The sequence below is a fragment of the Triticum aestivum genome, chromosome 6A (genome assembly GCF_018294505.1).
Source record: "Triticum aestivum cultivar Chinese Spring chromosome 6A, IWGSC CS RefSeq v2.1, whole genome shotgun sequence".
Classification (NCBI taxonomy): domain Eukaryota; kingdom Viridiplantae; phylum Streptophyta; class Magnoliopsida; order Poales; family Poaceae; genus Triticum; species Triticum aestivum.
In genome coordinates, this window is record NC_057809.1 from 315,927,296 (window position 1) to 316,071,474 (window position 144,179).

Below are 144,179 nucleotides of genomic sequence, written 5' to 3' on the forward strand. Positions count from 1 at the left end.
AAGTCAGGTGCGTGCCCAGTGAGGAGTTTTTCATTTTGAGCATTAAGGACCATCTTCGAGAGGGTTTCAACAGCCAAATTGAATAGGGGTCGCCTTGGCGCACCCCTTTGTGGCTTTGGAAATATGGGCCCACTTCATTGTTAAGCTTAATGCTCACCGTGCTTGTCGTGGTGGGTGCACGGTAGATGCCAAGGGATGGCTAAAGAGAGGAGGAGGCTTGAGGGCGCTGGTGGACTCCAGAGGCGGGGTTGGCATGAGCGGGCGCGGGACGCCGGACATACCCAGGTTCGGGGATCTCCGGAGAGATAATACCCCTAGTCCCGCCGAGTGTAGTTGGATGATCGATAGTAGAATGTTGCTCCTGGAGCTGTATGGAGGAGGAAGCTGGCGAAGGCTTGGGCTGCTCCTTCTCTCTGGTGTTGCTGTTTTGTGGCTAGTCCTATGCTTACTTGCTTTTCTCTCGTATGTGTCTTCTGCTTGCCCTCTCGCTCGCCCCTCTTTCTATGATCGCGGGCTCCCGGGGGGTTTTATAGTCCAACCCCCCGAGGGTACAATGGTAACGTTACAAGTCGGTGGGTCCGTATTATCGGTGTCCGGGAACCAGGGACTGGGTCCCACTGAGGGCTTGTGGTTCGCCGGGTTCCCCTAGGTGCGGGCCCCACATGCCTAAGGGGGTCGTGCACCATCTTGTCGATCGTCAGGGCGTGGCCAAGTCGAGCCGCGTACAGTGCTCTCCGTCAGGTTGCCGCTTGCTGTCGTCAGCGGTGAAGGCGGGGGCACTGTAGCCACGCCGGCCCTGGTCATCGGGTAGGTGAGGGGCACTGTTGCCACGTACCTGCTGACTAGAGGCATGGGTGGGGCACTGTTGCCTCGGTCACCGTTGATTGAAGTCTCGTCCCCATCATACGGCCTGGATGGGACGGGAGTTGACCCGCCGCTGGATTGCATAGCACGCCACGGGTGGCGCTGGCTTGTTGCGGAGGCTTTGATCGTGCCAGGTTCGGCTGTCTTTTACTAGTTGTTGGGGCCGAGTCGATGTGTCTTGCCGAGTTGGCTAGTCTGGCCGGCTTGCGGGGCTTGGCCGGGTCGAGCGACTCGGCCAAGCGTGTGCCGGTATTGTGGGGCGGTGCCAACCCTATTGTTTTTTGAAGAGGATCCGAGTTCCGCTGCCTGCCCGGGGTCCACCCTCCCGACAGTAGTCCCCGAAGTTGTGAAGGTCCGCCATCTTTGAATGAGTGGGCCTTCGCAGTTTCCCCCTTAAGCAAGGTGGATTCTGCGAGCGCCGAGTCCGGCAACACCCATTGTGTGCTGATTTTCTCAGAAACCGGATCGTGGCATCCCGGCCGTGGCAGGAACCGAGAAGTCCGCCAATCTTGGGGCAATCCCTCGGGCTTTGCGCGGGCGCCACGTGGTGCCCGGAAGTCGGAGGGGCCTGACCGGCCACACGCGTGACGGGACCGGGCGACGGGCTGGGGCCCACCGCCGCGCGCCCTCGGCCCAAGCACGCGGATTTATTGCGGCGTCCGGGGGCCGGTTGTTCTTCCCCGGGCAGTTACTGCGCGTGTACGTGCGCACTTATTGCGGGGTAGTGGAACGGGCGCGTGCAGACGATCCCACTTCCCCACTTCCCCATGTTCAAACCGAGGGTTATAAATTGGGGGGCAAGGGGGCGGCGGACATTATTCTCGCTCGCGCCCTCCTGTCCCTTTGCTCTCGCTCCGCTCTTTGCAACTGACGCACTGCGGCGCCTGCTGCTCCAAGCAGAACTCCTTCGCCGTCCATCTTCCTTCTTCTTCCTTCGATCATGTCGCTGCCATCAGGCTCCTAGATGGGTTCGAATGTCACCTCTGAGGACATCACCCAACTCCGGGCGATGCGGCGCCTACCGCGGGAGACGAACGTCGGCGTCCGCCTGCCGCACGTCGAGCAGAGGCCTCGGCCCGAGGGGCAGGTGCATGTGGTCTTCCTCACGCACTTCGAGCACGGGTTCGGGCTACCGGCGAGCACCTTCTTCCGCGCGTTCTTGGAGTTCTTCGGGCTCCAGCCGCATCATCTTGGCGCCCGCACCATTGTCTAGCTCTCCGACTTCGTCACCATTTGCGAGGGGTACCTGGGGGTCGAGCCTACGATCGACCTCTGGGCGCGCTTCTTCTCCTTGAAGCAGCAGGGCCCGTCGGCCGGGGAGTTCGCCGATTGTGGTGCCGCTGTCATCTCGAAGCAGTCGGTGGCAGATTTCCCCAAGATCCCACTGGAGGATTCTGCCAAGAAGTGGCAGAACTCCTTCTTCTACGTCCGCAACCTTGGTGTGGATCACATCAACCTTCCGTCCTTCGCCATCGCACCGCCGCGGGCGAAGACGAACTGGGGCTACTTGCCCAGGCGCCCGTCGCAGGAGATTGTCAATCTCTGCGAGCGGGTGACGGTGATGAGGATGCAGGAGGGGCTCACCGGCACCGACCTCCTCGCCACATTCATCAGGTGCCGGGTCCTTCCGCTTTAGGGGCGCTCCTGCCTCATCAGCGAAATGGTCGGCCTTCAAGACCCCATCTGCATGGGGTCGGTGCGGCTGTCTGCGGAGCAGATCGCACGCGGCGTGAACGACATCTCCAAGGCCAACCTTGGGGAGGACTGGCGGTTCGGCAAGGCGTCGTATAGCCAGTCGAACTCAGCGCCGCAGGTGAGTGTCTGGCCTTCTTACTTTGCTGCCGTGCACCTTCTCATTCGTCCTGACACAACGCGGGAGGTGCTTCTGAATGTGATTCGGCATCCTTACACCCGGGCCCCATCGCAGGTGACGCCGGTGGCGCCAGAGGAGCTCGCGGCTCATGGCGGGGAGGAGGAGGCCGAGTCCGACGCTGGCGCTGGGCGTTGCGCGGGTAAGTCTCGTGTTTCTCTTCATGTGTCTTGAACTGCTGACTGCGGCACAGAACGGTCGGTGCTGACGCCAGTTGTTGGTGTAGTGGCGTTGGGCGGGGGAGGCGGCGACGCGGGTGGAGCCGGGTCCTCGCATGGGGCGGCGCCGAGCCGCCCGCATGGGAAAGACAGCGTCACGCTGCGACCCCGGGCCCCGAAGCGCACGGCGGACCCGGCCGGGGCCGGGAGGCCGACCAAGAGGAAACGCGGCAGCAGGGACGGGAGGCCAACCCCGGTCCCGGTCTTTGCGGGGTAAGCTTCATCTCTCGTTTGCGCTCAGATTTTATTCTTGAGATAGTCTTGTTTCTTCTCTGCTCATTCCGTCTTCTTCTTCAAGTCGCCAATCGCGCTGGCGAGGGCGGCGGCGGAAGCCGCGGCCGCCGAAGGGGCCCAGTTCCGCAGGAGCCGGTCCGACCTCGCCGACTAGGCCGAGGTGGAGGGACGGGCCGACTCGGACCTCGGCCTGGATACGAACGACGCCAAAGCCTTGGCCTAGCGGGACAGGAACCGGGCCGAGGCGGAGCTGGAGGCGGCATTGGTCCGTGGTTGGACCGACGCGGCGGCGGCATGGGCGCGAGCCGGTGCAGAGCCGGCCTGGTGCGAGATGCCGAAGGGCATGGTGGTGGCGGTGACGGTCTTTGAGCCGTCGTTGGTGAGGGAGCGTGGCCGTGGAAGCCGGGCTGAGGTGGTGATCCCCGACCGGGAGGTCGTGGAGGTGGCGGATGGTGCCCCCCCCGCGGGCCGACGTGGTCGAGCGAGCGGGGACCGATGGTGGTGGAGGCGGCGTCATTTTGGAAGAGACGCTGCGGGCGGCGGTGTCAGAGGTGCCGCCGGTTTTGGAGGAGGCACCGCTGGCGGCAGTGCCGGAGACCACCCCGGCAGCTGGGCCGGAGACGGCGACGCAGGGCGTCCCGGTGTCCGGGTCATCGTCGGTGCTGGGAGGGGCGTCGGAGGAGGTGCTGGCCGCGTTGCGAGCGGCCGGCGGGGAGTACGCCTTTGTGCCCCGGCAGGGAGGGCGCCGAGCTCCCGTGCCGTAGCCGGCGTGGAGCGGGGGCGCCGTTGTCTTCGGGCCTCAGACCTAGGAGGAGGCGGCGCTGGACACCGTCCGTCGCTGCCTGCGAAGCCGGACGGAACGGCTCGAGGCCTTCGCCCAGGCCGAGGTGGAGCGGACGCGCGACCTGGAGCGCGCCGTTCTGGTAAGTCTTCTTGTAATTTCTACTTTGCGGGGGCGCGCCGGCGCACCCGCTGGGTGTAGCCCCCGAGGTTCGGGCCAACTACATAGTAGTTGGGTCGAATCTTTAGAGTGTTGGCCTTGTTCTGATTTCCGCTTTCTTCAGCATCTCGACGCCTTCCGGGTTGCCACCTACAATCGTCTCCTGGGCAAGCACCGGGAGCTCATGGAGCAGCTTGCCATGATGAAGACAACCACCAGGGTGGGTTCCGAGTCGGCAGACCTTGAGCCGGGTTGCACAGCCCCCAGGTCGGGGATGGCGACGGCTGGGTCTGGGACGATGGTGGCTGGGTCGAGCTGAGCAGCCCCTGGGCCGGGTTCAACAGTCCCCGGGACGGGTTGAGGTGCGGCCGGGTTGTCTGGAACGTGGATGGACTCGGAGTCCGGCGATGGCTTGACGGACGGCTTGCGCAGGTGCTCGAGGGAGGCGCCGGACGGGATGGTTGTCGTGACGAGGCGATCTTGGCGAGCGTGTCGGCTGCTTTGTTCTCCGCGCGCAGGACGTAGAGGAACTCGCAGCCCTCGAAGGATCCGGATAGCTTCTGGACGAGGAAGCGGTAGCTTGCCATGTTGGAGTCGCGGGTGTCCCATTCGCCGGAGCACTACTACACCACCAGGCCTGAGTCGCCGTAGCACAGGATGCGCTGGATGACAAGTTCCTTGGCAAGCCGGAGGCCGTGCACAAGGGCTTCGTACTCGGCGACATTGTTGGAGGTGGCGAAGTGGATCTGGAGCGCGTAGCAGAGCCGGTCGCCCTTCGGGGACAACAGTACGATGCCGGCCCCCAAGTCGAGTCGCATCTTGGACCCGTCGAAGTGCATGCGCCAATGCGTCGAGTCAGGAGGCGGCGGCAAGTACTGGGTCTCGGTCTAGTCGACGAGGAAGTTGGCCAGGGCTTGATACTTGATCGCAGTGCGGGGCTCGTAGAGGATGGTGTGGCTGGCTAGCTGGATCGCCCACTTGGCAACCCGGCCAGAGGCATCTCGGCACCCGATGATTTCTACGATAGGCGTCGTGCTGACCACGGTGACAACGTGCTCTTGGAAATACTGCTTCAGCTTCTTGGCAGTGAAGTACACGCTGTAACACATCTTCTGGTAGTGCGGGTTGTTCTGCTTGGAGATGGAGAGCACCACACTCAGGTAGTAGAGTGGGCGCTGGACCGCTTGGATCTTGGCCTTCTCTGGTCGCTCGACCACCAGCACCGTGCTGACCGCCCGCGAGGTCGCGGCTATGTAGAGCAACAACGGCTCCTTGTCAGTCGGCGCGACCAGGACTGGTGCGGTGGAGAGCATGCGCTTGAGGTCTTGGAAGGCCTCGTCTGCCTTGCCATTCCATTCGAACGGGCTCGTCTTCTTCATCAGCTGGTACAGGGGTAGCGCCCTCTCGCCCAGCCGGCTTAGAAACCGGCTGACCGAGGCCAAGCATCCGGTGAACTTTTGGACATCGCGCAGCCGAGCCGGCTTGCGCATGCGCTCGATGGCCTTGATCTTCTCCGGGTTCGCCTCAATGCCGCGTTTCGAGACGAGGAAGCCGAGTACCTTTCTGACCGGGACGCCGAAGACGCATTTTTCTGGGTTAAGCTTGACCTTGTATTTGCGGAGGTTGGCGAATGTTTCCTTCAAATCATCGAGGAGCGTGAGGTGCTTCTTGGTCTTCACCATGATGTCGTCCACATATACGTGGATATTGCGGCCGAGTTGCGGTAGTAGGCATTTCTACATGCAGCGCTGGAAGGTGGCGCCGGCGTTCTTCAAGCCGAATGACATGGTGATGTAGCAATACGCCCCAAAGGGCGTGATGAAGGACGTCATTAGGGCGTCAGCCGGGTCCAGCTTGATCTGGTGGTAGCAGGAGTAAGCGTCCAGGAAGGACATGAACTCACACCCGGCGGTCGAGTCGATGACTTCGTCGATCCGCGGGAGGGCGAACGGATCCTTGGGACAGGCCTTGTTGAGGCTGGTGTAGTCGATACACATGCACCAGGTCTTGTTCTTCTTCAGGACGAGGACTGGATTGGCCAGCCACTCGGGGTGAAATACTTCCATTATGAAGCCGACCCCCAAAAGCTTGGCGACCTCTTCACCAATGGTTCTTCTCTTTTCTTCAGAAAATCGTCGTAGGGGTTGACGGACAGGCTTGGCGTCCTTGCGGACATGATGTTTGTGCTCGGCGTACTTCCTCGGGATACCCGGCATGTCCTTGGTGGTCCATGCGAAGATATCCCGATTCTCACGGAGGAAGTCGACGAGCTCGCCTTCCTATTTGCTATCGAGGCGGGCACCTATGACAACGTACTTGCTGCAGCTGGGGTCTTCTGGGTTGAGCTTCACTTTCTTGGTCTCCTTGGAGGGCTTGAAGGCAGCCTCGTCGGCCGGGTCCGGGGTCGGGATCGACCGGCGAAGGCCTCGCCTTCCAGGGCAACGATCCGGTCGAGCTGGCGCCGCTCCTCGGCAATGACCAGCGACTCGGCCAACTTGGCGCCGTCTCGGGTGCACTCCAGGGACTTGCGGTAATCGCCGGTGATGGTGATGACGCCCTTGGGACCCGACATCTTCATCTTCAGGTACGCGTAGTGGGGAACCGCCATGAATTTGGCAAGCGCGGGTCAGCTCAGCAACGTGTGATACGCGCTGGACAGGTCCACCACCTCGAACCAGATCGGTTCGCGCCGGAAGTGGCCGCTGTCACCGAACAGGACATCTAGCCGGACCCGGCCAATGGGGGAGCAGGAGAGGCCGGGCAAGATGCCGTGGAAGATCGTTTGGGTCGGCTCCAGGTCCTCGGCCTTGAGGCCGAGCTTGGTCAGCGTGTCGCGGTAGAGGATGTTGATGCTGCTGCCGTGGTCGATGAGGACTCGGGAGAACTTGCATGTGCGCCGCGCGATGATGGTGGGGTTGAGGACGAGGGCGTAACCACACGGACTCGGCATGACTGCCGGGTGATCCTCCCGAGTCCAGGTGATCGAGCGATCCGACCAATGCATGATTTCTGGCTTGGCCGGGACGACGGTGTTCACCTCCTACCGAAGGAGGCGCTCGCTGTGCTTGTCGTCGCTGAGGCTGGTGAAGACGACGTTGGCCGCGTTCTGGTCCGGATAGGCATCGTCGCGCATCGCGCCGCCAGCTGGAGGCGGCGGTGGAGGCGGAGGCGGCTGTCCCACGCCTGGAGCCGGAGCCGGAGAGGGTGGGACGTCACCCCTCGTGATGCGCTTGGTGGTGGCGCGCTACCGAAGTTTGTGCGTGGAGGGTCTTGGCCGCTGTGGTGCTTGTAGGGGGCGTCGAGCATCTGCTCGAAGCTCATGGCGGGTTGACATGCCATCTTGCCAGTTTGCTGGCGCTTCATCACCGGGTCCGCCGCGGGCTCGGTGGCCACGATGAGCTGGTTGTCGTGACATGGTGCCGGCTAGTGGGCCTTGCGCTTGTTGTTCTGGTGATGCTGATGCCGGCTGCTTTCGCCGGCCGGCTTCGGAGGGGGAACCGGCTTTGCCTTGCCGGCTTCATCCAGCGCCACCTGGATCTTCATGGAGGAGTCGGCGTTGGCGTACTTGTCCGTCATCACCATGAGTGCGGCCATGGTGGCCGGCTCGGAGCGTAAGAGCTTCTGCTTGAGGAGGCTGCCGTCTCGGCACCCGCTGACGAATTACTAGATCGCCTGAACTTCATGGATGCCCTCGCAGCTATCCCGGAGCTCGGTGCAGTGTGCGAGGTACTCGCGACCGGTTTCCATAGGCCCTTGCACGCACATGGCGAGCTGGCTAGGGAGGTTGGGTCGCTTTTAGGTACCCGTGAAGTTGCAGACGGAGGCTTCCTCGAAGTCCACCCACGTGTTGATGCCGCCCATCGGCAGGCTGTTCAACCACGTGCGGGCCGACCCTTGGAGCATGAGCGGTGCGTAGCGCTTGCGAGACGGCGATTGGCACCGGTGATGCCAATGGCCGTGGTGTAGTCGGTGAGCCAGTCTTCTAGCTTCACTGTCCCGTTGTACTTGGGGGTGTCGCGGGGGAGCCTGAATCCTTTGGGGAAGGGCTCCTCCCGGATGCGCGGGCCGAAGCTCGCCGGCCCGATAGCGCCGCTCTCCTCCACCTCCAGGGAGTGAGCGAGCTGATCGTGGCGGTGGCGAGCGTCGACGTCGTCGATGGCGCGCGGTCCGAGTCGACTTGCGGCCTGGCCACGAGGGCCGAGTCGGTTGGAGCCGGTCGTCGGCCATGCGGGCCAGGTCCGTGCTGGATATCTAGGACGGGCTCGGTCGGAGTGCGCGTCGCCGGGTGGCGAGGAAGCGGTGTGCAGACTTTCGCCGGACCCGCCAAGGCGGGCAAAGCCGGATCCCGCCGGCTTGGAGAGCTGGTTGAGGCGGTCCTGCTGGGTGTTGGTGGCGTGGAGGAGTTCGCGCATCCGCCTGATGCGCTCTTTCAGCTCTTCACCTACGAGCTGGTGCAGGCCGGCTGCGGCCACCTGGGTAGCGCACATGTTCTTCGCTAGGGTCTCCTAGACGGTTGGGACGGCGCCGAGGGCCCGGCTGATCGTTCCTCCCCGGGCACGCACATCGGCGACCCGTCTTGGCCCGGCCGCGGCGGGTGTGAATCCGTAGGCGGCATCGCGCTCCAGCTGAGCAGCGTCCACGCGATGCTGAGTGACGGCGAGCGTCTCGGACAGGTCCAACATCTGCTGGAACCTTTCCTTGAGCTGGGTTCGGGCCTCAGCGACATTGGTGGCGGCGACGTCTGTGCCGATGGGGATGCAGGGGCTCTGCATCGCGGCGCGCAATGGATCGGACGGCTCGATCCGTTCCGCTGCGGCCCTGGCTTCGGCAACTTTTCTCGTCTTGCTCGACGAGGAGGAGGCGCCATCGCCGGTGACGAAGACCTCCACATGGACGTCCATTGCCTCGGCGGAAACGCCGCCGCCGAGGGAGAGGGGAGAGTCGGAGTAGCTGAGCACCTCACTGGGGTACTCGTTGGCCGCGAACGCATCAGAGATGCACAACGCGGCGAAGGAGGCGGCAAGCGCGCCGACGACGTCGTCCGCCAGCATGACGGACTCGTCGGTGTAGGGGAAGGGCCCCGTCTGAAGCATGCTCCCGGCCAGCTCCTCGAGCTGCCCCACGGTGGGTGCTAACTGTCGTGGTGGGTGCACGACAGATGCCAAGGGATGGCTAAAGAGAGGAGGAGGCTCGAGGGCGCTGGTGGACTCTAGAGGCAGGGTTGGCATGAGTGGGCGCGGGACGCCGGACATACCCAGGTTCGGGGCTCTCCGGAGAGATAATACCCCTAGTCTTGCCGAGTGTAGTTGGATGATCGAGAGTACAATGTTGCTCCTGGAGCTGTATGGAGGAGGAAGGAAGCTGGCCAAGGCTTGGGCTGCTCCTTCTCTCCGGTGTTGCTGTTTTGTGGCTAGTCCTATGCTTACTTGCTTTTCTCTCGTATGTGTCTTCTGCTTGCCCTCTCGCTCGCCCCTCTTTCTATGATCGTGGGCTCCCAGGGGGTTTTATAGTACAACCCCCCGGGGGTACAATGGTAACATTACAAGTCGGTGGGTCCGTATTGTCGGTGTCCGGGAACCCGGGCTGGGTCCCGCTGAGGGCTTGTGGTTCGCCGGGTTCCCCTAGGTGCGGGCCCCACAAACCTAGGGGGACTATGCGCCGTCTTGTCGATCGTCAGGCCGTATCCGAGTCGAGTCACGTACAATGCTCTCCATCAGGTTGCCGCTTGCTGTCGTCAGCGGTGAAGGCGGGGGCACTGTAGCCACGCCGTCCTTGGTCAGCGGGTAGGTGAGGGGCACTGTTGCCACGTTTCTGCTGACCAGAGGCATGTGCAGGGCACTGTTGCCTCGGTCACCGTTGATTGAAGTCTCGTCCCCATCATACGGCCTGGATGGGACGGGAGTTGACCCGTGGCTGGATTGCGTAGCACGCCATGAGTGGCGCTGGCTTTTTGAGGAGGCTTTGGTTGTGCCGGGTTCGGCTGTCTTGCGCTAGTCGTTGGGGCCGAGTCGACGTGTCTTGCCGGGTCGGCTAGTCTGGCCAGCTTGCGGGGCTTGGCCGGGTCGAGCGACACGGCCAAGCGCGTGCCATTGAGGGGCGGTGCCAACCCCGTTGTTTTTTGAAGAGGATCCGGGTTCCGTCGCTTGCCCAGGGTCCATACCCTCGACAGTACCATTGTGTAAGATTTTCTCAACCCACCCACACAAGGTTGGGTCAAAGCCACGGCTATAGTGATATTCGAGAAGGAAATCTCAATTAATCTTGTCGTAGGCTTTTTCAAAGTCTAGTTTTAGGACCACCCCCACTTTTTCTTGTGTTGTGTGTGGTGCAACACCTCGTGCAGAGTAAGGATCCCATACAGCCACACTTTATAGGGTGCCCGACAAGAAGGGCAAGAAGACGGAGGTACCGAAGGCCAGGGAGGGCCTCCGTTGCAGGGCCCGGCCAGGCAACCGGTCCGAAGATGCTGCGACCTCATCCGTACAAGATGGGGACGAGGATGAAAGTGCCTCCTCACACTCTAAGAAGAGGGTGGCGTCTACTGACGTCGAGGAGGTTCAATCTTCTCCGGCCCCGAAGAGGCGGTGTCAGCCCAAGCTGGTCCTGTCTGACAGCTCGGGCGAGGAGTCCGAAGCGTCCGAGGAGCTCCCGAAGAAGGGGCCTAGGGTCAAGCCCCACACTACCAGGTATATATCGCGGCCTTTTCAATTGCCTTATTTTGTAGTAGTCCCTAGTAGAACATAGCTTGATTGTTTTTCGATGGTGGTGCAGTCCTCCACGTGGCCACCCCGCTGAAGAAACCTCGGAGGGGACGTCCCCGCCCACTGAACTAGCGGACAACGACTCATATTCCGCACCTCCTCCAATCCCCAAAAAGGTTGGGGAGGTGCTGTCGTGAAAGACCGCTCCTCCTTCGAACTCAGGGGAGGAGGTCGATGCTACCATGGTCGAGGCCAACACCTTGGTCGTTGATGATTAGGGGATGCATCCCTCCTGGCTGACGCGGGGAGGTGATTCAGATCATCCGAACCCCTACAACATTCAGCTCCCGAGCTCCTAAGGCCCTTGAGGGAGCCAATACTTGCTGAGGGTCTGATGCCCGCGCCGAACACCTCTACTCGGGCGGCGACGGGCTGGCCGGACGCGTTGGCGGAGTTGGTGAGCAACTCTGCCGTCATCGAGGAACACCGCACTCTTATGGGTGCGGTCATACAGGGTGTTCGGTCCATTAATTCTGGACTGAACGACACTGTCCAAATCCTGATAACAGGCTTTGAGGTAAGTCAAGTAATGCTCCTATCTTACAAAGTGGTTGTAATTTTTAGTGTGGGTAAGCGGTGTACATAGCAACCCCCGAGACTCTATAAGGCTTCGGAGAAGCCTACAGAGGATCAAATTCGGTAGGCCGATTAATAATGTCGGCATTTCTTTTGTTGATGTAGGCATCTTCCGGGGCTGAGGCTTCTAACGCCGCGGCACTAAAGGAGATGGATCAGAAGCTCAAGCTGTCGGCGTTCTAGGAATGGGGGTCCCCAGACTTGCCTGCCTGCGGCCTGCGGCGTGGCTCAAAGGGGGGCCCAGCGCGGCCCATCTTCACTAACACAAACCCAAGACCCTCGCGAGGGGCCAAGCCTCGTGGGGGGGGGGGGACGACACGGAGCTTCCTTAGGTGCGGCCTCATCAGGCTGGCTCACGAGGAGGCGGAGAGATCAAGGCAGGCGGGTGCCAGCCCGCGCAGTGTCCTCCCTTTCCTCTTTGGTGCAAAGGGGGCAAGCGCAGCCGCGGAGTACCAAGGCATCAGGCAAAGGTTGCCATTTCAGTGCAACGAGACCAAGACCAGGAGGACTACGAGATGGAGGTCACCGTGGAGCCCAAGACGGCGTCATCACCAGAGCTTTGTGCAGGCGAAGACTACTTTTTTCAGGGTAGCTAGTACTAGCTGTCCCCCTTCAAATTAGCCCGCCATTGTTGGCTCCCTTCCCGCTCGATATTTGGGAAGAGGACCAGGGCCTCTATAAATAGGACCAGCCACCCACAGAGCAATGGGAGCGGAGAGATCCGAAGAAAAGAGAGGGATCAAAGGATAAAGAAGATCAGGTAGAGAGAGAGAGAGAGAGAGAGAGAAGGGTGACTGAGCTCCTCCTAGCAGTTCATCGCCCCAGCCAAGAACAGACCCTCGCGAGGCTGTTCTTCCTTGTATTGTTCATCATCATCAGCCCAAGAGGCAATCCACCACACCACACACTGGAGTAGGGTATTACACCACAACGGTGGCCCGAAGCAGTATAAACCCTGTGTCTCTTGTGTTGTTCCTTCCATAGTTTAGATCTTAGCAAGGCGGAGGGGTGCAGGTAGGTAGGAGGCGAAATCTCCGCGCGCACCCCAGGGTTCAAACCTCAAGGGTCTGCTAGAACCCGAAATCCGACATTTGGCGCGCCAGGTAGGGGTGCGCCGGGATTCGTCTTCCACCACCCCGTTCTCCTCCGACCATCACGCCCATGTCTGACGCTCGTCGGGCCCGTGCTGAGCGCCGGGCCGCACTCGCTTCCCGCGTCGCCCAGACGGCCCCTGTCGGCGGGCGTCCTCGCCGTTCCCCGTCACCTGCCATCAACGCCGCCACCGGCCCGACGGGGGACGAGCAGCAAGCATTGTCCCAGCATCCGTCCGTGCGGCAAGACGACCGCACCGCGACTCCCTCGCTCACCCCAGCTGGTTCTTCGTCCCGCGCGCTCCGCGCGCCCATGGAGGCTCGGGCTGCACTCATCACGGCGAACGAGCTCCTGCGCTACCGTCCCGTCGACGATGTCTATGAAGAATGGCTCGACCGCGTCGCCGAGCTCATCCGCGCCGCAGGGGGCTCTCCTGCGCCATCCATTCCGCTGCACCACACCCCACCCCGCGCGGGCAATGAAGCTCCAGCGGCGCCCCGGCCGCTCCTCCTCAGGAAGGCGCCATGGCTCCAAGGCGCGTGGACCCTGGGCGGAACCCGCTCCGTCAGGCGCCAGCGCAGCAAGAGCAGAGCTGTCAAGAAGTCCATCGCCCGCAAGAAGCTGCCCGGGCGCTCCCCTCTCCAGCACGTCGCGACCATGCTCCTTCTTCCGCGCGTCAAGACCCCGCGCTGCTCCCAGCTGCAGTGCGTGGGGACATGCAAGACCAAGCTCCCCGTCATCCAAGGCCTCCCGTGGCGACAGCAGGCTGCCGCGCCTTCACCGCCGAGCTACACAACGTCGCGTGGCCCGGCAAGTTCAAGCCAGACTTGCCTCCTCGCTACGACGGCACGGCTGACCCTGCGGAGTTCCTCCAGCTCTACGAGCTGGGCATCGAAGCTGCCAACGGAGACGAGAAGGTCATGGCGAACTGGTTCCCCATGGCACTCAAGGATGGGGCCCGCACTTGGCTCCTAAACCTGGCCCCAGGCACAATCTCCTCCTGGGACGAGATGCGCACCCGCTTCATCGCCAACTTCCAGGGCACTCGCGACCGGCCACCCGCCGTGAGCGACATGCGCCGCATCAAGCAACTGCCCGGGGAGACTCTGCAGAAGGACATCCAACGCTTCAACAACGCACGCCTCAAGATTCCCAAGGTGACTGAGGAGGCCATCATCTCGGCCTTCTCCGACGGCGTGTGCGACGTCAAGATGAAAGAGGAGCTGGCGATGCATGAAGACCTATGCACTTCCCTGGAGCTGTTCAACCTGGCAACCAAGTGCGCCAAGGACAAGGAAGGGCGTCTCTCCCTCCCCGAGCTGCCTGCCGCAGACCCAGAAGAGAAGAAGCCCAAGGCCAAGGATGTGAAGCGCAAGGGGGCTGCCGTGCTCGCGGCAGAACCAGACACTAAGCGGGGCAGAGATCAGCCCGAACCTTCCAAGGTAGCCGGTACTGTGTGTACCACGACCTCCGCACCCACAACACCAACGAGTGTCAAGAGCTCCGAGTCGTGCGAGAAGGAAGGATCGGCCGTCGCCCTGACCGCAGTGACCGGGGCTACGGCCGAGGAGGAGGAAGGAACGTAGGACGCTGGGAAGACCGTGGCCCGCGGCAAGGGTGGCGCGATCAACCTGGCGAGGATCGCTGGCAAGACCCGCCTCGCGAGGGAGGCTGGAGGGATCAACCTCGCGAGGGAGACTGGAGGGATCAACCTCGTGAGGATCGCCCGCAAGGCAACGCAGGCCTCCCACCACTGCCGCCACAGCCAAGGAGAAACGAGGACCGCCACCAGGACGAGGGGGCTGGGGGCTTCCAGGAGCCGCGCGCGATCGCCTGCATCCTGGGCGGGGCATAAGCCCCAGCCTCTCAGCACATCTTCAAGCAGTTTGCCCGCGAAGTGAACGCAGTCCTCCCCAGGCTCGAAGCCATGCGCCCTCTTAGGTGGTCGGCGTGCGCCATCACGTTCAACTCAGCAGATCAGCTCAAGTGTGCGGCTACAGCCGAAGTCCTCCCGATGCTTTGTTCCCCAATCATCAGCAACATGGTGGTCACCAAGACCCTCATCGATGGCGGGGCAGGGCTCAACGTCCTGTCCGTGGAAACATTCAACAACCTCCAAGTGCCCTACAGCCAGCTTCAGCCAACCAAGCCTTTCTCCGGTGTCACCGACGGCTCCAGGGTCCCGATTGGGCAGGTCCGCCTCCCTGTCACCTTCGGGGCACGCGACAACTACCGCACCGAGCTCATCGACTTCGACGTCGCTCACATTCGCCTGCCGTACAACACCATCCTTGGGTACCCAGCGCTGGCCAAGTTCATGGCCGTAACTCACCACGGCTACAACATCCTCAAGATGCCAGGAAGCGGCGGAGTCATCACGGTGCCCTGTGAAGAGAAGGACGCGGTTTGTTCCCTGGAACGAGCCTTTCAGGCCGCGTCACTGGAAGACCCGGATCGTGGAAGCAGGAGGCCTCCCGAGACCGCCCCTAAGAACAAGAAGACATCGTCCGGCCCGACCACTCAGGAGGCAGGCCCCTCTGGGCCCGCGCCTGCCCAGGAGGAACCTCCTTCCATCGCATAGGAAAGCGCGCCCTGCGCCCTCCCTAGGCAGGGCTCGGGGGCTCTCCCCTGTAGGGCCACCAACCTAGCTAGGGTCACAAGGGAGGCGCTTGGGCACCACATGGAGGCGTGTTTCGAAGCACGTTTCCCTTAAGAAGGAGGAAGGCAAGGAGATCCAGACCCTCAGGAGTTCGTCAGTGAGGCCATTCAGGAGCTACAGGAGTCAAGAGTCATGAAAGGCGGCCGCCGCCTACCGGCAGTGGCTCCCCATCCAGGCGAGGATGGTGAGCTGCGCGTCTGCATCGACATACCAGGGCTCAACCGAGTCACCTCTTTGGAGCGCCTCTGGCCCTCGCGAGTGGGGCGCTGCGGAGGCCCACCCCACAACTACGTTCGCATGCCTTACGGCTTGCCGAACGCGGCTGACACGTACCAGCGCCTCATGAGGGGCATCACAGAAGCACGAGAGGCCAAGCGTTCCGCAGCCCTGGCAGGGATGGAGATGGCCCGTGAGGAGCCGCCAGCGCCTCTGGAGCCTCCCGAGGCCCCTGGGCCTGGGGGCTCGTGAGGATCGGCTCCCGTAGCCCACCGAGCCTGCTACATCAACGCTCCTTTGTCCTCAACATCATCAGGTGACATCTTTCGAGTTTCATTTTCAGCTGGGAGCGCCCCCCAGGGCTGCATTATTCCCAGGCTGCGTGGGTCCGTCCCTGCGGCGTGTATCCCTTTTTATTTCATGTTGTTAGCTTACCTTGTTGGGGGCGCCCCTCGGGCTGCACGATCCTCAAGCCGCTCGGGCCAGGCCCAGCAGCATGTATCCCATTTGCATTTATTTCCGATCATGCGTTAGACCCACCATGCTTGATTATTTGATGCCGGTCCACGGCACCTCTTCTTCTCCATGCCGACCACTTGCACGTTAAAGGGGGGGGGGTACCTAAGCATCGCGACTCAGGTCTCTTACTAGCTCTCCAGCCCACACCCTCTGGGCTTGTCCATGGCATCGCGACCTGGCATACCAACTATGGCTGAGACCAGCTCGAGGGCCGGGACCCGAGGACGTAGAGTGCCGACATCTAACCAAATTTGCAGGGACACATCACAAGATAAGGCCCAGTGCCAGGCGCAACCCTCCTAGAGGTAGGGCCCCGTGAGTCCCGCGCTGGCTCACGGGTGCCCAGATACACCTCGCCAGGCCCTACTATGCCAGCCACGTGTCAGGGCGGGGCTGTACACGCCCCGGGGGCTCCACCCGGAGGGGGGCCCCCACCCATGTACCAGTGGAAGCACCATGCTCCGCGCTGGCTAACGACACTGCCGAGGAGCGGCTATGCCCATACACATACGGTAGCGCTATGCTCCGCGCTGGTGATAAACAACTGAGGGTGGCCCCCGGGCCGCACCAACCTCAGGGAGCCCAGAGCTCAATGTCTAGCCTCATCGTAACGCCTCCCCTCGGGAGTGCCGCGCGAGGGGGCTGGGCACGGGGGCTGCGCCTGGGTCACACCCAGACGCACGCCGCCCAGCCAGGTCCCCCCTGGCCTAGTTCGTCGCGTCTCTCCCCGAGCGGAGCCAAGGTACGAAGGCCGTTTGAGCGTCAAGGGGGACTCCTGAGCATCACAACTCAGGAGCCTAGCTGGTCACATAGCCCCTCACTCCGTGGCCCCGTCCTGGTTTCCGGTCGGGACCAACGCTGGGTGAGCTACGCGCGCGGCCGGGCTCTGCAGACGTAGAATGGTAGATCCACCCGCATCACACCTCCCTACTTGCTGTTCATGCGCCAAGGGGGACTCCTGAGCATCGTGACTCAGGAGCCTAACTGGTCACGTAGCCCCTCACTCCGTGGCCCCGTCCTGGTTTCCGGTCGGGACCAACACTGGGTGAGGTACGCGCGCGGCCAGGCTCTGCAGACATAGAACGGTAGATCCACCCGCATCACACCTCCCTACTTGCTGTTCGTGTGCCAAGGGGGACTCCTGAGCATCACGACTCAGGAGCCTAACTTGTCACGTGGCCCCTCACTCCTTGGCCCCGTCCTGGTTTCCGGTCGGGACCAACGCTGGGTGAGGCATGCGCGGGGCCGGGCTCTGCCGGCGTAGAACATGAGCAAGTAGGAAGGAAAGGCGCAAATTTCAAGAAATTCAAAAGCAAATATTACAGTCCACACTTTTATCTCAATGCCAAACGCAAGTTTAAATGCCTCCCCGAGGCATGATACATGTGCAGGAATTAAAGGCAGGACAGGAGCCGTGACGGAGTCACTTGTCGGCGGTGGACCAGCGCGGATTGGGTACACCTCACGGAGCGGTGGAGTCGGCAGCGCCTTGCTTCGGCTTTGTGCTGAAGGCCCGGAACCTCCCCAGCAGGGCCTCTGCGCGACCCTTCACGGCCTCGGCAGCGGCAGTGGCACACTCGCCGCTCACTGGCTCCAGCAGGCTGTCGAGGTCGACACCGGGATCGCGAAGGTAGATGTGGGTGAGGACCCGCGTCAGTGCTGCAGAAGACAGGACACGCGCCTCGGCCTCGGCCGTGGGGCCAAGGCCAAGGGCGACATCTTCAAGAGCCCGAACTAGGAAGGGAAGCAGCTTGGCAGGGCCGTCCTCGGCGCCAACCAGTGGGCTCTCCAGGCCGCTGTCGTAAAGCGTCCTCAGTGAGGAGCGATCCCTCGCCTCCATCTCCGTGAAGGCCACATGGTCCTCGGCAAGAACCAGGGCCTCGTCTTCCAGCTTGGCCTTCCTCGCCCCCAACTCTTGCTCTAGCGCGCCTAGGCGGTTGTGGCGTTTCTTAAGCTTGACCTCCCTCTCCTTGAGAGCCGCCTCGCGAGCCTTCACGCCTTCTTCCTGCTCTCGGCGAAGGCGGACCTCGTTCGCGAGCTAGTCCCGCAAATCTTGCAGTTCGCCCTCTAGTGCCTTGCAACGTCCACGGATGTCGACCACCACCCCCAGGGTTGTGTCATGAGTAGCCTTCGCCTCAAGGACGGCCTGCTTCTCCTGGTCGCATGCCGTCGAGGCCTGGACCAGCGCCGCCTGAATCGAAGCATCGGAGCGAACCCATCCTGAAGCCAGCTCCAAGCGCCCGGCCACCAAGCAGGGGTCGGCGCCAAGAAGATCCTGACATAGTCGGTCCAGCTCAACAATAGCACGATCCAGAACGGCAGAAGGAGTCGGAGATACAGTAGCCGGTGGAGTAGGAGGAGAAGGCGGCGGCGCGGCCACAACATCCTGAGGCGGAGTCTGCCATGCCCCGACAGCTGTAGTGGCGGCGGCAGGCAAGAGCACCTCGGGAGCCACTTGGGCCATGGGGGCTGAGCTCGCCCCAGCCGGCTCAGCCAGGCCTCGCGAGGATGACCGGGCAGGAGAAGCCTGTGCGTCGCGGTCACCCTCCTTCGTGGGCAGAAGCGCTGCCACGGATGGAACCTCGGGAGTCCCCTTCGGCTTCTTTGCTGCGGGCGCCAGCCTATCCAAGAAATGCAGACGTCAAGCCTCAGAAGCAGAGCAAGAAATAAAGACAAGAATCGAATGCTTACGGGTCGTCACCAGTGAGCTCAAGCGGCCTCCGGCCGAATTTGAAGCCTGAAAGCCGGCTGGAAGGGTCAACCTCGGGAAGCTTGGAGGCGGAAGGTGCATCTGCGGTCCGCCCCATGGCCAGGGCAGACCCGCGGGAGATCAGCCCGGTCCTGTCCTTCTTAGGGATCGGGGGTGAGCTCCCGCCATCCTGCTCGTCGTGGTCCTTGTCATTGTCTTCGTCGTCATCCTCGTCGTCATCGCTCGGAGAGAGGCGGAGAACGCGGGACCTGCGCCGGGGGAGGGGAGCCCTCGACTCTCCGTCAGTCGCCTCGGAGTCAGGCCCTTTTCCCTGCTCCCCTCCTTCCTCCTCTTTGCTGGAGTCATCGGAGGGCACGTCCACCGGTTCCTCGGGAGTTTCAACGGGCACGGGCCCATCCCCGTTGAAGACGGGCATGGACTCCACTACCTGCTCCCAGTCATCGCGGAGGAACAAGGGCGTAGGAGCGCCCGCCAACCTCTCCACATCGCCCCCGACCAGAGATTGGAGGACCGCAGCCAGATCTCCGTCGGCTAAGGCCGCGGGGCTCGGACGGGGCCTCCACATCGGAAGTGAGTATTGCCGAAGCGGAGCCAGCTGGTGCTCCAGGAATTCCCTCAGCAGTGACGCGCCGATCAGCTTCGCCGCCGCCGTATTGGCCGGCCTCAGATCCACGTCCATCTTCTCCAACATCAGCTTCGCGCGGGGGTCCATGAGCTCCGCTCGACCCCAATCGCTGGAGCTCGTGGGCTGCTTCGTGGGCAAGATCAGCCGAGGGTGGATGCGCCCAACATCCACCAAGACCCACTTGCTCCTGAAGCCCTCAATCCTTTTCCCGGGGTTCGAAATGGCAATGGCGCCACCGTACGCGACGAAGCTCGCGCACGCGGAAGTAGTACCACGAGAGGTCCGGAGGTAGAAGTAGTGGCGCACCAAGGCCACTGAGGGCTGCACCCCTACATGAGCCTCGCAATAATAGGCGAAGATTGCCAGGAGAAGGACGGAGTTGGGGTGGAGATGCAGGGCTTGTAGCCTATAGTGGTGGAGGACAGAGAAGAAGAACTCGGATAAGGGAGGCACCAGGCCAGCAGCAATGGCACTTACGAAGAGCGGATAGAAGGTGCTCCCTTGACCCTCAGGGGTGGCGGAGCCGGCCTTAAACACCTTCCCCCCGTTGATGCCCCGTGCCGTCGCCATCCGGCGCAACCGGGCATGGCTCACCTCCGACACGTTCGGCGGGTCCAGGGCAGACGAGTACCAAGCTACGGCCGGGGGCTGACGAGGCGCCATGGCTTCCTACGTCACACGGTCGGAGTGGATCTAGAAATTTTGGAGGAAGGAGAGGCGCAGGAAAGGGGATCTGAGCAGCAACCGGGGAAAGCAAGAAGCAAAGCCTAGGTGGATGCCGCTCCTTTATCGACTTGCGCGGTTGCTAGGGCGCCCAAGTCCAATCAACCGCCACGCGGAGCCCAAGGCCGCAGGCTATTAGGGCCCACGGCGCTTCGCTCTTGCCCTTCCACCTCCCTGCACGGCCAAGTCCGGGCGCGCCCTGGGCCCGGGGGCTACTGTCGGCGTTCTGGGAACGGGGGTCCCCAGACTTGCCAGCCTGCGGCCTGCGGCGTGGCTGAAAGGGGGGCCCGGCGCGGCCCATCTTCCCCAACACAAACCCAAGACCCTCGCCAGGGGCCAAGCCTCGCGGGGGGGACGACGCGGAACTTCCTCAGGCACGGCCTCGTCAGGCTGGCTCACGTGGAGGCGGAGAGATCAAGGCGGGGTACCTCACGAGGTGCCTGTGACACAAGCCATGACGACCGGGGGTGCCAGGCGGGTGCCAGCCCGCGCAGTGTCCTCCCTTTCCTCTTTTGTGCAAAGGGGGCAAGCGCAGCCGCGGAGTACCGAGGCATCAGGCAAAGGTTTCCATTTCGATGCAACGAGACCAAGACCAGGAGGACTACGAGACGGAGGTCACCGTGGAGCCCAAGACGGCGTCATCACCAGAGCTTTGTGCAGGCAAAGACTACTTTTGTCAGGGTAGCTAGTACTAGCTGTCCCCCTTCAAATTAGCCCGCCATTGTTGGCTCCCTTCCCGCTCGATATTTGGGAAGAGGACCAGGGCCTCTATAAATAGGACCATCCACCCACAGAGCAAAGGGAGCGGAGAGATCTGAAGAAAAGAGAGGGATCGAAGGACAGAGAAGATCAGGTAGAGAGAGAGAGAAGGGTGACTGAGCTCCTCCTAGCAGTTCATCGCCCCAGCCAAGAACAGACCCTCGCGAGGCTGTTCTTCCTTGTATTGTTCATCATCATCAGCCCAAGAGGCAATCCACCACACCACACACTGGAGTAGGGTATTACACCACAACGGTGGCCCGAACCAGTGTAAACCCTGTGTCTCTTGTGTTGTTCCTTCCATAGTTTAGATCTTAGCAAGGCGGAGGGGTGCAGGTAGGTAGGAGGTGAAATCTCTGCGCGCACCCTAGGGTTCAAACCTCAAGGGTCTGCCGGAACCCAAAATCCGACACAAGCATTCCGATGAAGAGCCTGAACTTGTCAACAAACAGCTTGACGAGGCGCAAGGTAAGCCCTTTGATGAGATGTGTATTTTCTTGATGCCGGATATTGACGATCCGGACTGTATGCTAATATTTAATCATGATTATCTTGCTCCCGCCACCGCCGAGGTCGATGGCTTGAGAGAGGCCCTGAAGAAAGCTGAGGCAGAGGGAGCTGCAAAGAAAACATACACTAACATGGTGGTGGTCGAGCTCGAGAAGGCCAAGCTCGCTGGTGAGAGTACGAGGCTCGAGTAGCCGAGGTGCAAGTGGAGCTCCAGGATGCCGCCAAGAAGCTGGAGGTCCTTGAGAAGGAGCAGGAGAAATGATCCTCCCAGGTGTCCAAGGCAGAGACGGAGCTCCAGGAGGCAAGGACCGACGCGGTAGGTGTCCAGGAAGATCTCCGCCAGGTCGGGCAAATTACAAATGGTAAGAAATACTTACCGTAGAGTGTGTTCGAAGGCAACAGATTCACTTTGCTGACGTGGTTCTGGCACTCAACAGGCGTCTTCGCGGAACTTCCGAGGAATGTGGCGGCCGCCGTGGAGCATTATGCCGCTCATGAGGAGGACTCCGAGCAGCGGCTATTTTGGTCATAGTTTCCGGCCTCCGAGCATCCTCCCCTCCTTAGCAACCATATGAAGCAGTTGATGGAGCTGCATCGGATGTCCGAACTGGCGCTGAAGGATCTATGTGTCAATCTGTGGCCGGCAGAGACGATTCTTGGGAGCTACTTCGGCCTTATGCAGAGGCTGTGGGAGGCGCCGCTCCGCATTGATGCCATGAAGCGACCGACATGCCTTGATGGATCTAGTCTGGCGTTTGTGAAGACCATGGTGCATTGGCCGAAGATCAATCCCATGGACATGGCCACTGGTCCTCCGCCCAAGGGAAAGGAGCATTGGCGCCCTGAGTAGTATTTTCCGCAGGTGATGAATGGTGCACGGGCGATAGAAGGCTAGTGTTCAAAGATGTAATGCTTGAATAGCTGTGTTAAATTTGTATCAGTTGGACCTTTATGATTTATGATGTGTCCACCTAACTTATTTTGTGTTTTCATGATTTAATTTTGAGTCCTGTGCGGCCGTATGTTTATTCTGAAAGCTACCAGTCATCGGCTTATGCCCCAAGTGAATATCACGAAGGTGTTTTGTCGCTGTGTTGTTACCCTTAGCCAACGTCTTGGTACCCGGAGGCATTAGTGCGTGAGCCAAACTAGGCAACCAGACTATTCAATTTTGTTGCTTTCACTTAGCCTTAGGAGCTTGATTGTGGGGCCTAGTGACTAGCCCCTGTAGGATCGAAAGTATGTCTAGAGGGGGGTGATTAGACTACTTGACCAAATAAAAGTCTAGCCTTTTCCCAATTTATGTCTTGGCAGATTTTAGCAACTTAACACAAGTCAAGCAATCAACCTACACATGCAATTCTAATAGTATAGCAGTGGAATGTAAATTATTTCATATGAAGGTAAATGGGAGGAGTTTGGAGGGAGAAAACGCAATGTAGACATAGAGATTTTTGGCATGGTTCCGACAGGTGGTGCTATCGTACATCCACGTTGATGGAGACTTCAACACATGAAGGGTAACGGTTGCGCGAGTCCAGGGAGGGCTCCACCCACAAAGGGTCCATGATGAAGCAACCTCGTCTATCCCACCATGGCCGTCGCCCACGAAGGACTTGCCTCACTTTGGATAGATCTTCACGAAGTACGCGATCTCCTTGCCCTTACAAACTCCTTGGTTCAACTCCACAATATTGATGGAGGTTCCCAAGTGACACCTAACCAATCTAGGAGACACCACTCTCCAAAAGGTAATAGATGGTGTGTTGATGATGAACTCCTTGCTCATGTGCTTCGAATGATAGTCTCCCCAACACTCAACTCTCTCTCACAGATTTGGATATGGTGGAAAGATGATTTGAGTGGAAAGCAACTTGGGGAAGTCTAGAGATGAAGATTCTTTTGGTTGGATTGGAATGTCTTGGTCTCAACACATTAGTAGGTGGTTCTCTCTTAGAAAATGAGTAGTGAAAGTGTAGGCATGTTCTTATGGCTCTCTCTCAAATGGAGAGGGCAGTGGAGGGGTATTTATAGCCTCCACACAAAATCTAACCGTTACACACAATTTACGAAACTCGGTGGGACCGAATACAGAAACTCAGTGAGACCGACCTAGTTCGAAAAGTGAATGTTAGGCTTTTCGGTGGGACCGACAATACCAACTCGGTGATACCGATGCGCTAGGGTTAGGGCGAAACCTCATCTCGATGAGACCGATCACATGAGCTCGGTGAGACCGACTTCAGTAATAAGCAAACAGAGACTTGGTCAGGCAAACTCGGTGGGACCGATCGCTCATTTTGGTGATCGCTCATCTCGGTTAGACTGAAACGTTACAAAGGGAAACAAAGTGTTTGCAATCCCATCTCGGTGAGACCGAGATCCCTATTGGTGAGACCGAACTGATTAGGGTTTCTGGCAATGGCTATGTCAAGTGAACTTGGTGGCGCCAGATAGATCAAATCGGTGGGGCCGAGTTTGACTTTAGGTTTAGGACATATGTGGAAATGAGAAAGTGGATGAGGGCTTTTGGAGCATATCACTAAGAATTTTGAGAAAGCAAGCCATTAAGCAACACCTCATCCCCTTTTAATAGTATTGGATTTTCCTATAGACTCAATGTGATCTTGGATCACTAAAATGAAAATCTAGAGTCTTGAGCTTTTGCCAATATGTTTCCTTAGCATTTTAAGGGGTCCACATCTCTAGTCCATGCCATACTAATTACTGAACTTTCTGAAACATTAATCTTGAATGGATACTAGTTCAATGAGCTATATGTTGTTATGAATTGCCAAAACCACCCGGGATTAGTTGCACTTTCAGCCCCCGGTGACGTACTTGGGGGACAATACATGTCCATTCCAATCACATGGTTTGTGTTAAGATGAACTGAGGGAGTCCTGGGTTAGGGGGTCTCCGGACAGACGGACTATATCCTTTGGCCGGACTGTTGGACTATGAAGATACAAGATTGAAGACTTCATAACGTGTCCGGATGGGACTCTACTTGGCGTGGAAGGCAAGCTAGGCAATACGGATGTGCATATCTCCTGCTTTGTAACCGACCTTGTGTAACCCTAGCCCCCTCTGGTGTCTATATAAACCGGAGGGTTTTAGTCCGCAGGACAACATGCAATCATACCATAGGCTAGCTTCTAGGGTTTAGCCTCTCTAATCTCGTGGTAGATCAACTCTTGTAATACTCATATCATCAAGAACAATCAAGCAGGACGTAGGGTTTTACCTCCATCGGGAGGGCCCAAACCTGGGTAAACATCGTGTCCCCTGCCTCCTATTACAATCCGCCTTAGATGCACAGTTCGGGACCCCCTACCCGAGATCCACCGGTTTTGACACCGGCATTGGCGCTTTCATTGAGAGTTCCACTGTGTCGTCACCATAAGGCTTGATGGCTCCTTCGATCATCGCTAGCGATGCGGTCCAGGGTGAGGCTTTCCTCCCCAGACAGATCTTCATATTCGGCGGCTTTGCACTGCGGGCCAATTCGCTTGGCCATCTGGAGCAGATTGAGAGCTACGCCCCTGGCCATCAGGTCAGAATCAGAAACCTGAACTACACGGCCCATATCCGCAGAGACTTTATCTTCGACGGATTCGAGCCCATGCCAGACGCGCCGCGCAGTCACGACAAGCAAGACGTAACTCTGTCGTCGGACAGTGTTCGGGAGATCGCATCCGCAGTTACTCCGTCCATCAATCCGGAGCAAGTCGCGCCATCCGAGAGCGGAGGGATGGACCCTGCCATGGAGGCCGCACTCTCAGTGGCGATAGAGCCGGATACTGACTTCACCCCTTACGAGAGCCGTGTCGCCGAACCATTGGATTCATCTCCGGCCAGGGACTCCGAGCCGCTCATATCCATACCCGTCGAGTCCGACTGGGCGCTGATCATGGAGTTCACCTCCGCGAACATCTTTCAGCACTCACCCTTCAGGGATGTGCTAAATTCATTAAGGTCTCTCTCCCTGTCGGGAGAACCTTGGCCGAACTATGTCCGGCTAGAATGGGATGCGGACGACGAAGAAATTCGCTGCCCACCGACCACCCACTTAGTAGCCACTGTCGATGACTTAACCGACATGCTCGACTTCGGCTCCGAAGACTTCGACGGTATGGATGACGAAGCCGGAAATGAACAGGATCCACCGCCCTCAGGGCACTGGACCGCCACCTCATCATATGATATATACATGGTGGACACCCCCAAAGAAGCCAATGGCGATGAGAAAGCGGAGGATGACCCCTCCAAGAAGCAACCCAAGCGCCGACATCAGCGGCTCCGCTCTAAGTCCCGCCACAGCAAGAGCAGTGATACCAGCACAGGAGATAATTGCACCCCGGATAGTGCCGGAGACAACAACAATCCCCTCCAGCACGGTGAAGAGCTAGAGGACGAACAAGCTAGCCCTCCAAAGCAGGCAGCAGATGGAGAACCAGAGGAGGAAAATTACATGCCTCTCTCTGAAGACGAGGCGAGCCTCGGCGACGACGAGTTTATCGTGCCTGAGGACCCCGTCAAGCGAGAGCGCTTCAAGCGCCGGCTTATGGCCACAGCAAATAGCCTAAAGAAGAAATAGCAATAGCTTCAAGCTGATCAAGACTTGCTAGCAGGCAGATGGACCGAAGTCCTTGCGGCCAAGGAGCATGAACTCGAGCGCCTGTCCAAATGTTACCCAAAACGCAGGTTGCTACCTCACCTCGAGGAGGAAGCATTGAAACCTCATTCACCGGTGTACGATGCGGCTGACCGGCCACTACGCGGCCGAGCCAGAGAGGCATTTCAGCCTAAAGTTCAGCCCGCAGCCCGTCGCCACTCAGTCAAAGATACAAAGGACTGGGGCAACACAGAGGACCTCGAGACATCTTGGACAGTAAGGCAAAAATCGCAAGGTCAATATACGGGACACGAACACGTGCGCCCACACGGGATGATGATCGTCGGGTCGATACACCAAGAGTAAAGCCGGCCGGGCCGAATACCGCAGACAAGACTCATACGAACTACGTCGGGATATAGCCCGGCACAGAGGCGCCGCACACCCCCTATGCTTCACTGATGAAGTTATGAATCATGAATTCCCGGAGGGTTTCAAACCCGTAAATATCGAATCATACGACGGCACAACAGATCCCGCTGTATGGATTGAGGATTTCCGCCTTCACATCCACATGGCTCGCGGTGACGATCTACATGCCATCAAGTACCTCCCACTAAAACTCAAAGGACCAGCTCGACATTGGTTGAATAGCTTGCCAGCAGATTCCGTCGGCAGTTGGGAGGATTTGGAAGATGCATTTCTTGAAAACTTCCAAGGCACTTATGTGCGGCCACCGAATGCTGATGACTTGAGCCACATAACCCTGACAATTCTGCCAGGGGAATTGTCAGGACCCCGACTCAATGCCACACCGATCTAGCATGTAACACATCATATCACTTTGCGGCCTCACGCACGGTATTCCCACGGGTGCCACCTTACCTGGCCCGGGACCGTTTGCGCCTTTTGGCTCACGTATATGATAGTGTCGCTAGCATCCATATGACAAAGAACCCGGGCTGACATGGCTAGTCGTGAACCCAAAGTGGCACTAACTTACAGGGACAGGCATCCATGACCCAGCATCGAACGTGTCGGTCATCAGCGAGTGAATCCAGGCTGTAGCACTGGGCTAGCAGGACTCCGGTGAACCGGGCTGTAGCGGGCTAACAGGACTCCGGTATTCATCGCGTGACATTTCCCCGAAGGGACAGACACAGGAACGAAGAAGGACACATGCCGGCCAGCCTAAGTGTTCCGGAGCAGTAGCAAGCTACCATGGCTCAGTGGAAACACCAGGAGACATTTCCCGGTAAGAGAGGCTACTAAGGATAAACAACTAGATAGTCAGATCCCACACATACCAAGCATTTCAATAACATACACACAATATGCTCGATATGTGCAAATACAACATGGCATCACAAAATGACTCTACGACTCAAGTAGTTTTATTCAATAGGCTCCGAGGAGCGAGATATCACAATCATGGGTCTCATGACCCAACACTCAGAGCATACAAGTCAAAGCACATGCGGAAGCTAATATGTCTGAGTACAGACATCTATAAATGAAAAAGGCTGAGAAGCCTGACTATCTACCAGATCCTGCCGAGGGCACAAGATCGTAGCTGAGGTATCAAGCTAAACGTCGAAGTCCACGTGGAACTACTAGTGAGACTGAAGTCTCTCTGCAAAAACATAAATTAAGCAACGTGAGTACAAATGTACCCAGCAAGACTTACATCAGATCTATCTACATATGCATCATTATCAACAAAGGGGGTGGTGGAGTTTAACTGCAGCAAGCCAGCTTTGACTCGGTGGCTAACCTGAACTACGACTGCAAGTAACTCTTTTGAGGTGGCGCACACGAGTCCACATATTCACCATATCAATACACCACTATGGATCCGCTCCCGTCTCCCTACGAGAACGCCATCCATAGCACTCACGCTTATCTTGCGTATTTTAGAGTATCCACTTTCACTTGTCTATGAACTATGCAAGGGGTCCAAGTTTCCATATCCGAGGAATCCGGCTATTCGAATAGATAATGATAACCCTGCAGGGGTGTACTTCTTCACACACGCTTTCGCCACTTATCGCCCTGTACACGTCATGTACCTCGGCAACCTTCAAGCGGAAGCCGGGCGAGGGAGTCGGCCACGACCTGACTAACCGATACAAGTCTCTCGTCCAGGTTTATCGCCTATTCGGGTTCCATCCGCAAGGAGATCCGGCCGGGGTGTCGCTCACGGCCCCAAACGATGTGAGCAGGGTTCCCAAGCCCACCATCCGGGTGCCACTTGGTACACCGTGCCACTGTGCCTAGTCTGTCCCAAGCCCACCTGTACCGGGTGCCACTTGGTAGACTACTAACACTACCTACAAACACCAGAAACTAGTTGCAACTCCTGGACAGAGATCATGTTGATTAATAAGTCGAGAGGGGTCGAGTTACCGGAACCCAATGTGTGGTAGTAACTGGTCATGGATCACAAACACAGAACTCAGTTCCTGAGGACGGCTGCAATGAGACAACCCACCATGTACTCCTACATGGCCTCTCACCGCTACCTTTACCAAATCGTGTTCACACACTTAGCTCACACACAGTAGGACATGTTCACACGCCTCTGATTCATCCCCGATGAATCAGACCTGACTCAACTCTAAGCAGTAGCAGGCATGACAAACAAGCATGAATGAGTAGGCACAACAGGGCTCAAACAACTCCTACTCATGCTAGTGGGTTTCATCTATTTACTGTGGCAATGACAGGTCATGCAGAGGATAAAGGGGTTCAACTACCGCAGCAAGTAACAAATATGTCGTTGTTGTCCTAATGCAGTAAAAGAGAGCAGGAGCGAGAGAGTGGGATTTTATCGGAATGAACAAGGGGGTTTTGCTTGCCTGGCACTTCTGAAGATAATATAGCTCTTCGTCGGTGTCATCGATCACATCGCCGGTACACGTCTATCGAGAGGGGACAAATACCGGCAAACAAGGAAAAACACAATCAATGCAATGCGACAATATGATGCATGCTATGACATGGCAATATGAATGTGTTTTGGGCTAATGCACTTGGCTATGATTTAAATGAAGTTGGTTTGAATACATGATTCAAATTCCAACTCCATATATGATTATTTAAATGCCCTTTATTTGTTTTGTCCAAAACAGAGGACAAACATTGTTCAAACATGCATGAAAATGGTACAGATGGATTCCTTGAATTTTTCTGATAATTTTTCATATATAAATTATTTAATTTGGAGTTACGGTTGAATTTCTATGAATTTTAGAAGTTTTAGGCATTTTCTGAAATTTCCTGAATTAAATTAAATCCAGAAAATGACTTATTGCGTCAGCACCACGTCACTGTGACGTCAGCAGAGTCAACTGGGCGTCCCAGGTCAAACCTGACCAGTGGGGTCCACTGGTCAGTGACACAGTGTTGGTTTGTGTGGCTGACGGGTGGGACCAGGTCAACGGCCACGTCAGCGGGTCAATGCTGACGCGTGGGTCCACACATTTTATTAATTAATCTAACTATTTTGGTTAGCCGGTAACCTAATTATGTGGGTCCCACTGTCAGTGGCTCTAGGGGTTAATTAGATGGATCATTAACACTAATTAAGCGTGCCACGTCGGCAGTCGCCGGAGTATCGCCGGCGGCGACCATTCCGCACGGCGGCGCGGCTCGGATTTGAGCTAGGGGCGATGGTTTGGCGCGCTGAGCGCACCGGGGAGGAGCTCTTGCACTCGCGCATCTAATGGACCAGACGGGTGGTCACGGGGCAGCCGGAATCTCGCCGGCGACGAGCTTTGGCGGCGACCGGAGTTCGGCTGGGAGGGGAGAAGGAGCTACGGTGCACGGCAGGGGCCGGTGCTGGACGCGTTCGGCTCCTGGGAGCTCGGTGAGCACGGAGACACGCTCAAAAATGGGCGGGGGCGACTGTGGCCACGGCAACGACATGGCACGGCGGCGGCAAGCTCGGCCGTGGTCGGAAGATGGAGCTAGGGGACGGGAACAGAGGGGGCGAGCAAAGAGGAGGCAGCAGGAGCTCACAGGGAGAACGATGAGGTGGTCAGCGAGCTCGGGGGCGTCTTCGGTGCTGCGAATCGAACGGCGGCGATCGCCGGCCGTGGCGATGAAGATGGCGGTGATGGCGTGGCTTCAGGGCACCCGGCGTCGCGTGCGTCGTGGTAGAGCTTCCCGGATCCAAGGCGGAGCTCGTGGCCTAACTGGCTGGGCGTGGGATGCTGGTGGCTCCGGTGGTGCTCGTCGGCGGTCTCGGGTGCGTCCGGGGATGAGCGAGGGAGAGAGACAGAGGAGGGAGAGGGGATGCAGCGGGTGAGGGAAAGAGAGAGGGGACACGGGGCGTCGTCGTGGCGTTGCTAGGAGGGCCGGGGAAGCAGGAGGTGGCCGGGGCGGCGTCGGCGCTCGCCACCGAGCTGCTTCGGTGCGAGGGGAGGAAGACGACAGGGGAAAAGCGGCGGTGGGCTGGGCCGCTGGAGGAGCTGGGCCGGCTGGGCTGCCAGGTGAGCAACAGGTAGGTCTTCTGCTCTTTTTTATTTTTTTCTTCTGTTTTGTTTTATTTAATTTCGTTTTGCCACTGTTTTGAATTTAAAATAATTCAAACAATGCCAAAAACTCCTCTGAATATTTTTATTTTGCTAGATGGACTTTTCCAAAAGCTCATAAAATATTTCAGGGGTATTTGAAATTATATTCTATTTATATGAATATAATTCAAATTCAAATAGCTAATGATTTAAATTCAAAGTCCCAAAAATAAATCCTTTTAAAATGTTCATTATTTTTGGTTTGGATCAAAACCCTTGCCAAAAATATTAAACATCTAAGAAGAGCATTTTGGAACAATGAATGAGATTTTAGGGTTTTTGCCCTTCTTTTATTTAAGTTTTTGAGGCTTCCAAAATTCCTCAGCTCAAGTTTCAAAAATTTAAACATGTGCACAGATGGAAGCAAGCATAGGCCAGGCCAGGACTAGGGATGTGACAACTCGCCCCCACTAAACAAGAATCTCGTCTCGAGATTCAAGCGTAGGGTAAGATGAAGGGGAAGCACAAACTAGTATAATCTTCACGATCCAGGGTGCACTTCATAAAAGCGTTGATTCGATCACCATCTTTGTCCCGTCGTCTTGCTCTGAGAACTCCAACTAGCATGACAGCAAGAGGAATAGGACAACTCCGGAGGAATCGATCTTCTCGAAGATCAATCAACTTAGGATCAGCTCACAAAGTGAGTCATAGCAACATCTCTTGAGCTGAGACACGAAGCATACATCTGAAGAATGGAGTAGAATAGATGACGAGGGTTCGCTAAGTAGACAACACTTCCACACCTAAGAAGGTGGTAAACGATTGTCAACATAGCGAGGAGTTGAGTTGCCATGATACCACGACGAAACATCCTGGAGGAGGGTGATTCGTAGATTATTACCTTAAGTGGCAAAAAGAATTACCTTTGATATAGAGATCATTGAGACTCTCTATATCAGCCTAAGGCAAATCACAACAATCGATTGGCGGGGGTCGGTAGAATAGCATACTCGGACTTGGATGATGTGGATTACCTTGTTGAAGACAACGTAATGGATGATTTTGCGTATCACCGGAAATGGAAGAGACCCATGGTAGAATGGCACAATGGCGGTGCAAGCTGGGAACAGAATGCAAATGCTGGGAATGATTCTGGTAACTGGGGAAAGAACCCAATAATAGAGAGTGGATTCACTGTTTGAAAAGGTCATAGCATTGGCGAGGAAACTGAGAGGAATCCCAGTTAGTGCCGATGATAACACGTAGCGCTTGTGCGTGCTCTCAAGAACTTGAGCATTTCCATAATCATCAAGATTTTACCAATATCCGTGTCAAGGATCCTGGCAACACAACTTACTACCATGATGAATACTGGTGGAAGATGCAGATGCAAAGGAAGATAACATTTTCTCAGATTTCACCCTTGGCGGGGCCAAGGAAATAATATCTGGATGATCGACCGAGAGACATTTAGCACTCCGCTTCTAATGTTCTCCTTGACGTGCTAGTGTAACCCATTCATAGATATGGTTTGATAACTAGAACATCAAGTAAAGGTCAGACTTCAGGAGGACAAGAATCCATAAGGAATAACTACGGAGGTAAATCCTGCGAAATCCTTATGGGGAGGTGGCCAACTTCTTCAATCAAGATACTACAATAATAGGTCTTCCGACTAGGTGTGTCGGCCAGAACATCAACCTTGTCGGGACCTACATCATAGATCTTGGAAAGGTTCCAACCATCATATCTGCCTGAGATTCAGATCTGGTTGGTAACATAATATTCCAGCCTCATCAAGTCTAGAAGGAAAATGAAAGTTTGCACCACAAATCGACGAGATGACGTTGCGAGATTCTCGGGAAATGAACTATGATAGCAAGCTCCAAAACATGAGCTGGTTCTGCTACTCACATGTGAATACGTTGTCCCAGACAAACATTATCACATGGTAGTCTTACAATAAAACACTACCGAGTTCAGGTGGGGAACCATCATTAATGACATCGAAGTCTCCACGCGTGGAAGTCCAAGGAGTTCACCTTAGACAGACTCCTTTATCTTTGAACAACTCAATCAGTGGCTTGGTGTGCTAGGATATACATATGGAATGAAGATGATCAGTCTAACAGACCACAGAATTCTTCGCACGAGCATGACTGACTTGGGATGACTCCAAAGGAGGTAAAACAAGCCTTCTCAAATTCACGACGGCAACTTACATCAAATGCACGTGAATCAAAGGAAGTCACTTCTTTCATCCAAACATATACTTCATGAACGGGGCATGAAGAAAATGCTTACACAAGTTTCCAACACTAGCTTAATGTTCAACAAAATCATGGAGGAGATAAGGATGTTGTCAATGGGCTCAACAACAATTCATCCAGGTTTCCATATTAGTGGAATTCCACAATTATGTGAACAAGGTGATAGCATTGGTCAGGCCCGAAAGATATAATGGTGTATGCTCGAGGAACAACCACGAGTAAGACAACATTACGAATATCATTGGTTCTGATTTGATTTGACGATAGCCCATACTCAATCAAAGGTTTGGGTAAGATAATAGATCCAACAATTGATCGCAAGGACCAATTGATGAGGATATCATCTTTCTTCAACACACACACACAAAAAGATATCCCTTAACATGAACTAAGTCGGACAAGCTTTTATCTTCCAACTCTCCAAGTTGTTGTGTAGCTTGACCAACTAGCTCAGGAGTATCCCACACAGATTCTTGGAGAAGGGGTGGTTTACAAGAAACCAACTTGATCACGAGCTCAACACAACAGTCAAGGGACAACCTGGTAATACTTCCGAGAAGATATTCGGAAAATCACGAACCACCGGTATGTTACTAAGCTCGAGAACAATCTCGCTTTTGAGGGCAAGACGATATGATCAAATGAGTGAGGACTTGACAAGATCCTAACTCATCAATCGAAGGGTGCACCGAAATAAGGACTAGGTAGCACAATCAACCTTAGGGTGACGATTCAATAATCAACACGCTAAGAATGAGGTTATCGTCCATTTAACTACCAAGCAACGGAGTTGCTAGGAGTATTGATTTCACACATCACGATTCACTTGTCGGCATTCCGGTTCAACAACATGGGGACCGAGAAATGACTAACGATGGTGAGAAGTATCACTACCAAGAGTTCATAGGATGGTGTGCAATTCCTATAACAATCCCGATATAAAGATGGTAATACTCCAAGGTAGAGCAGAACAAAAGCTGGATTAGCAATTTGATCTGTGGAGCACAATTTCTTTGACCCAATCCTGGATATGGAAGAGGTACTGGAGTTTGTTTCTCCTAGTCATTCCGCGATAGAATGGCTTGACGGACCACAAGAGTAATAGGCATCGATAAACGAACGCACGCATACTCTTGACTATCAATTGATAGACGAAGGTCAGTAGACAACTAAAAAGGGACAACTCAAAGGAACATATAACTTCCTGAGTTGTGGATGCATAGATTAGTATGTCGAACCAAGTTCAACATAATTCTTCCGGATAACCCATGCAGAAAGGTTGAGCTGGCAGAGTCACAACATAGCATGGAGAGCTCATCGAGAGCACTCTTGTTGTCATCTTTTGGTTCAGAAGAACTCCTGCCAAGAATGGTTCATGGTATTTGGAAGAACGATATACCACGGACCTCGAGGACTAATGCAAAGTTACTAATATCCTAAAGGAACTAGCAAACACTATCAACATGAAGTAAGTAGAGTGAATCTCGGGTTCAAAACCCAGGAGTAGAATGCCTACTAACTAAGTGGCATCACGGGATGCTTTCGAGAATGATGGCCAGAGTCATCACACTGGGAACACAAAGCATGGCTGGATTACTAGGTGATCCCCCTAAGACACCTAGGGTCAATATAATAGCTCCAACATATACGTCGAGGCAATAGAGTACCTCAACTCACTAATTAGTGTGGTTAACCTGGCCAGAAAGGTCATCGAAATCAGAGGGAAAAGATTTTGCAATTGCATCAGATTATTTAGAAACCTGGGATGACTCGGACAGCATAACGGCTGTAAATGCTCAAATGATTTGAGACATCCAACAAAATGGTGGCATAACCACTCGGAAGCACAATGATAAGGTTTGGAGATCAACAATTAACATACGGAAGTAATAGGAACTGAGACGAGGCTTAAGTCCAACAATCTTATAAGTCTACTGATTAGTAACACGTGATCCTGATAGAAAAAGAGATAGCCTAGTTTCTTAACCCCGCAGGAAAGATAAGATGACTCAGATCAGAAGGCATGAGATATAAGGAGTAAAAAGAGCCTTACGTTCCCATCCCACAATCAATTCCCCTACATATAACTAAAGCATTTCTACACTCAACTTCGACCAGTTTGGCTTGGTAATCCTACAGGCAGTCAAGCTCTGATACCAACGCTGTCAGGACCCCGACTCAATGCCACACCGATCTAGCATGTAACACATCATATCACTTTGCGGCCTCACGCACGGTATTCCCACGGGTGCCACCTTACCTGGCCCGGGACCGTTTGCGCCTTTTGGCTCACGTATATGATAGTGTCGCTAGCATCCATATGACAAAGAACCCGGGCTGACATGGCTAGTCGTGAACCCAAAGTGGCACTAACTTACAGGGACAGGCATCCATGACCCAGCATCGAACGTGTCGGTCATCAGCGAGTGAATCCAGGCTGTAGCACTGGGCTAGCAGGACTCCGGTGAACCGGGCTGTAGCGGGCTAACAGGACTCCGGTATTCATCGCGTGACATTTCCCCGAAGGGACAGACACAGGAACGAAGAAGGACACATGCCGGCCAGCCTAAGTGTTCCGGAGCAGTAGCAAGCTACCATGGCTCAGTGGAAACACCAGGAGACATTTCCCGGTAAGAGAGGCTACTAAGGATAAACAACTAGATAGTCAGATCCCACACATACCAAGCATTTCAATAACATACACACAATATGCTCGATATGTGCAAATACAACATGGCATCACAAAATGACTCTACGACTCAAGTAGTTTTATTCAATAGGCTCCGAGGAGCGAGATATCACAATCATGGGTCTCATGACCCAACACTCAGAGCATACAAGTCAAAGCACATGCGGAAGCTAATATGTCTGAGTACAGACATCTATAAATGAAAAAGGCTGAGAAGCCTGACTATCTACCAGATCCTGCCGAGGGCACAAGATCGTAGCTGAGGTATCAAGCTAAACGTCGAAGTCCACGTGGAACTACTAGTGAGACTGAAGTCTCTCTGCAAAAACATAAATTAAGCAACGTGAGTACAAATGTACCCAGCAAGACTTACATCAGATCTATCTACATATGCATCATTATCAACAAAGGGGGTGGTGGAGTTTAACTGCAGCAAGCCAGCTTTGACTCGGTGGCTAACCTGAACTACGACTGCAAGTAACTCTTTTGAGGTGGCGCACACGAGTCCACATATTCACCATATCAATACACCACTATGGATCCGCTCCCGTCTCCCTACGAGAACGCCATCCATAGCACTCACGCTTATCTTGCGTATTTTAGAGTATCCACTTTCACTTGTCTATGAACTATGCAAGGGGTCCAAGTTTCCATATCCGAGGAATCCGGCTATTCGAATAGATAATCATAACCCTGCAGGGGTGTACTTCTTCACACACGCTTTCGCCACTTATCGCCCTGTACACGTCATGTACCTCGGCAACCTTCAAGCGGAAGCCGGGCGAGGGAGTCGGCCACGACCTGACTAACCATACAAGTCTCTCGTCCAGGTTTATCGCCTATTCGGGTTCCATCCGCAAGGAGATCCGGCCGGGGTGTCGCTCACGGCCCCAAACGATGTGAGCAGGGTTCCCAAGCCCACCATCCGGGTGCCACTTGGTACACCGTGCCACTGTGCCTAGTCTGTCCCAAGCCCACCTGTACCGGGTGCCACTTGGTAGACTACTAACACTACCTACAAACACTAGAAACTAGTTGCAACTCCTGGAAAGAGATCATGTTGATTAATAAGTCGAGAGGGGTCGAGTTACCGGAACCCAATGTGTGGTAGTAACTGGTCATGGATCACAAACACAGAACTCAGTTCCTGAGGACGGCTGCAATGAGACAACCCACCATGTACTCCTACATGGCCTCTCACCGCTACCTTTACCAAATCCTGTTCACACACTTAGCTCACACACAGTAGGACATGTTCACACGCCTCTGATTCATCCCCGATGAATCAGACTTGACTCAACTCTAACCAGTAGCAGGCATAACAAACAAGCATGAATGAGTAGGCACAATAGGGCTCAAACAACTCCTACTCATGCTAGTGGGTTTCATCTATTTACTGTGGCAATGACAGGTCATGCAGAGGATAAAGGGGTTCAACTACCGCAGCAAGTAACAAATATGTCGTTGTTGTCCTAATGCAGTAAAAGAGAGCAGGAGCGAGAGAGTGGGATTTTATCGGAATGAACAAGGGGGTTTTGCTTGCCTGGCACTTCTGAAGATAATATAGCTCTTCGCCGGTGTCATCGATCACATCGCCGGTACACGTCTATCGAGAGGGAACAAATACCGGCAAACAAGGAAAAACACAATCAATGCAATGCGACAATATGATGCATGCTATGACATGGCAATATGAATCTGTTTTGGGCTAATGCACTTGGCTATGATTTAAATGAAGTTGGTTTGAATACATGATTCAAATTCCAACTCCATATATGATTATTTAAATGCCCTTTATTTGTTTTGTCCAAAACAGAGGACAAACATTGTTCAAACATGCATGAAAATGGTACAGATGGATTCCTTGAATTTTTCTGATAATTTTTCATATATAAATTATTTAATTTGGAGTTACGGTTGAATTTCTATGAATTTTAGAAGTTTTAGGCATTTTCTGAAATTTCCTGAATTAAATTAAATCCAGAAAATGACTTATTGCGTCAGCACCACGTCACTGTGACGTCAGCAGAGTCAACTGGGCGTCCCAGGTCAAACCTGACCAATGGGGTCCACTGGTCAGTGACACCGTGTTGGTTTGTGTGGCTGACGGGTGGGACCAGGTCAACGGCCACGTCAGCGGGTCAATGCTGACGCGTGGGTCCACACATTTTATTAATTAATCTAACTATTTTGGTTAGCCGGTAACCTAATTATGTGGGTCCCACTGTCAGTGGCTCTAGGGGTTAATTAGATGGATCATTAACACTAATTAAGCGTGCCACGTCGGCAGTCGCCGGAGTATCGCCGGCGGCGACCATTCCGCACGGCGGCGCGGCTCGGATTTGAGCTAGGGGCGATGGTTTGGCGCGCTGAGCGCACCGGGGAGGAGCTCTTGTACTCGCGCATCTAATGGACCAGACGGGTGGTCACGGGGCAGCCGGAATCTCGCCGGCGACAAGCTTTGGCGGTGACCGGAGTTCGGCTGGGAGGGGAGAAGGAACTACGGTGCACGGCAGGGGCCGGTGCTGGACGCGTTTGGCTCCTGGGAGCTCGGTGAGCACGGAGACACGCTCAAAAATGGGCGGGGGCGACAGTGGCCACGGCAACGACATGGCACGGCGGCGGCAAGCTCGGCCGTGGTCGGAAGATGGAGCTAGGGGACGGGAACAGAGGGGGCGAGCAAAGAGGAGGCAGCAGGAGCTCACAGGGAGAACGATGAGGTGGTCAGCGAGCTCGGGGGTGTCTTCGGTGCTGCGAATCGAACGGCGACGATCGCCGGCCGTGGCGATGAAGATGGCGGTGATGGCGTGGCTTCAGGGCACCCGGCGTCGCGTGCGTCGTGGTAGAGCTTCTCGGATCCAAGGCGGAGCTCGTGGCCTAACTGGCTGGGCGTGGGGATGCTGGTGGCTCCGGTGGTGCTCGTCGGCGGTCTCGGGTGCGTCCGGGGATGAGCGAGGGAGAGAGACAGAGGAGGGAGAGGGGATGCAGCGGGTGAAGGAAAAGAGAGAGGGGACACGGGGCGTCGTCGTGGCATTGCTAGGAGGGCCGGGGAAGCAGGAGGTGGCCGGGGCGGCGTCGGCGCTCGCCACCGAGCTGCTTCGGTGCGAGGGGAGGAAGACGACAGGGGAAAAAGCGGCGGTGGGCTGGGCCGCTGGAGGAGCTGGGCCGGCTGGGCTGCCAGGTGAGCAACAGGTAGGTCTTCTGCTCTTTTTTATTTTTTTCTTCTGTTTTGTTTAATTTAAGTTCGTTTTGCCACTGTTTTGAATTTAAAATAATTCAAACAATGCCAAAAACTCCTCTGAATATTTTTATTTTGCTAGATGGACTTTTCCAAAAGCTCATAAAATATTTCAGGGGTATTTGAAATTATATTCTAATTATATGAATATAATTCAAATTCAAATAGCTAATGATTTAAATTCAAAGTCCCAAAAATAAATCCTTTTAAAATGTTCATTATTTTTGGTTTGGATCAAAACCCTTGCCAAAAATATTAAACATCTAAGAAGAGCATTTTGGAACAATGAATGAGATTTTAGGGTTTTTGCCCTTCTTTTATTTAAGTTTTTGAGGCTTCCAAAATTCCTCAGCTCAAGTTTCAAAAATTTAAACATGATGCACAGATGGAAGCAAGCACAGGTCAGGCCAGGACTAGGGATGTGACAGGAATTGGCCAGACAATTCTGGCCACGGCTCCTGACTAAGAAAAATCAAATTGTAGACTGTCCGGATGCAGAAGCCCTAGCGGCATTCAAGCATAACATCCGCGATGAGTGGCTCGCCCGCCACCTTGGCAAGGAGAAGCCGAAATCTATGGTAGCCCTCACAACACTCATGACCTGCTTTTGCGCGGGAGAGGACAGCTGGCTGGCTCACAGCAACAACACATCAAGGAATCCGGATACCTCAGATACCGAAGACGTTAACGGTAGGCAACGTCGTAATAGACCAAAGCAACGCAATAACGGCGATAACACCGAAGATACTGCAGTCAATGCCGGATTCAAAGGCTCTAGATCCGGTCAGCGGAAAAAGCCATTCAAAAGAAATACTCCGGCTCCGTCCAGTCTGGATCACATACTGGATCGCTCGTGTCAAATCCACGGCACCCCCGACAAGCTAGCCAATCACACCAAGAGAGAATGCTGGGTGTTCAAGCAGGACGGCAAGTTAAATGCCGAAAACAAGGACAAGGGGCTGCATAGGAATGACGAGGAGGAGCCCCGGCCGCCGAACCCAGGAGGACAGAAGGGGTTTCCCCCACAAGTGAAGACAATAAACATGATATACGCAACCCACATTCCCAAGAGGGAGCGGAAGCGTGCACTAAGGGACGTCTACGCGATGGAGCCCGTCGCCCCGAAGTTCAACCCATGGTCTGCTTGTCCGATCACCTTCGATCACAGGGACCACCCCACTAGCATCCGACATGGCGGATCCGCCGCACTGGTCCTAGACCCCATCATTGACGGATTTCACCTCACTCGAGTCCTTATGGACGGCGGCAGCAGCCTGAAGCTGCTTTCTTAGGATACAGTGCAAAAAATGGGTATCGATCCCTCAAGGATCAAACCCAGCAAAACCACCTTTAAAGGTGTCATCCCAGGTGTAGAGGCCCATTGCACAGGCTCAATCACACTGGAAGTGGTCTTCGGATCACTGGATAACTTTCGAAGCGAAGAGTTAATCTTCGACATCGTCCCGTTTCGTAGTGGCTATCATGCACTGCTCGGACAGACAACATTTGCAAAATTCAATGCAGTGCCGCATTACGCATACCTCAAGCTCAAGATGCCAGGACCTCGCGGGGTCATAACAGTAAATGGAAACACAGAACGCTCGCTCCGTACGGAAGAGCACACTGCAGCCCTTGCAGCAGAGGCACAAAGCAGCCTGTTCAGGCAGACCACTAATTCGGCGTTACAGCCCCCGGAGACCTTCAAGCGAGTCCGGAACAATCTGCAATAGGATCGCCTGGCGCAGCGCTCGCCTAGCAGTTCGGCCCCCGTCCCAGTCCGAGTGCAGCGGCGAAATTCGTGCCATGCGTACACAACTACGCATTGAAAATACCATGGACATAGGTGGGGGCACAATCAGGACATGCCCCGCCTTGTGGGTTAACCACATCAGGGGCTGTATACCTTTGACATTCCTTTTCTCTTTTAGGGCCTAACTCTTCGGAAGCCCTTTCTGGCAGTCCGATTGCCAGAGACATTCCGGAAGAAACAACCAAGGCTGGAAGAAGCTAAGACGAACACGGGAACCGCCAGGCGGTCTTTAGTACTACTTGATATACCCGATTTTTCTCTATTTATGCGTAGCTTGCCTTGGGATAGGACATTTCGAATTGTCCTACTTCATAATTATTGCACTACTTGTACGAGTACGCTTCGACGTATTAATCAAATAACAATGCATATTATTAATCTGTCATTGCATTATTTAAGTTTTTCTCTTTCTCTTATATGTCCATTTACGACATTCCGCACCTACACGCTTGGGTACGGTCAGTACGCCAGGGGCTCTTGTTTACCCCATAATACCGTGCAAGAAGTCCGAACACTTTAGATAGTGCGGCACCCCGAACTTATAGCATTATATGCATCAGCTCCGAATCATGTCTTGGGTCAAATGTTGGGTTGCCCGGCTCCCATGCTTTGATACCTTACGTTCCGCTATATCGGCTAAGGCAGTAGTGGGAGAACTACTACGATTGTGTCCCGGTTCTTCTAAACGAGCACCTTAGTAGAGAAAGCCAAAAACTGACTGTCATGATAAGGCGAGAGACTGGTCGCTGTATGAGAGGTCTCAAGTCCTTAAAGACTTTTTCCGCTTCGGGCGAGGAGTCGGCCTAGTCCGTCTTAGGCGTGTATAGCGCCCCAAATTCAGCCCTCCAAATACCAAGGGCTTTGCCAAAAATTTAAAATCATAGACTTCTATGGCTAAGTGAGAGTGATAAAGCATTATAGTCCAATTGCCTGGTTCGTTGCGCTGAACACCTCCCTCGAAGGACCCAAAATTGGGGTAAAGACTGTTCAGATTTACCCCGAACACCCCAGTACTAGTTACATGGTGGTAGAAGCCGACGACTGACCAACTCTCAGATTTTCTAAACGGCTGCACAGAAGGTAATATTTTAAATTAAGAAAGCGTCGCATGGCGCAAAAGAACTCGTTTCATATTACATGATCACATGGGCATGTTCATTCAAAAATTACATCCTTGGCACACTCATCCGCAACTAAGCGGGAACCCTTCAGGACGCTCTCATAGTAATTCTTGGGGTAGCGATGCTCCTTGTCCTCCGGCGGCCCGTCCTTCACCAGCTTCATGGCGTCCAGCTTCGCCCAGTGCACCTTCGCCCGGGCAAAAGCCCTGCATGCACCTTCGATGTAGACGGACCGCTTGATGACTTCAAGCCGTGGGCAGGCTTCCACAAGCCGCCTCACCAGTGCGATGTAGCTGCCGGACAGGGGCTCACCAGGCCACATCTGGACTATAAGGCCCCTCCTGGCCTGTTCGACCGCCTTGTGAAGTTCGACCAACTGCTTCAGCTGGTCGCTCAAGGACACGGGGTGTTCGGTCCCAGTATACTGAGACCAGAACAACTTCTCCGTTGAGCTCCCCTCCTCAGCCTGGTAAAACTCCATGGCATCCAGCACACTACGGGAAGATCTGCAAACGCTCCTGGAGAGCTCTAAACTCGGGTAAGAAAAAGGAAAGTCTCCTTCACATGCTTGCTCTGCATATTGAACGCCTTACCCGCTGCTATCTTCTTTGCTGCATCAATCTCCTGGAGGGCCTTGTGGGCTTCGGCCTTGGTGCTCCGGACGCTTTCGAGCGCATGCGCGAGCTCGGACTCTCGCATCTTGGAGTCAAGCTCCAATGACTCATGCTTTTTGGCGAGAGCCTCGAGCTCTTGCTGCACCTCGCCCACTCGGGCTTCTTATTTCTCCCGTCCAATGCGTTCTTTGGCCGCTTTGTCTTCGGCCGCGGACAACGCCTTCCTCAGGGTCTCCAACTCGGTCGTGGCCCCTAACAAATTCATGATGATCCTATTACTTTACACCGAACTTTTTTTAACCATATAAACTAGGGTATATCTTACCTTTGCTCTCTTCGAGCTGCCCCTTGGTAAGGCTGAGCTCGTCCTCGGACCGCTTCAGGGCCTGCTTCAGCGCAGAGACCTCCGCAGTACGCGCGGTAGCGGCCAGTAGGGAAGCCTGCACATACACATAGACATACTCTAATTAGACTCCTGAGTTATCATTTGGTACTCTATTCGGCTTTTCTTTGCGAACACCGAACAGAGCATCAGGGCTACTATCCATGCGGTAATATTTTTATATTTTGAATGCTTACCTCAAAGCCTGTTAGGAGGCTGGCGCAAGCTTCGGTCAGTCCGTTTTTGGCGGACTGAACATTCTTGACCACCGCACTCATGATAGTGCAGTGTTCTTCATCGATGGAAGCGCTGTGAAGCACTTCCAGCAAGTTGTCCGGTGCCTCTGGTTGGACAGAGGACACCGGCACGGATGGTTGGCCCCCCTTAATGGGGGGCCGCCTGCCGGAGTTCGAAACCATTGAAGGTTCTAGCGCAGTGTCTGGCTGGGGCCCAAACTCGAAGCCTGTAGGAGCCTCGCTCCCTTGGTACCCAAGGTCCGGGAGGTCGCCGTGAGGCGCCCCCAGGATTGCCTGCCCTTGGGTCGGTGCCTTTTGAGACACCACCTCGACATTGTCCGTAGGGCGAGGGGTGGAAGCCGTCGGAGGAGAACCGCTGTTCATATCCGATGAGCCCAAAGAGCCGCTCGACGAGGGTACGTCGAGACGAGCTCGGGCCGGACTGCATAATCATGTTCAGCATGAGCAAAGACAGTACAATAAAACATACCATGAAGTACTATGGTGTCCGACACCAAGTAGAGATACTACTTGTGCTTCCAAATATCCTTAAACCTAGTTTTGCCATGAGAGTCCACCATATCTACCTATGGATTGAGTAAGATCCTTCAAGTAAGTTGTCATCGTTGCAAGCAATAAAAATTGCTCTCTAAATATGTATGACTTATTAGTGTGGAGAAAATAAGCTTTATACGATCTTGTGATGTGGAAGAAATAAAAGCGATGGACTGCATAATAAAGGTCCATATAACAACTGGCAATATAAAGTGACGTTCTTTCGCATTAATATTTTGTGCATCCAACCATAAAAGCACATGACAACCTCTGCTTCCCTCTGCGAAGGGCCTATCTTTCAGTCTTGTCCTATACTTCATACCAGAGTCATGGTGATCTTCACCTTTCCTTTTTACATTTTATCCTTTGGCAAGCACAATGTGTTGGAAAGATCCAGATATATATAGCTAATTGGATGTGAGTTTTCATGAACTATTATTGTTGACATTACCCTTGAGGTAAAAGGTTGGGAGGCAAAACTATAAGCCCCTATCTTTCTCTCTGTCCGATTAAAACTTCATACCCATAAATATTGCATGAGTGTTAGCAATTGTGGAAGACTAAATGATGGTTGAGTATGTGGACTTGCTGAAAAGCTCTTATATTGACTCTTTCCTATGTTATGATAAATTGCAATTGCTTCAATGACTGAGATTATAGTTTGTTGGTTCTCAATGAAGTTTCTGATTGATACTTGAAATTGTGATTGAATTGTTACTTTAGCATAAGAGATCATATGACAATATATATATGTTGTTGTTCTAACAATGATCATGATGCCATCAAGTCCTTTTATTATTTTTATCGACACCTCTATCTTTAAACATGTGGACATATTTTTCGATATCGGCTTTCGCTTGAGGACAAGCGAGGTCTAAGCTTGGGGGAGTTGATATGACCATTTTGCATCATGCTTTTATATCGATATTTATTGCATTATGGGCTGTTATTACACATTATGTCACAATACTTATGCATATTCTCTCTTATTTTACAAGGTTTACATGAAGAGGGAGAATGCCGGCAGCTGGAATTCTGGGCTGGAAAAGGAGCAAATATTAGAGACCTATTCTGCACAACTCCAAAAGTCCTGAAACTTCACGGGATCAAGTTTTAGAATATATATAAAATATTGGGCGAAAGAAGTACCAGAGGGGGGCACCCACCATCCACGAGGGTGGGGGCACGCCCTACCCCCCTGGACGCGCCCCCTTCCTCGTGGGTGCCCTGGCAGCCCTCTGATGCCCATCTTTGGCTATATGGAGTCTTTCATCCAGGAAAAAAATCATAAGCTAGCTCATGGGACGAAACTCCACCGCCACGAGCCGGAACCTTGGCGGAACCAATCTAGGGCTCCGGCGGAGCTGTTCTACCGGGGAAACTTCCCTCCGGGAAGGGGAAATCATCACCATAGTCATCACAAACGATCCTCTCATCGGGAGGGGGTCAATCTCCATCAACATCTTCACCAGCACCATCTCATCTCAAACCCTAGTTCATCTCTTGTATCCAATCTTTGTCCCAAAGCCTCAGATTGGTACCTATAGGTTTCTAGTAGTGTTAATTACTCTTTGTAGTTGATGCTAGTTGGTTTATTCGGTGGAAGATCATATGTTCAGATCCTTTATGCATATTAATACCCCTCTGATTATGAACATGAATATGATTTGTGAGTAGTTACGTTTGTGCCCGAGGACATGGGAGAAGTCTTGCTCTAAGTAGTCATGTGAATTTGGTATTCGTTCGATATTTTGATGAGATGTAAGTTGTCTTTCCTCTAGTGGTGTCATGTGAACGTCGACTACATGACACTTCACCATTGTTTGGGCCTAGGGGAAGGCATTGGTCAGTAATAAGTAGATGATGGGCTGCTAGAGTGACAGAAGCTTAAACCTAGTTTATGAATTGCTTTGTAAGGGGCTGATTTGGATCCATATGTTTACCTTAGTACTTCTTTTGTAGTTGTGGATGCTTGCAATAGGGGTTAATCATAAGTGGGATGCTTGTCCAAGGAAGGGCAGTACCCAAGCACCGGTCCACCCACATATCAAATTATCAAAGTACCGAACGCGAATCATATGAAATTGATGAAAACTAGCTTGACGATAATTCCCGTGTGTCCTCGGGAGCACTTTCCTTTATATAGGAGTTTTCCAGGCTTGTCCTTTCCTACAAAAAGTATTGAGCCATCTTTCTGCACCTTATTTACTTATATTGTTACCCGTTACAAATTACCTTATCACAAAACTATTTGTTGCCGATCATTTCAGTGCTTACAGAGAATACCTTACTGAAAACTGCTTATCATTTCCTTCTGCTCCTCGTTGGATTCGACACTCTTACTTATCGAAAGGACTACGATAGATCCCCTATACTTGTGGGTCATCAATCTCCAGTCCTCAGGAGCCAGCCTGAGGAGGTCGCTCCTCGTAGAGGTCTTGGTGTAGTCCGCCTCACGAGGCTTGGCCCCTCATGAGGGTCTTGAGTTGTTGATGCTGAAGGTGGTCCGTACCAGGCCGTCGATGAAGCCATGCCGTGGGCCGCAGGTAGGCAAGTGGTACCCCTTTCCTAGAATGCCAATAGTAGCCCCAGGGCCCAAGGCGTGCTCGGACTTGGCTTCGAAGCAAAGCCAAAGGGCAAGCGTGGAGCGCCATAGGCCCTAACCGCCTACGGCCTTGGTCGACGTGTGGCGCGGGACGTGGGCGTCTCCACTTCCTCACGCTGCCTCGCGAACCATTCAACTTGAAGAGACCCTGCTGCATGCAGAGAAAAACAATCCTTGCGTGGGATCGTGGAGGCCGGCAGTTGGCCTCCCACCGGCTATGAATGAGGGAAGGGGCAGAGCCCCCTCCTCTCATATCCATCTTCTTGCTGCTCGCTCCTTCTTCTTCCTTGTCCCCTGTCTTGCCGTAGCATCCATGGCGCCGACGAGGAGGTTCTCCACTGACGAAAAGGGGAAGGCCCCCATGGAGGGGCCGGGTTCACCGCTGCCCAAGAGGGGACGCGGCCGCGGCCGCCCCCACAAGTATGTTGCGACCCCGGCGGTGGCTCCTTGGGGGCGTGGACGTACCCCTTCAGGGGCCAGCATCGCCTTGGGCAGTCGTGGTGGAGCTTCCTCTCGCAGGGGGAGCCACCGAGAATGGGACAAGCCATGTGATGAGGGGGGTGTGCCGTGGCGTCCGACCTCCTCGGCCGTGCTTCCACTCCGCAGACTCGTTCCCGGAGTTTGTAGTGTGGTCGGGGAGGCCAGCTGGCACCTGGCTCCCACTCCCGCGCTTCTTCGCAGGAAAGCTGCCGCCCATGGGGCTAGGCGGCCTGTGGCTGTGGACTGATGGCTGCTGCAGCAGGGCCTCATGGGTTAGGGTCGAGGTCACCACCGCAGGCAACGTGTCCTTGACCCGCGGCTGGCAGGCGTTTGGCCGCGCGTGGGGCCTGAGTGAGAGGTGCACCCTCCACTTCAGGTACGACGGCTTGGCGACCCTCTATGTGAGGGTGTTCACGGAGGACGGCTGCCGTACGGGGTGCTTACCGAAGGACGGCAGTGACGACGATGAGCTTGCCCTTGACGACGGCCGCGATGATGACGAGGGTGAGCTTGCCCTTGGCGATGGCCGTGCTAGCCCCAGCAGCTTGTGGCTCCTCCTCCGGCGAGAGCACTAGCAGCGGCGGCTATGATTAGCCACCTCGCCGCCAGGCTCGGATCGGGGAAGGTGACGGGCCATCTCACCGCCGTCGTCCAGTGAAGCGGGAGGAGGGCTCGGACTGAGCTTCGGGCATTGCTGGAGCTTGGCCTCGGGAGCCGTTGCAGGCGTGCATCTCTCTTTTATTTAACCTTTCCTTTCTCCTGCATTTTGAAAAAAGTAGAGGGCCCTGCTGGGGTGTGTAATGAACCATGGCCCTTATGCCACTATGCTATGTTTGTTATTTTGATGTTGTGCTGTGATATGTATGTTCTAAGTAGGTGTGGTTAGGGTAGCTTAGCTCGGGTTGATTACGGTAGTTCTTCGCCTCGCGAGTGCGTGCCTTTCTAGCATCATCTGGCGAAGCTCCCTTCCTGACGACTCAGGAGCCGTCGGGCCTTGGGAGACATTGTAGAGCTGCAGAGTTATTAGAAATCTTGCCAGGGCGTCTCATTCTTCCTCGCGAGAGCCCCCGGGCATGGATTGGTTGTGGCTAGTACATCGCGTTGCACTGCCCGGAGGCACGGACTAAAGAGGGTGCGCGCGCTAGTGAGCTCATTGGAGATCGTATCGCAAGGATTAAGGAAGCCGAAGCTCTGGGCAACAAGGCTTCATCGAGGTGTGTTTGCGGCGCGGGCGGCCCAAGCGTACACACCTGCCTAGCCACCACGCGCGGGACGCGCGAGGATGAGCGATGGGTGGCTACCACTCTTCGTGGGGCAAGACTGGAGAAGCGAGAGAAGCAAGAGGAGAAAAATTCCAACTCTCGCGAACAGAAACTCGAAAACTCCAAATTCCATTAAGAAGTTGCAAACCAACTATAGAAAGCAAGCAAAAGGACAGCCGTGCCCGACACCTAGTCTAGTCTTCTCACCAGCGCGGAGCTAAGTGGTGCCACTAGGACGTGCGAGGGAGCCCTCGTGAGGCCCACAAGTAGCACTCAGGAGACTCCGAGACGTGTATAGGCCCACTCATTATTACATGAGAGTGTCACGAGCGGAGACCTTCACATGCACGGGGCCTTGCTTCATGGGTAGAACTTCCGGAGGTGCCGGATGTTCCAGGTGTTCTGGATGGGGATCCCGTCCTGCGTCTACAGGGGCGCGACGCCAGGCCTGGAGACACAGGCGATCCTGAATGACCCCTCCCACTTGGGTGAGAGATTATGCAGCCCCTCCCTGGAGAGCACCCGCCTCAGGAAGAGATCACACACATCGAGTGTCCTGGAGCGGACGCTGCGGCAGTTGTACCGCCGCAGCGCCTGCTTGTACCTCGCTACTTGGAGCGAGGCTTGGCGGCGGTGTTCCTCTCCCAACACGAGGTCCATCCCTCGCGATATGTCCTGACGTGCCTCGTCAAATGCCAAGACCCGCGCTGAGCAATGCTGTCGAATTTCGGGTTCCGGCAGACCCTTAAGGTTCGAACTCTGGGTTGCGCGCGAAGATTACGTCCTCTACCTCTCCGTCTCGCAAGGACCTAAAATACTGAAAGAACTGCGCAAGAGACACAAGGTTTATACAGGTACGGGCCACCGTTGTGGTGTAATACCCTACTCCAGTGTGCGGTGGGTGGATTGCCTCTTGGGGCTGATGATGATGAAAAATACAAGGAAGAACAGCCTCGCGAGGGTCTGCTCTTGGCTGGGGAAGTGAACTGCTGGGAGGAGTTCAGCCACCTTTCTCTCTCTCTCTCTATGCTTCCAACCTCTCTATCAAGCCTCCCCTTCCTTTTTTCCAACCAACCCCTTGCTCTGTGGGCGGCTGGTCCTATTTATAGCGGCCCTGGTCCTCTTCCCAAATATTGAGCGGGAAGGGAGCCAACAATGGCGGCCTAATTTGAAGGGGGACCGCAAGTATCAGCTATCCTGACAAAAGTAGTCTTCGCCTGCACAAAGCTCTGGTGATGACGCCATCTTGGGCTCCACGGTGACCTCCGTCTCGTGGTCCTCCTGGTCTTGGTCTCGTTGCACCGAAATGGCAACCTTTGCCTGATGCCTCGGTACTTCGCGGCTGCGCTTGCTCCCTTTGCACCAAAGAGGAAAGGAGGACGCTGCGCGGGCTGGCACCCGCCTGGCGCCCTGAGTCGTCATGGCTTGCGTCACGGGCACCTCGCGAGGTACCCCGCCTTGATTTCTCCGCCTCCTCGTGAGCCAGCCTGACGAGGCCGCGCCTGAGGAAGCTCCACGTCGTCCGCCCCGCGAGGCTTGGCCCCTCGCGAGGGTCTTGAGTCTTGTGTCGGTGAAGATGGGCCGTGCCGGGCCCCCTTTGAGCCACGCCGCAGGCCGCAGGCAGGCAAGTCTGGGGACCCCCGTTCCCAGAACGCCGACAGTAGCCCCCGGGCCCAAGGCGCGTCCGGACTTGGCCGTGCTGAGAGGCGAAAGGGCAAGGGTGAAGCGCCGCGGGCCCTAACAGCCTGCGGCCTTGGGCGCCGCGTGGCGGTTGATTGGACGTGGGCGTCTCCACTTCCCCATGGCGCCTGGGCAACTGCACGGATTGGACAAGTCCCTGCATGCAAAGCGGGTCATAATTACCTATGATCGTGGGGGCCGTTGGTTGGCCATTGCCAGCCATAAGTACGGGTCGACGCGCGCCCTTTCAGTTCATCCCCCTTGCTTCTCCTTTTTCTTCATGGCCCCGTCAAGGAGGTTCTCGGCCGCCGAGAAGGGGAAGGCTTGCCGGGTTGAGCCCGCCTCTCCCCCACCCAAGCGCGGCCGAGGACGCCCTCGCAAGCATCCTGTGGCCACCACGGTGGCTCCCCGCGGCCGCGGAGGCGATCTTCAGCACGGCGATGGGCGGATTGCTGCAGCCGGGGGGCGCGCTCCGGCTGCGCGTCCCCCTAGGCCGCGCGTTCGTGCTGCTGAAGCGCTGCCGGAGTTCGTCGTGTGGTCGGCGGAGCCGACTAACACCCGACTCCTGCTTCCTCGCTTCCTCCTCGGCGAGCTCCCGGGCGGCCTCTGGCTCCAGGCCGACGGCTGCTGCAGCCGGGCCTCATGGGTCTCCCTGGAGGTCTCCGCGGCCGGGAACCTGTCCCTGGCCCGAGGTTGGCAGACGTTTGCCCGTGCGCGTGGCCTGAGCCGTCAGTGCACCCTACACTTCAAGTTCGACGGCGACGCCACCCTCTACGTCAGGGTGTTCGGGGAAGATGGTCGCCTCGCAGGGTGTTGCCCTGAGGGTGACGACCGCGGTTGGGAACCCAGCTCCGGTGATGATGGAGGGAGCAGCGCTCGCGCGGCTGGCGGCGTTCAGGGTACCTCAAGCTTCTCTGGTTCTTCTTCAGGCGGCGACTCCTCTAGCGGTTGCCGCGATCAGCCTCCACGCCGTCGTGTCTGCTTGGGCGGTGGCAACGTGTCCGCACGCCGCCGCGCCCCGGTGAAGCGCGAGAGGGAGTCCGCCTGAACTCCGGAGGCAGCTCGGGCCTTCCCCTCGGGCCGGTGTGAGGCGAGCCACGCCGGATTTGTTCTTCCTTTTCCCTTTTTCCTGCATAACAAAGACAATAGTGTGGAGCCTCGTGGGGGCGTGTTTGGGTTATCGCTGTTAATCATCATTTTGCTTTCGTTACCGTTCCTTCCAGCTATGTGCCCGAGCGTGGATAGTTCCCGACCCCGGCCGTGAGGGGGGCGACCGACCCAGGCCCTTTGTTTGTGTCGCGGTGCCCGTGGGGCACGGACTGGAGGGGTGCTCCTGTAAGGGGCCCAGGTCGCGAACTCTTTGAATGACTAGGATAGGAACGCTCGCGAGGGGGCTCAACTGCCCCCCCTCGCGAGTCCTTGCGCAAAAGAAATCGAGGCAGGAGAGTGAAAAGCCGAAGAATCGCAAGCCAAAGATGGCAACAACTTCAATAAAACTTCAAATGCGAACAAACAAGCCAACTGCGGAAAGCAAATGAAAAAGCCGCGTCCGGCACCTAATCTAGTCTTCGATGTCTTCTCACCAGCGTGGAGCTAAGTGCTGCCACTGGGCGTGGGAGGGAGCCCCAGGGCCTGAGGCCGGCGCTCCTGAGACTCCGGGGCGTGTACAGCCCCACTCATTATTACGTGAGAGTGTCACGGGCGGCGAGCTTCACAGGCGTTGGCCTTCTTCACAGGCTCCGGGCCTTTCTTCTTAGGGGAAACGAGCTTCACAGGCATTCGCCTTCTTCACATGCTCCGGGCCTTTTCCAAAAAGGATGATCTTCACAGGCGTTCACCTTCTTCACAGGCTCTGGGCCTTTTCCAAAACGTGATAGCTTCACAGGCACTCGCCTTGCTTCACAGGCTCCAGGCCTTTTCCAAAATGCAATAGCTTCACAGGCACTCGCCTTGCTTCACAGGCTCCGGGCCTTTTCCAAAACGCGATAGCTTCACAGGCACTCGCCTTGCTTCACAGGCTCCGGGCCTTTTCCAAAACGCGATAGCTTCACAGGCACTCACCTTGCGTCACAGGCTCCAGGCCTTTTCAAGGGTAGAACCTCCGGAGGTGCTGGATGTTCCATGCATTCTGGACCGGCACTCCCTCCTGAGTCTCCAAGCGCGTAGAGCTGGGCCTGGAAACATGAACAACCTTGAACGGGCCCTCCCACATGGGAGAGAGCTTGTGCAGTACCTCCCTGGAGAGAACCCGCGTGAGCACGAGGTCTCCTACCTCGAGAGTCCTGTGACGGGTGTTGCGGCAGTGATATCGCCGCAGCGCTTGCTGGTACCTCGCCGCTCGCAGTGCGGCTTCTCGGCGACGTTCCTCCCCCAGCACGAGGTCCATCCCCCGCATGGCGTCCTGCTGTGCCTCGTCGAACGCCAGGACCCGCGCGGAGCGACGTCTGACCTCGTGAGGGAGGACCGCTTCCGCTCCGTATACCAGGAAGAACAGGTCTCTCTAATCGGTTTGGTCACGGTGGTGCGGATGGACCACAGCACAGACTGAAGCTCGTCTTACCAACCTCTGCCATAGGCCTCCAGGTTCTTCTTGAACGTCCTGGTCTTGAGGCCCCTCAGGACCTCCGCGTTGGCTCGCTCGGCCTGGCCGTTGCTTCGGGGGTGCGCCACTGAGGCGTAGCATATCTGCGTTCCAAGGTTAGCACAGTATGTTTTGAAGAGGTTACTGGTGAACTGCGAACCGTTGTCCGTGATGATGCGATTCGGCACCACGAACCGGCTCACGATGCCCTTGATGAACTTGATCGCGGAACCCGCGGGAATGGTGCGGACAGCCTCTACTTCAGCCCACTTGGTGAATTTATCAACGGCAACGTAGAGGTAGCGGTAGCCCCCTGGCGCCCGAGGAAACGGGCCCAAGATGTCCAGCCCCCAGACTGCGAATGGCCACGAAAGGGGGATAGTCTGCAAGCCTCCTGCTGGCTGGTGGATCTGCTTGGCGTGGAACTGGCAGGCTTCACAAGCTTTCACTAGTTCCACAGCGTCGTTGAGCGCGGTGGGCCAATAAAACCCACTGTGGAACGCCTTGCCGACGAGGGTCCGCGATGATGAATGATGTCCGCAGTCCCCGCCGTGTATATCTTCCAGTAGTTCCTTCCCTTGCTCCCTGGAGATGCAGCGCAGGGATACACCGTTTGGTCGCTTCCGGTAGAGCTCTCCGTCTTTGATGCAGTATGCCGTGGCCTGGCGTGCCACTCGCTCCGCTTCCTCCTCCTTCTCCGGCAAGGTCCCTTGCGTTAAGTAGCTCCGGAGCTCCGTGATCCAACATCCCTCCTGAGGCTCCATCGTCAGGAGCAGGCGCGCTCCTGAGGCCGGGCCACAGGTCGGAGCTCCCGAGGCAGGTGGTTGGGGGAGCTCCTCCCAGGGCTGAGCCGTGTTTGATAATGACGGCAGAGCTGAGGGCTTGAAGAGCCGCTCCTCGAAAACGCCAGGCTCCTGGGGTAACCGTCTGGACGCACGTTTGGCGATGTCGTCGGCCTCCTGATTGGTGCCACGGGGCACATGCTGCAACTCCAACCCCCAGAATTGCTTCTCCATCCTGCGGACTTCCGCAAGATAGGCTTCCATGTGCTCATCCTTCGGCTCGTACACCTTGTTGGAGAAATTGACAAGGAGCTGCGAATCGCCCTTGATGGTGAGGCATTTCACTCCCAGGGCGGCCGCGGCCTTCAAGCCCGCTATTAAACCTTCATACTCCGCTATGTTGTTGGAGACCTTTTCGCCTTGCTGGAAGCAGAGTTGCACGGCGTAATAGAGCTTGTCCTGTGTGGGCGATATAAGCACCGCCCCAGCTCCAGCGCCATGCCTGGAGAACGCCCCATCGAAGTACATGACCCAGCCTTCTGGCGCCTCGCTTCCCGGGATAGGGACCGATCCTCATCGGCCTTGAGGCCTGGCGCCTCCGTCCACTCTGCCACAAAATCCGCCAACGCTGCTCCCTTGATGACCCTGGTCGTGCTGAATTCGAGCTGAAACGCTTGCAGTTCTATGTTCCACTCAGCGACCCTTCCAGCTGAATTAGGGCTCCTGAGCACTCTCTCCAGGGGGTATGACGAGACGACCTTGATGGGGTGACCTTGAAAATAGTGCCGCAGCTTGCGCGAAGCCACCAGTAGCGCGAAGAGGAGTTTCTGAGGCATGGGGTACCGTGCTCTTGCATCCCGCAGCACTGTGCTGACGAAGTACACTGGGTGCTCAACGAGGCGGAGTGCGTCAGTGCTGGTGGCTCCTTCCGGAGACCGTGGCGCCTCTTGAGGCAATGAGGCCTCCTGAGACTGGCCATCTGGAAGAGGGGCCTCTTCCGCCTCTGGTGCGCCCCTCTGCGGCGGCTGATCCTCCTCAGCCGCGGTGGCGGTTTCTGTTGGCCTTCCTTGTCTCTGCTCTGCCTTGTCCCGGGCTGCTGCCATGGTTTTGATTCGGCGCTCCTCTCTGACTGCCACCAAGGCTGCGCTGGCGGAGTAGGGAGTGGCGGCGAGGTAAAGCACCAGGGGCTCCTGAGGGCGCGGAGCCACCATGACCGGTGGGCTGGTCAGGTATCTCTTGAGATCCTGGAACGCCTTGTCGGCCTCTTCAGTCCACTCGAAGGGCCCCTTTTTCTTCATTAGCTGGAAGAAGGGCAGGGCTCGTTCTCCCAACTTGGAGATGAAGCGCCCTAGCGCGGTCACGCGCCCCGTGAGCTTCTGCATTTCTCTGAGAGTCTTTGGCGGGCTCATGTCTTCCACCGCCTTGACCTTCTCTGGGTTAGCCTCGATGCCTCGGTGGGACACGAGGAAACCCAAGAGCTTGCCCGAGGGGACTCCGAACACACACTTCTCTGGGTTGAGCCGTAGGTTCACTGCGTTGAGGCTCGCGAAGGTTTCCTCCAAGTCCTGTATCAAGGTCCCGGCCTCCCGAGACTTTACCACAATGTCATCGACGTAAGCTTCAACATTCTTCCCGAGCTGCGGGCCCAAGGTGATGTGCATCAGCCACTGAAAGGTCGCCCCTGCGTTACGCAGCCCGAATGGCATGCACGTGTAGCAGTATACCCCACACGGGGTTAGGAAGGCTGTCTTCTCGACGTCTTCTACCGCCATCTTGATCTGGTGATACCCGGTGAAGGCATCCAGGAAGCATAACAGGTCGAATTCCGCAGTGGAATCGACGATCTGGTCGATGCGGGGGAGCGGGAACGGATCTTGCGGGCATGCTTTGTCGAGGTTGGTGAAGTCGACACACATACGCTCCTTCCCTCCCTTCTTTGGCACAACGACAGGGTTGGCCAACCAATCTGGGTATCGGACCTCGCGGATGAACCCAGCGGCTTCTAATTTGCGGGTCTCTTGGACGACGAAGGATTGCTTTTCTGTGGACTGCCGCCTGGCCTTCTTCTTGTTTGCGCGCAGGAACCCGACCAGGGCCTCCTCCTGCTTGGGTTCGAGGTGGGCGCCTATGGTGAAAGTGGCGTCGGTGGATCCGTCCTCATCGACGGGTATCTGCTTGGTTTCTGCCTTGTCTTGGGTGAACAACTACTTCTTCTTGGCGGGTGCAGGCCCCTTGGGCCCGGGGGTCTCCAAGTCGGCGGGCTGTGCCGACGCCGCCGTCTTGAAAGCGAGCTTGAGCGCCCGCAGTGCGTCCCCGGTGTCTCCGTGCACAGTGAGGACACCGCTGCTGCCGGGCATCTTCATGAGGTTGTACGCCGGGTGCGTCGCGGCCATGAATTGGGCCAGCGCAGGGTAGCCGAGGATGGCATTGTAGGGGAGGCCGATGGGGGCGATGTCGAAGTCAACCAGCTCCGTGCGGAAGTTTTCGTAGGTGCCGAAGGTCACTGGGAGCTGGATCTGCCCCAAGGAACTGGACGACTTGCCCCCAACGCCCGAGAAGGGCCGGCTGGGTTGCAGCCGTTCGAGGGGTATGCGAAGGAGGTTGAAGGCCTCGACCGAGAGCACGCTGAGGCCCGCGCCGCCATCAATGAGGGTTCTGGTGACGGCCACCTGGTAGATGGTGGGGGTGCACAACATGGGGAGCGCGCCCGAGCAGGCCGAGTTGGAGGGGTGGTCCTCCGAGCTGAAGGTCAGGCCGGTCTCGGGCGCCGCCCGATCCAGGGGAGCCCCCTGCCGCGTGGAAGCGGCACTGACCCGGCGGACGAACAGCTTGACATGGTGACTTGTGGGCGGCGCCTGCGAGCCGCCCAGGAGGGCCACGACGACCGGGGGTGTTGGTGTAGTGCGATGGGACGGCGCAGGAGAGCCCCCTGCGGCGCGGACGAGCTCGGGGGCGGCCCGGCCCTCCGCGCGGGCTCGTCGAGCGTCAGACATGAGCGTGATGGTTGGAGGAGAACGGAGCGGTGGAAGACGAATTCCGGTGCACCCCTACCTGGCGCGCCAAATGTCGGATTTCGGGTTCTGGCAGACCCTTAAGGTTCGAACTCTGGGTTGCGCATGAAGATTACATCCTCTACCTGTCCGTCTCGCAAGGACCTAAACTACTGAAAGAACTGCGCAAGAGACACAAGGTTTATACTGGTTCGGGCCACCGTTGTGGTGTAATACCCTACTCCAGTGTGCGGTGGGTGGATTGCCTCTTGGGGCTGATGATGATGAACAATACAAGGAAGAACAGCCTCGCGAGGGTCTGCTCTTGGCTGGGGCAGTGAACTGCTGGGAGGAGTTCAGCCACCCTTTTCTCTCTCTCTCTCTATGCTTGCAACCTCTCTATCGAGCCTCCCCTTCCTTTTTTACAACCAACCCCTTGCTCCGTGGGCGGCTGGTCCTATTTATAGAGGCCCTGGTCCTCTTCCCAAATATTGAGCGGGAAGGGAGCCAACAATGGCGGGCTAATTTGAAGGGGGACAGCAAGTATCAGCTATCCTGACAAAAGTAGTCTTCGCCTGCACAAAGCTCTGGTGATGACGCCGTCTTGGGCTCCACGGTGACCTCCGTCTCGTGGTCCTCCTGGTGTTGGTCTCATTGCACCGAAATGGCAACCTTTGCCTGATGCCTCGGTACTCCGCGGCTGCGCTTGCTCCCTTTTCACCAAAGAGGAAAGGAGGACACTGCGGGGGCTGGCACCCGCCTGGCGCCCTGAGTCGTCATGGCTTGCGTCACGGGCACCTCGCGAGGTACCCCGCCTTGATTTCTCCGCCTCCTCATGAGCCAGCCTGACGAGGCCGCACCTGAGGAAGCTCCACGTCGTCCTCCCCGCGAGGCTTGGCCCCTCGCGAGGGTCTTGAGTCTTGTGTCGCTGAAGATGGGCCGTGCCGGGCCCCCCTTTGAGCCACGCCGCAGGCCGCAGGTAGGCAAGTCTGGGCACCCCCATTCCTAGAACGCCGACAAATGCCTGACCTCATGAGGGAGAACCTCTTCAGCTCCGTAGATGAGGAAGAATGGAGTTTTGCCCATTGGTTTGGTCGCGGTGGTGCGGATGGACCGCAACACGAACTCGAGCTCGTCGAGCCAGCCCCTGCCGCAAGCCTCGAGCTTCTTCTTGAAGGTTCTTGCCTTGAGGCCTCTCAGGAACTCCGCATTGGCGCGCTCGGCCTGGCCATTCCTCCTGGGTGTGCCACTGAGGTGTAGCATATCTACGTTCCAAGGTTAGCATAATATGTTTTGAAAAGGTTGGTAGTGAATTACGAGCCATTGTCGGTGATGATGCGATTAGGGACCACATACCGGCTCATGAGGCCCTTGATGAACTTGAATGCCGAGCTGGCTGGGATGGTGCGGATGGCTTCCACCTCCGCCCACTTGGTGAGCTTGTCGATACCAACATAGAGGTAGCTGTAGCCCCCGGGCGCTCGAGGGAACGAGCCCAAGATGTCCAGCCCATAGACTACAAACGGCCATGAGAGCGGGACGGTCTTGAGAGCCTAAGCGGGCTGGTGGATCTGCTTGGCATGGAATTGGCAGGCTTCACAGGATCTCACCAGCTTAGTGGCATTATTGAGCGCCGTGAGCCAGTAGTATCCACTACGGAACGCTTTGCCGATGAGGGTGCGCGATGAAGACTGATGCCCACAGTCCCCACCGTGTATGTCAGCCAGCATCTCGTGTCCCTACTCCCTGGAGATGCACCACAGAGAGACGTCGTTTGACCGCTTTTGGTAGAGCTCACCGTCCTCAATGCAGTAGGAAGTGGCCCGGTGAGCCACGTGATGTGCGTCTTCCTCCTTCTCCGGCAGGGTCCTCTGGAGCAGGTACGCCTTGAAATCCTCGGTCCAGCACCCCTCTCGAGGCTCAAGCGCGAGGAGCAGACGGCCCCCCAAGGTTGGGCTGCAAGCAGGGGCGCCCAAGAAGGGTGCTGGGGGGAGCTCCTCCTGAGGCGATGCTAGTCCAAAGGTGGGTTGGACTGCCGACGTCTTGAAGAGCCGCTCCTCAAATACGCTAGGCTCCTGAGGCAGGTGGCGAGACACCCTCTTGGCGATGTCGTCTGCCTCCTTGTTTGTGCCACATGGCACGTGCTGCAACTCCAGGCCCAAGAATTGTTTTTGAATTTTGCATAGCTCCTCAAGGTATGCCTCCATGTGCTCGTCGTTCGGTTTGTACGCTTTATTGGAGAAGTTGACGAGGAACTGGGAGTCGCCCTTGATGGTGAGACGCTTCACTCCCAAAGCCACCGCAGCCTTGAGACCGGCGATCAGGCCTTCGTATTCTGCAATGTTGTTGGAGACCTTCTCGCCCTACTGGAAGTAGAGCTGCACGACATAGTAGAGCTTGTCCTGGGTGGGCGAGATGAGCACGACCCCAGCCCCCGCGCCCTGACGCGCGAATGCGCCATCGAAGTACATAACCCAACCGTCCGGTGCCTCGCTCCCCGGTAAGAGGGCACGGTCCTCGCCCACTTCTGGGCTGGGAGCGTCGGTCCATTCCGCCATGAAGTAGGCGAGCGCTGCACCCTTGATGACTCTGGTGGTGCTGAACACCAAATGGAATCCTTGTAGTTTGATGTTCCACTCTGGGACCCTTCCCATGGCGTTGGTGCTCGGGAGCACCCTTTCCAGTGGGTAAGCTGAGACAACCTTGATGGGGTGGCCCTGGAAGTAGTGGTACAACTTGCGGGAGGCGACAAGGAGTACGAGCAAGAACTTTTGCGGCATGGGGTAACGTGCCCACGCATCGCGCAGTACCATGCCGACGAAGTACACCGGGTGCTCGACAAGGGCGGACGTATCAGTGGGGTCTTGTGCATCCTGAGGCTGGATAGCCTCGGGAGCTTGGTCGTTCGTTGGGGTAGCTGAGGCCTCAGGAGCACCATCCTAAGGAGCTTGGTCATCTATTGGGGCCGCCGAGGCCTGAGGAGCACCATCCTGAAGCCGTTGCATCTCAACCGGGTGCGGGGTGCTGCTCCGCGAGCCCTTGGCTAGGCGCTCCTCTCGGACCGCCACCAGCGCTGCGCTGGTAGAGTGAGGCGTGGCGGCCAGGTAGAGCACCAAGGGCTCAAGGGGACGTGGTGCTACCATCACCGGCGGGCTGGTGAGGTACCACTTGAGGTCTTGGAACGCCACGTCAACCTCCGGAGTGCACTCGAATGGTCCTTTCTTTTTCATCAACTTGAAGAATGGGAGGGCGCGTTCTCCCAGCTTGGAGATGAAGCGCCCCAGTGAGGTCACACAACTCGCTAGCTTCTGCATCTCTTTGAGGGTTTGTGGGGGGCTCATCCTTCCTATTTCCTGGACCTTCTCCGAGTTGGCCTCGATCCTCCCGTGTGACACCAGGAAGCCCAGCAGCTTGCCGGAGGGGACGCCAAACACACATTTCTCTGGTTTGAGTTGCAGATCCACCTTGCGCAGGCTGGCAAACGTTTCCTCTAGGTCTTCAATAAGGGTCCTTTCCTCCGGAGAATTCACCACTATGCCATCGACATAGGCCTCAGCGTTCCTCCCAAGCTACTGACCCAAGGCGATGTGCATCAGCCGCTGGAAGGTTGCTTCGGCATTACGCAGCCCAAACGGCACGCAGGTGTAGCAATACACCCCGCAAGGGGTCAGGAAAGTAGTCTTCTTAACATCCTGCACCGCCATCTTGATTTGGTGATAGCCCTAGAAGGCATCCAGAAAACACAGCAAGTCGCATTCGGCGGTGAAGTCAACGATCTGATCGATGCGTGGGAGCGGAAAGGTGTCTTGAGGGCAAGCCTTGTTGAGGTTGGTAAAATCGACGCACACGCACTCCTTCCTGCCTTTCTTGGGGACAATAACTGGGTTGACTAGCCATTCTGGGTACCACACCTCTCGAATGACCCCAACTTCTTACAGTTTGCGGGACTCTTGGACGATGAACGACCGCTTCTCTGTGGACTGCCACCGCGCCTTCTGCTTCACCAGGCACACATTAGGGAACACTCAGGTGATGCTCGATTATTCCCCTCGGGATTCCAACCAGGTCCTTGGGCTCCCATGCGAACACATCCTTGTTCGTGCGCAAGAAGCTGACCAACGCCTCTTCTTGATTTGGAGGGAGGCCGACGCCTATGGTGAAGGTGGCGCCCGATGCCCCGTCTTCATCAACCAGCACCTGCTTTGACTCGACACGATCTTCAGAGAACAATTGCTTCTTCTTCGCTGGCGCAGCCCTCGGAGCCTCCGAGGCTCCTTCCTCACATGACCGCGCGGCCGCCACGGCCCTGAAGGAGACCTTGAGGGCCAACAACGCTTTCTTTGTGTCCACTGCCACAGCGCCGCTACTTCCCAACATCTTCCTGAGATTGTATGCAGGGTGAGTTGCTGCCATGAACTTGGCCAAGGCTGGGTACCCGAGGATGGAGTTGTACGGGAGGCCACTGTGGGCGATGTGGAAGTCGATAAGATCGGTCCAGTAGTTGTCGCAGGTGCCGAAGGTGACCGGGAGGCGGATCTGCCCCAGGGGCAGGTGGAGCCGTCGATGACTCTAGAGAAAGGCTTGGTGGGGCGGAGCCGACCATGGGGTACGTGAAGCAAGCCAAATGCTCCCACAGAGAGTACATTGAGGCCAGTTCCACCATCGATGATGGTCTTGGTGACCGCTACATTGTAGGTGGTGGGGGTGCAGAGGAACAGGAGCGCGCCGACTCCCGTGTTGGTCACGGGGTGGTCACGCGAGTCGAAGTGAGGTCGGCCTAGGGCACCGCCCAGCCCGGAGGAGCTCCCCCCTGCACGTGGGTGGCACCCACTATCAGTGCAACAAACCCTGGGTCCATTGCCCAGACTGTGCACAGGCACAAGAACAAGATTGAAGCACTAGCTTAAGTAAGAGATTGAGGGACCAAGAGATTTTAAGAACCAACATACAACTCAGAGGGACCAAGATCAAGCTAGAGGAGCAATATATTGGCAAGAGAAGGGCCTCCCTTGCCGAGCAGGCGAGCCCGACAAGGGGCGAGGCCACCACCAGAAGCAGGCAACCTAGGAACCTCGACAAGGTCTGCCGGGGCTCGCGGGGGCAGAACCACCCCACCAACCACTCAAGGATGACCCACGTCGTCAATCAGTGTGGTGTCAAGCCACAGGGTGATTAAGTAGCAGCCATTTGCCACATGGAAACCATTTCCTACAGAAGAAACCCGTAGATGACACCCGTCCTGCGACGTGTCAAGAGAACAAGCACGGAGTTGGTAAGATAGCCCGACAAGCCTTGCCGGGCAACCAATGATGTGACACTAAGTGGTGCATTTAATGCACCCTGTTAGTCCGCAGAGTTAGGTATGATAGCACTGTTCGCTATCATATCAGTGGATAATGACTACTTTGCCATGTGGTGACCCCTTGATCTATAAAAGGAGGCCCATGGCACCCATAGGAAGGGTTGGGAAGTTGATGAACCCACACGCACATACGCGTGTAGTCGCTGCTGCCCTACGACAACCCCTGCCGTCCAAGTGTAGTGCACTCCACCATCCCCATTCCACCATCAATCCACTAAAGCAGAATTAGGGTCTTATGCCTCGCGGCTGCCCGAACCTGGGGAAATTTCTTGTGTCCTCACTGCCGTTCTGCCGTGCGCTGGTCTGCTCTTTGCACAACGCTATGTCCCCCTGTCGAACCAGCAAGGGGCCTCCTGGTCCCATAGTTGGCCGTGGATATCCCGCGACATCATTGGCGCGCCAGGTAGGGGGTGCGCTTGCGCGAACCTAAAAGTGTGCGCAGCGTGTCATCTTCATCACCATCTTCGTCTTTGACGACGCCATCGACTATGGTGCCTAAGAAGAAGAAGTCCGGCCCTTCAGCTCATCCATCCACCTCGAAGGCTCCGCCGCCCGTGGCCTCTAGTGCCTCGGAAGATGCGGGGCGAGCAAGGACGTGAACGCTGCTGGGGGCATGATTGGAGCAGGTGGCACCATCGCCACTCCCCTCGCGGATGACACGGGGGCAGGAGATGTGGGAGGAGAACAACATCAGCAATGCATTGGCGGTCACGCTCCACAAGGTGCGGGCAAGGGGGTCACTCTGTCAGCACACTCTCCTCCCACTATTGAGCACAGCCACAACAACAACGCTCGGTCCGGGGTGAGCCATCGCCCTCCGACCACCACTGCATGAGCCCACTGCCCAGGTGGTCATCCCATAGTTGCATGGATGCGGCACCACCGCCGGCGCTGCCGCTGGCACCATCAGGAGCTAGGCGACGGTGCAGTCGGCGTCATCAACATCTATGCCGAGCACAACCACGGAGGCTATGGCGCGAGCTCAGTTGCTACTGAGGTTTCCGCCAGCGGCTGAGAAGATGGATGAATGGCGTGCCACCATCCAGAGCCTGCTCATTTTTGCTGAAGCTGGGGGCTCACGACGAGCTGGCCTTCCACGACCTCCCCAAGCGATAGAAACTGCCCATACTTCTAGCCAAACGGAGGGGGCCGTCCCCACGGTGCAGTCCCCACCATGGCATTTGACACGGTCGCAGCTGAATCAAGGCCCCAACGACGTCTCGATGGCCTCTTCTGACCCTCGAGCACGTCTAGGCCAACATCGAGCACTAGAGGATAGGCGGCGGGGAGACACACGCGTTGTCATAGATCGGCGCCACGACGACCTCCACCAGACCGACGAGTGCGGTGTAACTCCCTCGATGCGGCTATATCTCCCACGTGTCGGAGCATGACTTAGAGGCAGAACCGCATTGAAGGCAATGTTGCAAGTGGGGTAATCTTCAAACAATCCATGTACTGAATAAAGGAAAGAGATACATAGTTGGCTTACAATCGCCATGTCACACAATAGCATAAATAACATTACATTCATCCAGATACAATCAAGGTCCGACTATGGAACCAAAATAGAGATAACCCGAAATGCAACAAAGTCTCCGATCGCCCCAACTAGGCACCACTACTGATCATCTGGAAAGGAAACGTAGTATCGACGTGAGTCCTCATCGAACTCCCACTTGAGCTCAGTCACATCTTCTGGAATGGTATCATCGGTCCCTGCATCTGGTTTTTGAAGTAATATGTGAGTCACGGGGACTCAACAATCTCACACCCTCGCGATCAAGACTATTTAAGCTTATAGGTAAGGTATAAGTATGAGGTGGAGCTGCAGCAAGCACTAGCATATATGGTAGCTAACATACGCAAATGAGAGCGAGAAGAGAATGCAAAGGCACGATCGATGAACTATGATCAAGAAGTGATCCTAGAACAACCTACGTTCAAGCATAACACGAGACCGTGTTCTCTTCCCAGACTCCGCTGAAAAGAGACCATCACGGCCACACACTCTGTTGATTCATTTTAATTAAGTTAAGTTTAAGGTTTTCTACAACCGGACATCAACAAATTCCCATCTGCCCATAATCGCGGGCACGGCTTTCGGAAGTTCAAATCCCTCCAGGAGAGTCCCAACTTAGCCCATCACAAGCTCTCACGATCAACGAAGGATATTCCTTCTCCCAAGACAATTCGATTAGACTCGGAATCCCGGTTACAAGACATCGCGACAATGGTAAAACTAAACCAGCAAAGCCACCCGAATGTGCCGACAAATCCTGATAGGAGCTGCACATATCTCGTTCTCAGGGCACACCGGATTGTCCAAACTTCCGGTAAGCCAGCCCAGAGTTGCCCCCGGTGGCTACCGGCGGCTAACAAGTGGGACCAACACTCAAAGGAGCACTGCCCCCCCCCCCGGGGGGGGGGGGTTAAAATAAAGATGACCCTTGAGTCCGCGGAACCCAAGGGAAATAGAGGCTAGGTGGCAAATGGTAAAACCAATGTTGGACCATGCTGGAGGAGTTTTATTCAAGGCGAACTATCAAGGGGTTCCCATTATTACCCAACCGTGTAAGGAACGCAAAATCAAGGAACATAACACCGGTATGACGGAAACTAGGGCGGCAAGAGTGGAACAAAACACGAGGCATAAGGCCAAGCCTTCCACCCTTTACCAAGTATATAGATGCATTAAAGTAAGCAAGATATAATAATGATATCCCAACAATAAACATGTTCCAACAAGGAACAAACTCCAATCTTCACCTGCAACTAGCAACACTACAAGAGGGGCTGAGCAAAGCGGTAACATAGCCAAACAATGGTTTGCTAGGACAAGGTGGGTTATAGGTTTGACATGGCAATATGGGAGGCATGATAAGCAAGTGGTAGGTATCGTAGCATAGGCATAGCAAAAGAGCGAGCATCTAGCAAGCAAAGATAGAAGTGATTTCGAGGGTATGGTCATCTTGCCTGCAAACTTCTCCGAGTTGACATAACCTTGATCTTCGTAAGCGTACTCAACGGGTTCCTCATTCACGTACTCGTCTCCCGGCTCTACCCAAAGCAAGAACGCAAGCAAAGGGGAACACAATCAACCACGTGCAATGCACAAACAACATGATGCGAGACATGGCATAATATGCAGGACGTGATATGCGATGCATATGCATGCTTCGGAAAGGAAAGATTCAACCTGGCCTCAACTTGGAAAACCAAGAGTGCCGCTGAAAAGATGAGTTGATTTCGGTCGAAATCGATATAAAGATCTCCTGAATCTGATGCACGGTTTGGAATGAAAAGCAAAACAATTATGGCCCCGATCTGCGATAAACAACATGAGGCCATCTAAATTCATCAAGAACAACAAGCTACTGCACTCTAATATAGCAACAAATCACATGGCAGGGATCCACTCAAGATGCTTGACAAAAGATGAACACTGAGCTATGGCTAATTCACTCAATATTAGGTTCAAACAAGCATGGCAAAAGTGCAAAAGATATTAGGTTTCAGACTTTGAAAATAACAAGTCAGGAATTTAACATCAGGAAGAAATGTTTAGAGCAAGATTACAACATGCTACAGGAACTTATCATGGCAAACCAAGACATGGCATGAAGCTACTCAAAGCATACAAAAAAGTCCCTTAGTGACCATCAGCCAAAAGGGATAAGAAAATACAATGGCAACCATGTGAACATAGCAATTATCATTAATAGATTTAGACTTAGTAGAAAGCTGGAGCATGACAAAACAGAAATCAAGTAGGCATGTTTACGAGCTCGATGCACTCACCACAAAGAATTGCATGATAAACTAAGCATACACCCAGCAAGTATACATGGCATAAAAGCTAGACATGGCAAGAACAACATCATAGCATACACGGATCAACTACAACAAGCTCGGCAAAAATGCTTAACACGTAAACATTCTGCCAGGAACATTTTATAGCAAAAGTAGAGCTTGATTGAGTCAAGCTAGGGTGCTCCATAAATGCAAACAAAGACATGGATGGATAGAGCACCACAATATCTACAAAATATCCTTACTGATCATGCTCAAAAGAGGCATGGATCACTCTGTAGCAGCATGAATACATGGCATAAAAATATTAACAGGACAAAGACTTAGAAGATTTCTAAGTCCCTGAAATCAGCAACATTACGAGAGCTACTTTGCATGCTTGTGCTAGTCACCACAAAGATCACAAAAATACATGGCATACACCCCTGTAAAGATGGCATGGCATACTTTAAAACTCAAGTAGGGCTCAAGTTCAAAGGAGGCACACATTAATCATGGCAGAAATGACAAATGTCCAATTACTGATAAGAGTCTGAAACTAATATAAACAAGCACTCTTGCAACAGCATTTAGGGCATCAGGATGAGCTTAAATGAACATGATGCAATGAGATGAAATGAAGTAATCGTCGAGACGAACAATTTGATATGCTACACGCCCAAAACGGAGCCACGGATGCAGAGTTATGACATGACAAAGAATGCCAAAAATAACTGGAACGGGGCAAAAGTCTACCCTAGTTTGGATCCAGATCCAGGTCCAGATCGGCACGGACTTCAAGGCGCTCGCCAGAGATGGCCGGACTTGCCGGATCCGATCGGCAAGGAGGGCGGCAGCGGGCGGCGGAGCAACGAGGCGGACGGGGCGACGCCGGCGCGGAGCACGGCGGCGACACGGCGAGCCGGAGACGACGCCGGTGGTTGCCGGCGTCGGGGAGGCGCGGCAGCCGGCGAGGGAATAACGCGGCGGTGCGACGGAGGGCGGCGCAGGCGCGTGGAGGCAGCGGCGAGCGTGTGGGCCGGGAGGGCCAGACGCGGGCTTCGGCGGGCTTCGGCGGCGGTGGGTGGCAGGGCGCCACATGGCAGGCGGCGAGTGGCGGCGGCGAGGTGTATCCGGCGCGGCCGGATGTGTCCAGCACGCGGAGGAGGAGGAGGGGGACTAGGGTTAGGGTGATATGGATCCGGAAATTTCGGAGGAGAGGCCTTTTTATAGGTAGGAGGAGCTAGGAGGCTCCAAATTGAGCACGGTTTTTGGCCATGCGATCGTGATCGAACGACCTAGATGATGGAGGGGTTTTGGTGGGTTTTGGGCCACTTTGGAGAGGTGTTGGGTTGCAACACACGCGAGGCCTTTTCGGTCCCTCGGTTAACCGTTGGAGTATCAAACGAAGTCCAAATGGCATGAAACTTGACAGGCGGTATACCGGTAGTAAACCAAGGCTGCTTGGCAAGTCTTGGTCCAATCCGAAAACGTTTAATACCCGCACACGAAAAAAGGTAGAAAGGGACACCGGAGGACATAGGAGCGTCGGAATGCAAAACGGACAACGGGGAATATGCTCAGATGCATGAGACGAACACGTATGCAAATGCGATGCACATGATGACATGATATGAGATGCATGACAAAGACAAAAGCACACGAAGTCAAAAACCCAACAATGAGGAAATATCATAACTTAGTGCCAGAAATGGCAAGAGTTGGAATACAAATATGTCAGGTTACATATGGGGCGTTATAACACTCCATCACTATGAAAGGATCTCGTCCCGAGATCTAGGACTGGAAAAACTCCGGGTACTCAGAACAGAGGTGGTCCTCGCGTTCCCAGGTGGCTTCACGGTCGGAATGATGTGACCACTTGACTTTCAGGAATTTGATAGACTTGTTGCGAGTCTTGCGCTCAGTTTCTTCAAGAATAGCAACAGGGTGCTCATGATAAGATAGGTCTTCTTGGAGATCAATCTCCTCAAAGTTAATGGTGCGGTCTGGAGTCCTGAAACACTTGCGGAGCTGAGACACGTGAAACACGTCGTGCATGTTTGCAAAGTTGGATGGAAGCTCAAGTTGATAGGCTAGATCGCCTCTTTTGCTGATGATCTTGAAAGGACCCACGTATCTAGGGGCAAGCTTCCCTTTGATACCGAAGCTACGAGTACCTTTCATTGGAGAGACCCGGAGGTAGACATGGTCTCTGATCTCGAAAGCCAAGTCACGATGCTTGCTATCATAGTAACTCTTCTGGCGTGATTGTGCGGCTTTGAGATTTTCACGAATGACTTTGCACATTTCTTCAGCCTCGGTGATCAAGTCATTGCCAATAAGTTGGCGTTCACCAGTCTCTGACCAGTTAAGAGGAGTACGACACTTCCTGCCATAGAGAATCTCGAATGGGGCCTTGCACGGACTCACTTGGAAGCTATTGTTGTAGGAGAAGTCGGCATATGGAAGACAATCTTCCCACTTCATACCGAAAGAAATGACACATGCCCTGAGCATATCTTCAAGAATCTTATTGACTCGCTCGATTTGGCCACTGGTTTGAGGATGAAAAGTTGTGCTGAAACGAATGTTGGTGCCCATGGCCTTCTGAAAAGAATCCCAGAACTTAGGAGTGAAGATGCTGCCACGATCTGAAGATATCAACTGCGGAATGCCGTGCAGAGAGACAATCCTGGAGGTATATAGTTCTGCCAACTGAGCTGCTGTGATAGATTCTTTGATAGGGAGAAAATGAGCCACTTTAGTAAGCTTGTCGATGACAACAAAGATAGCATCATTGCCACGCTTGGACTTTGCAAATCCAGTCACGAAGTCCATCTCAATATGGTCAAACTTCCATTCTGGAATGGCAAGAGGTTGGAGGAGACCAGCTGGTCATTGGTGTTCTGCTTTCACTCTTCTGCAGACATCACATTCATTCACGAACTGAGCAATCTCACGCTTCATTTGAGTCCACCAATACGACTGCTTAAGGTCATGGTACATCTTTGTATTTCCAGGGTGAATAGAGAGGAGTGAATTGTGAGCTTCGTTCATAATGACTTTACGAAGGTCACCTTTAGGAACAACAATGCGATCCTCGAAGAATAGAGTATCCTTGTCATCAAGACGATATCACTTGTACTTAGTTTGGCTCTTGGCAATCCCAATCTTAACCTTCTTCACCATTGCATCAAGAAGTTAAGCCTCGTAAATCTGATCTTCCAAAGTAGGAGAGACTTGGAGGTTGGCAAGGAATCCTTGAGGAACAAGTTGGAGATTAAGTTTGCGGAAAGCTTCACAAAGCCCTGGTTGATAAGGCCTGAGAATCAAACTATTGCAGTAAGCCTTTCTGCTCAATGCATCAGCAATTACATTGGCCTTGCCTAGAGTATATTCAATAATCGGATTATACTCTTGAATCATTTCGACCCAATGAGTCTGCCTGAGGTTTAGCTTTGGCTGAGCGAAGATGTACTTGAGACTCTTGTGATCAGTGAAGATGTCCACTTTTCTTCCCAATAAGAGATGTCTCCATGTTAAAAGAGCATGGACAACTGCCGCCAACTCAAGGTCATGAGTGGGGTAGTTCTTTTCGTTGGGCTTCAACTAGCAAGAGGCATAGGCCACAACTTTCTTCTCTTGCATCAACACTGCACCGAGACCTTGAAGGGAAGCATCACAGAAGACCTCGAACGGTTTGGATTCATCAGGAGGAGTCAGAGTTGGAGCAGTGACTAACTTCTATTTCAGGGTGTTGAAAGCGATGTCACATTCAGGCGACCAGACATACTTCACATGCTTCTGCAGGAGGTTGGAAAGAGGCTTCGCTATCTTAGAGAAGTTCTCAACGAACCTTCGACACTAGCTTGCGAGCCCAAGGAAGCTGCAGAGTTGCTTCACATTCTGACGTGGTTCCCAATTCACAATTGCAGACACCTTCTCAGGATTAACCGCTATGCCGTTGGCAGAGATGATATGCCCAAGGTAGAGAACCTCATCGAGCCAAAACTCACACTTAGAAAACTTCGCATAGAACTGATGTTCTCTGAGTTGGTCTAGCACCAATCTCAAGTGCTTGGCATGATCCTCCTTGTTCTTGGAAAAGACCAAAATGTCATCGAGGTAGACCAAGACGAAGTCATTTGTGTAGGCGTTGAAGATGAAGTTCATCATGAGAGAGAATGTTGGAGAGTGTTGACGAGGCCGAAAGACATGACAGTGTATTCATAAGAACCATAGCTTGTTCTGAATGTTGTCTTGCGGATATCTTCTTCACGGATGCGAATCTGATGATAGCCCATACAGAGGTCAATCTTGGCGAATACTTGAGCACCTTTGAGTTGTTCGAAAAGCTCATTGATGTTGGGAAGTGGGTACTTGTTCTTTATGGTCTTCTTATTCAATGGACGGTAGCCGACAAAAAGTCGGTCCGTTCCATCCTTCTTCTTGACGAAAAGAACACCACAACCCCATGGAGAAGAACTTGGACGGATGAGACCCATACGCTCTTGAATATCGAGTTGTTTCTTCAGCTCCTTCAACTCTTCAGGTCCAAGCTTGTAAGGACGTTTGCAAACAGGTTCCGTGCCAGGCTCAAGATCGATGACGAATTCAAGTGGCCGGTGCAGAGGCATTCCTGGAAGCTCTTCTGGAAAGACGTCTTGATACTCACAAATGACTGGAATCTGAGAAATGGCATCCAACTCGCCCTTCTCATTGAGAGAAAACAGTCGGATGGTATCATCACGAGCGGCAAAGACGATTACATCCTCAGACGAATGTGTCAATTGAATCTGCCTGGCAGCACAATCAAGGTGAGCCTTGTGCTTAGAAAGCCAATCCATTCCGAGAATAAGATCAATATCCGAGTTACCAAGGACCACTGGAGAGGACAGAAACTTATAGTCACCCAACGTGATAGAAACATCCGGAGCAACCAAACTAGAAGTCATAAGCTTTCCGGGAGAAACAACTTGCATGACTTTCGGCAAAACCTCTGTGTCAACATTGTGCTTCGATGCAAATGGGAATGACAAGAAAGAATGCGATGCACCAGTATCAAAAAGTACTTTTGCAGGAACATCGTTAACAGGAAGGTTACCCATAATCACATCTGACGAGTCCTCTGCCTGAGCTGCGTTCATCAAGTTGACCTTGGCATGCTTGGGATTATGCTTGACCATTGCAGTGCTAGAAGATCTCACAGGAGGAGGAGGAAGATGCCTCTGATTGAAGCATTTGTTGGCATATTAACCCTTCTTCTGACACTTGTTGCACGTGACCTCCGAGAGCGGACGGTGATATGGAGCACTTGATCTTGGAACATGAGACGAAGTCTTGTTCTGAAAGCCTGGGTTGGGTGGGTGGGAAGATCCATTGCCACCTTTGCTCTTCTGCTGATAAGGCTGACGGAACGGAGGAGGAGGAGGCAACCAATAGTTTTGCTGCTTAGTCACCACTTGAGTTGAGGAAGAAGGAGTTGCATCTCTGACTCGCTTCTTGGAAGCATCGCACTTGAGTTGAGTAGTCTCCTGTTTCAGTGCCATGTTGTATAATTCATCATACTTCTTTGGCTCAAAAAGCACAAGGGCAAGTTGGAGATCTTCTCTAAGGCCACCTCTAAACTGATAAATCATGGACGTCTTGCTTAGCGAAACGAGCGAGCTTCTGGAACATGATGTTGTATTGGTAAACAGACAAGTTGCCTTGCTTCAGGTTGCGGAATTCCTCACGCTTGCTGTCAACAATACTCTGAGGAATGTGGTGAGCTTTGAAGTCTTGACGGAATTCATCCCAGGTAATCACACGACCTCCTCTGGAATCTTTGTATTGTGGATACCACTCAGCAGCTTGGTCTTTGAGTTGGAACGTGGCAAACTTGACAAAGTCCTCAGGTCTGATGTTACTGCACTCGAAATGCTTGCAGATATCCACGAGCCAATCATCAACGTCTGTTGCCTCGACACAGTTACTGAAGGTCTTTTGCTGGTTTGCGAGGAACTGGTTGAGTGTAGCAAACTGATTCTGATTGTTTCCATGGCCTTGATTTGCTTGGGTGCACTCTTGCAAGATTTTCATAAGCATCTGCGTGTTGGCATTGGTAGCAGCCATCACAGCTTGCCATGCCTCCGAAGGTGGAGGTGGTGGCGGATCCTGATTCTGACCCTTAGCAGGAGCCATCCCGAAGAGGGTGACATCTGTTAGCATCTTGACAGACATATATTCAAGCTGAACCAAAAAGATCAAAATTGCAACATATAGTCTCAACATTCGAACAAGAATGAACGAATGCAATCCAAATTAAATGGTCACACTTCCATTAATTGAGAAGCCACTTAGGTAGAGGTAGAAGAATAAAACAACAAGGTACGGACAAGAACAAATACTTGGTAAGGATTACCCAATCACAAACCAAATATCCGCGGAAGAAAATACTAGAGCTACATGAATTCCCACCTATGAAACTCCCGAACCTTTCCAATTATGCAATCGGGTGTTGGGGATACTGTGGAAGCATAATATCTCACCCAAAGCTAGCAAATCCTACATCCAGCTGTATCCATCCTTCAACACATAACCAAGAAACCTTCGGAAATTATTCACCTCAACCTTCGAAAAGCATCCGTTATACGAGTTATGGCAATACTCCCGAACTCCCGCCCCAGTACTGGGTGGCGTCGAGGGTATCTCACCAACAACTGCATAAAAGAGATTTTCAATGTCGGCGAAACTCAGGTATTCCAGAATTGCAATGATAAAATTGTGACGACAACACCTCGGAGCTCAACTCCCCGGGACACTGCCACAACCCCTAAATGTCAGGAGGCACCAAGAACAATGTTCTCGTCACAAAACCATCGGAACGATTCCAAGATACCCGCGTGATCCTAATTTTTTTAGTGAAATTTGAGAAGAGAAGAGTCAAAACTCTACGTCATGATGCCTCACCAGAGCGACGAAGGGACCGAGGAGTAAAAAGAATCCTACTCTCTGATATATATAATCCTAAATGACTCAAAACATTTTTCTAGACTTAGCAACGCCAGCGATTCGATCAAGCAGGGGGCTCCTAAGTCGGGGAAGGCTCTGATTACCAACTTGTAACACCCTCGATGCGGCTATATCTCCCAAGTGTCGGAGCACGACTTAGAGGCATAACCGCATTGAAGGCAATGTCGCAAGTGGGGTAATCTTCACACAATCCATGTACTGAATAAAGGAAAGAGATACATAGTTGGCTTACAATCGCCATGTCACACAATAACATAAATAACATTACATTCATCCAGATACAATCAAGGTCCGACTACGGAACCAAAATAAAGATAACCCCAAATGCAACAAAGTCTCCGATCGCCCCAACTGGGCACCACTACTGATCGTCTGGAAAGGAAACATAGTATCGACGTGAGTCCTCATCGAACTCCCACTTGAGCTCAGTCGCATCTTCTGGAATGGTATCATCGGTCCCTGCATCTGGTTTTTGAAGTAATCTGGGAGTCACGGGGACTCAGCAATCTCACACCCTCGTGATCAAGACTATTTAAGCTTATAGGTAAGGTAAAAGGTATGAGGTGGAGCTGCAGCAAGCACTAACATATATGGTGGCTAACATACGCAAATGAGAGCGAGAAGAGAATGCAAAAGGCACGATCCATGAACTATGATCAAGAAGTGATCCTAGAAAAACCTATGTTCAAGCACAGCACGAGACCGTGTTCTCTTCCCGGACTCCGCCGAAAAGAGACCATCACGGCCACACACTCTGTTGATTCATTTTAATTAAGTTAAGTTTAAGGTTTTCTACAACCGGACATCAACAAATTCCCATCTGCCCATAACCGTCGGCACGGCTTTCGAAAGTTCAAATCCCTGCAGGGGAGTCCCAACTTAGCCCATCACAAGCTCTCACGGTCAACGAAGGATATTCCTTCTCCCAAGACAATCCGATCAGACTCGGAATCCCGGTTACAAGACATCTCGACAATGGTAAAAATAAACCAGCAAAGCCACCCAAATGTGCCGACAAATCCTGATAGGAGCTGCACATATCTCGTTCTCAGGGCACACCGGATTGTCCAAACTTCCGGTAGGCCAGCACAGAGTTGCCCCCGGTAGCCACCGGCGGCTGACAAGTGGGACCAACACTCAGAGGAGCACTGGCCGGGGGGGGGGGGGGCGTTAAAATAAAGATGACCCTTGAGTCCGTGAAACCCAAGGGAAAAAGAGGCTAAGTGGCAAATGGTAAAACCAATGTTGGGCCATGCCGGAGGAGTTTTATTCAAGGCGAACTATCAAGGGGTTCCCATTATAACCCAACCGTGTAAGGAACGCAAAATCAAGGAACATAACACCGGTATGACGGAAACTAGGGTGGCAAGAGTGGAACAAAACACCGGGCATAAGGCCAAGCCTTCCACCCTTTACCAAGTATACAGATGCATAAAGTAAGCAAGATATAATAATGATATCCCAACAATAAACATGTTCCAACAAGGAACAAACTCCTATCTTCACATGCAACTAGCAACGCTATAAGAGGGGCTGAGCAAAGCGGAAACATAGCCAAACAACGGTTTGCTAGGACAAGGTGGGTTAGAGGTTTGACATGGCAATATGGGAGGCATGATAAGCCAGTGGTAGGTATCGTAGCATAGGCATAGCAAAAGAGCGAGCATCTAGCAAGCAAAGATAGAAGTGATTTCAAGGGTATGGTCATCTTGCCTGCAAAGTTCTTCGAGTTGACGTAACCTTGATCTTCATAAGCATACTCAACGGGTTCCTCGTTCACGTACTCTTCTCCCGGCTCTACGCAAAGCAAGAACACAAGCAAAGGGGAACAAAATCAACCACGTGCAATGCACAAACAACGTGATGCGAGACATGGCATGATATGCGGGATGTGATATGCGATGCATATGCATGCTTCGGAAAGGAAAGATTGAACCTGGCCTCAACTTGGAAAACCAGGAGTGCCGCTGGAAAGATGAGTTGATTTCGGTCGAAATTGATATAAAGATCACCGGAATCGGATGCACGGTTTGCAAATCACAAGCAAAAAAATATGGCCCGATCTGCGATAAAAAGCACGAGGCCATCTAAATGCATCAAGAACAACAAGCTACTGCACTCTAACATAGCAAAAAAGTGATCCACTCAAGATGCTTGACAAGAGATGAACACTGAGCTATGGCTAATTCACTCAATATCAGGTTCGAACAAGCATGGCAAAACTACAAAAGATATCAGGTTTCAGACTTAGTGAAAATAACAACAAGTCTGGAATTTAACATCAGGAAGCAATGTTTAGAGCAAGATTACAACATGCTAAAGGAACATATCATGGAAAAGAAAGACATGGCATGAAGCTACTCAAAGCATACAACAAAAGTTCCTTACAGACCATCAGCCAAAAGGGATCAGAAAATACAATGGCAACCATGTGAACATAGCAATTATCGTTAACAGATTCAGACTTAGTAGAAAACTGGAGCATGGCAAAATAGATATCAAGTAGGCATGTTTACGAGCTCGATGCACTCACCACAAAGCATTGCATGATAAACTAAGCATACACCCAGCAAGTAGACATGGCATATAAGCTAGACATGGCAAGAACAACATCATAGCTTACATGGATCAACTACAACAAGCTCGGCAAAAATGCTTAACACGTAAACATTCTGCCGGGAACATTTTATAGCAAAAGTAGAGCTCGATTGAGTCAAGATAGGGTGCTCCATAAATGCAAAGAAAGACATGGATGGATAGAGCACCACAATATCTACAAAACATCCTTACTAGTCATGCTCAAAAGAGGCATGGATCACTCTCTAGCAGCATAAATACATGGCATAAAAATATTAACAGGACAAAGACAAGATTTCTGTCCTTGAAATCAGCAACATTACGAGAGCTACTTTGCATGCTTGTGCTAGTCACCACAAATATCACAAAAGTACATGGCATACACCCCTGTAAAGATGGCATGGCATAATTCAACAATCATGTAGGTCTCAAGTTCAAAGGAGGCACACATTAATCATGGCAAAAATGACAAATGTCCTATTACTGATAAGAGTCTGAAACTAATATAAACTAGCACTCTTGCAACAGCATTTAGGGCATCAAGATGAGCTCAAATGAACATGATGCAATGAGATGAAATGAAGTACTCGTCGAGACGAACAATTTGATATGCTACATGCCCAAAACGGAGCCACAGATGCAGAGTTATACATGACGAAGAATGCCAAAAATAACTGGAACGGGGCAAAAGTAAACCCTAGTTTGGATCCAGATCCAGATCGGCATGGACTTCGAGGCGCTCGCCGGAGATGGAGTTGCCGGCCGGAGGCGTCGAGCTCGCCGGAGATGGCCGGACTAGCCGGATCCGATCGGCGAGGAGGGCGGCGGTGGGCGACGGAGCAACGAGGCGGACGGGGCGACGCCGGCGTAGAGCAGGGCGGCGGCGCGGCGAGCCGGAGACAACGGCGGCGGTCGCCAGTGTTGGGGGGCAGGGGGCACAGCGGCCGGCGAGGGAAGAGCACGGCGGCGTGGCGAAGGGCAGCGACGTGCGCGGGCGCATGGAGGCGGCGGCGCGCGCGTGGGCCGGGAGGGCCAGACGCGGGCTTCGGCGGGCCGCGGCGGCGGCGGGTGGCGGGGTGCCACGTGGCAAGCAGCGAGTGGCGGCGGCGAGGTGTGTCCGGCACACGGAGGAGGAGGGGGACTAGGGTTAGGGTGATATGGATCCGGAAATTTCGGAGGAGAGGCCTTTTTATAGGTAGGAGGAGCTAGGAGGCTCCAAATTGAGCACGATTTTCGGCCACGCGATCGTGATCGAATGACCTAGATGATGGAGGGGGTTTAGGTGGGTTTTGGGCCACTTTGGAGAGGTGTTGGGCTGCAACACACACGAGGCCTTTTCGATCCCTCGGTTAACCGTTGGAGTATCAAACGAAATCCAAATGGCACGAAACTTGACAGGCGGTCTACCGGTAGTAAACCAAGGCCGCTTGGCAAGTCTCGGTCCAATCCGAAAACGTTTAATACCCGCATACGAAAAAATGTAGAAATGGACACCGGAGGACATAGGAGCATCAGAATGCAAAACGGACAACGGGGAAAAATGGTCGGATGCATGAGACGAACACGTATGAAAATGCAATGCACATGATGACATGATATGAGATGCATGACAAAGACAAAACACACGAAGTCAAAAACCTGACAATGAGGAAATATCATAACTTAGTGCCGCAAATGGCATGAGTTGGAATACAAATATGGCAGGTTACATATGGGTCGTTACATGCGGCGGCCTCAATGTCGACGAGCCTGCACTCAGTGTTGGCGGGTGCCTACCTTTCGAGGTCGGCTGCCCTGTCTTCACACGAGAGCTGCGGCAAGTCCGTTGGCTGTCTGTTTTCGTGTTCAAGCCAGAGATACTTGAGAAGTATGACTTGAGGCTAAACCTGGCAGAGTTCCTGAGCATCTACACCATCGTTGTTCAAGCTGCCGGGGGAAGTGATGAGAAGGTGTTCACCAACTACTTCCCTTTGGCCCTCAAGTCCAACAAGAGGTCTTGGATGATGCACCTGCTGGAGAACTCCATTTCGTCATGGGCAGACCTGTGGCACGATTTCATCGGTGCCTTCACCGGTGGCCACCAAGAGCCCGGCAGGCCCAGCGACCTGCAACTTCTCCAATAGAAGGAAGGAGAAACTCTCCATAAGTATTATAGAGATTCAGTAAAGTTCATAGGAATATTCCAAATATCTATCTGGCAGCCGTTATAGCATCCTTCCAGTCCAATGTGTGCAACCGTCGCATTCGTTCTAAGATGAATGTGTTGTTGCCCAAGACTGTGAAGGATCTGTACACACTGGTGGATAAGTATGCTCGGATGGAGGAAGGAACGAAGTTGCCCAGAGAGGAGGATTGCATCAATGTTGATTCAAAGGATGAAGATGAATCAACTAGTTAGAAAAAGGGCAAGAAGCGCAGTAAGAAGCCAAGAGATAAGGCAGTGATGACTGTAGAAGGTTCGGGCACAACTAGTACCGGCAAGAAGGCCAAGGCTGAGGCCCCCGGCAAGGAAATTGCCGCTTGCACAACCTACCAAGAAGTCTCTACCGCCGAGAAAGCTGGGGAAGGCGATGGCCCGTACTACAAGATCCATCAGACCAAGGGACATGACCTTCAGGAGTGTTACCAGGTTGAGTAGCTTGTCAAGAAATAGAGAGCGGAATATGATAAGCGTGACAAGGAAAAAGGTCAGAATGCCGCTGGTGGAAAGGGCCGAGGCGGTGAAGCAAATTGCCCCAGCAAACCCTTTCAGAACCAAAGAAAACCCGACAGGGGTCAAGAGAAGGAAGTTCGTGATGATGTGAGTGATGAAGGGAATGAAGATGAAACCAGTGAGTAGGAATTTCAGAAGTCCACAGATGCCCTATGCATTGATGGGGGTGCATCTTTGCACGCCTCCCACCGCCAGCTCAAGCAATGTGCAGGAGAGATCAATGTCCTGGAGCTAGCGCCAAAGGCCCGGAAACCGCTCAAATGGCCCCACATGCCAATCATCTTTGATGAGGAGGATCACCTTGGCTGCACCACCATGGTAGGATGCTTGCCATTGTTGGTCGCCCCGACCATTCACAACCTCAAGGTCACAAAGATATTAGTAGATGGTGGGGCCAGGTTGAATCTGATTTCTTCAGCAGTCATCAGCAAGCTTCAGATAGGAGAAGAAGAGCTAGAGGTTACCGGCATGTTTCAAGGAGTTAACCCCGGCAGGATCCGTCCTAAAGGGAAGATTACATTGCCGGTGACGTTTGGGGGAGAATGGAACTACTGGATAGAGAAGGTTGTGTTTGATGTGGTTGATCTCGTCCTGCTGTACAATGGGATTCTTGGACGCCCGACCCTGGCCAAGTTCATGGAAGCATCCCACTATGCATATAACACTATGAAGATGCCTAGGCCACTGGGAGTCATCACTATCCCATCAGATGAGAAGGATGCAATTGTCTGCCTGGACAAGATGTACCGGGATGCAGTCGCAGCAGAGGCTATGGCAGCAACAGCTCCCGTCAAGGAAAGCAAAGGAAAGAAAAGGGATTGTAGGACCTCCGGCAAGGAGTCTGAGAGGCGTGCCCCCTCCGAGTGCACGACACCCATTGACAACGTGCCGGAGTGTTCCAACAGCAAGAGATCCAAGGTTTGTGCAGCCCAAGTGTAGAAGGTCCTGACAGGGCTGGCTGGCATTGACGGTACTTTCACCATCAGCGCCACCCTTGATGACAAATAGGAAAGCGCGCTCATTGCCTTCCTATGGGTGAATATCGATGTGTTTGCCTGGCAACCATCTGATATCCCCGGTGTCGCCAGGGAGGTAATCGAGCACCACCTTACTGTCTGCCCACACGCCCGACCTATCAAGCAGAAAGTCCAGAAGTAGGCCTTGGAAAGGCAGCAGTTCATTGCCGAGGAAATCAAGAAACTGGAGGCAGCTGGTTTGGTCAGAGGAGTACTACATCCTAAATGGTTAGCAAATCAAATGGTAGTCCAGAAGGCTAATGGGAAATGGAGGCTTTGCATTGATTTTGCAGATCTCGACAAGGCTTGCCCGCAGGACACATTTCCCTTGCCGTGCATCGACCAGATTGTGGATTCCACTTCAGGGTGTGATTTGCTCTCCTTTCTGGATGCGTATTCCAGATATCACCAGATCTTCATGTCCAAAGAAGATGAAGAGAAGACATCGTTTATCAGTCCATGTGGTATGTACTGCTTTGTCCGCATTCCATTTAGACTAAAGAGTGCCGGGTCCACTTTTCCAAGGGCAGTTCAGATTGGTTTTGAGCCACAGTTACACAGAAACATAAAAGCTTATATGGATGATATCATGGTCAAAACCAAGGATAAGACCACTCTTATCCTGGATTTGGAGGAGACATTTGCTAATCTGCGCAAGCTCAATTTGAAGCTTAATCCAGAGAAGTGTGTGTTTGGAGTCCCCTCTAGCAAGCTACTTGGTTTCTTCGTGTCCCATCGGGGGGATCGAAGCTAACCACGACAAGATCAAAGCCATCGAGTAGATCCAAGCACCAAGGACATTTATGGATGTGAGCCGCTTGACGGGATGCATTGCCGCGCTAAGTAAATTCATTTCCAAGTATGCCGAGCGTGCCCTACCGTTCTTTAAAATTTTGAAGAAGGCAGGGCCTATGAGGTGGACCTCAGAAGTAGATGCAACTCTGCAGGAATTGAAGGCCTACCTATCGTCTGTTCCTACCTTGGTTGCACCTATACTTGGCAGCAACCAACCAAGTGGTCAGTGCAGCCTTGGTAGCACAGAGATAAGTGGATGAGGCAGAAAGTGGGCAGATAACGACAGAGTCAGAAAAGGATCAGAACAACAATGCACACGACAACGAGAGCAACTCCAAGGACGCGGCAAGGAAGAAAGTGGTGCAGTGCCCAGTGTACTTAATTAGCTCCTTGTTGCAAGGGGCTAGATCGAGGTACTCTGGCGTGCAAATGTTGATCTTTGGTCTCATTGTGGCCTCAAGGAAACTGTGCCACTACTTCCAAGCCCATGAGATCACGGTTGTCACTCATTTTCTGTTGCAAAGGATACTCCGAAACCCTGAGGCTACCGGTTGAATAGTGGAGTGGGCTTTGGAGTTATCCAGCTTTGGTTTGAAGTTTGAGAGCACATCAACTATTCAGAGCAGGGCGCTAGCAGATTTTATTGCAGAATGGACGCCAACCCCTGATGAGGAAGTGACAGAGACAACTATCCCCGTCAAGGAATCACCCCAAGAATGGATTATGTATTTTGATGGTTCTTTTTCCCTGCAAGGTGCATGGACTGGCGTGCTTCTCGTTGCCCCCTCTGGGGAGCACTTGAAGTACATTGTCGAAATGCACTTTGCTCGGGAAGAAGCCACCAATAATACAACTGAGTATGAAGGGCTCCTTGCCGGGCTCAGAATTGCAGCAGAATTGGGAATCTAGAAGCTGATCATACGAGGAGATTCACAGCTTGTGGTGAGACAAGTCAACAAGGATTATCAAATCCCATTGATGGAAGCATACGTCGAGGAAGTGAGGAGATTGGAGGAGCACTTTGATGGGTTGCAAATTACGCACGTACCCCGTGCGGAAAACAACATAGCTGATCACCTGTCAAAGTGTGCTGTGCAGAAGCTTCATGTGGAACCAGGAACTTTTGTTCTCCATCTCTCTCAGCCCTCCGTATCACCAGCCACAATGGCCCGAAAAAGGAGAAAGTTGGACTACGGTAAGCCTCTCCCGGTCGAGCCATCCGCTCCCGGCAGAGACCCTGCCGAAAACAACTCCTCACAGCCTGCCAGACCACCCCCTCCAGCCGAGCCCATGGACCCCGCAAACGAGGCTAGTGCTCCCATGGCAGAGGAGGTGCCGCTAGTCCTCGTTGCCGAGCCCCGGGCTCCAACTTGGGCAAGGCACATCGTCCGCTTCCTCCAAACCGGAGAACTTCTCGGCGACCAAGATGAAGCTGAGAAAGTATCCTGGAGGGCCAGTATGTATCAGTTTGTCGATGACACTCTATACAGAAGGAGGCCCAACGGTGTGAAATTAAAGTGTGTCTGCTGGGAGGATGGAAAGGAATTGCTGGCTAAGATTCATAGAGGAATGTGTGGCTCACACATTGGATCAAGGGCATTAGTTGGGAAATTATTCTGGCAAGGATTCTATTGGCCCACAGCCCTCCAAGATGCGGTCGAGCTTGTCACAACATGTGAAGCCTGCCAGTTCCATTCCAAGAGAACACATGTGCCTGGCCAAGCCCTTGAGACAATCCCTTTATCATGGACATTTTCAGTCTGGGGGATCGATATCCTCGGCCCCTTCCCCCGAGCAAGCAGGGACTTTGAATTCTTGTTCATCACCATCGACAAGTCTACAAAGTGGCCGGAAGTGACTGCCATGAGAAAGGTGACTGCTCAGTCAACTATCAAGTTCTTGAAAGATTTGGTGTGTCGTTTTGGAGTGCTGGCAAGGATCATCACCAACAACGACACCCAATTCACGAGCCACGCCTTCATAAAATATGTTCATACCCTCGGATGCAAGATCTCATTCGCCTCTATGGCACACCCCCAGAGCAATGGACAAGCTGAGAGGTCGAACGCTGAAGTGCTACATGGACTTAAGACAAGAACTTTCGATACGCTGCAGAAGCACGGTAGGCGGTGTATCGAGGAGCTGCCGGTAGTTCTTTGGTCCCTCAGAACAACACCTAACCAAGCTACCAAGCAGACTCCATTCTCCCTTGTCTACGAGGCAGAAGTAGTTATCCCCACGGAACTCATTTACGGGTCCCCTCGAGTGCTTGCCTATGATGAAGTAGCGCAAGATCAGCACCTGTGTGACGACGCTGTTCTACTCGAGGAGAACCGTCCCTGGGCGGCTACGCATGCTACACACTACCAGCAAGCCATGTGCCACTATCACAGCCGCAGGGTTCATGCCCAGTGTTTTGAGGAAGGTGACCTTGTCCTTAGGCACGTTCAGTCTGCCAAGGGTACAAACAAGCTGCCATCGAAGTGTGAAGGCCCTTACTGGTTGGTATGAGTCACCAGACCCGGCGCAGTCCGCCTAGAGACCGGAGATGGCACTCAGTTGCAAAACTCATGGAATATTGAGCATTTCTGCAAGTACTACCCGTAAGGCGCGAGGCTGCTGGGCACTGCGTGGCAACCACCCTTTTGTACATGCCTTGCGTCAGCTGCACGTAACCCCTTGTACGAAGCCGGGGCGATGACCTCGTGCAAGAGAAAATAAAGAAGCATTGTATGGGGGCCCCAACTAAGATTGCATGCATGCATGAGCACACCAATATCACTACATAAGCATTTCATGAGAATTTGCATATGCATATAGATAGGATCACATCCTGCATTCTTTCTCATCTACATGAAGTTGCAGGTTCCTGCCGTGAACTTGGCTTCGACAAGGGACGAGAAGATTGCACGGCACAACGATCCCCGGCAAGCCAAACAGATAAGTTTTACCTCTTGTCCATTAGTGTTCTGTAAAGCTATAACTTTGCATGATAAAACCTCGCCCCTATTTTGAAACTTTGGTGCTCCCATCCATGACTCGAACGTTGCTTCAGTCAGGATGGTCGCAATAGCCTTTGGTAAAAAGGAGCTGGTGGGGGGCTGGCCCCTCTGTCTGTCCCCCGGCAAACGTAGCTCTCTAGCAGACAAAGAGGGTGCCGGCAGGATATCCTGTTGGGGAAAACTCGTTTATTTTCATTAAAGAGGCACTCCACCTCTGCATGGAGATACACATGCACGGGTTTCCTACAAGTTTCATATTTTTCATTTATATGCTAATACAAGTACAAGCATTACAGAACACAACGATGGACTCAAGAGATTACATTATTTGAATTAAAATTTGGCGATTGCCTACAGATTTAAGATTGAAAAAAGATAAGTGCCCGTGATTCCCTCTTTTTATTTTCCCTCCTTCAGGCACTGCGGCGGAAGGAGGAAAAGACAAGAAAAGGAGCACCCAAGCAGGAGCTCACCCCGGTCCCGTTAGGGCCCGTCGGGCGCGACCCGACAAGACCGAGAGTGGTGAGGCTACGAAGGAGTGCGGGGGATGGGGCGGCACCTTCTAGTCGCCGCCTCCAGAGCCAGCAAGAAGTCCCGGCTTGAGCATTGGTGGATTCATGCAACAAAGCTCAGCCAGAAGACTGCTAGAGGCGAGGAGAGGGCACTAAGAGAACATCCCTCCCTGGCTATCACCCGAAGAGGCTGGTGATGACGGTGCCGGGGAGGGAGGGGAAGAGCGAAAAGACGAGGCGGCAGGTCAACGGTCGGAGGCGAAGGCATCCATGCCATTGTACTCCGACCTGACCCCCTGCCACCCGCCTTCACCATCTTCCCTCCCCTTCTCCTCACCAGAGCTTCTCCCGAGAAGCGCCAAGACTCCGGTCCGACGCCTCCAGCAGAGAAACAGCAAGCAGCTAGAACAGTCGGGGGGCTTGAGGCGCACCGCTCCCCTCCTTGGTGGCAGGAAGGCGCGCCTCTCGTCAACAACAACAACCCCATGACCTCCAGGAGGGGCAATGCTGGGATTACCAACGATCTCCAGCCCCGCCTCCCGGCCGAGCCTCGAAGAGACCAAGAGATTCGCCATGCCAAGGACCAGGCTCACTCCCCGAGCGTCAGCACCAGCATGAGGCAACAATAACCCCAAACAGGAGCCCGGGGGCTGGTCCCAGGCTCTTCTCTTCAGCATCGCCGGCGGAAGTAGAGAACAAGGGAAGAAGAGGGGGAATGCAAAGATGGATGACTCCACCCTCCTCCGCCCCTCCCTTTTAGAGGCCGGGCCGGGAAGGGCAGCTACTCCGTCAACGGGTGACCACCGCCCTCCTCTGCCAATTCAAGGCAGGCGGACCCTCTCCAAGATTGTAACGCCCTCGATGCGGCTATATCTCCTACGTGTCGAAGCACGACTTAGAGGCATAACTGCATTGAAAGCAATGTCACAAGTAAGGTAATCTTCATAACAACCCATGTAAATAGATAAAAGGGGAAAAGGTACATAGTTGGCTTACACTCACCACGTCACACAAATACATGAATAGCATTACAATCATCCAATACACTCATGGTCCGACTACGGTACCAAAATAAAAGATCAACCCCCACATGTGACAAAGTCCACGATCGCCCCAACTGGGCACCACTACTGATCATCTGGAAAAGACACATAGTAACAACGAGAATCTTCATCGAACTCCCACTTGAACTCAAGCGCATCGTCTGGAACGGTATCATCGGTCCCTGCATCTGGTTTGGAAGTAATCTGTGAGTCACGGGGACTCAGAAATCTCGCACCCTCGCGATCAAGACTATTTAAGCTTATAGGTAAGGCAAGGTAATATGTGGAGCTGCAGCAAGCGACTAGCATATATGGTGGCAAACCTGTTCGCAAAAGAGAGCGAGAAGAGAAGGCAAAGCACGAACGAAGACTATGATCAAGAAGTGATCCTATAACAACCTACGTCAAGCATTACTCCAACACCGTGTTCACTTCCCGGACTCCGCCGAGAAGAGACCATCACGGTTACACGCGCGGTTGATTGATTTTAATTAAGTTAAGTTTCATGTTATCTACAACCGGACATTAACAAATTCCCATCTGCCCATAACCACGAGCACGGCTTTCGAAAGTTCAAATCCCTGCAGGAGGGTCCCAACTTAGCCCATCACAAGCTCTCACGGTCAACGAAGGATATTCCTTCTCCCGAGACATTCCGATCAGACTCGGCATCCCGGTTTTATAAGACATCCTCGACAATGGTAAAACAAGTCCAGCAACACCACCCGAATGTGCCGACAAATCCCGATAGGAGCTACACATATCTCGTTCTCAGGGCACACTCAGATAAGCAATCCGTACAACTAAAACCAGCCCTCGAGTTTCCCCGAGGTGGTGCTGCAAGGGGCTCTAGTTTGGACCAACACTCAGAGGAGCACTGGCCCGGGGAGGTTTAAATAAAGATGACCCTTGGGCTCTGGAAACCCAAGGGAAAAAGAGGCTAGGTGGCAAATGGTAAAACCAAGGTTGGGCATTGCTGGAGGAGTTTTATTCAAGGCGAACTGTTAAGGGGTTCCCATTATAACCCAACCGCGTATGGAACGCAAAATCCGGGAACATAACACCGATATGACGGAAACTAGGGCGGCAAAACTAGAACAAAACACTAGGAAAAAGGCCGAGCCTTCCACCCTTTACCAAGTATATAGATGCATTAAGATAAACAAGATAATATGGTGATATCCCAACAATAAACAATGTTCCAAACAAGGAACGATCTCCAATCTTCACCTGCAACTAGCAACGCTATAAGAGGGGCTGAGCAAAGCGGTAACATAGCCAATCAATGGTTTGCTAGGACATGGTGGGTTAGAGGTTAGACATGGAAACTTGGGAGGCATGATAAGTAAGTGGTAGGTATCATAGCATAGGCATAGTAAAAGAGCGAGCATCTAGCAAGCAAAGATAGAAGTGATTTCGAGGGTATGATCATCTTGTCTGCAAAGTTGTCAGAGTTGACTTGATCCTCGTAAGCGAACTCAACGGGTTCCTCGTTCATGAACTCGTCTCCCGACTCTACCCAAACAAGAACAACAAGCAAACGGAACACAATCAACCACGTGGAATGCTCAAGCAACATGATGCAAACATGGTATCATATGCAGGATGCGATATGCGATGCATATGCAAGATTTGACAAGGAATGATTGAACCTGGCCTCAACATGGAAACCCAAGAGTGCCACTAGAAAGGTGAGGTGATTTTGGTTGAAATCGATATAAAGATCACCGGAATCGGATGCACGGTTTGGAAATGGCAAGCGAAACCAATATGGCACCGGTCTGCAATAATCAGCAAGTAGCCATCTAAATGCATCAAGATAAATATGCTACAGCACTCAAACATAACAAAAAAATACATGGCAGGGATCCACTCATAATGCTTGACAAAAGATGAACCCTGAGCTACGGATAATTCATCAATTAACAGGTTCAAACAAGCATGGCAAAAGTGCAAATGATAACAAGTTTCAGACTTTGTGAAATTAACACAAGTCTAGAATTTAACATCAGGAAGCACACTTTAGAGCATGAAAACTACATGCTACAGGAACTTAACATGACAAAGCAAGGCATGGCATGAAGCTACTCAAAGCACTTAACAAAAGTCCCTTAGTGACCTTGAGCCAAAAGGTATCATAAAATACAATTGCAAGCATGTGAACATGGAAAAAACATAAACAGATCTCAGACTTGGTCAAAAACTGGAGAATGCAAATCAGATAACGAGTAGGCATGTTTACGGGCTTGATGCACTCACTACAGAGCATGGCATGACAAACTAAGCATACACCCATCAAGAATACATAGCATAGAAGCTAGACATGGCAAGAACAACAACATAACATGCACGGATCAATAGCAACATCCTCGGCAAAATCGCTAACAAGTCAACAATTTGCCAGGATTCCCGTAGCAAAAGTAGAGCTCGATTGACTCAAGCTAGGGTGCTCCATAAATACAAACAAAGACATGGATGGATAGAGCACCACAATGTGAACAAATCATTCTTACTGATCATCCTCAAAAGAGGCATGGATCACTAGGAAACAACATGAACATATGGCATAACGACAAAATCAGGACAAGGACTTCCGCGCCGGGCGTCTCGGATGGCCGGACGGGAGGAAGATGGGCGGCGGTAGGTGGCGGGGCACGGGGCCCGGTCGGGCGGCGGGGAGGGCCGACCGCGGGCTTCCGCGGGCCGTGGCGGTGGCGGGCCCCGGGGTGCCACGTGGCACGCTGTGGCTGGCTGGGCGCGACAGGCGGTGGAGCTGAATTTCTAGGGTTAGAGGAGAGGAGATCCGGGAATTTCGGGAGGGGATTTATTTATAGAGGCAGAGGGAGCTAGGGAGCTCCAAATGAGGTGCCGTTTGCGGCCACGCGATCGTGATCGAACACTCTAGATGATGGAGAGGATTTAGGTGGGTTTTGGGCCAAAATGGAAGGGTGTTGGGTTGCAACACAAACGAGGCTTTCTCGGTCCCTCGGTTAACCGTTGGAGTATCAAACGAAGTCCAAATGGTACGAAACTTGACAGGTGGTCTACCGGTAGTAAACCAAGGCCGCATGGCAAGTCTCGGTCCAATCCGGAAATGTTTAACCCCCCACTCGAAAATAGGTAGAAAGGGGCACCGGAGGAGATAGGAGCGCCAGAATGCAAAACGGACAACGGGGAAAATGCTCAGATGCATGAGAGGAACACGTATGCAAATTCAATGCACATGATGACATGATATGAGATGCAAGATAAAGGCAAAAACACACAGAGACAAAAACCCGACACCGAGGAAAATAAAATAACTTAGGCCGGAAACGGCAACAATTGGGATACAGATAAGGTAAATTACATCCGGGGTGTTACAACACTCCACCACTACAAAAGGATCTCGTCCCGAGATCTAGGACTGGAAAAACGCCAGGTACTCAGAACGGAGGTGATCCTCGCTTTCCCAGTTGGCTTCACGGTCGGAATGGTGTGACCACTTGACTTTGAGGAATTTGATTGACTTATTGCGAGTCTTGCGCTCAGCCTCTTCAAGAATAGCAATGGGGTGCTCACGATAAGAAAGGTCTTCTTGGAGATCAATCTCTTCGAAGTTGACGGTACGGTCAGGGGTCTTGAAGCACTTGCGGAGCTGAGAGACATGGAACACGTCGTGCACGTTTGCAAAGTTGGAGGGAAGCTCAAGTTGATAGGCGAGATTGCCTCTCTTGCTGACGATCTTGAAAGGACCCACGTATCAAGGGGCAAGCTTCCCTTTGATACCGAAGTAACGAGTACCTTTCATTGGAGAGACGCGGAGGTAAACATGGTCTCCGATCTAAAAAGCCAAATCACGATGCTTACTATCATAGTAGCTCTTCTAGCGCGATTGCGCTACTTTGAGGTTATCACGAATGACTTTGCACATTTCCTCTGCCTCTGTGATAAAGTCATTTCCAATAAGTTGACGTTCATCGGTCTCTGACCAGTTAAGAGGAGTACGACACTTCCTGCCATATAGAATTTCAAATGGGGCCTTGCCCGAACTCGCTTGGAAGCTGTTGTTGTAGGAGAACTCGGCATATGGAAGACAATCTTCCCACTTCATACCGAAAGAGATAACGCAAGCCCTGAGCATATCTTCAAGGATCTGATTGACACGCTCAACTTGACCGCTAGTTTGAGGATGAAAAGCTGTGCTGAAACAGATGTTGGTGCCCATGGCCTTCTGAAAAGAATCCCAAAACTTGGAGGTAAAGATGCTGCCACGGTCTGAAGAGATCAACTGCGGAATGCCGTGCAGAGAGACAATCCTAGAGGTATAAAACTCTGTCAATTGAGCTGCAATGATAGACTCTTTGATAGGCAGAAAGTGAGCCACTTTAGTGAGTTTGTCGATGACAATGAATATAGCATCATTGCCACGCTTGGACTTTTGAAATCCCGTCACGAAGTCCATCTCAATGTGGTCAAACTTCCATTCTGGAATGGAAAGAGGTTGGAGGAGACCAACTGGTCGTTGGTGTTCTGCCTTCACTCTTCTGCAGACTTCACATTCATTCACGAACTGAGCAATCTCGCGCTTCATTCGAGTCCACCAATACGTCTGTTTGAGATCCTGGTACATCTTTGTGCTCCTAGGGTGGATGGAGAGGAATGAATTGTGAGCCTCGTTCATAATGACTTTACGAAGATCACCTTTAGGCACCACAATGCGATCCTCGAAGAAGAGAGTATCCTTGTCATCAAGGCGATAGCACTTGTACTTGGATTGACTCTTGGCAATCCCACTCTTCACCTTCTTCACCATAGCATCAAGAAGTTGAGCCTCGCGAATCTGATCTTCCAAAGTAGGAGAGACTTGGAGGTTGGCGAGGAAACCTTGAGGAACAACTTGCAAATTGAGTTTGCAGAAAGCTTCACAAAGCTCGGGTTGGTAAGGCTTGAGAATCAAACTGTTACAGTAAGCCTTTCTGCTCAATGCGTCAGCAATTACATTGGCCTTGCCTGGAGTATATTCGATACTCGGATTATACTCTTGAATCATTTCGACCCAATGAGTCTGCCTCCGGTTGAGATTAGGCTGAGTGAAGATGTACTTGAGACTCTTGTGGTAAGTGAAGATGTCCCCTTTTCTTCCCAATAAGAGATGTTTCCAAGTCAAAAGAGCATGCAGAACTGCTGCCAACTCGAGGTCATGAGTGGGGTAGTTCTTCTTGTTGGGCTTCAACTAGCGAGAGTTATAAGCCACAACTTTCTTCTCTTGCATCAACACTGCACCAAGGCCTTGTAGAGAGGCATCGCAGAAGACCTCGAACGGTTTGGATTCATCAGGAGGAGTCAGAACTGGAGCAGTGACTAATTTCTCTTTCAGGGTGTTGAAAGCGATGTCACATTCAGGTGACCAAACGTACTTGATGTGCTTCTGGAGATGGTTTGAAAGAGGCTTCGTGATCTTTGAGAAGTTCTTAACGAACCTTCGACAATATCTTGCGAGACCAAGGAAGTTGCGGAGTTGCTTCACGTTCTAAGGTGGTTCCCAATTCAGAATTGCAGACACCTTCTCAGGATTCACCGCTATGCCCTTGGCAAAGATGATATGCCCAAGATATAGAACCTCATCGAGCCAAAACTCGCACTTTGAAAACTTGGCGTAGAATTGATGTTCTCTGAGCTTATCCAGCACCAAATGCAAGTGCTTGGCATGATCTTCCTTGTTCTTTGAAAAGACCAAAATGTCATCGAGGTAGACCAAGACGAAGTCATTTGTGTAGGGGTTGAAGAGGAAGTTCATCGTGCGAGAGAAAGTCGGAGGAGCATTGATGAGGCCAAAATACATGATAGTGTATTCATATGAACCATAGCTTGTTCTGAATGCTGTCTTGGGGATATCTTGCTCACGGATTCGAATCTGGTGATAGCCCATACGGAGATCAAGCTTGGAGAATACTTGAGCACCTTTGAGTTGTTCAAATAGCTCGTTGATGTTGGGAAGTGGGTACTTGTTCTTTATAGTCTTCTTGTTCAATGGACGGTAGTCAACACAGAGTCGGTCCATTTCATCCTTCTTCTTCACAAAAAGAACTCCAAAACCCCACGGAGAAGAACTAGGTCGGATGAGACCCATTCGCTCTTGAATATCGAGTTGCTTCTTCAGCTCCTTCAGCTCTTCAGGTCCAAGCTTGTAAGGACGTTTGCAAACAGGTTCCGTACCAAGCTCAAGATCGATAACGAATTCAACTGGCCGGTGCAGAGGCATTCCTAGAAGCTCTTCTAGAAATACGTCTTGATATTTGCAAACGACCGGAATTTGAGAGATGGCATCCAGTTCACCCTTCTCATTGAAAACGGGCGGCCAGACGGGAGGAAGACCGGCGGCGGTAGGCGGCGGTAGGCGGCGGGGCGCGGGGCCTGGTCGGGCGGCGGGGAGGGCCGACGGCGGGCTTGGTGCCACGTGGCACGCTATGGCTGGCTGGGCGTGACGGGCGGACGCGTCCGGTTGCGACCGGACGTGTCCGATGGCGGTGGAGCTGAATTTCTAGGGTTAGAGGAGAGGAGATCCGGGAATTTCGGGAGGGGATATATTTATAGAGGTAGAGGGAGCTAGGGAGCTCCAAATGAGGTGCGGTTTGCGGCCACGCGATCGTCATCGAATGCTCTAGATGATGGAGAGGGTTTAGGTGGGTTTTGTGCCAAAATGGAAGGGTGTTGGGCTGCAACACAAACGAGGCCTTCTCGGTCCCTCGGTTAACCGTTGGAGTATCAAACGAAGTCCAAATGGTACGAAACATGACAGGCGGTCTACCAGTAGTAAACCAAGGCCGCCTGGCAAGTCTCGGTCCTATCCGGAAATGTTTAACCCCCACACACGAAAATAGGTAGAAAGGGGCACCGGAGGAGATAGGAGCGCCGGAATGCAAAACGGACAATGGGGAAAATGCTCGGATGCATGAGACGGACACGTATGAAAATGCAATGCACATGATGACATGATATGAGATGCAAGACAAAGGCAAAAACACACGGAGACAAAAACCCGACACCAAGGAAAATAAAATAACTTAGGCCGGAAACGGCAAGAGTTGGGATACAGATAAGGTAAATTACATCCGGGGTGTTACAAAGATGCTCTCCCGCGCCACGCACCTCCATTACCTACGCCACGTGATGCAAGCAGCATATATGGCCAAGGATAAGGGCGTGCTGTGGGAAGAGTAAATTGGCAGTTTCTACCCCGTGCGTTAAAGTCATTCAAGGGCCTTCACTGGAGCGGCCCCACCACTATTTGCTCTACACCACGTGCGGGGAAACCGGAAACTGGGCCGAAATTAAGGCTAATAAAGCAGCAATGGAAACCTCAAGGGGCCAATCCCTTCACCAACCCTGATTGTGCACTTATTAGGCCCTACCCCGCCGACGCTCAGCAGCGCGTTCGGGGCAGGCCCAGGGGCTTCTGTCGGTGCGACAAACCCTAGGTCCGTTGCCCAGATTATGCACATGCACAAGAACAAGATTGAAGCACGAGCTTAAGTCAGAGATTGAGGGACTAAGAGATTTGAAGAACAAACATACAGCTCAGAGGGACCAAGATCAAGCCAGAGGAGCAATATATCGGCAAGAGATGGGCCTCCCTTGCCGGGCAGGCGAGCCCGACAAGCGGCGAGGCCACCACCAGAAGCAGGCAACCTAGGCACCCCGGCAAGGTCTGCCGGGGCTCGCGGGGGCAGAACCACCCCACCAACCACTCAAGCACGACCCACGTCGTCAATCAGTGTGGTGTCAAGCCGAAGGGTGATTAAGTGGCAGCCATTAGCCACATGGCAGCCATGTCCTACCGAAGAAACCCGCAGATGACAAATGTCCTGACGTGTCAAGAGAACATGCACGGAGCTGGCAAGATAGCCCAACAAGCCTTGCCGGGCAACCGGTGATGTGACACTAAGCAGTGCATTTAATGCACCCTGTCAGCCCGTAGAGTTAGGTACGATAGCACTATTCGCTATCATATCAGTGGATAATGACTACTTTGCCATTATGGTGACCCCTTGATCTATAAAAGGAGGCCCATGGCACCTGTAGGAAGGGTTGGGAAGTTGACGAACCCACAGCCCCATACGCGCGTAGTTGCTGCTGCCCTACGGCAATCCCTGCTGGGCAAGTGTATTGCGCTCCACCATCCCCATTCCGCCATCAATCCACTAAAGCCATGCGGCGGCCCAAACCTGGGTAAATTGCTTGTGTGCTCTATGCCGTGCTGCTGTGTGCTGGTCTGCTCTTTGCGCAACGCGACGTCCCCCTACCGAACCAGCAAGGGACCGACCTCCTGGTCCCATCGGTGGCCGTGGATATCCCGCAACACCCACCTGGCGAAAGAATTGCTTGACATGGAGGTCCGAGGGCGGCGCCTGTGAACCACCGAGGAGGGCTGCGACAGCGTGGGGCGCCGGCGCCATGAAGCGTGCGATGAAGAGGCCGCGCAGCTCCTAGGAGGCCACGGAAGATCCTGGCAAGCTGAGCAGCCAGGCGCGTGGTGCGCCTACGATAGCCATGGGAAGCTAGTTGGCCATAACCTTGTCATTACCGCTGGCTGCCGAAACAGCCTCCTCGTAGGCCTAGAGAAAACCTGTCAGGTCCGCCGCGCTGTCTATCGGGGTGGCAGCTCCGGCTTGAACTTGGGTGGCCATTTCACCCGCCGCAGGGCGGGGGTGAAAGCTCGAAGGCCCTCGGCCCCTCGAAAGCGCACGTCGGTCCGATCTATGGAGGAACGTCCGCCATGAGAGCCGAACAGCGAAGCGCAACAGATAGAGAGGCGGATCTTCTACACACCCCTACCTGGCGTGCCAAATGTCGGATTTCGGGTTCCGCCGACCCTTGAGAGGTTCGAACTCTGGGGTCCGTGCGAAGAACTCAACCTCTACAGTCTGCCTACTCGCCAATCTCAGGGCCTAGCTCGATGAACGAGAAGGAAATGGGACACAACATTTTACCCAGGTTCGGGCCACCTTGCAGTGTAATACCCTACTCCTGCTTTGTGGTGGATTGGCCTCGAGGGGCTGTGGATGAACTTGTATAGTGGGAGAACAACCTCCAGAGGAGGCGTGTTCTTATGCTCGAGTGAGCTGGTGGGTGTGAGGATGGAATGTATCCGATCCCGTCTTAGTCGGCCTCCCCCTCTATGGTGATGGCTATATTGGCTTTCTGGGAACGGGGGTACCCAGACTTGCCTGCCCGTGGCCCATGGCGTGGCTCCATCGACGGCCTGGAACGGCCTAGCTTTCAACATCAACAACTCAAGACCGTCGCGAGGCGGACGACGCCAAGGCCTCCATGGTGAGGAGTCTCCTCAGGATACCTCCTGAGGAGCGGAGATATCTATGCAAGCCTCACCTCGCGAGGTTCAGATGATGTGAGCCATGACGGCCAAGGCCAGACGGGTGCTAGCAGGTGTAGTGTCCCAGTTTCCTCTTTGGTGCTAAGGAGACAAGAGCAGGCATGGAGTCCCGAGGAATCAACCAAAGGTTTCCATTCTCGTGCAATAAGACCAAGATTGCAAGGACGGCAGGACGAAGGTCATCGCCGAGCCCACCGCGGCGTCACCACCCGAGACTTTATCAGGCGAAGACTACTTTTGTCAGGATGACTTGTACTAGTTTTGTCCCTTCAAATTTGGTTGTTGTGGGATCCCTTCCTGCCTTCATTTGGGAAGAGGACCAAGGCCACTATAAATAGGAACCAACCACCACCGTAGAGGGGGGATCATTCAGACCATCCTCACACCAGCTGACTCGAGCCCAAGAACACCCCTCCTCCTGAGGTTGTTCTCCACTGTACTAGTTCATCCTCAGCCCATCGAGGACAATCCACCATAAAGCAGGACTAGGGTTTTACACCGCAAGGTCGCCCGAACCTAGGTAAATTGTCGCGTCTTCCTTCCATTCTGTGCGTCGAGCTAGTCCATGAGATTAGCAAGTTGACATACTGGGGAGGACGAGTTCTATGCACACACACCCAAGAGTTCGAACCTATCAAGGGTCTGCGAAACCCGAAATCTGACATTTGGCGCACCAGGTAGGTGTGCGTCAGAGCCTCTCTTCCGTTGATAGACCCGCCACCGCTCTTCTATGGCTGATGCATGTCGTGCCTGTCAGATTACAGGTTCCGGCAAACCCTTGTGAGGTTCGAACTTCAGGGTGCTCATGAAGAACACTCTCTTCCTAGCTCGCTCGTTCAACGATCCTGCGGCCTAGCTCAACGGACCCAAGGAACAAGAGACACAGGGGTTTATACTAGTTCGGGCCACCTTACGGTGTAATACCCTACTCCAGTGTGTGGTGGATTGCCTCGAGGGGTGAGGATGAACTAGTACAATGGATGAACAGCCTTAGGAGGTGAGGTGTTCTTGGGCTCGATGAGATGGTGTGTGTGATGATGATCTGGATGGTCTCTCCCCTACTACGGTGATGGCTAGGTCCTATTTATAGTGGCCTTGGTCCTCTCCCCAAATGTTAGGCGGGATGGGATCCCACAACGGCCAAGTTTGAAGGGGGACAACTACTACAAGCTATCCTGACAAAAGGTGGTCGTCGCCTGCCAAATGCTCTGGTGGTGATGCCGCTGTGGGCTCTGCTATGATCTCCGTCATACTGTCCTAGCGGTCTTGGTCTTATTGCACCAATATGGAAACCTTTGCCTGATGCCTCGGGACCCTGCACCTACGCTTGCTTCCTTAGCACCAAAGAGGAAATTGGTACACTGTGCCCGCTGGCGCCCGCCTGGCCTTGGTTGTCATGTCTCACATCACAAGAACCTCGCGAGATGCCCCTTGCATAGATATCTCCGCTCCTCGGGAGCCGGCCTAGTGAGGACACCCCTAGGGAGGTCTTGGTGTCATCCGCCTCGGGGGGATTGGCCCCTCGCAAGGGTCTTGGGTGGTCGCTGATGAAGCTGGGCCGTACCAGGCCGTTGGTGGAGCCATGCCTCGGGCCGCAGGCAAGCAAGTCTGGGCACCCCCGGTCCCAGAGCCGACAGTAGCCCCTGGTCCCAAGGCGCACTCAGACATGGCTTCGAGGTGAATCCAAAGGGCAAGTGCAGAGCTGTCAGGACCCCGACTCAATGCCACATCGATCTAGCATGTAACACCTCATATCACTTTGCGGCCACACGCACGGTATTCCCACGGGTGTCGCCTTACCTTAGCCCGGGACCGTTTGCGCCTTTTGGCACACGTATATGACAGTGTCGCTAGCATCCATATGATAAGGAGCCCGGGCTGACATGGCTAGTCGTAAACCCAAAGTGGCACAGACTTACAGGGACAGGCATCCATGACCCAGCATCGAACGTGTCAGTCATCAGCGAGTGAATCCAGGCTGTAGCACTGGGCTAGCAGGACTCCGGTGAACCGGGCTGTAGCGGGCTAACAGGACTCCGGTATTCATCGCGTGACATTTCCCCGAAGGGACAGACACAGGAACGAAGAAGGACACATGCCGGCCAGCCTAAGTGCTCCGGAGCAGTAGCAAGCTACCAAGGCTCGGTGGAAACACTAGGAGACACTTCCCGGTAAGAGAGGCTACCAAGTATAAACAACTAGGTTGTCAGATCCCACACATACCAAGCATTTCAATAACATACACACAATATGCTCGATATGTGCAAAAACAACATGGCATCACAACATGACTCTACAACTCAAGTATTTTATTCAATAGGCTCCGAGGAGCGAGATATTACAAACATGGATCTCATGACCCAACAATCAGAGCATACAAGTCAAAGCACAAGCGGAAGCTATCATGTCTGAGTACAGACAACTATAAATGAAAAAGGCTGAGAAGCCTGACTATCTACCAGATCCTGCCGAGGGCACAAGATCGTAGCTGAGGTAACAAGCTAAACGTCGAAGTCCAAGCGGAACTACTAGTGAGACTGAAGTCTCTCTGCAAAAACATAAAATAGGCAAACGTGAGTACAAATGTACCCAGCAAGACTTACATCAGAACTAACACATATGCATCATTATCAACAAAGGGGTGGTGGGGTTTAACTGCAGCAAGCCAGCTTTGACTCGGTGGCTATCCTGAACTACGACTGTAAGTAACTCTTTTGAGGTGGCGCACACGAGTCCACATATTCACCATATCAATACACCACTATGGAATCGCTCCCGTCTCCCTACGAGAACGCCATCCATAGCACTCATGCTTATCTTGCGTATTTTAGAGTATCCACTTTCACTTGTCTATGAACTGATATAAGCAACCCAGAAGTCCTTTTCCGCGGACACGGCTATTCGAATAGATGATGTTAACCCTGCAGGGGTGTACTTCTTCACACACGCTCTCACCACTTACCGCCGTTTACACGACATGTACTCGGCAACCTTCAAGCGGAAGCCCAACGTGGGTGTCGGCCACGGCCTGCCTAAACACTCGAGTCTCTAGTCCAGGTTTATTGCCTATTCGGGTTCCATCCATGAGGAGATCCGGCCGGAGTTTCGCTCACAGCCCCAAACGATGTGAACAGGGTTCCGTGACACCAAACGGGCGCTCGGTTTACCCGGCCACGTGCCTACCGCATCACAGCCCACCCCTACGGTCAGCGCTGCGCACGGCCTCCAGCATACTACAAACACCAGAAACTACTTGCAACTCCTGGACAGAGGACAAGGGTGATTAAGAAGCCGAGAGGGTCCATTGGTTTCGGGCCCAATGCGTGGTAGTAGCTGAATCATGGATCACAAACACAGAACTCAGTTCCTGAGAACGGCTGCAATGAGACAACCCACCATGTACTCCTACATGGCCTCTCACCGCTACCTTTACCAAAACGTGTTCACACACTTAGCTCACACACAGTAGGACATGTTCACACACCTCTGATTCATCCCCGATGAATCAGACCTGACTCAACTCTAAGCAGTAGCAGGCATGACAAATAAGCATGAATGAGTAGGCACAACAGGGCTCAAACAACTCCTACTCATGCTAGTGGGTTTCATCTATTTACTGTGGCAATGACAGGTCATGCAGAGGATAAAGGGGTTCAACTACCGCAGCAAGTAACAGATGAATCGGTGTTGTCCTAATGCATTAAAAGAGAGCAGGAGCGAGAGAGTAGGATTGTATCGGAATGAACAAGGGGGTTTTGCTTGCCTGGCACTTCTGAAGATAACATTGAGTCTTCATCAGTGTCAACGATCACATCATCGGTATCACGTCTATCGAGAGGGGACAAATACCGGCAACACAGAAGGGAACACAATCAATGCAATGCACAATATGATGCATGATCATGACATGGCAAAATGAATGTGTTTTGAGCTAATGCAACTAGCAACAGATTAAATGAAGTTGGTTTGAAAATAAAATTCAAATTCAAACTCCTTATGTGATTAAATAAATGCCCTTTATATGATTTGTGCTAAACAGCAGCTATAAGTTGTTCTAACATGCATGAAAATGGTACAGATGGATTCCTTGAATTTATCTGATAATTTTTCATATATAAATTATTTAATTTGGGGTTACGGTTAATTTTCTATGATTTATTGAAGTTTATACAATTTTCTGGAATTATAAATCATTTCCTAATTTATTTAATTCCAGAAATACTTTACTGTGTCAGCATGACGTCGGCATGACGTCAGCAAATCAACAGGGGCCGGTCAGGGTCAAACCTGACGTGTGGGGTCCACACGTCAGTGACACAGGGGCTAATCCCGCGTTGACTCGGGCTTTGACCCGCTACGGGGCCCGCTGTCAGTGTCTGTGGGGGTGTTTAGCGTGGTCATTAGTGCTAACTAAATCAGCGCCACGTCAGCGTCACCGGAGTTCAGCCGGCGGCGACCAAACCCGGGGCGGCAACACGCCGGAGTTGCTCGGGTTTCGCGTACAGACAGCGGTTTGAGCCGCGGTTGATCTCTACGGGTAGCTGGTGTTGCAGCGCGTCGGCTGGTGGCAGTAGCCGGGCCGGGGGTGGCCGGAGTAGACGGCCACGAGCTCAAAGGCGGTGGCCGGAGTTCGGTTGTGCACGGGATTGCGTTAGGGTGCACGGGGAGGATGGTGGTGGGGTGATATGTGCTACTGGGAGCGTGCTGAGCACGATGGAGTGCTCGGACACGAGCTCCAGCGACTAGCGCGGCGGCGGCGACATCGCCGGCGGTGGTAAGCTCGCGGCTCCGGCGGATTTGATAGCTACGCGGTGCAAACGAGGCAGGGGAGAGAGGGGAAAGATTCCGGTGCTCACGGTGAACTCGCAGAGCAGACTAGTGGGCTCGGGGATGGCTTGGTGACGACGAATCAACGACGGCGATCTCGGGCGGCCGGAGATTGGGAAGACGGCGTGGGCGGCGATGCAGGGCTCCCGGCGTTGTGTAGCTCCATGGAGAGGTCGGGGGCGTCGAGGCGGAGCCTTTGGTCACTCTGGTGGGGTGGAACGACGGTGGTGGCTACGACTGCGACGAGCGGCGGCGACGGCGGTCCTCGGTCGCGCGAGTGAGAGAGCCAGAGAAGAGAGAAGAAGGAATAGGGGAGAGTGAGAGCGGTCCAGGGGGTGCGTGGCATCCTCAGGGCGACGGGGAAACAGGCAGAGAGGCAGGAGGTGGCCTGGGCGTGTGCCCGCGCGCTCCGGCCACGCGCCTGCGCCTACTGGCGCGAGGAGGAAGGCGACAGGGGGGGGGAAGTGGTGGGCTGGGCCGGCCAGATGGAGCTGGGCCAGGTAAGTGGCGCCAGGTAAGTGGCCCAGGTGGCCTTCTCTCCCTTTCTATTTATTTCTGTTCTGTTTTCTTTTATTTAATTCTTTTGCCACTGTTTTGAATTTAAATAAATTCAAACAATGCCAAAAGCTCCTCTGAATATTTTATTTGCTAGATGGACTTTTCCAAAAGCTCATAAAATATTTCAGGGATATTTGAAATTATATTCTAATTATATGAATATAATTCAAATTCAAATAGCTAATGAATTAAATCCAAAGTCCCAAAATAATTCCTTAAAAATGTTCAATATTTTGGTTGGGACCAGAACCCTTACCAAAAATTATCAAACATTTAAGAAGAGCATTTTGGAGCAATGAATGAGATTTCTAGGGTTTTTGCCCCTCTTTTATTTAAGGTTTTGAGGCTTCCAAAATTCCTCAGTTCAAGTTTCAGAATTTAAACATGATGCACACATGAAGCTAGCGTAGAGCATTACCAGAAGCTAGGGATGTGACAACTCACCCCCACTAAACAAGAATCTCGTCTCGAGATTCAAGCGTAGGGTAAGGTGAAGGGTAACGCAGACTAGTATAATCTTCACGATCCAGGTTGCACTTCATAGGAACGTTGATTCGATCACCATCATTGTCCTGTCGTCTTGCTCTGAGAACTCCAACTAGCATGACGAGAAGAGGAAAGGAAAACTCTAGAAGATTCTATCTTCTCGAAGATCAATCAATTTAGGATCAGCTCACAAGTGAGTCCTAGCAACATCTCTTGAGCTGAGACACGAAGCATACATCTGAAGAGATGGAGTGAGACAGATGACGAGGGCTCGCTAAGTAGACAACAATTTTCACGCTTAAGACGGTGGTGAACGGTTGTCAATGTAGCGAGGAGTTGAGTAGCCATGATATCACGACGAAACATCCTGGAGGAGGGTGATTCGTAGATTATTACCTTAAGTGGCAAAAAGAATTACTTTTGATTCAAAGAACATTGAAACTCTTCATACCAGCCTAAGGCAATTCACAACGATCGTTTGGAGAGGGTCGGTAGAATGGCATACTCGGACTTGGATGATGTGGATTACCTTGTTGAAGACAACGCAATGGATGATTTTTGCTTATCACCGGAAATGGAAGGGACCCATGGTAGAATGGCACATTGGCGGTGCAAGCTGGGAACAAAATGCAAATGCTGGGAATGATTCTAGTAACTGGGGAGAGGCTCAACAATAGAGAGTTATACCACTATTGGAATGGTTATAGCATTGCCGAGGAAACTGAGAGCACTCCAGTTAGTGTCGATGATAACACGTAGCGCTTGTGCGTGCTCTCAAGAACTTGAGCATTTCCACAATCATCAAGATTCTACCAATATCCGTGTCAAGGATCCTGGCGACACAACTTGCTACCATGATGAATGATGATGGATGATGCAGATGCAAAGGAAGATAACACCTTCTCAGATTTCACCCTTGGCGGGGCCAAGGAAATAAAATCTGGATGATCGACCGAGAGACATTTAGCACTCCGCTTCTAATGTTCTCCTTGATGTGCTAGTGTAACCCATTCATAGATATGGTTTGATATCTAGAACATCAAATAAAAAGGTCGGACTTCGGGATCTCAAAATCCATAGGGGCAACTAGGGAGTAAATCCTACGAAATCCCTATGGGGAGGTGGCCAACTTCCTCAATCAAGATATTATAATAACAGGTCTTCCGGCTGGGTGTGTTGGCCACGACATCCACTTTACCGGTTTCCAAGGGATCGATATTATAGTTCTTGGAAAATGTTCCAAACCATCATATCTGCCTGAGATTCAGATCTGGTTGGTGTCAGGATATTCCAGACTCATCGAGTCTAGGAAGAAAAATGAAAGTTTGCAACACAAATCGACGAGATGACGTTGCGGGATTCTCGGGAGATGAGCTACGATAGCAAGCTCCAAAACATGAGCTGGTTCTGCTACAAACATGTGAACATGTTGTCCAAGACAAGCATGACCACAACGTAGTCTTATAATAAAACACTACCGAGTTCAGGAGGGGGAACCATCATTAATGACATCGAAGTCTCCACGCGTGGAAGTCCAAAGAGTTCACCTTGGACAGACTCCTTTATCTTGAACAACTCAATCAGTGGCTTGGTGTGCTAGGATATACATATAGAATGGAGGTTGCAAATCTCCAGACCACAGAATACTTCGCACGTATGCATGACTGACTTGGGATGATTCCAGAAGAAGCAAAACTAACTTTCTCAAATTCACGGCGGCAACTTTCACCAAATGCACGTGTATAAAAGGAAGTCACTCCTTTCATCAACAAATACTTCATGAGCTAGCATGAAGAAAAAGCTTTCAAAAGTTTCCAACACTATCTTAATGTCCAACAAAATCATGGAGGAGATAAGGATGTTGTCAATGGGCTCAACAACAATTCATCTGGGTTTCCTTTCAAAAGGAATTCCATAGTTAAGTGAACAAGTGATAGCATTGGTCAGACCCAAAAGATATAATGGTGTATGCTCGAGGGATCAACCACGAGTAAGACAACATTACAAATATCGTTGGTACTGATTTGATTTGACGATAGCCCACACTCAAATCAAAGGATTGATAAGACAATAGGTCCAGCAACTGATCACAAGGACCAATCGATGAAGATATCATCTTTCTTCAACACACACTACACAAGAATATCCCTTTGGAACGAACTAAGTCAGACAAGCTTTTATCTTCCAACTCTCCAAGTTGTTGTCTAGCTTAACCAGCTAGCTCAGGGATATCTAACACCGATTCTTGGATAGAAGGTGGTTCACAAGAAACCAACTTGATCACGAGCTCAACATAACAGTCAGGGAACAACCTGGTAATACTTCCGAGAAGATCTTCAGAAAATCACGAACTACCGGTATGTTACTAAGCTCGAGAACAATCTTGCTTTCCAGGGCAATACGATATGATCAAATGAGTGAGGACTTGAAATAATTCCTAACTCATTAATCGAAGGGTGCACCGAAATAAGGACTAGGTAGCACGATCAGTCTTAGAAGGATGATTCAAAAACCAACACACTAAGAATGAAATTATTATCCTTTAACTACCAAGCAACGAGGTTGCTGGGAGTATTGATTTCACACATCACAATTCATTTGTCGGTATTCCGGTTGCATCAACACGAGGCCGAGGAATGACTAATGATGGCGAGAAGTATCACTACGGCAAAATTCATGAGAGTTGGTGCAGTTCTCATGACAATTCTGACATAAAGGGGGTAATACTCCAAGATAGAACAGAACCAAAAGCTGGATTGGCATTTGATCTGTGGCATACAACTTCTTTGACTCAATCCTGGATATGGAAGAGGTACTGGAGTTTGTTTCTCCTAGTCATTCTGCGATAGAATGGCTTGACGGACCACAAGAGTAATAGGCATCGATAAACGAACGCACGCATACTCTTGACTATCAATTGATAGACGAGGGTCAGAATGCAACTAAAGAGAACAACTCAAAGGAACATATAATTTTCTGAGTTGTGGATGCATAGATTAGTATGTCGAACCAAGTTCAACATATTTCTTCCGGATAACCCATGCAGAAAGGTAGAACTGGCAGAGTCACGATTTATGAATGGAGAACTCCTCAAGAATAATCCTGTTGTGACATTTCAGTTCAACGAGGAACTTCTGCCATAAGTAGTTCATGGTATTTGGAAGAAGAAGATACCACGGACTTCAAGGACTATCGCAAAGGTTACTAATATTCTAAAGCACTAGCAATTACTATCAACATGAAGTAGGTAGAGTGAATCTCGGGTTCAAGAACCCAGGAACAAAATACCTATTACTAAGTAGCATCACGGGATGCTTTCAAGAATGATGGCCAGAATCATCACACTGGGAACACAAATCATGGCTAGACTACTAGGTGACTCCCTAAAACACCTAGGGTCATAATAGTAGCTCCAACATATATGTCAAGGCAATAAAGTACCTCAACTCACTGATTAGTGTGGTTAATCTGGCCTATGGGAACATTGAAACGGGAAGAAAGGATTTGCAAATGCATCAGACTACTTAGAAACCTGGGATGACTCGGACAGCATAACGGCTGTAAATGCTCAGAAAAGATTCGAGACATTCACAAAAATGGTGGCATAACCACTCAGAAGCACAATATCAAGGTTTCGAGATCAATAATTAACATACAGAGGTAGAAACTGAACTGAGGCTTAATCCAACAATCTTATAAGTCTACGGATTAGTAACACGTGATCCTGATAGAAAGAAGAGATAGCCTAGTTCTTAATCCCCGTAGGAAAGATAAGATGACTCAGATCAGAATATCATAAGATAGAGGAGTAAAAAGAGCCTTACGTTCCAACCCACAATCAATTCCCTTACATAACTAAAGAATTTCTAGACTCAACTTCGACCAGTTTGGCTTGGTAATCCTACAGGCAGTCAAGCTCTGATACCAACGCTGTCAGGACCCCGACTCAATGCCACATCGATCTAGCATGTAACACCTCATATCACTTTGCGGCCACACGCACGGTATTCCCACGGGTGTCGCCTTACCTTAGCCCGGGACCGTTTGCGCCTTTTGGCACACGTATATGACAGTGTCGCTAGCATCCATATGATAAGGAGCCCGGGCTGACATGGCTAGTCGTAAACCCAAAGTGGCACAGACTTACAGGGACAGGCATCCATGACCCAGCATCGAACGTGTCGGTCATCAGCGAGTGAATCCAGGCTGTAACACTGGGCTAGCAGGACTCCGGTGAACCGGGCTGTAGCGGGCTAACAGGACTCCGGTATTCATCGCGTGACATTTCCCTGAAGGGACAGACACAGGAACGAAGAAGGACACATGCCGGCCAGCCTAAGTGCTCCGGAGCAGTAGCAAGCTACCAAGGCTCGGTGGAAACACTAGGAGACATTTCCCGGTAAGAGAGGCTACCAAGGATAAACAACTAGGTTGTCAGATCCCACATATACCAAGCATTTCAATAACATACACACAATATGCTCGATATGTGCAAAAACAACATGGCATCACAACATGACTCTACAACTCAAGTATTTTATTCAATAGGCTCCGAGGAGCGAGATATTACAAACATGGGTCTCATGACCCAACAATCAGAGCATACAAGTCAAAGCACAAGCGGAAGCTATCATGTCTGAGTACAGACAACTATAAATGAAAAAGGCTGAGAAGCCTGACTATCTACCAGATCCTACCGAGGGCACAAGATCGTAGCTGAGGTAACAAGCTAAACGTCGAAGTCCAAGCGGAACTACTAGTGAGACTAAAGTCTCTCTGCAAAAACATAAAATAGGCAAACGTGAGTACAAATGTACCCAGCAAGACTTACATCAGAACTAACTACATATGCATCATTATCAACAAAGGGGTGGTGGGGTTTAACTGCAGCAAGCCAGCTTTGACTCGGTGGCTATCCTGAACTACGACTGCAAGTAACTCTTTTGAGGTGGCGCACATGAGTCCACATATTCACCATATCAATACACCACTATGGAATCGCTCCCGTCTCCCTACGAGAACGCCATCCATAGCACTCACGCTTATCTTGCGTATTTTAGAGTATCCACTTTCACTTGTCTATGAACTGATATAAGCAACCCAGAAGTCCTTTTCCACGGACACGGCTATTCGAATAGATGATGTTAACCCTGCAGGGGTGTACTTCTTCACACACGCTCTCACCACTTACCGCCGTTTACACGACATGTACTCGGCAACCTTCAAGCGGAAGCCCAACGTGGGTGTCGGCCACGGCCTGCCTAAACACTCGAGTCTCTAGTCCAGGTTTATCGCCTATTCGGGTTCCATCCATGAGGAGATCCGGCCGGAGTTTCGCTCACAGCCCCAAACGATGTGAACAGGGTTCCGTGACACCAAACGGGCGCCCGGTTTACCCGGCCACGTGCCTACCGCATCACAGCCCACCCCTACGGTCAGCGCTGCGCACGGCCTCCAGCATACTACAAACACCAGAAACTACTTGCAACTCCTGGACAGAGGACAAGGGTGATTAAGAAGCCGAGAGGGTCCATTGGTTTCGGGCCCAATGCGTGGTAGTAGCTGAATCATGGATCACAAACACAGAACTCAGTTCCTGAGGACGGCTGCAATGAGACAACCCACCATGTACTCCTACATGGCCTCTCACCGCTATCTTTACCAAAACGTGTTCACACACTTAGCTCACACACAGTAGGACATGTTCACACACCTCTGATTCATCCCCGATGAATCAGACCTGACTCAACTCTAAGCAGTAGCAGGCATGACAAACAAGCATGAATGAGTAGGCACAACAGGGCTCAAACAACTCCTACTCATGCTAGTGGGTTTCATCTATTTACTGTGGCAATGACAGGTCATGCAAAGGATAAAGGGGTTCAGCTACCGCAGCAAGTAACAGATGAATCGGTGTTGTCCTAATGCAGTAAAAGAGAGCAGGAGCGAGAGAGTAGGATTGTATCGGAATGAACAAGGGGTTTTGCTTGCCTGGCACTTCTGAAGATAACATTGAGTCTTCATCAGTGTCAACGATCACATCATCGGTATCACGTCTATCGAGAGGGGACAAATACCGGCAACACAGAAAGGAACACAATCAATGCAATGCACAATATGATGCATGCTCATGACATGGCAATATGAATGTGTTTTGAGCTAATGCAACTAGCAACAGATTAAATGAAGTTGGTTTGAAAATAAAATTCAAATTCAAACTCCTTATGTGATTAAATAAATGCCCTTTATATGATTTGTGCTAAACAGCAGCTATAAGTTGTTCTAACATGCATGAAAATGGTACAGATGGATTCCTTGAATTTTTCTGATAATTTTTCATATATAAATTATTTAATTTGGGGTTACGGTTAATTTTCTATGATTTATTGAAGTTTATACAATTTTCTGGAATTATAAATCATTTCCTAATTTATTTAATTCCAGAAATACTTTACTGTGTCAGCATGACGTCGGCATGACGTCAGCAAATCAACAGGGGCCGGTCAGGGTCAAACCTGACGTGTGGGGTCCACACGTCAGTGACACAGGGGCTAATCCCGCGTTGACTCGGGCTTTGACCCGCTACGGGGCCCGCTGTCAGTGTCTGTGGGGGTGTTTAGCGTGGTCATTAGTGCTAACTAAATCAGCGCCACGTCAGCGTCACCAGAGTTCAGCCGGCGGCGACCAAACCCGGGGCGGCAATACGCCGGAGTTGCTCGGGTTTCGCGTACAGACAGCGGTTTGAGCCGCGGTTGATCTCTACGGGTAGCTGGTGTTGCAGCGCGTCGGCTGGTGGCAGTAGCCGGGCCGGGGGTGGCCGGAGTAGACGGCCACGAGCTCAAAGGCGGTGGCCGGAGTTCGGTTGTGCACGGGATTGCGTTAGGGTGCACGGGGAGGATGGTGGTGGGGTGATATGTGCTACTGGGAGCGTGCTGAGAACGATGGAGTGCTCGGACACGAGCTCCAGCGACTAGCGCGGCAGCGGTGACATCGCCGGCGGTGGTAAGCTCGCGGCTCCGGCGGATTTGATAGCTACGCGGTGCAAACGAGGCAGGGGAGAGAGGGGAAAGATTCCGGTGCTCACGGTGAACTCGCAGAGCAGACTAGTGGGCTCGGGGATGGCTTGGTGACGACGAATCAACGACGGCGATCTCGGGCGGCCGGAGATGGGGAAGACGGCGTGGGCGGCGATGCAGGGCTCCCGGCGTTGCGTAGCTCCATGGAGAGGTCGGGGGCGTCGAGGCGGAGCCTTTGGTCACTCTGGTGGGGTGGAACGACAGTGGTGGCTACGACTGCGATGAGCGGCGGCGACGGCGGTCCTCGGTCGCGCGAGTGAGAGAGCCAGAGAAGAGAGAAGAAGGAATAGGGGAGAGTGAGAGCGGTCCAGGGGGTGCGTGGCATCCTCAGGGCGACGGGGAAACAGGCAGAGAGGCAGGAGGTGGCCTGGGTGTGTGCCCGCGCGCTCTGGCCACGCGCCTGCGCCTACTGGCGCGAGGAGGAAGGCGACAGGGGGGGGGGAGTGGTGGGCTGGGCCGGCCAGATGGAGCTGGGCCAGGTAAGTGGCGCCAGGTAAGTGGCCCAGGTGGCCTTCTCTCCCTTTCTATTTATCTCTGTTCTGTTTTTCTTTTATTTAATTCTTTTGCCACTGTTTTGAATTAAAATAATAATTCAAACAATGCCAAAGCTCCTCTGAATATTTTATTTTGCTAGATGGACTTTTCCAAAAGCTCATAAAATAATTCAGGGATATTTGAAATTATATTCTAATTATATGAATATAATTCAAATTCAAATAGCTAATGAATTAAATCCAAAGTCCCAAAATAATTCCTTAAAAATGTTCAATATTTTGGTTGGGACCAGAACCCTTACAAAAATTATCAAACATTTAAGAAGAGCATTTTGGAGCAATGAATGAGATTTCTAGGGTTTTTGCCCCTCTTTTATTTAGGGTTCTGAGGCTTCCAAAATTCCTCAGTTCAAGTTTCAGAATTTAAACATGATGCACACATGAAGCTAGCCTAGAGCATTACCAGAAGCTAGGGATGTGACAAGAGCGCCATGGGCCCCAACCGCTTGCGGCCTTGATTGACGCATGTAAATTGGTGGGACGTGGGCGTCTCCGCTTCCCCATGCTGCCTCGGCAACCGTTCGACTTGACAAGACCCTGCTACATGCCGAAGAAAACCATCACTACCTGCGATCGTGGAGGCTGGCAGTTGGCCTCCTTTTGGCTATAAATGAGGGGAGGGGTAGAGCCCCCTCGCTCATCTCTGGTTCCTCGCCGATTGCTCCTTCTTATTGCTCTTTGCCTCGATGCCTTGCTGCAGTCCCATGGCGCCAACGAAGAGGTTTTCGGCTATGGAGAAGGAGGAGGCTCGCCAGGAGGGGCCCGGCTCGCCACCGCCCAAGAGGGGGTGGGGCCGTCCCCATAAGCACGCCGTGACAACTTCTGTGGCTCCTCGAGGGCGCGGTCGCACTCCTTCGGGGACTGGCTTCGTCCTCGGCGACAGAGCGGTGTCTCCTCGCACGGCGAGGGCCGCTCTAGGCGGAGCAACCCTTGCGCCGGGGGAGGCGTGCCGTGGTTGCCCGGCTTCCTTGGTCGTGCTTCCATTCGGTGGAGGTGCTCCCGGAGTTCATCGTGTGGTAGCAGTGCCCAGCTGGCACTTGGCTCCAGCTTCCGCGCTCCTTTGCCGGCGAGTTGCCGACCCGGCGTCTTGACGCCCTCTGGCTGCAGGCTGACGGTTGCTGCAGCAAGGCCTCATGGGTCGCGATGGAGTTCGCTGTCGCGGGAAACGCGACCCTGGCCGATGGCTAACAAACGTTTGCCCGTGTGCGCGGCCTGAGCGGGCGGTGTACCCTCCACTTCAAGTATGATGGCGCCGCGACCCTCTTTGTGAGGTTGTTTGGGGACGATGGTCACCGCGCAGGGTGTTGTCTCGAAGACAGCAGCGACGACGGTGAGCTCGGTCTGGGCGACGACCGTGACGAGGATGAGGGCGAGCTTGCCCTTGGCGACATCCGTGGTTCGCCCAGCGGCGGCAGCTTCTCCGCCAGTGAGAGAACTAGTAGCGGCGACTACGACCAGCCGCCTCGCTGACGGGCCCGCTTTAAGGACGGAGACAGATCGTCTCGCCCCCGCGCGATGGTGAAGCGCGACAGGGACTCAAATTGAGCTGAGTCTGGGAGGCCCTTGGAGCCACGCCTCGTCAGCTGCCACGGTCATGCAGGCTGCTTTTGTTTGACCTTTCCTTTCTTCCTGCATTTTGAAAAAGGTAGATGGCCCTACTGGGGCGTGTAATGAACTGTGATCTCTATGCTGCTATGTTATGCTTATGTGATAGCCTGGCTTAATAGGGATGATAGACTACTCATATCAATAAGGAATTCCTTCTTTTCCGGGAGCCCATTCGGAGAGAACTCCAAAGTTAAACATGCTCAGCTTGGAGTAGTTTCAAGATTGGTGACCGATCGGGAAGTTGCTCCCGGGTGCCTGTGAGTGAGGACAAAGTGCGCAGAAAAGACTAGTATTGATCTGTGGGGCTAGTCTATATCCCGCCAGGAGTAACGACCACCGGTGGGTGTGTCCAGGGCATTACAAGTTGGTATCAGAGCGAACCCTCACGGTTACAAGGATGTTTGCGGACAGGTGCACGGTCATGTTGTTCATGATGTTTGTGACCCGTCGTGGCACCCGACATGGCACATGTACCGGACAGGATGCACAGACGTATGTGCCAAGAGGGAACGTTCCTGTGGCCCGACGAGGATGTCGGTTCCTCTGAGTGGGGGTGTATGTGATAGCCTAGCTTAATAGGGATGATAGACTACTCATATCAATAAGGAATTCCTTCTTTTCCGGGAGCCCATTGTACAGAACTCCAAAGTTAAGCGTGCTCAGCTTGGAGTAGTTTCAGGATGGGTGACTGACCGGGAAGTTGCTCCTGGGTGCGCGCGAGTGAGGACAAAGTGCGCGGAAAAGACTAGTATTGATCTGTGGGGCCAGTCTAGATCCTACCAGGAGTAACGACCACCGGCGGGTGTGTCCGGGGCATTACAGCTTATTGCTCCGACGTTGTTCGTGTTCCACATAGATGAAAAAAAGAAGGGGGGTGATATAGCTTGATACGCTCGGGGTAGTTTCCTGTCTGGGGGGGGAGCGCCTCCTGGCATCTAGTGAGGCCTCCTTGTTGCCGACTTAGGAGCCGCTGAGCTCGGGAGGCGTCGTAAAGCTGCAGAGTTTGTTATGTCATCTTTCGATTGCCTTACTCCTCCTTACTCGAGCCCTCAGGCATGTGCTAATCATGGCTTAGTGCACCGTGTCGCGGTACCCATGGGGCACAGACTTAGGAGGGTGCGCCAATCACGAGCTCAATCAAAGGCGCCTCATGGAGATCAAGGGAGCCAAAGCTCTGGGGCGACATGGCTTTGGCGAGGTGTGTCCATGGTTTAGGCTAGCCGAGCGCATGCACACAGCTACCCAGCCCCCGTGGTCATGTTGTTCATGACATTTTTGACCCGTCGTGGCACCCGACATGGCACATGTACCGGACTGGATGCACAAACATATGTGCCAAGAGGGAACATTCCTGTGGCCCGACGGGGACGTCGGTTCCTCTGAGTGGGGGTGTATGTGATAGCATGGCTTAATAGGGATGATAGACTACTCATATCAATAAGGAATTCCTTCTTTTCCGGGAGCCCATTGGGACAGAACTCCAAAGTTAAGCGTGCTCAGCTTGGAGTAGTTTCAGGATGGGTGACTGACCGGGAAGTTGCTCCCGGGTGCGCGCGAGTGAGGACAAAGTGCACGGAAAAGACTAGTATTGATCTGTGGGGCCAGTCTAGATCCCGCCAGGAGTAACGACCACCGGCGGGTGTGTCCGGGGTGTTACAGCTTATTGCTCCGACGTTGTTCGTGTTCCACGTAGATGAAAAAAGAAGGGGGTGACATAGCTTGATTCCCTCGGGGTAGTTTCCTGTTTGGGGGGGGGGAGCCTCCTGGCATCTAGTGAGGCCTCCTTGTTGCCGACTTAGGAGCCGCTGACCCCGGGAGGCGTCGTAAAGCTGCAGACTTTGTTATGTCATCTGTCGGTTGCCTTACTCCTCCTTACTCGAGCCCTCAGGCATGTGCTAATCATGGCTTAGCGCACCGCGTCGCGGTATCCATGGGGCACGGACTTAGGAGGGTGCGCCAATCACGAGCTCAATCGAGGGCGCCTCTTGGATATCAAGGGAGCCAAAGCTCTAGGGCGACATGGCTTTGGCGAGGTGTGTCCGTGGTTTAGGCTACCCAGCGCATGCACACAGCTACCCAGCCCCCGCTCGGGGCGCACGAGGGAGAGCGTCGGTGCAACATCCCAATTTTCAATTTGGATATTAATCATTAGGTCAGTGTATGCATCCATGATTCTTGCATTTTGAATTGGTTTTATTTGCACATTTTGATCCTAGAGACCTTAAGCAACTCAATGACCATTTGCGAAAGTTGGAGGTTTTTCATAAAATCCATTTTTGAATTCTTCAAAATTGGTAAATTGGATCAAAGTGATTTTTATTAGAAATTATTTTTCCAATTATTTCGAAATAAATAAAATATTGAGAGAAGATAACATGACTTCTTCAAAAATAGAGGAAATATTGGAAATTTGATTTTAAATAAAAATATTTATTTTATTTGCATTTTATAGGATTTTTATTTGGTTAAATTAGGGGAAAATTGCATTTGTAGAAAAATTGCATTATAGCCCAGGAAAATGTTCATGTTGTCCTAAATATTAGTAGAGGACCGTGAAAATTGTTTTTCGGATTTTAGGATTTTAGAATTTTTATTTTTATTATTTCGTTTCAACGAAATTGTTTTGAAAAAAGAAAGTTCCTTGGCCGGCCCAGCCGCAGCCGGGCCACGGCCCAGCTCCCAGCCGCCGCCGCTGCCCTCTCCGAGCCGGACTCCAGCAGGAGTCCGGGCGCGTGCCGCCGTCGCCGCTTGGCCCCTCGGCCAAGCCGAGCTCCCTATCCCCCTTTAAAAGCCGCCGCCCCCACTCTCTCCCAGTCCCGCCTCCCGCCGAGCCGCCTCCCATTGCCGCCGCCGCCCGTGCGCCGCCGCCTCGCGCCGCCCACTATCGCAGCCGCCCGCGCGCCGTAGCCTCCCGCCCATTGCCGCGCCGCACCTCGCCGCCCGCCACCGTGCCGCTCCGCTGTCGCCGGAGCCGCCGCCCGCCTCGCCGACGTCGCCATTGACCTATCCGCCGCCGCCGCCGAACCGGTTTAAACCGATCCCGGTTTTCTCGGTTTTGTTTGGATTTTTTTGGTTTATTAGGATAAATCGTTTTTATTTTATTTATTTAATGAGCGTTATCCCGACCTTTTGTTTTAGCGAACAAATTCGTTCATTTGTCTCTGTTAGCGGATGTTCATCCGATAGATTTATCTTTTTAGTTTAATTTTTGGTCAGGGACCTATCCGTAATTAGTTTTACCGCAGATTAGTCCCTGATCGTTAAACCCTCGCTACTTTTTGCTCGTTTATCCAAATCCAATGAAACCAATGACAAAATCTTCACCTTGTTCCCCTCTCTCCAGATAATCAACTTGAAAATGATTTTGGAAATATAAAACTTGGTTTCATGCAGATTTGAATTTGAACTTCTTTTGATCGTAGTTTGAGTTTCGTAACTCCGATTTGATTGATTCTTTTTGCAAATCGAAGCTCTTCTCTTGAACTTTCAGTTTAGATCTTTTCCGTTGACTTTTACCTTTGTATCTTATGTTTGAGTGCTTATGTATGCTATTGTTCATTCATGATAGAGTTTCCGGAGTGTGAGGCTTGCTACTACGAATCTCTAGGTTTTCCGATCGTCAGCAAGGCAAGTAACACTTTGATCATATCCCTTTATTACCCAGTTTTTATGCATTAGTTTCAACCCTCAAACATTGCATGAGTAGGATTTTATAACATGTGGGCATTGGGAAGTAGTTGATGAGGTAGGAACCTATTGTCCTATATTCAAACCTGGGGTGTTACTACGTTGTGCTTATATCGCTTTGCTATGCTAGTAGACGTGGTTTGGTTTGAGAGAACTCATGGAAGATGTGAGAGTTATTATTAACTAAGGGAACTTAAGGTGGCTACTTTAATACACGTTTGGGTGGATTGGTTGTGGGCACCTGGGGATATACCAGTGTTGTCCAAGGAGATCCCGGGGAACCCGTGTGATCATCCTATGGTTTGCCACCTAGGCTCAAAGGGATCATAATGTTATTCATGCTGGAAACTTCCACGTGCAGCCACAAGCCATTATGGGCTCTGGCATAGTTGAGTATGTTGTGTGACCTCTTTCAGTGGTAGGCTAGGAGATGTAGGGGTTGTAGGTGGTACTGCCTACGCATAGTAAAGAGTTAATGCTTCTGAAAGACTGTGTCTCGGTCATCCATTTCTAAAACATCCTATAGTGCGGGAAATTCAATGGAGGAGATCAAGTCTTGTGGGGAAAAGTGTGCAAACCTCTGCAGAGTGTATAAACTAATCATGATTAGCCGTGTCCCCGGTTATGGACATCTTGAGTATCTGGTGCTTGAATTATTATGTTGATCTCATCACTTTACTTAATTAATTTTTCAGGTTATTAATATTTAATTTTGGGATTGAGTTGGGGTTACCTTCTCAATATATTTCAACAAACTTGTAGTTAAATAAAATATATTCCTTTGTTGTAGGGAAAAAGCTTTATGCAAATGATAACCATAGAGCCTCCACAAGCCAGATATGCATGTAGTGATAGCTGTTATTCTGTTCATTGCTCTATGGTGTTATCCTACCATCATATTCCATGTCCTGACCTACATGGCTATGGCGTATCATATTGCAGAGTTTCAGACGAAGAGTAAGGCGCGCTAGGTCATTATCGTGCACTCAGTTTTGTGGTGGAGACGGATGGACTCATTTATTTTCAAAGCTTCCACATTTATCTTATTTTAGATGTCCTTCAATCATATTATTGTAATAAGTACTCTATTTGAGACTCTCGATGTACTAAGTGTGTGATTGGAACTAGGCAATAAATCCTCGAGTACTGTATGTGTTAGCAATACCGGTACAGGGATGACACTTAAGCACAGAGACTTGACCGTCTAAGGTCTGGTCGCTACAAGATGGTATCAGAGCACACACTGACTGTAGGCTCGGCCACTAGGACAAGCCACATGATACTCTTATCTACTCATTTTTGTCTCTTCTCCATTTCTACTCTATAGATGACGGACCCAAGGAACAAGTTCATTCAACCGGATGATGACACCCCTTTCGGACGACACTTGAAGGAAGTCACTAGGTACCTGAGCATCGGCATACCAAGCTTCACCGGGACCTACACCGCCACCCTACCAGAAGAGGAGTGCTGGATGATACAAGTTCATGTTCCAGGAAGGATGTTCATGCTAGTTACCGAGCCCATCAAGTTTTCCTTTGATGCACGAACCTAGAGTCTAGGAAAGAGCATGGCCGCCCACATCGCCATTGGACGCATCGGTGAGGTGTACAACAAGGACCTTAAGGACACCATCTACCAGATATGTGGACGCCGAGATGAGCAATGGGAGATGATCTGCACCAGGAGGGATAAAACCATTGCAGCCTACATACATGAATTAAACCAGCACATATGCCGCCAAGAGAACCAAATGTGCACCAGTATGATAGACATGAAGAAGGTGATGACCCTAAACATGAAGCTATAAGAGGAACTCAAGTCTACACGCGATGGATATGAAGAAGAAATTGTTGTACTACTATAGAAGAATGAAGACATGAAGAAGAAGCTAGGAATATTCATGGGAGATCCCAAACCTGAAAAGGACAGCCGTTCTGAAGACTACATCATACTCGACAACACCGACTCTGACCCCGACAACGATGATGCTTATGAAGACGAAGCTGGAGCAGATATCATGGAGTCATCCACCGATCAAAATTTCTAGTCGACCACCATATTATCACTAGTATTCTCCCATGTATATAGTAATAGTGCGAGCTTTTGTAACAGTAGCTTAGATTGATTGTATGATCTTGTTTGAATTGAGTAGTGATCTCTCTTTAGACCTCACTCTATTCTGTTCTCACCCCTCTAAACCTATCAGATGCCTCTGATACGTGACCCTAGATTCGTGTTTCCACCAGAGCTCACTCAGTTGATCCAATAGCAGGATGCCTTGATGCAGTTGCTAGTCCAGAACCAAGGCAACAACAACAACAACCCACCGCCACCACCATCAGTTGACAACCTCGCCCATTTTCTAAGGTTGAATCCGCTGGTGTTCTCTAGTGGCATTGAGCCAATTGTTGCTAATGACTGGCTCCACAGGATTGGACGGGAGCTGAACACCGCAGGTTGCATAGATGCTGAGAAGGTGCACTTTGCCGCACATCAACTGGATGGACCCACAGCCTCATGGTGGGAGAACTGCCACTTTCCCCATGGCTAATGTCACTTGGGATCAGTTTCTGCAAGCATTCCGCATTGCACATGTCTCAACCGGAGCTATGAGCATGAAGAAGCGCGAGTTTCGCAACTTATGCTAGGGAAATCATACTGTGGATGAGTTCAACAAGTTAGCTCGTTATGCCCCAGATGATGTGGCCACAAATGTTGTGAAGCAGGAGAAGTTTATGGAGGTGCTGAATGATGAGCTGAGTATGCAGTTGATGGTGGAAACATTCGCCAACTACCAGGAGTTGGTAGATAGGGCTCTCATGATTGAAGGCAAGCATCAGGAGATTGAGAACCGCAAACGGAAGTATGGACATGGGAAGTACAACTCTAGAGCTTAGCAGAAGCCTCGTTTTACCCCGAACTCGGGAGGACATAACCATCATAACCATGGAGGCCACACTCACAATGGAGGTAGTTCACACAACCACAGTGGCCCTAAGAATGGAAATGGGAATGGAGGTAGCAGCAGTCAGAGCCGTTCCAACCCAGAAACCGCCGCCAAGAAGGATCTGAGTCACGTTACCTGTTGTGATGGCCTGGCATATTAGGGATGATAGACTACTCATATCAATAAGGAATTCCTTCTTTTCTAGGAGCCCATTCGGACAGAACTCCAAAGTTAACCGTGCTCAGCTTGGAGTAGTGTCAGGATGGGTGACCGACCGGGAAGTTTCTCCCGGGTGCGCACGAGTGAGGACAAAGTGCGCAGAAAGAGACCAGTATTGATCTGTGGGGCTAGTCTAGATCCCTCCAGGAGTAACGACCACCGGCGGGTGTGTCCGGGGCGTTACAAGTTGGTATCGGAGCCGACCCTCGCGGTTACACGGATGGTTGCGGACAGGTGCGTGGTCATGTTGTTCATGACGTTTGTGACCCGCCGTGGCACCCGGCATGGCACATGTACCAGACTAGAAGCACAGATGTTTGTGCCAAGAGGGAACGTTCCTGTGGCCCGACGAGGACGTCGGTTCCTCTGAGTGGAGGTGTATGTGATGGCCTAGCTTATTAGGGATGATAGACTACTCATATCAATAAGGAATTCCTTCTTTTCCGGGAGCCCATTTGGACAGAACTCCAAAGTTAAGCGTGCTCAGCTTGGAGTAGTGTCAGGATGGGTAACCGACCAGGAAGTTGCTCCCGGGTGCGCACGAGTGAGGACAAAGTGCGCAGAAAAAGACCAGTATTGATATATGGGGCTAGTCTAGATCCCTCCAGGAGTAACGACCACCGGCGGGTGTGTCCGGGGCGTTACACCTGTTTCAAGTACGGGAAGACTAGACATTACACCAATGAATGCCCTGAGATAAACAATGGCAATGGAAATGGAAGCTCTGGAAAGAAGCCCAAACCCTTCACCAGAGGTTAGGTGAACCACATCAACATGGAGGAAGTTGAAGAGCAGCCTGACGTAGTGATTGGTAAGTTTTTGATTAAGTCATTTACCGCTCTCATTCTTTTTGACACTGGTGCATCACATTCATACATATCAAGGGGATTTGTGGACAAGTTTAAATTGCCAACCTTAGCCCTTAGGTCACCCATGTTAGTAAGCTCGACAGGAGCAGAGTATATGGCCAGCCAATGGTGTGATCGGTTCCCATTAACCATTGGTAGCCATGTTTTTCTCTCAGACCTAATAATTTTGGAGTCACGAGGATTGGATATAATACTAGGTATGGATTGGTTATCGAAGTATGGAGGAAACATCAATTGTGCTAGTAAATCGATACTACTCACCACCTCTGAGGGAAAAAGGATCAAGCATGTATCTAGGCATGCGCCAAGGAGGACTCAAGTAAATTCACCCTCGAGAGTTGTTCAGGAGAAAGTGCTAGTTGTGAAGGATTATCCCGACGTATTCCCAGAGGAACTACCAGGCATGCCACTAGATTGAGATACATAATTTTTGATAGAGCTGTTGCCAGGCATTGGACCAATATTGAAGAGACCGTACCGAATGCCCGCGAATTATCTGAAGGAAATTAAGAAGCAAATAAAGGAGTTATTGGAGAAAGGTTACATACGACCAAGTTCATCACCGTGGGGAGCCCCAATGCTCTTAGCTGAGAAGAAGGATGGATATTTGAGAATGGTTGTTGATTATCGTGGATTGAATGAAGTGACGATCAAGAACAAGTACCCACTACCAATGATCAATGATTTGTTTGACCAGCTACAGGGAGCTAAGGTATTCTCCAAGATCTGAGAACAAGATATACCTAAGATAGCTTTTACAACAAGGTATGTGCTATATGAGTACACGGTCATGTATTTTGGATTGACTAACGCACCTGCCTATTTTATGAGTATGATGAATAAGGTGTTCATGGAGTTCTTGGATAAGTTTGTTGTGGTGTTCATTGATGACATATTGGTGTACTCGAAGAATGAAGAAGAACACAAGGAACATTTGCGCTTAGCTCTCGAGAAGCTCAGGGAACATCAGCTATACGCCAAGTTCAACAAATGTGCGTTTTGGTTGAAAGAAGTTGGATTTGTTGGACATGTTATATCAGGAGAAGGTATAGCAGTAGACCGTACCAAGGTTCAGTCGGTCACTGACTGGTTGGCACCCACGTCAGCTGGAGAGATATGCAGTTTCCTTGGACTCGTAGGATATTATAGGAGATGCATTGAGAATTTTCCAAAGATCGCGAAGCCCATGACAGAATTATTGAAGAAGTACACAAAGTTCAAATGGACCGAAGAATGCGAGGCCAATTTCTAGGAGTTGAAGAAACATTTGGTTACAGCCCCAGTGCTAATTCTTCCGAATATACGCAAGGATTTCCAAGTTTATTGCGACGCTTCTCGCCTGGGACTTGGAGGTGTACTTATGCAAGACAGAAGAGTTGATTCATATGCCTCATGACAACTTCAACCTCATGAGTTGAATTATGCTACACATGATTTGGAGTTAGCAGCCGTAGTGCATGCGCTCAAGACCTGGAGACATTTTCTTATTGGAAACCATTGTGATGTTTACACAGATCATAAGAGCTTGAAGTATATTTTCATGCAGAAGGAGTTGAATCTCAGGCAAAGGAGATGGTTGGAGATCATAAAGGTTAATCATATGAAGTTACACTATCATCTAGGAAAGGCCAATGTTGTAGCAAACGCTTTAAGCTGCAAGAGTTATGTAAATACTCTCATAACTGGAGGATTACCACATGAGTTGGCCGATGATCTCAGAGAACTACAGATTGAGATAGTTTCAAGAGGTTTTGTTGCAACATTGGAAGTTCAGTTCACGTTGTTGGAAAGATTCGAGAAGCCCAGAAGAATGATAAGGAGATTGCGGAGATAAAGGAAAAGATGAGTAAAGGAAAAGCCATATGTTATCATGAGGATGAGCATGAAACTTAATGGTTTGAGGATCATATTTATGGGCCCAATGATGTCGAGATCAGGAAGTTAATACTTCAGGAAGCTCATGACTCGCCATACTCGATTCACCCCGGAAACACCAAGATGTATTTGGATTTTAAGGAACGTTTCTGGTGGACAGGTATGAAGAAGGATATTGCCGAGTATGTAGCCGTGTGCAATGTCTGTCAAAGAGTTAAGGCAGAACATCAAAAGCCAGTAGGATTACTTCAGCCTATGCTGATACCCGAACATAAGTGGGATAAACTAGGCATGGATTTTATCACCGAATTACCTAGGACCCGATCAAGATATGATTCCATCTAGGTAGTAGTTGATCGCTTAACTAAAGTGGCTCACTTTATCCCCGTGAAAACCACTTATATGAGCGCGAAGTTGGCCAAGATATATATGAACAGGATCATATGTCTGCATGGAGTTCTGAGGACCATCGTATCAGATGGAGGAACACAATTTACCTTGAAGTTTTGGAATCAGTTGCACCAGACTTTGGGTACCAGGCTAGAGTTCAGTACAACATTTTAGCTCTAGACAGATGGACAGACCGAGAGAGTCAATCAGATTCTAGAGGACATGTTGAGAGATTGTGCGCTAGATTATGGATCTAGTTGGGATGATAATTTGCCTTACGCAGAGTTCTCGTATAACAACAGCTACCAGACTAGCTTGAAGATGGCCCCTTTCGAAGCCTTGTATGGAAGGAGATGCAGGAAACCATTGATGTGGGATGAAGTTGGAGACCGTTAGTTATTCAGACCTGATTTAATCAGAAAGTCTGATGAGAAGGTTAAGTAGATCTGTGATAGACTGAAGGTAGAAGAGTTATGCTGACACCAAATGCAAGGAAGTAGCCTATGAAATCGGAGATAGAGCATATCTTCATGTGTGACCACTTCGAGGAGTTAAACAATTTGGAGTCAAGGGAAAGTTAGCCCCGAGGTTTGTAGGACCATACCAAGTTTTGGAATGTATGGGAGAAGTGGCCCACAAGTTGGAGTTTCCCGAAGGATTGTCAGGAGTTCATGATGTGTTTCACGTTTCCCAGTTGAAGAAGTGCCATGCAGAGATGGACAATATTCCTCTGAGAGATACAGTGCCCCTGGAAGCAATTCAATTGGAGAGTGACCTAACCTATGAGGAGAAACCCGTCAAGATTCTCGAGTTTGCCAGCCGAGTTACACGCAACAAGGTCATCAAATTTTGCAAAGTTCAATGGAGCCACCATACCAAGGAAGAAGCCACCTGGGAGCGAGAAGAAGACCTATGGAAAGACCACCCACACCTATTTGCTAGCCAACCGGAATCTCGAGGGCGAGATTCATCTTTAGGGGGCTAGGTTTGTAACATCCGAATTTTCAATTTGGATGTTAATCATTAGGTCATTATATGCATCCATGATTCTTGCATTTTGAATTGGTTTTATTTGCACATTTTGATCCTAGAGACCTTAAGCAACTCAAGGACCATTTGCGAGAGTTGGAGGTTTTTCATAAAATCCATTTTTGAGATTTTCAAAATTGGTAAATTGGATCAAAGTGGTTTTTATTTGAAATTATTTTTCCGATTATTTCAAAATAAAGAAAATATTAAGAGAATATAATATGACTTCTTCAAAAACAGAGGAAATAATGGAAATTTAATTTTAAATAAAAATAGTTATTGAATTTTATTTTTATTCGGTTAAATTAGGGGAAAATTGCATTTTTTTAAAATTGCATTATAGCCCAGAAAAATGTTCATCTTGTCCTAAATATTAGTAGAGGACCGTGAAAATTGTCTTTGGGATTTTAGGATTTTTATTTTGAACTTCTCCATTTCGGCGAAATTGTTTTGAAAAAAAATGTTCTTGGGCCGGCGCAGCCACTGCCGTCTCCGAGCCGGACTCTAGCAGGAGTCCGGGAGCGCGCCGCCGTCGCTGCTTGGCCCCTCGGCCAAGCCAAGCTCCCCCTCCCCCTTTAAAAGCCGCCCCCGCCCCTCTCCTCAGCACGCCGCAGCCCCGCCTCCCGCCGAGCCGCCGCCCGCTGCCGACATCGCCGCCGCCCGCTGCCGCAGCCGCCCCGCCGCCTCCCGCCCACTGCCGCGCCATTCCCCGCCGCCCGCCGCCATGCCGCGCCGCCGCCACCGAAGCCGGACCTCACCGGAGCCACCGCCCGCCTCGCCGACGTCGTTGTTGGCCGAACTGGTATAAACCGATCCCGGTTTTCTCGGTTTTGTTTGGTTTTATTTTATTTTATTTTATTTAACGAACATTCACCGGATCTTCTCTGTTAGCGAACGAATTCGTTCGTTAATCTCTGTTAGCGGACGCTCGTCCGATAGATTTTTCTTATTAGTTTAGTTTTCGTCCAGGGACCTATCCGTAATTACTTTTATCGCAGATTTGTCCCTGATTGTTAAAACCTCGCTACCTTTTGCTCGTTTATCCAAATCTAGTGAAACCAACGCCAAATCTTCGTATTGTTCCCCTCTATCCAGATAATCAACTAAAACATGATTTTGGAAATTTAAAATTTGGTTTCAAGCAAATTTGAATGCAAACTTCTTTTGATCGTAGTTTATGTTCTGTAACTCCGATTCGATTGATTATTTTTGCAAATCAAAGCTCTTCACTTGAACATTCAGTTTAGATCTTTTCTTTTGAGTTTTACCTTTGTATCTTATGTTTGAGTGCTTATGTATGCTATTGTTTGTTGACGATAGAGTTTCCGGAGTGCGACACTTGCTACTACGAATCTCTAGGGTTTTACGATCGTCAGCAAGGCAAGTAACACTTTCATCATATTCCTTTATTACTCAGTTTTTATGCATTAGTTTCAACCCTCAAGTATTGCATGAGTAGGATTTGATAACATGTGGGTATTGGGAAGTAGTTGATGACGTAGGAACCTATTGTCTTATATTCAAACCTGGGGTGTTACTACGTTGTGCTTATACCGCTTTGCTATGCTAGTAGATGTGGTTTGGTTTGAGAGAATTCATGGAAGATGTGAGAGTTATTATTAACTAAAGGAACTTAAGGTGGCTACTTTAATACACATCTGGGTGGATTGGTTGTGGGCACCTGGGAATATACCTGTGTTTTTTTGATAGAAAGACTGTAAGGGAACCCCCTACAGTATAATTGGTGCAACAAACCCAAATTGCAAGTACCAAGCCTAGAACTTAGGTGGGTGCGAAGTCATCAGCCCCTTCCCACCACTAGGCTATGCCTTAGTCTGTGGGATATACCAGTGTTGTCCAAGGAGATCCCGGGGAACCCATGTGATCATCCTATGGTTTGCCACCCAGGCTCAAAGGGACCATAATGTTATTCATGCTGGAAACTTCCGTGTGCAGCCATAAGCCATTATGAGCTCTAGCATAGTTGAGTATGTTGTGTGACCTATTTTAGTGGTAGGCTAGCAGATGTAGGGGTTGTAGGTGGTACTGTCTACCCATAGTAAAGAGTTAATCTTCTGAAAGACTGTGTTCCGGTCATCCGTTTCTCAATCATCCTGTAGTGGGAGAAATTCAACGAAGGAGATCGAGCCTTGTGGGGAAAAGTGCGCAAACTTCTGCAGAGTATATAAACTAATCATGATTAGTTGTGACCCCGGTTATGGACATCTTGAGTATGTGGTGCTTGAATTATTATGTTGATCTCAACATTTTATTTAATTAATTTATCGGTTTATTAATCTTTAATTTTGGGATTGAGTTGGGGCTACCTTCTCAATATATTTCAACAAACTTGTAGTTAAATAAAATATATTCCTTTGTTGTAGGAAAAAATTAGCTTTATGCAAATGATAACTATAGAGCCTCGATCATCCATATATGCATGTAGTGATAGCTGTTATTCTGTTCATTGCTCTATGGTGTTATCTTGCCAGCATATTCCATGTGCTGACCTACACGGCTGCAACATATCATGTTGCAGAGTTTTCAAACGAAGAGTAAGGTGTGCTAGGTCGTTGTCGTGCATTCAGTTTTGCCGTGGAGTTGGATGGACTCATTTATCTTCAATGCTTCCGCAGATATCTTATTTTAGATGGCCTTCAGCCATATTATTGCAATAAGTACTCTATTTGAGACTCTCTATGTAATAAGTGTGTGATTGAAACTCTGGAATAAATCCTCGAGTACTGTGTGTGTCAGTAATACCGATCCAGGGATGACACTTAAGCACTGAGACTTGACCGTCTGAGGTCTGGTCGCTACAGTCGGGCAACTGCTGTCCTCCCTGACGCAAAACAAAGAAGCGAGCGAAGAAGTAGAGGAAAAGGGGGCTGAACCAAGCAATCAAGAAACACCAGAACTCAAAATTTCACAAAAAGGTTGCAACCATCTACAGAAAGCAAATGAACAGCCGCGTTCGACACCTAGTCTAGGCCTCTCACCAGCGCAGAGCTAAGTGCTGCCACTAGGACATGGGAGGGACCCCCCGAGGCCCAAGGGCGGCACTCCGGAGACTCCGGGGCGTGTACAACCCCACTCATTATTACATGAGAGTGTCATGAGCGGAGACTTTCACAGGCACTAGTCTTTCCTTTGTTGGTAGAACTTCCGGAGGTGCTGGATGTTCCAGGCGTTTTTGATGGGGATCTCGTCCTGTGTCTCCAAGTGCACAACGCCAGGCCTAGAGACGCTGGCAGTCCTAAACGGGCCCCACATGGGTGAGAGCTTGTGCATCCCTTCCCTGGAGAGCACCCGCCTCATGACAAGATCGCCCACTTCGAGTGTCCTGGAGCGGACACAGCGGCAGTGGTACCGTCGCAGCACCTGCTGGCACCTTGCCGCTCGGATTAAGGCTTGGTGGCGGCGTCCCCCCCAGCATGAGGTCCATCCCTCGCATGGCGTCCTGACGTGCCTCGTCAAACGCCAAGACCCGCGCGTAGAGATGCTTGACCTCATGAGGGAGAACCGCTTCCGCTCCGTAGATGAGGAAGAACGGGGTCTCGCTTGTTGGCTTGGTGGCGGTGGTGCAGATGGACCACAGCACGGACTAGAGCTCGTCGTGCCAGCCCCTGCCACAGGCCTCGACCTTCTTCTTAAAGTTCCTTGTCTTGAGGCCTCTCAAGACCTCCGCGTTGGCTCGCTCAGCTTGGCCATTTCTCCTGGGGTGTGCCACTGAGGCGTAGCATATCCGCGTTCCAAGATTAGCACAATATGTTTTGAAGTGATTGCTAGTGAATTAGAAGGCGTTGTCAGCGATGATGCAATTGGGGACTCCAAACCGGCTCACGAGGCCCTTGATGAACTTATCTGTGGAGCCGGTTGGTATGGTGCGGACGGCTTCCACCTCCGCCCACTTGGTGAACTTGTCGATGGTGACGTAGAGGTAACGGTAGCCCTCGGGTCCTCGAGGGAATGGACCCAGGATATCCAGCTCCCAGATCGCAAACGGCCATGAGAGTAGGATGGTTTGGAGGCCCTGAGTAGGCTGGTGGATTTGCTTGGCATGTGTCAGGACCCCAATTCCAAGCCACATTGATCTAGCCGGTAACACCTCATATCACTTTGCGGCCTCACGCACGGTATCCCACGGGTGTCGCCTTACCATGGCCTGGGACCGTTTGTGCCTTTTGGCTCACGTCTATGATAGTGTCACTAGCATCCATATGACAGAGAATCCGGGCCGACATGGCTAGTTGTGAACCCAAAGCGGCACAGACCTATGGAAACAGGCATACATGAATCACATCGAGCATGTCGGTCATCAGCGAGTGATTCCGGGCTGTAGCACTGGGCTAACAGGACTCCGGGTAACCCAGGCTGTAGCAGGCTAGGTAGGACTCCGGATATCACCGCGTGACATTTCACCGAAGGGACAGACATAGGAACAAAGTGAAACACATGACGGCCAGTCAAGTGTCCTGAGCAGTAGTGCTGGGCTAGCAGGACTCCGGTGAACCGGGCTGTAGCGGACTACTATGTCTCAAGGAACACTAGACTACATTTCCCCATAAGAAAGGCTGCCAAGGATAAACAACTAGATTGTCGGATCCCACTCATACCAAGCATTTCAATCATACACACAATATGCCCGATATGAGTACATACAACATGGCATCACAACAAAACTCTACAACTCAAGTACTTTATTTGAAGGCTCCAGAGAGCCATACATAACATGTTCATACAGATAGGGGTCACATGACCCGACACTCAAGTCATACAATCATACAGGCACATGCGGAAGCAACTAGTCTGAGTACAGACTCTAGAAAGAAAGAAGGCTTCTCGAAGCCTGTCTATCTACATAGGGCCCTCCATGGCCAGGATCACCACCTGGGTGGCTAGTCACTCGTCGACGTCAAGGTCTACGTAGAACCCATCGGAGGGGGCGGTGTTGTCGTCTAAAAACAGTAATTAAGCAAACATGAGTACAAAGGAACTCAGCAAGTCTTACATCAGAACCTAATATACATGCTCATTCTCAAGAAGGTGGTGGGGTTATTGCAGCAAGCCAGCTTTGACTCTTGGCTATGCTATCCTACGGAACTTCATTAGTAAAATAGTTTTCGCACACGAGTCCACTACTCACCAACACAATACTCCACTGGGGATCCTCCCTCGTCATCCTACGAGAGGGCCATCCTCGGTACTCACACTTATCTTGATTCTTTTAGTAGTATCCATTAACTTGTCTATGAACTGTATAGGCAACCAAGTGGTCCTTTACCGCGGACACGGCTATTCGAATAGTTTTATACCCTGTAGGGGTGTACTTCGTCACACATGTTTCCACCACTTAGCGTCTGCACACGATATGTACTCGGCAGACTTCAAGCGAAAACCGACGTGGGTGTAGACCACGACCTGACTAACCTCACAAGTCTCTAGTCCAGGTTTATCGCCTATTCAGGTTCCATCTGCAAGGAAATCTGGCCGGGGTGTCCTCAACGGCCCCAAACGATGTGTATAGGGTTCCCGAGACACCAAACGGGCGACTTAGTACATCGTGCCACGGTGTATCTACCGCCTCATAGCCCACCCCTAGGGTCAGCACTACGCACGGCCGCCAACACATAACCTACAAACACCAGAAACTAGTTGCAACTCCTGGACAGAGGACGAGATGGGTGAGTAAGTCGAGCTGGGTCATATTTCAGGGCCCAATGTGTGGTAGTAACTGAATCTTAAATAACGCATACAGATCTCAGTTCTTATGGATGACCTCAATGAAATAACCTACCATGCACTCCTACATGGCCTCTCATCGATACGTTTACCAAAACATGTTCAACACATCCCTCACATTACCGACATAAGCATTTCACCCTAGCCCATCACCCAGATGAACCAGACCTGACACAACTCTAAGCATAGCAGGCATAGCAAGGTAGGAATCACATACATGGCTCAATCAACTCCTACACATGCTAGTGGGTTTCATCTAGTTACTATGGCAATGACAGGTCATGCAGAGGATAAGGGTTCAACTACCGTAGCACACAGCAGTTTGAATCACGTTGTCTTAATGCAGTAAACAAGAGCAGAAGCGAGAACAAGGGTTTGTATCGGAATGATCAATGGGTTGCTTGCCTGTTGTAGAGGTAGTAGGGTACTGCCCTTCAGACGGATACTTGGGGTTATCCTCTGAGGCAGAACCTACCACGAAAGACACACCGAACGTAATCAACTCATAGCAATATGCAACAATATGATGCATGCTATGACATGGCAAGATGAAAGTGTCTTGGCCTAATGCAAGCTAAAACAGAGGGGAATGAACTCATTTGAATCAAAGATTCAAATATTAGCTCATTAAATATGGCCTTATTAGTGCATTACCTTATTCTGCTTAAACAGCAAGGTAAACTTGTTTTGTCATGCATGAAACCATTACAGATGGATATATTGAATTTTTGTGATCATTTTACATATATAAATCTTTGCATTTGGAGCTATGGTTAATTTTCTATGAGTTTTAGAAGTTTTGACTATTTTCTGGAATTTCCTATTAAAGAATAAATCCAGTAATTGAATTAATGCGTCAGCACTGCGTCAGCGTGACGTCAGCGAGTCAAAGGCACCAGCCCAGGTCAAACCTGACTGGTGGGCCCCTTCTGTCAGTCTCTCAGCTAACTAACAGAGTTGGTTAGTGTTTAGTTAGCACTAAACTGGGTTAGTTAGGCTCTGGGCCCACATGTCAGTGAGAGAGGGGTAGTTAACGACGTCATTAACCTCTAATAGAGTGATTAGCTCTAATTTAAACTAATCTAAATTAGTTAGGAGCCGGCCCCTGTCACATCCCTAGCTTCTGGTAATGCTCTAGGCTAGCTTCATGTGTGCATCATGTCTATATTCTGAAAGTTGAAATGAGGAAATTGAAAGCCTCGGAAATCATTTTAATAAAGGGGCAAGAAACCCTAAAAATGCAATCAATAAATCCAAAATGCCCTAGAAATAGCTCTGACAATTTTGGCAAGAGTTATAAATCAAACCAAAATTGTGGGACATTTCTAAGGAATTATTTGGGCTCTAATTTTAAATCAATATTTTATTTGAATTTGGAGTTATATTCATAATATATACTGAATATATTTTCAAATGCCCTGAGATATTTTATGTTTATGAGGAGTAGACCTTAAGTGACATAAAATCATCCAGGGGAGTTTTGGCACTGTTTTCAAATTTGTTTGAATTTGAATTCAGTGGCAATTAAATAGAAAACAGAACAGAAAAAAAAGAGAGAAGCCCAGTCACTTACCTGGCGCCTACCTGTGCGGCCTGCTGCAGAAACCGGCCCAGCCCATCTCCACTCCCCCCCCCTGTCGTCTTCCTCCTCGCCAGAAGGACCGAGGCGTGGCGCGCGCCCGCCCGGCACCGCCCCGGCCACCTCCTGCTTACCTGCTCGCCGCTGGAGGCACCCGAGGGTGCCACGCACTCCCCTCGACCCCTTGCACCTCTCGCCACTCTCCCGTGTCTCTCCCTCCGTCCCTATCCCCCTCTGTCCCCTCTCTCTCCCGCGACCGAACGGAGCTCGTCGCCGCCGCTCGCCGTAGCCACGCCTACCGGCCACCCCACGCCTCACCGACGCCCCAGGAAGCTCCGCCTCGCCTCCCTCTTCGTCCTCACCAAGACGAAAGGCACCGGAAGCCCCTGGATGCTGCTAGCTCCGCCGTTCCCCTCCTCAGCCACCAAGGACCGCCGCCGTAAATTCGCCGTCGCAGAAGCTCCCCCGAGCTCGCCGACCCCTCCGTTCGATCCACTATGAGCCTCTCTTCCTCTTCCCCCTTCTCTCAAGCTCGCGCTCATCCCCTAGCTTCTTTCTCCACCGCAGCCGAGAGCTCTTCGCCGCCGGCCATGTCGCTGCCGTAGCCACGGTTGCCTAGAGCTGCAACCGAGCACGCAGCCGTGCTCGGTGAATCCCCAGGAGCACGTAGCCCTCCTCGTTTTCTCCTCTAGTGCGCCGTAGCATCGCCACCGTTCGCGCCCGAACTCCGGCCGCCGCGGAAGCGGACGCCGCCGTCGATCTGAGTCGTCTCCGGTGACCCCACTAGCACCAGACGACGTGGACGAGGCTCGGGGTTCCAACGGTGCCATCCGCGCCTCGAACCGTGGCCTGTGCTGCGATTCCGCGCATCGCCGCCGTCTCGGGCCTCGCCGGCGTCATGTCGCCGGCAGGTTTGACTTGATCGACCTGGGGTTTGACCCCCCAGGGTCGCTGACTAGTGGGGCCAGGCCCTGCTAATTTTAGTTAAATATTAACTAAACCTAATTAGCCACTAACACTGACCGGTGGGCCCTACCGTTTAATTAACCCGGCTAACAATTTAGTTAAGTTAATTAAACTCTGTTAAATCACTGTGCAGCTGACATGTGGGTCCCGAACGTCAGGTTTGACCCGGACCAGCCCCTGTTGACCTGCTGACGTCACACTGACGTCAGGCTGACGCATTAATGAATTACTGGAATTATTAATATTCAGGAAATTTCAGAAAATGCCCTAAACTTCAATAAATCATAGAAATTCAACCGTAACTCCAAATTAAATAATTTATATATGAAAAATTATCAGAAAAATTCAAGGAATCCATCTGTACCATTTTCATGCATGTTAGAACAACTTATAGCTGCTGTTTAGCACAAATCAATTAAATGGCATTTGAATAATCACATATGGAGTTTGAATTTGAATCTTGTATTCAAACCAACTTCATTTAATCTGTTGCTAGTTGCATTAGCTCAAAACACATTCATATTGCCATGTCATGAGCATGCATCATATTGTGCATTGCATTGATTGTATTTCTTCTTTGTTGCCGGTATCTGTTCCCTCCCGGTAGACGATGTTCCGACGTTGTGATCGTTGACACTGATGAAGACTCAATGTTATCTTCAGAAGTGCCAGGCAAGCAAAACCCCCTTGTTCATTCCGATACAATCCTACTCTCTCGCTCCTGCTCTCTTTTACTGCATTAGGACAACAACGATTCATCTGTTACTTGCCGCGGTAGCTGAACCCCTTTATCCTTTGCATGACCTGTCATTCCACAGTAAATAGATGAAACCCACTAGTATGAGTAGGAGTTGTTTGAGCCCTGTTGTGCCTACTCATTCATGTTTGTTTGTCATGCCTGCTACTGCTTAGAGTTGAGTCAGGTCTGATTCATCGGGGATGAATCAGAGGTGTGTGAACATGTCCTACTATGTGTGAGCTAAGTGTGTGAACACGATTTGGTAAAAGGTATCGGTGAGAGGCCATGTAGGAGTACATGGTGGGTTGTCTCATTGAAGCCGTCCTCAGGAACTGAGTTCTGTGTTTGTGATCCATGATTCAGCTACTACCATACATTGGGCCCTGAAATATGACCCCGCTCGACTTCTTATTCACCCTTGTCCTCTGTCCAGGAGTTGCAAGTAGTTTCTGGTGTTTGTAGTATGCTGGAGGCCGTGGACAGCGCTGACCGTAGGGGTGGGCTGTGATGCGGTAGGCACGTGGCCGGGTATACCGGGCGCCCGTTTGGTGTCACGGAACCCTGTTCACATCGTTTGGGGCTGTGAGCGAAACTCCGGCCGGATCTCCTCATGGATGGAACCCGAATAGGCGATAAACCTGGACTAGAGACTTGAGTGTTTAGGTAGGTCGTGGTCTACACCCACGTCGGCTTTCGCTTGAAGTCTGCCGAGCACATGTCGTGTGCAGACGCTAAGTGGTGGAAACATGTATGAAGAAGTACACCCCTGCAGGGTTAATATCATCTATTCGAATAGCCGTGTCCGCGGTAAAGGACTTCTGGGTTGCTTATATCAGTTCATAGACAAGTGAAAGTGGATACTCTAAAATACGCAAGATAAGTGTGAGTGCTATGGATGGCGTTCTCGTAGGGAGACGGGAGCGGATCCATAATGGTGTATTGATATGGTGAATATGTGGACTCGTGTGCGCCACCTCAAAAGAGTACTTGCAGTCGTAGTTTAGGATAGCCACCGAGTCAAAGCTGGCTTGCTGCAGTTAAACCCCACCATCCCCTTGGTTGATAATGATGCATATGTAGTTAGTTCTGATGTAAGTCTTGCTGGGTACATTTGTACTCACGTTTGCCTATTTTATGTTTTTGCAGAGAGACTTCGGTCTCACTAGTAGTTCCACGTGGACTTCGACGTTTAGCTTGTTACCTCAGCTACGATCTTGTGCCCTCGGCAGGATCTGGTAGATAGTCAGGCTTCTCAGCCCTTTTCATTTATAGATGTCTGTACTCAGACATGATAGCTTCCGCTTGTGTTTTGACTTGTATGCTCTGATTGTTGGGTCATGAGACCCATGTTTGTAATATCTCGCTCCTCGGAGCCTATTGAATAAATACTTGAATCGTAGAGTCATATTGTGATGCCATGTTGTATTTGCACATATCCGGCATATTGTGTGTATGTTATTGAAATGCTTGGTATGTGTGGGATCTGACTATCTAGTTGTTTATCTTTAGTAGCCTCTCTTACCGGGAAATGTCTCCTAGTGTCTCCACCGAGCCATGGTAGCTTGCTACTGCTCCGGAACACTTAGGCTGGCCGGCATGTGTCCTTCTTCGTTCCTGTGTCTGTCCCTTCGGGGAAATGTCACGCGATGAATACCGGAGTCCTGTTAGCCCGCTACAGCCCGGTTCACCGGAGTCCTGCTAGCCCAGTGCTACAGCCTGGATTCACTCGCTGATGACCGACACGTTCGATGCTGGGTCATGGATGCCTGTCCCTGTAAGTTTGTGCCACTTTGGGTTTACGACTAGCCATGTCAGCCCGGGCTCCTTATCATATGGATGCTAGCGACACTATCATATACGTTTGCCAAAAGGCGCAAACGGTCCCGGGCAAAGGTAAGGCGACACCCGTGGGAATACCGTGCGTGAGGCCGCAAAGTGATATGAGGTGTTACATGCTAGATCGATGTGGCATTGAGTCGGGGTCCTGACAGCGTTGGTATCAGAGCTTGACTGCCTGTAGGATTACCAAGCCAAACTGGTCGAAGTTGAGTCTAGAAATTCTTTAGTTATATAAGGGAATTGATTGTGGGATGGAACGTAAGGCTCTTTTTACTCCTTATACTTTATGCCCATCTGATCTGAGTCATCTTATCTTTCCTACGGGGATTAAGAACTAGGCTATCTCTTCTTTCTATCAGGATCACGTGTTACTAATCCGTAGACTTATAAGATTGTTGGATTTAAGCTTGAGTTCAGTTCCTACTACTTCTGTATGTTAACTGTTGATCTCCAAACCTTGATATTGTGCTTCTGAGTGGTTATGCCACCATTTTTGTGAATGTCTCAAATCTTTTCTGAGCATTTACAGCCGTTATGCTGTCCGAGTCATCCCAGGTTTCCAAAGAGTCTGACGCATTTGCAAAATCCTTTTCCTCTGGTTTCAATGTCTTTTAGGCTAGGTTAATCACACAAATTAGTGAGTTGAGGTACTTTATTGCCTCGACATATATGTTGGAATAATTATTATGACCCTAGGTGTTTTAGGGAGTCACCTAGAAATCTAGCAACGTTTTGTGTTCTCAGTGTGAAGATTCTGGCCATCATTCTCGAAAGCATCTCGTGATGCTACTTAGTAGTAGGTATTCTACTCCTGGGTTCTGAACCCGAGATTCACTCTACCTACTTCATGTTGATAGTAATTGCTAGTGCCTTTCAGATATTAGTAACCTTTGCGATAGTCCTTGAAGTCCGTGGTATCTTCGTCTTCCAAATACCATGAACTACTTATGGCAGAAGTTCCTCGTTGAACTGAAATATCACAACGGGATTATTCTTGATGAGTTCTCCATTATATATTGTGGCTCTGCCAGTTCTACCTTTCTGCATGGGTTATCCGGAAGAAACATGTTGAACTTGGTTCAACATGCTAAACCATGCATCCACAACTCAGAAAATCGTATGTTCCTTTGAGTTGTCCCTCTTTAGTTGTCTTCTGACCCTCGTTTATCAATTGATAGTCAAGAGTATGCGTGCAATCGTTCATCGATACTTATTACTCTTGTGGTCCGTCAAGCCATTCTATTCTGGAATGACTAGGAGAAACAAACTCCAGTACCTCATCCATATCTAGGATTGGGTCAAAACAATTGTACTCCGCAGATCAAAATGCCAATCCATCTTTTGCTCTGTTCTACCTTGGAGTATTACCATCTTTATATCAAGAATGTCATGGGAATTGCACACCATCCTATGAACTCTTGACACAGTGATACTTCTCGCCATCATTGTTCATTCCTCGGTTCCTGTGTTATCGTAACCGGAATGCCGACAAGTGAATCGTGGTGTGTGAAATCAATACTGCTAGCAACTCCGTTGTTTGGTAGTTAAAGGACAATAATTTCATTCTTAGCATGTTGGTTAGTGAATCCTCATTCTAAGATTGATCGTGCTACCTAGTCCATTCTCCTGGTTCACTCCTCGATCGATGAGTTAGGATTATTTCAAATCCTTGCCCTATTGATCATATCGTCTTGCCCTGAAAAGCAGGATTGTCCTCGATCTTAGTAACATATCGGTGGTTCGTGATTTTCTGGATATCTTCTCGAAAGTATCACCAGGTTGTCACCTGACTGTTATGTTGAGCTCGTGATCAAGTCGGTTTATCCTGTAAACCACCCTTTCTCCAAGAATCCGTGTTGGATATCCCTGAGCTAGTTGGTTAAGCTAGACAACAACTTGGAGAATTGGAAGATAAAAGCTTGCCTAACTTAGTTCGTTCCAAAGGAATATTCTTGTGTAGTGTGTGTTGAAGAAAGATGATATCTTCATCGATTGGTCCCTGTGATCAGTTGCTGGACCTATTGTCTTATCAATCCTTTGATTTGAGTGTGGGCTATCGTCAAATCAAATCAGTACCAATGATGCTCGTAATGTTGTCTTATTCGTGGTTGATCCCTCGAGCATACACCATTACATCTTTGGTCTGACCAATGCTATCACTTGTTCACTTAACTATGGAATTCCTTTTAAAAGGAAACCCAGATGAATTGTTGTTGTGCCCATTGACAACATCCTTGTCTTCTCCATAATTTTGCTGAACATTAAGCTAGTGTTGGAAACTTTTGAAAGCATTTGTTCATGCTAGCTCATGAAGCATATGTTCGGATGTAAGAAGTGACTTCCTCTAGTTCATGTGCATTTGATGCAAGTTGCCGCTGTGGACTCGAGAAAGTCAATGTTGCTTCCTCTGGAATCATCGCAAGTCAGTCATGCACACATGCGAAGAATTCTGTGGTTTGAAGACTTGCAACCTTCAATCTATATGTATCCCTAGCACACCAAGCCACTGATTGATTTGTTCAAGGAGAAGGAGTTCCTTCATAAGAGCTAATCCGGACTTATGTAAGGACTTCGATACCCTCGTTGATGGTTCCCAACCTGAACTCGGTAGTGTTTTATTGTAAGACTACCACGTGGTCATGCTTGTCTAGGACATCGTGTTCACACATGTGTAGCAGAACCAGCTCATGTTTCGGAGTTTGCTATCATAGTTCATTTTCCGAAAATCTCGCAATGTTATCTCGTCGAATTGTGTTGCAAACTTTCATTTATCTTCCTAGACTCGATGAGTCTGGAATATCCTGACACCAACCAGATCTGAATCTCAGGCAGATATGATGGTTTGGAACATTTCCCAAAAACTATAATACTGGTCCCTCGATAACCGGTAAAGTGGATGTCGTGGCCAACACACCCCGCCGGGAGACCTAATATTGTAGTATCTTGATTGAGGAAGTTGGCCACCTCCCCATAAGGATTTCGTAGGATCTACTTCCCTAGTTGTTCCTTATGGATTTCTGTGTTTCCGAAGTCCGACCTTTACTCGATGTTCTAGATACCAGACCATATCTATGGGTGGATTACGCTAGCACATCAAGGAGAACATTAGAAGCGGAGTGCTAAATGTCTCTCGGTCGATCATCCAGATTTCGTCCCCTTGGCCTCGCTAAGGTGAAATCTGAGAAGGTGTTATCTCCCTTTGCATCTGCATCCTCCATCACCATTCATCATGGTAGCAAGTTGTGTTGCCAGGATCCTTGACACGGATATTGGTAGAACCTTGATGATTATGGAAATGCTCAAGTTCTTGAGAGCACGCGCAAGTGCTAGGTTTGATCGTCGGCATTAACTGTATAGCGCTCTCAGTTTCCTCGGTTATGCTATAACCATTCCAATAGTGGAATAACTCTCTATTGTTGAGCCTCTCCCCAGTTACTAGAATCATTCCCATCATTTACGTTTTGTTCCCAGCTTTCACCGCCAATGTGCCATTCTACCATGGGTCTCTTCCATTTCCGGTGATAAGCAAATTCATCCATTACGTTGTCTTCAACAAGGTAATCCACATCATCCAAGTTTGGGTATGCCATTCTACCAAACCCCTCTAAATGATCGATTATGATTTGCCTTAAGCTGGTATAAAGAGTTTCAAGGATCTTTGAATCAAAGGTAATTCTTTTTGCCACTTAAGGGGATATTTCTACGAGTCACCTTCCCTAAGGTGCATCGTTATGGTATCATGGCAACTCAAACTCCTCGCTACGTTGACAATCGTTTACCACCTTCTTAAGCGTGAAATTGATGTCTACCTAGTGAACCTTTGTCATCTGCTTCACTCCATTCCTATGGATGTGTGCTTCGTCTCTCAGCTCGAGAGATGTTGCTATGTCTCAATCCGTGGGTTAATCCTGAGTTGTTCGATCTTCGAGAAGAACAATTCTTTTAGGGTCTTCCCTTTCCTCTCGCTGACATGATAGTTGGAGTTCTCAGAGGAAGACTTCGAGACAAAGATGGTGTTTGAATCAACGTTCATTTGAAGTGCACCCTGGATCGTGAAGATTATGTTAGTTGGCGTTTTCCCTTCGTCTTACCCTACACTTGAATCTCGGGTCGAGATTCTTGTTTAGTGGGGGTGAGTTGTCACATCCCTAGCTTCTGGTAATGCTCTAGGCTAGCTTCATGTGTGCATCATGTCTATATTCTGAAAGTTGAAATGAGGAAATTGAAAGCCTCGGAAATCATTTTAATAAAGGGGCAAGAAACCCTAAAATTGCAATCAGTAAATCCAAAATGCCCTAGAAATAGCTCTGACAATTTTGGCAAGAGTTATAAATCAAACCAAAATTGTGGGACATTTCTAAGGAATTATTTGGGCTCTGATTTTAAATCAATATTTTATTTGAATTTGGAGTTATGTTCATAATATATACTGAATATATTTTCAAATGCCCTGAGATATTTTATGTTTATGAGGAGTAGACCTTAAGTGACATAAAATCATCCAGGGGAGTTTTGGCACTATTTTCAAATTTGTTTGAATTTGAATTCAGTGGCAATTAAATAGAAAACAGAACAGAAAAAAAGAAAGAAGCCCAGTCACTTACCTGGCGCCTACCTGTGCGGCCTGCTGCAGAAACCGGCCCAACCCATCTCCACTCCCCCCCTGTCGTCTTCCTCCTCGACAGAAGGACCGAGGCGTGGCGCGCGCGGCCATGCGCCCCGGCCACCTCCTGCTTCCCAACCACCTCCTGCTTACCTGCTCGCCGCTGGAGGCACCCGAGGGTGCCATGCACTCCCCTCGACCTGTTGCACCTCTCGCCACTCTCCCGTGTCTCTCCCTCCGTCCCTATCCCCCTCTGGCCCCTCTCTCTCCCGCGACCGAACGGAGCTCGTCGCCGCCGCTCGCCGTAGCCACGCCTACCGGCCACCCCATGCCTCACCGACGCCCCAGGAAGCTCCGCCTCGCCTCCCTCTTCATCCTCACCCAGACGAAAGGCACCGGAAGCCCCTGGATGCCGCTAGCTCCGCCATTCCCCTCCTCGGCCACCGAGGACCGCCGCCGTAAATTCGCCGTCGCAGAAGCTCCCCCGAGCTTGCTGACCCCTCCGTTCGATCCACTGTGAGCCTCTCTTCCTCTTCCCCCTTCTCTCAAGCTCGCGCTCATCCCCTAGCTTCTTTCTCCACCGCAGCCGAGAGCTCTTCGCCGCCGGCCATGTCGCCGTCGTAGCCACGGTTGCCTAGAGCTGCAACCGAGTGTCACATCCCTAGTCTGGTATGACCTAGACTAGCTAGCCATTTGTCCATCATATTTAAATTTCATTTAAATTTGAAATGAGGACGGGTGGAACCCTCAAAATCATTTTTGAAAATGACCCAAATGAAAATTTCTCCAAAAGGGTCCAAGAAAATGCTCATGTTGCCCTCTGAAAATATTGGAGAGAGATAAAAATCAAACCAATATTTTTAGGAGCTCATGGATATTTAATTTTGGCCATTTGGATTAATCCGATAATTATTTGCTTTGGATATATATTGTTATATATATGAAATATGGTCCAAAAATTATGCCATTTATAAAGGAGCTCTGGAATATTATAGCTAGCTCCTGCAAAAATTGGCATTAGGTAATTAAATGATTTAATATTTTAATTAAATCAAAACAAATGTCAGAAAAAAAATAGAAAACAGAATTAAAGAGGAGAAGCTTACCTGGGGCTCCCCCCCCTGCGCAGCCCAGCAGCAGCAGGCCGGCCCAGCCAGCAGGCGGCCCATCCCGCCTCCTCCTCTGTCGTCTTCCCCCCCCTCTCGCCAAGCAGCTGCGTGCCGCACGCACCGCCGTGCCGCCACGCACCTGCCTGCCTGTCCTCCCCCTCGACGCCTGGACGTCCGGAACGTCGCCACGCGCTGCCCCGCACCGCTCTCACTCCTCTCGCTCTCCCTCCTCCCTGGTTCTCTCTTCCCCGAGCGCACCCGAGCGCTGCGCCGCCATCGCTCACCGTCGCCATGGCCACCAGCCCTCCCTAGTCGCACCAGCGTGTCCAAGAGAACCGCCTCGGCTCCGTCTTCTTCCTCGATGCCCCACGCAACCGGGGACGCACCACAGCGCCTGCACCGTCCTCGTCTTCAACCTCGGCCGTCCGAGATCGTCTTCGCCGCCCTGCTCTGCTCCGGCCTTCCCCGAGCAAGCTGACCAGCCCATCGACCTCCTCGTGAGCCTCTGCTTCGAACCCCTCTCCTCCTCCTCGCGATTACGCCGTCTAGGCCTCAGTTCCGCCATGGCCGAAGCTCGCCTCCGCTCGAGCTTGTCGCCGGCGTTGCTCCGGCGACCCTTTGGCCACGCCAGTGCACCTAGCACTCTCGCCGCACCTCGTAGTGCCCCGCTAGCGTTTTAGTTCGCGCGTTAGCACGCTGCAGCCGCGCCCCTGAACACAGCCGAACTCCGGCGGCCGCAAACGTGGTCGCCGACGTCGTTCTCGGCCACCCCAGCTCTGGCCGAGGGCACTGCTCGACGCGCCGCATCGCCAGCTCTTCGAAGAGCCTAAACACGCCTCGAACGGAGCCCTGTGGGTGATTTCCGCGGCGTTCCGCCGTCTCGGGCCTCGCCGGCGGCTAAACGCCGGCGAGTTGACCAGGTTAGACCCCCTGTTGACCCAGATTTGACCCGTGTGGGTCAATGACAGGTGGGGCCCGGCCCTGCTAATTTTAGTTTAGGATTAGTTTAGCTAATAACTCTGTTAACTAACTGTGACACTGACAGTGGGCCCCAGCGCCACTAACTTTTAATTAGGATTAAACTAACCCTGTTTAACCCCCTGACACAGACGTGTGGACCCCACACGTCAGGTTTGACCCCAGTCAGCCACAGTTGACTGCTGACGTCATGCTTACTCAATGCTGACGCAATATATATTTTCTGGAATTAAAATTAATTCAGGAAATTCCAGAAATTGATTTAAACTTCAAAAATTCATATCAAATCAACCGTAGCTCAGATTAAAATAATTTATATATGAAAAATTATCAGAAAAATGCAATCTATCCATCTGTACTAGTTTCATGCATGACAAACCAACTTATACATGCTGAATATGGGAAAACACATTATGGCATATTAAGAGACTTAATTTAGAATTGCATTTGAACCTTTGGTTCAAATGGACTTCAAACCAAATGATTACTAGTTGCATTAGCTCAAACAACCTCACATCCTCATGCCATGTTCATGCATCATATTGTTGCATATGTTTGTGTATTGATTGCCGACACTGTTCCTTCTCGATAGGTCCTGCTCCGGACGTCCAGACCTGTGAAGCAGTGCCTTCCCTTGTTGATTTACCAGGCAAGCAAACCCCCTTGTTCATTTCGATAAAACCCTACTCTCTCGCTCCTGCTCTCAGTTATTGCATTAGGACAACAACGATTCATCTGCTACTTTGTGCTGCGGTAGTTGAACCCATTCCTCTGCATGACCTGTCATTGCCACAGTAAATAGTTGAAACCCACTAGCATGTGTAGGAGTTGATTGAAGCCATTGTTGTGTTCCTACCATGCTATGCCTGCTATTGCTTAGAGTTGTGTCAGGTCTGGTTCATTGGGAATGAATTGGAGTGTTACGATATGTTCTGATGCTGAGAGTGAAGTGTGTGAACACGATTTGGTAAAGGTAGCGGTGAGAGGCCATGTAGGAGTACATGGTGGGTTGTCTCACTGGAACCGTCCTTAAGCACTGAGTTCTATGTATGTTGTCCAATGACTCGATACTACCACACATTGGGATCCTTAATGCCCCTCTCGACTTATTAACCAACTTGGTCTCTGTCCAGGAGTCGCAACTAGTTTCTGGTGTTTGTAGGTAGTGCTATTTTTCTACCAAGTGGCACCCGGCAGGGTGGGCTTGGGACAGACTAGGCACACGTGGCACGGTGTACCGAGTGGCACCCGGATGGTGGGCTCGGGAACCCTGCTCACATCGTTTGGGGCCGTGAGCGACACCCCGGCCGGATCTCCTTGCGGATGGAACCCGAATAGGCGATAAACCTGGACTAGAGTCTTGTGTGGTTAGTCAGGTCGTGGCCGACACCCTCGCCAGGCTTCCGCTTGAAGGTTGCCGAGATACATGACGTGTACATGGCGGTAAGTGGCGAGAGCGTGTGTGAAGAAGTACACCCCTGCAGGGTTAACATGATCTATTCGAATAGCCGGGTCCGCGGTTATGGACTTCTTGGATGCTTACATGGTACATAGACAACTTGAAGTGGATACTCTAAAATGCTCAAGACAAGTGTGAGTGCTATGGATGGCCTTCTCGTAGGGAGACGGGGATGAATCCATAGTAGTGTATTGTGTGGTGATTAGTGGACTCGTGTACGTTGTTTCACCTCCAGAGTTTCTGGTAGTCGTAGAACAGGATAGCCACAGAGTCAAAGCTGGCTTGCTGCAACTAAACCCCACATTACCCTCTTGATACAAATGCATGTATGATAGGATCTGATGTAAGTCTTGCTGAGTACCTTTGTACTCATGTTGCTTTATTTATGTTTTTGCAGCGGAGACTTCGGTCTTACTAGTGTTCTCGTGGACTTCGACTAGTAGCTAGTACCTCAGCTACGATCTTGATCGGATGTTGTAGATAGTCAGGCTCTTCAGCCTTTTTCATTTGTAGATGTCTGTACCCAGACATGTAATGCTTCCGCTTGTTGCTTGTATGCTCTGTATGATGGGTCTTGTGACCCCTGTTTGCAATAATGCTATGATGGCTCTTCTGAGCCTTTATCTATATGAGTTGTTGAGTTATGCTGTGATGCCATGTTGTACAACACATACTTGCATGTTATGCGTACGTGTAATGTGTATTGCTATGTGTGGGATCTGACTATCTAGTTGTTTATCCTTAGTAGCCTCTCTTACCGGGAAATGTCTCCTAGTGCTTCCACTGAGCCCTGGTAGCTTGCTACTGCTCCGGAACACTTAGGCTGGCCGGCATGTGTCCTTCTTCGATCCTGTGTCTGTCCCTTCGGGGAAATGTCACGCGATGAATACCGGAGTCCTGTTAGCCCGCTACAGCCCGGTTCACCGGAGTCCTGTTAGCCCAGTGCTACAGCCTGGATTCACTCGCTGATGACCGACACGTTCGATGCTGGGTCATGGATGCCTGTCCCTGTAAGTTAGTGCCACTTTGGGTTTACGACTAGCCATGTCAGCCCGGGCTCTTTATCATATGGATGCTAGCGACACCATCATATACGTGTGCCAAAAGGCGCAAACGGTCCCGGGCAAAGGTAAGGCGACACCCGTGGGGATACCGTGCGTGAGGCCGCAAAGTGATATGAGGTGTTACATGCTAGATCGATGTGGCATTGAGTCGGGGTCCTGACAGCTTTGGTATCAGAGCCTGACTGCCTGTAGGATTACCAAGCCAAACTGGTCAAAGTTGAGTCTAGAAATTCTTTAGTTATGTAAGGGAATTGATTGTGGGATGGAACGTAAGGCTCTTTTTACTCCTTATACCTCATGGCCTTCTGATCTGAGTCATCCTATCTTTCCGACGGGATTAAGGAACTAGGCTTCTCTTCTGTCTATCAGGATCACGTGTTACTACTCCGTAGTTCCTTAGGATTGGTTGATCATAGTCATACCCCAGTTTTCGAGTACTTCCGGTGTAGTCTGTTTAGTACTATCTCAGAACCTTGAGTGATGATGATGAGTATGTTACCACCCCATTTTTAGTAGGATGTCTCATTCTGAGCATTTTGCTACCGTTATGCTGCCGGAATTTCCCTAGGAGTTCGAGAGATACTAATTCCTTGTCCTACATTCTACAGTCCATAGTTGTTGCTGATTCTGTCCTTGGTTCGTTTCTCAGGATGTCATCAGCTAAGCGAAGTTCCGTTGCTCGTAGCCAGAACCACGGAGATGGTAGGGATGAGGATCCTCCCGACCAGCCTTCGTTGACAGAGTTCATGCTAGAAATGGAGAGGAACAAGCATGAGTCAAACCGTTTGTTGGCACGTATCGAGAAGAACACCGCACGTCAGTCCAATAAGTCTGCGACCATTCATGACTTCTTTCGCTTGCACCCACCTACCTTTCATCATTCCATCGAGCCACTCGATGCAGATGACTGGCTCCATAGCATCACTCATAAGCTGCGTTCCGCGAACGTAGCTGAAGATGACAAGGTCACTTATGCCACATATCACCTGGAAGGTCCTGCTAGTCTTTGGTGGCAGAACTATGAGGCTATGCTTCCAGCCGGCCAGATTCCTACCTGGAGAGATTTTATTGAGGCTTTTCGCGAGCATCACATTCCTGAAGCCCTCATCGATCGCAAGAGAGAAGAGTTCTGTAGTTTCACCCAGAGTAAGATGGCTGTTGATGCTTACAGCAGAGAGTTTGAGAACCTCGCTCGCTATGCCACAGAAGAAGTGTCCACGGACGCCAAAAAGCAAGCTAGGTTCCGGAAGGGTCTCAACCCCAAGTTGCGTCGTGATCTCCACCTGCATCATTGTGATACATTCCAAGCCCTTGTGAACAAGGCCATAAATGCAGAGATAGCTCAGCTCACTTACGAGGGGTCTCGTAAGCACACCCGTGATTTGGGATCTTCCTCTGGCTCTATTTCCCAGAAGCGCCGGATTTGGGTTCCAAACTCCGCTCTTCCTTCCGGATGTACACCAAGGCCATCCTATGTGGTGCCTTCCCCAGCTCAGTCGTATGTTCCACCCAGGCCTACTGGTAGACCGCTTGTCAGTGCGGGTCCACGTCCAATCTCAGGGACTTGCTTCACATGCAGGAAGCCAGGACACTATGCACGTGACTGCTCTCAAACTAGTTATGCTCCACCCCAGCCCGAGAAGACTGTTGGCTGTGTTAAGCCATCACGCAAGATGATCAGTGTCAAGTCAGCCCCCACTGAACGTGGATGTGTGCATCACGTCTCAGCTAAAGACGCTCATGATGATCCGGATGTCGTTCTTGGTACACTCCTTGTCAATTGTCACCCAGCATCAGTTCTATTCGATACTGGAGCATCTCACTCCTTCATTTCTGAAAGCTATGCTAACTTGCACAATCTGTCATTTTGTGATATGCCAACTCCGCTAGTCATCCAAACTCCTGGATCCAAATGGCAAACCTCTAGTGTAAGCCATGGTAACGAAATCCTTGTTGACAGACTTGTATTCCTTGCATCACTTGTAGCCCTCAAGTCCTCAGATATTAACATCATCTTGGGTATGGACTGGATGACAGCTCATCATGCCAAGATTGATTGTTACACCAGATCTGTTCAGCTTACACACCCATCTGGCAAGATAGTCACTGTCTCCACTAGAGTTGCAAAGCGTCAGCTCTATTCTCTTAATGCCAGCCCTCTTCCAGACCTTGAAGATATCCCGGTAGTCCGTGACTTTCCGGATGTCTTTCCAGAGGAACTGCCAGGTGTTCCACCTGACAGAGATGTAGAGTTCGTCATAGATCTTATCCCAGGAACAACTCCAATCTCTAGGAGACCTTACAAGATGGCACCCTTAGAACTAGCCGAGCTTAAGAAACAACTTGATGAGTCCTTGCAAAAGGGTTTCATCCGTCCTAGTTCTTCTCCTTGGGCTTGCCCCGTCCTCTTCGTCAAGAAGAAGGATGGTACGGACCGGATGGTTGTAGATTATCGTCCCGTTAATTTGGTCACGATAAAGAACAAGTATCCGCTCCCCAGGATCAACGACCTGTATGATCAGCTCGCTGGATCCTCAGTCTTCTCCAAGATGGATTTGAGGTTAGGATACCACCAAATCAAAATCAGAAACGGGGACATTCCCAAGACAGCTTTTGTCACTCGTTATGGTCAGTACGAGTACACCGTCATGTCCTTTGGCCTAACCAACGCCCCAGCCACATTCTCCCGCTTGATGAACTCGATCTTCATGGAGTACTTAGATAAGTTCGTCGTGGTTTACCTCGATGATATTCTTATTTACTCGAAGAACGAGGAAGAGCATGCCGAACATCTTAGACTTGTGTTAGAAAAACTCAGAGAGCACCGCCTTTATGCCAAGTTCTCCAAGTGTGAATTTTGGTTGCCAGAAGTGACCTACCTAGGCCACGTAATCTCTGGTAAGGGCATTGCTGTCAATCCCGAGAGAGTTCAAGGCCGTTCTCGATTGGACTCCACCTGAAACCGTTAAACAAGTTAGGAGTTTCCTTGGTCTAGCCAGCTATTGTCGCCGCTTTGTTGAAAACTTCTCCAAAGTAGCCAAACCCCTCACGGAACTTCTCAAGAAAGATAAAAAGTTTGAGTGGTCCCCACAGTGTGAGTACAGTTTTCAGGAACTGAAAAGACGCCTGACTTCTGCTCCCATACTTGTGCCACCGGATTTCACTAAAGACTTTATTATCTACTGCGACGCCTCACGACAGGGACTAGGTTGCATTCTTATGCAGGATCGTCATGTGATTGCCTATGCATCTCGACAGTTGCATCCACATGAGGATAATTATCCTACACATGATCTAGAGCTTGCAGCCGTAGTCTATGCACTCAAGACCTGGCGACATTACCTCCTTGGTAAACGTTGCGAGATCTACACCGATCACCAGAGTCTCAAGTATATCTTCACCCAACCGGATCTGAACCTTAGGCAAAGACGTTGGTTGGAGTTGATCACAGATTATGATCTAGGGATTACCTACACCCCAGGCAAAGCCAATGTCATGGCTGATGCTCTAAGCCGTAAATCCTATTGCAACAATCTCATGTTGCAGCAAGGCCAACCACTTCTCCATGAGGAATTCTGTAAGCTTAATCTTCACATTGCCCCTCATGGATTCCTTTCTACCTTGGTGGCGAAACCTACTCTTGAGGATCAGATCATAACTAGCCAGCAATATGATACGGGTATTTCTCGTATCAAGGATAACGTTAAGAAGGGAGTTGCTGGTAGTTTCTCTGTTGATGCTCGAGGTGTTGTTTTCTTTGGGAACCGCCTGGTGGTCCCCAAGAAGCAACATCTTCGACAATTAATTCTTAAGGAGGCGCATGAATCTCCTCTCACAATTCATCCCGGTAGTACTAAGATGTATCAGGACCTACGCCAGAGGTTCTGGTGGACTAGGATGAAGAGAGAAATCGCTGAGTTCATTGCTAAATGTGACGTTTGTCGTCGTGTTAAGGCAGAGCATCAAAGACCTGCTGACACCCTTCAGCCTTTAGCTATTCCTGAATGGAAATGGGATAAAGTTGGTATGGACTTCATCACCGGCTTTCCCAGGACCAAGAAAGGGAATAACGCTATCTTCGTAGTCGTTGATCGTCTTTCCAAAGTGGCTCACTTCCTTCCTGTTCGAGAGAGTATCACTGCTAGTCAGCTTGCTGACTTATACATTTCTCGAATAGTGTCACTCCATGGTGTTCCACTAGAGATCAATTCAGACCGTGGCAGTCTTTTCACTTCTCATTTCTGGGAGAGTTTCCAAACTGCCATAGGAACCCATCTTTCCTTCAGTACTGCTTTCCACCCTCAGTCGAGTGGTCAGGTGGAACGGGTCAATCAAATTCTCGAAGACATGCTTAGAGCTTGCGTTATCTCATTCGGTATGGATTGGGAGAAATGTCTTCCTTTTGCCGAGTTTGCTTATAACAATAGCTATCAATCCAGCCTCAAGAAAGCTCCTTTTGAGGTTCTCTATGGACGAAGATGTCGAACACCTTTGAACTGGTCAGAAACCGGTGAAAGACAATTCTTTGGACCGGACATGATCCAGGAGGCAGAAGAGCAAGTTCGCATCATTCGTGAGAATTTGAAAACAGCCCAGTCTCGTCAAAAGAGTCAGTATGATCGTCATCATAAGGATATGACTTATGAAATTGGCGACCAAGCTTACCTTCGGGTTACTCCTTTGAAGGGTACCCATCGTTTCGGTATCAAGGGCAAGTTGGCTCCTCGTTACATTGGTCCCTTTTCGCATTCTCGCTAAACGAGGAGAGGTTGCCTACCAATTGGAACTACCCCACATCTTTCTCGAGTTCATGATGTCTTCCACGTCTCTCAACTCAGGCGTTGCTTCTCGGATCCTATCCGCGGAGTGGACCACGAAACGCTTGATCTCCAAGATAACCTCACATACCGAGAGTACCCGGTTCGCATTCTTGATCAAGCAGAGCGTGTTACTCGACGTCAGAACATCAAGTTTCTCAAAGTTCAGTGGTCTCATCATTCCGAGAGAGAAGCTACTTGGGAGCGAGAAGATCGTCTTCGACTGGAGTACCCCGCTTTCT